This window comes from Pistacia vera, unplaced genomic scaffold (assembly GCF_008641045.1).
Source record: "Pistacia vera cultivar Batoury unplaced genomic scaffold, PisVer_v2 Contig30, whole genome shotgun sequence".
NCBI classification, from domain to species: Eukaryota; Viridiplantae; Streptophyta; class Magnoliopsida; order Sapindales; family Anacardiaceae; genus Pistacia; species Pistacia vera.
This window is the reverse complement of record NW_022196113.1, coordinates 230105-374283: the sequence shown is the minus strand read 5'-3', so window position 1 is coordinate 374283 and position 144179 is coordinate 230105. Positions and strand designations below refer to the sequence as shown.

General features: G+C 35.5%; 6 protein-coding genes and 2 pseudogenes across 9 annotated transcripts; 3 read left to right on the top strand and 5 right to left on the bottom strand.

Annotated features, from left to right (window-relative positions):
- Positions 1 to 17357: 17357 nt before the first annotated feature.
- On the top strand, positions 17358 to 26698 carry LOC116135442 (transcription factor HBP-1b(c38)-like). Of its 2 annotated transcripts, none has more exons than XM_031421142.1 (11): positions 17358 to 17380; positions 18989 to 19089; positions 19315 to 19388; positions 19528 to 19671; positions 19919 to 19996; positions 20090 to 20149; positions 20346 to 20423; positions 20530 to 20581; positions 21628 to 21899; positions 23376 to 23624; positions 26198 to 26698. In XM_031421142.1, exons 3-11 carry the CDS (start codon positions 19332 to 19334, stop codon positions 26342 to 26344), a joined length of 1137 nt encoding a protein of 378 aa, XP_031277002.1. In that variant the 5' UTR covers positions 17358 to 17380; positions 18989 to 19089; positions 19315 to 19331; the 3' UTR covers positions 26345 to 26698. The 2 variants fall into 2 exon arrangements, with proteins under 2 accessions (XP_031277002.1, XP_031277000.1); XM_031421140.1 differs by lacking the exon at positions 17358 to 17380 and adding an exon at positions 17886 to 18090.
- Positions 26699 to 33105: 6407 nt separating this feature from the next.
- LOC116135490 (ensconsin-like) lies at positions 33106 to 40443 on the bottom strand. Its single transcript, XM_031421206.1, has 3 exons — positions 40039 to 40443; positions 39379 to 39878; positions 33106 to 33166 (listed from the first exon to the last, which is right to left on the bottom strand). Exons 1-3 carry the CDS (start codon positions 40441 to 40443, stop codon positions 33106 to 33108), a joined length of 966 nt encoding a protein of 321 aa, XP_031277066.1.
- A 16683-nt stretch (positions 40444 to 57126) lies between these two features.
- LOC116135489 lies at positions 57127 to 64508 on the bottom strand (annotated as a pseudogene).
- Positions 64509 to 70201: 5693 nt separating this feature from the next.
- On the bottom strand, positions 70202 to 71473 carry LOC116135467 (transcription factor ORG2-like). Its single transcript, XM_031421185.1, has 3 exons — positions 71156 to 71473; positions 70464 to 70820; positions 70202 to 70364 (listed from the first exon to the last, which is right to left on the bottom strand). The coding sequence occupies exons 1-3, from the start codon at positions 71447 to 71449 to the stop codon at positions 70278 to 70280; spliced, it is 738 nt and encodes a 245-aa protein (XP_031277045.1). The 5' UTR covers positions 71450 to 71473; the 3' UTR covers positions 70202 to 70277.
- An 8382-nt stretch (positions 71474 to 79855) lies between these two features.
- On the top strand, positions 79856 to 87457 carry LOC116135439 (amino acid transporter AVT1A-like). Its single transcript, XM_031421136.1, has 12 exons — positions 79856 to 79923; positions 83807 to 84087; positions 84401 to 84615; positions 84890 to 84913; positions 85018 to 85198; positions 85302 to 85521; positions 85604 to 85739; positions 85837 to 85856; positions 85962 to 86107; positions 86503 to 86546; positions 86912 to 86974; positions 87119 to 87457. The coding sequence occupies exons 3-12, from the start codon at positions 84412 to 84414 to the stop codon at positions 87209 to 87211; spliced, it is 1131 nt and encodes a 376-aa protein (XP_031276996.1). The 5' UTR covers positions 79856 to 79923; positions 83807 to 84087; positions 84401 to 84411; the 3' UTR covers positions 87212 to 87457.
- Positions 87458 to 101427: 13970 nt separating this feature from the next.
- Positions 101428 to 104478, top strand: LOC116135488 (annotated as a pseudogene).
- Positions 104479 to 107287: 2809 nt separating this feature from the next.
- Positions 107288 to 113388, bottom strand: LOC116135441 (ubiquinol-cytochrome-c reductase complex assembly factor 1-like). Of its 3 annotated transcripts, none has more exons than XM_031421137.1 (7): positions 113321 to 113388; positions 110345 to 110531; positions 110058 to 110271; positions 109544 to 109710; positions 108801 to 108925; positions 108390 to 108450; positions 107288 to 107861 (listed from the first exon to the last, which is right to left on the bottom strand). In XM_031421137.1, exons 3-7 carry the CDS (start codon positions 110152 to 110154, stop codon positions 107781 to 107783), a joined length of 531 nt encoding a protein of 176 aa, XP_031276997.1. In that variant the 5' UTR covers positions 110155 to 110271; positions 110345 to 110531; positions 113321 to 113388; the 3' UTR covers positions 107288 to 107780. The 3 variants fall into 3 exon arrangements, with proteins under 3 accessions (XP_031276997.1, XP_031276998.1, XP_031276999.1); XM_031421138.1 differs by having other exon boundaries at positions 110345 to 110499; XM_031421139.1 differs by having other exon boundaries at positions 110345 to 110520; positions 113321 to 113360.
- Positions 113389 to 125332: 11944 nt separating this feature from the next.
- LOC116135487 (zinc finger BED domain-containing protein RICESLEEPER 2-like) lies at positions 125333 to 132933 on the bottom strand. Its single transcript, XM_031421205.1, has 3 exons — positions 132759 to 132933; positions 126683 to 128769; positions 125333 to 125452 (listed from the first exon to the last, which is right to left on the bottom strand). The coding sequence occupies exons 1-3, from the start codon at positions 132931 to 132933 to the stop codon at positions 125333 to 125335; spliced, it is 2382 nt and encodes a 793-aa protein (XP_031277065.1).
- Positions 132934 to 144179: the final 11246 nt, after the last annotated feature.

Sequence of the window (144179 nt, the reverse complement as noted above, 5' to 3'; positions counted from 1 at the left end):
TAACTATTACTATAGAAATCCCTTATTACCCTCGGAAGGTGCTAGCCCTCTTCGGATAATCATTTCTCTTCTCATAGTCCTAACTCTAAGGCTATTTGGTGTGACCTGTAGGTCCACCGTGATAGCAGTGAGAGGTTCTGGATGAATCGGAAAACCCGTCCGGAGGCCAACGATATGGTAAACATTAGCAATGTGCCATAGTCCTAAACACGATGAGAAATACTTCACGAACCCATTTCAGATCATACGTACCATGCAGGTAAAGTCCACCCATTGAGATATCCTAATCGAGTATGGATTCATGGAACGTCAAAATCCATAAACTCGAAATCTCTACCGAATTGTCGATCATATGTCCGGAAAACTTGTCATCACAAACTTACTTTTGTATGATAATAATAGACTTGGCCAGAGATTCAATTTTCCGACATTTATCGATGTTCGTCTAGGAAATCGAATCGGATGGAGTCAAGGTACTCCGCTATCTATATTTCCGAGTCAATGGATCCCCTCTGACCACGTTCGTTTCCGCATATGAAAAAAGATGACCAAATAGGGCTTTATGTACGAAACATGATTAGTCTCGTACTTTACACCGTATGAACCATACGCATCCCATATCGGATCGACTACAATGTCTCAGGTCAAAGGACTACACGTGCTCTGATATAAACCAAACGATAAATCATTGAACACATGCTTTTCAAGTGATTTGTCGTTATTCGTCACGTCGAAAACCGTTCACCACGTTAATCCATACCAATGCCCTAGTGACATGACTATCATGTCATCAGTACTTATATACAACTCAGATATATTTCGGAAGCATCGCGTAGCTAACTGAAACACTTATAGTTGCCCAAATTTATATTGCTACCGCAGGGAAACCTTTTTCGTAAAATAGTGTACTATTAAAGAATTCATTGGACAATTAATTATACATAACTTTATTTAAATACCATGACTGGATAAAGGAAGCAAATTTACATATATGAATGGAAGAACTCGTTCTTCTATTATTTATGATATATATAGATACAAGGAAAAATACTCTGAACCCGACAACACGAATGGTTTCTCAGGGAACTACACTAATATACCATAACATTATTCAGCAGCATCGTTACACTTATTTCCAGGAGGAAAAGAATAAAATATGAATGTTTTTAAAAAACGTGTAAGAGTTCCTGATGGATATTCATCTAACATCTCACGGGGATGGTGTAAGTTATTAAGGAGTGCACGATACAGGTCTCAAGAGCCATGATTCCCATATTCGTTTTAGAACAACTTAGCTTTATGCACATGCGTGAATTGTACCTAATAATGTGTTTGATGCTATTATGAGTTGAGCATTTTTTTAAGTTATGCTCAAAAGTAGTTGAACAAAGAAGCATTGGAGTGCCTGAATCTCAAATTGTCATAACCTGTGCAAATTAGAAAGAATCTTCACACGCAGCACTTTTTTTATGTTATGGTGACTTAACTGTCACCTTGCAACTTGAAACAAAAATTGCAGGACATGTAACAATATCGATGGATGTATCCTATTGAGAGGGTACATATTTGTTTTCATATTCATTATCATTTATGTGTATGTGTGTGGTTATAATAAGTTATTAATTAGGATGAAGAAAACATTTGTATACGGTCTTAGGAAAATTGAAGCATTATTTCTAATTAAAAAGTAGGACCAGAAGTTCTATGACAGAAGGGTACAGTGTGGAAGAACAGTCTAATATTTTGCTCGAGATATTTAAATTGTATTGAAACTAAGTTGATAAAGTTGGGAAGAATTTGAAGGTATATGTTGATTCGCCAAAGGGTTATGCTATATTTCATCAGTGTGGATATCCTGTAATAAGGATAAGTGCTAGGGCGATTGACCTCAATAAATGATGGAAACAAGCCATCTAGTTTATGTGTGCAAAAAGTGGTGAGAAGTGCAACTGTTTTTATGGTATGATAGTTTGCCGTTGTTCTATTTTTGTTATGTGGTGATTAGTTTTTTTTTCTTTTTTTAATGTACGTTTTTTCAGTTGTAGTTTCTTACTTATTTGCTCAAAATTGTTGCACGTGAACATGATGCAGGCATGTATCAAGAGGATTTTGCATGAATGGTTCATATCGAGTAAGGTTTCCTTTTGGAAATTTTTATTTCTACGCATTTTGACATTTATTATTACATTCTCTCTTGTTTTTTTTAATAGGTGTACAATGTATAAAGAAGAGGAGTACAGTGTAAATGAAGAAACTATTATCTTGTCTCGGGTCACTTTTATGGTATACAAAAGTTTTCAGGGTATATCATAAAGTGGTTTTAGGTTTTCACACTAAGCAACTTGACGGAAAAAGGGAAAGCAAAATAGAGTGGTTTTGGTAAAGAATGGGTGGAGGATAAAAATATAGTTATTATGGAGTTCTTAATGAAGAATTGAACTCAATATTTGAATCGAAAAACAGATTATGGTTTTTGTAAAATTTAGTGATTGTGCGATGTTCTGTGATTGGAAGAGTGCGTTCACTGTAAGAACGAAGGCTAGGTTTTGGTTAGTGTAAATAAGCTCGAAAATTATATCACGGAGAACCATTTGTGCTATCTCACGCACAAACAATATTTGGTAATGATGTGTGTCCAATCCTTAATTGGTTGTTGTTTGTAAAAGGTCGTCGGATAGCTTTTATGGACCTACATGTGGGTGAAAAATCATTATGATGAAGACGCTTTCCAACAGACACTCTGAAATAGTTATCAAATTTACCAATATGTTGAAATGATAGATAATGAGAGACATGACTAGATCGACTATTAAGTAAGAGAGACTGTATGTTGAGTGGATATGATGATATAATCGTGTTGATGAAGAGAGAGATGCTGAAGACATTGATGATTAGTGGACATTGATGAGAAGTTGCTCTATGAGATTATTAGATTGTTTGTTACATTTTTGTATATTTTCCTATTATATTGTTTGGACAGATTCGACGATTTTTGATACAGTCTTATAATGTTTAAACTGACTTGTACGATTGAGTTCAATCCCGTTATTCTACAAATCATGCTTTCAATTTATAAAGTTTTATGGTTATACATTCATTAATTGGCTTATATTTAATACTTTGTGAGTGAGAAGGTTTGATAAATATAAATGGTGGTTTGTGGTATGTTTGATATAACACCAAGTTTATATATAAATACTTCCATACAACAAATATTTCTTTTTTTAGTAAATGTATAAATAATTGACATAGTTTATTAACGTGTTGTCATCATCGTTCATCTAAAACATAGAAATACAAGTTCTATATAAAAGATGTAACATAGTCACATATTTTATAATACTCAGTATTACCTAAAATAATTAATTTTATAAAGTGTTAGTTTAAATGATCATAGAAAAAGAAAAAACCTTAGAGATCCTTTAAATACAATTTTTATTGTACAAAAGCTCCACACTCTTAGCTCGCTGAGAGTATGTTTAAGTTAGCTATGGGTTTAAGGTCTAATTTACTATGACCTTAGTGTGCGATTAAACACTATATTGATATAACTATTTAATTCATAAGTACTAAAATATAATACTTACTAAGTAAATTAGAAAAGCTATAGCTGCATACTATAAGGATTGTAGCAAATTAAATTTCACATTCTTTATTTGACAATTCGCATTAAAATTATAGCTAATACACACATATTAGTATATGAAACTAGTAGTAAACAATGTACTAAGATATGTCTACACAATGAAAATAAAATTTGTTAGCTAGATACCTTAATGAGCTACAAATTTTATATTGTATAGCTAATGTAAAAATAATAGCTATATAATTAAAACTCGTAGCTAAGTAATGATTACTATTATGCCACGTACATAAAATGTTTAAAATTTAGCTAAATATATTAATTACTGACAAATCTCAAATTTTATAGCTAATGCATAAAACTATAGCTATATAGGTTAAACTCATAGCAAAGATGATACTATATGGCCATGAAATGAAAATCTATAGACTAAGTACATAATTAGCTACAATGTTTACCATAGCTATACATTGTAGATAAATGAATAGATATTGCCAAAATTTTAATAAGTTTAAACGCAATAGATGAATTAGTCTGAGGGAGAAGTCTTAGTCCTAAAATTATTTCAATACGCTACAAATATTGCTTTTCTAGCCGTAAATATGTATTTGCTACAGTTTTTCTTTTCGTAGTAATGTTCGTAGCTATATGTGTATTTGTTGTAGTATTTATGGTGGCTAATTGGTAACGTTATGGAGTACAAATCCGTAGTGTTTTTTGGTTCGAATTTCTCATATTTGCTGATTTTCATACTTGTTTATTCTTTCACTGGGCTATGTTTGATGGCCTTCCTGCTCATTGACCTTTTTACTATTGATTGTGATGTTTTGATGATATGATTTTTTTAATGTGGTATTTGTTAACTTTAGTTTGATGAATTCCTTTCTTTAATAGCTCTTTGCCACTGCTTCTCCTTTGCATATCATGTATTGCGGAAAATCCTATTTTGTGCATTTTTACCAACTTTTCTTTTACGTCGTCTTTAGTTAATTTTGCAACTCTTGTTTTCAGGACGATATAAATAGGAACGAATGCGGCTTGTGAAGCTTTCTTTTGTCATGGCCAAGGATGCCAAGAAATATTACTTGCCCCCCCCCCACTATTACTCGCGCATGATGATTTAACCTCGTGGGGTGTATATTGCATTAGGATACATGGGTTAAAATGTGTTTTCAATTTAGCTAGTTAATTATTGCGAACAAATGAAATTTCTGCAATTGTTAAACACATAGTGGAACAGTGCACCATGAGACTCATTGTAGTATATATAATTAGCTAATGCCGTTCTTTCATGAGGTTATGCGTACTTGTAATAATGTTAAGGAGTTTTGTGTTATAAAATTAGTTCAGAACACAACAAACGGATTAGTGGTTGTGGGTGTCATTATATTTCCTAGTCATCTAGATTGTGGATCACTGAGGCGATTTGTATAAGTGTTTAGGGAAGTTGTGTAGTGAGTACTAAAGAGCATCACTGCTACTTGCGAACCATCTTTAATAACACTAAACATAGGGGAAAGGTTGATCTGCCACTTGAAGTTTTCTGTACTGGTTCTGGTAAAAGCAGTAATTTGGTCATACTATTTCAACTCCTTGCATGATGTGCGCAGAAATTGTTACCTATATGGTCACAAGTTTCTATGATGGCACTATAGGATCATGTTTAGGAGTAGCAAATTATGAGATAAGATGCTACTCTTGGAGCCCTTATGCTATTCTATTAATAGTGTTTTCAGTTTGTCTTCCATTAGTTGTATTGTAGTTTTAAGGCAATAATTGAAGTGACTCAGATATGGGTCAGATGTTCATCTCGAGGATGTTTGGGGGGCTACTTTGGAAATTAGTTTCAAGCCTTCAGTTAGGCCTTTTTTGTCCAATCTTGGTAGATACAAGTATTCATCGTTAAATTATAACCCTGGGATTTGTGGGGGGAAAAAAAAAAAAGGATTGAAACTGTGATAGCAGGTTTGTATCGGTATGATATTTATTAAAAAGAAATGTCACTTATATCTATTTCACTATTTGATGTTCCACCACTCAATACTTGCAAACCGACAGAAAAAACTTTTTTTTCTTGTTATTTACCTTGGTGTCAGCAGCTGTTTTGTAAAATGTGATGATCGTTTTAGAAGTTTAAAATCTAGTTTATATTGTATCAGGGATAAAAGATTCCAGTTTTTATATGGACTGATTCTGCTAACAGTATCCAAATTTGTTTGCGAAATTCCATGAATCATTGTACTTTGAATGTTGCTTGTAAAATAGTTCATTTACATGATACAACCCGAAGGTATGCTATATTAAAGTGTGTTGCAGTACTTATCACTTGCCATCTTTTATTTTTCTCTGAAACTACATTTAGTTTTGAACCGATGAAGTTATTTGGTCATAATCACAAACTTTTTCAGTAGTGGAGGATCAACTATAGTGGCTTACAGTTACAGGATGGTATGTCATTCCAAGGTTAATTTTTCTTTATAGCTACAATTTAACTATATGCAGACAACTTTGGTCTCTGAATAGTAAAGACTCCCTGTGACTACGTGAATCCCTAACAGTACATGTACAACTTATTGTGAATATGTTTTCAACGAATCCTTTGTATACAACGGGAACTCCCAATGTAGGTAACTTAAATGGTTTTTAATGGTTGATTGAAATATATCAATAAGTTGGATTTTGGATATGTCTTTTGTTACCAATATCGATCAACTCTCTTGATCAACGCTGCAACTAACTCAAAATCTCATCGTGTAATTTAGAAGTTCTACTCAAAATCTTTTAATTTTCAATGCATAATTCTCTCACCATAGTCCACTTCTTCTAGTGAGCAACTGTCTTGGGCTTTCCACTGGATTGTTTAAATTAGTTGTTTCATGGGTTAAAAGATAAGAGAGTAAAGTTAACTATTTCCCTTTCTTTAATGATTTCTTGACCTTTGTGTTTCTACTGCATTTTAAAGATAAAAGGATAACAATGTTCAGGAAAATATGTGAGTTGATAGAGACTGTTCATGCTGCTGGTGGACGTTGTTCTGCCTCTATTGGTGGTTGAAAAGAACATTCAACCCACATAGTTAGGGATCTGAATTTCCAAGCTATGCCTGATTTCCTTCCAGTGCTATGCGAGACCATTAGGTAACTTGCTCCAGAGGGGGTCAGCTCTGTGGTGTGGATGATGTTGGTGGTATTAATGACATTCGAAATGTGATTCAACGAGGTATTTTTTCATTTTACTTATGATCTATTTAGAAAAGCAAAGGCTAATAGAACTCTTGAACTCAGAACATATCTGCTATGTTATTTGCTTACTGGTTTGATAGCTTATTGGACCTTTTGAAGTATGAACCCTATGGAGTGTACATTGTACGCTTTAGATTTTAAGCTTGAAAAATAGTTCACTCAAAGTGAATGCTCATTGAAAAATCTTTGATGATAACCAGGGCCATTCGTCTTTCTACATCTGGCAATTTGAACAATAAAGTTCTGTTGTTGGAGTTAATTTTTTAAGGTGTCCTGTGTAATGTACCAACAATGTCAGAGCTAGATGAGCTTCTGCTTCCAAGTTGGATGAGCAAGATTCCTGAAAAGTTTGCTAGATGCCAAGGGTTGGTCAATTAGTCGCTTTTTATCTATAAGATGTCATGGGTTTAAATCCTCTTGGAACCACATCTTTAGAGCTATGATATCTGTTAGGTTTTTAACAACTAAAGTTTGTTGTACAATGTTTGTGGGTTTGAACTTGGTGCCTCATGCGAGGGGGTGTTTTGGATTATTAAAAAGGAAAAAAAAAAAAAAAACAAAATCCATTTTGTTATTAGTTCCTATATCTGTTGCTAATTCTATATTAATTGTCACATGATTGAATTGCCTTTCAAAGTTTCACAAATATCTTGCCAAAGCTCCTTTACGTTAGGTCAAAGTTCTCTTAATGGTTCCTCCTGGTTGCGGAAAAACTCACATTGGTTGGTGTGGTGATACGCTGCTGTTCTTTACGATTTATATCGTGTTGAAGGGCCAAGCTATTGAACAAACACCTTGGGGTTGATATGAGCAAGCTGTAAGGGATGCATAAGCCTTTCATTTTATCTATAGTTCCATTAATCCTGTTCAATTGAATGTATATCGTCAGATTTTGTGATACATAGTAACTAATAAGGTGTCTTATGGAAATTCAGAAATTTCAATCAGTGTTTTTCGATAATGTAATTCAGTTAAAAAAAAAATATGAAAGCCTTTTATAGTGTTAGTGTCTTCGATATTCTATGATTAGTTCTGGGTTTACTTGTGGAAAGTTATGCGAGAATTGAGTTGTTCAGTGTCTAAATGATTAGAATTAACCACTAAAGTTGATCACCCAAAAGAGACATAATCACTAATTATAAAAAAAATAGTCATGAAACCTAGTAGATGTCAAAGTCAACGTCTAAAATGACTAGAATTAACACTAAAATTTTGTCACTAAAAGATCCATTCGGCCACTAAGAAAATAGTCTGTGAAAAAACTTTATTGGATGCCATCATCACGTCTAAAATAGCTATAATTAATACTCATTTTGGTTACCAAAAGATACAGTTGGTTTCCCTAATAAACCGTCAGCGAAAAACTGTTTGGATTCTACATAAGCGTCTAAAAGTATTACAATTAACCACTAAATTTTGGTCATAAACATACATTCGTTGACTAATAAATAGTTGTGAAAATCTTTTACGAAATTCCCTACACCTTTGGGGTCTAATTTTTGTGGATTCGCAACAAATATTGACACAAACGTATATTTTGCAACTAATTGATTAGTCTTATAACAATTTTACACCGTACCCTTGAACTTTAGGTCGAAGTTCGGGGACTAATTTGACCAGCATTAGAGACTATTTTGCTAGTCGGAAAAAAAACACAAAACTTTTACGTCTAAACCAAAATTTCACGCACACGCACACCTAGAATATGACCAGCTGCTGCAACTAAGGGTCGACTACCAAAATTTTAGACGCTAAAAAGGGCTTAGCGTCTAAATGTGACTTTCTGTGTCTAATTTTGCTAGACGCAGAATGCCAGTTTGTTGTAGTGCATGTGCACCATATCTGAAAGCTCCGTCTTGGTCACTTATGACCCTAATCACGGATTATGCTCTGATCTTGGCCTTGTCAAAGTCTACTTCGTCGTCCACCTCCTCGTTCATGTCGACACAATCTTTCGTCATCTCGTCTTAAGTGATGATCTTCCTATTGCATTGCGAAAAGGTAAAGCAGTGTACTTATCCTGTTTCTTCTTTGGTTTTCTATATAATTTGTCACATTCATCATGCTCCTTATTGTTCCCTGATTTATTACATCCCTAAAACTGTTCATGAAGCCCTTTCCTTGGGTTGGCGTAATGCATGATAGAGGAATGAACCTTAGATGACAATGGTACTTGGAAATTGGTAGATTTACCTTCAGGGAAACAGGCATGGATGCAAATGGGTGTTTACAGTTAAAGTTATCCAATGGGTCAGTTGCTTGACTAAAAGTCGTTGGTTGCATGATAGCTCAGACTACAGTTGATTATTCTGATACTTTTTCTGTGTGAAGTTTACTCTATTCGTGTTTTATCTTATGGAAACTTATGATTGCCTTTATCAGCTAGAATCAAGACTTTTTTCAGGCGATCTTCAGGAAGAGGTATAGATAGAGGCAACCTGCTGGTTTGTTTGTCAGGGGGAGTATGGGAAAGAATGTTATCTTGCAAAATCTGTAGGGTTTAAAACAGAGTCTCTGCTTGTTTGGAAGTTTAGTCAGGTGTTGAGAGATTTGGTATGTGAAATGTAAACTGACCATTTGGTTTCTACAAACGTCTGAAATGGCATCATTCTTCAGTTGTGTATATGGTATGATATTGTTATTACTGGGAGAGTGTGGGCATCACATCTCTTAAGTCTTTTCTCATACCAGTTCCACAAAAAGACTAGGGATATATATTTCTTGGGGTTGAAGTTACAGGAGCAAAGAGGTATATTCCTCTCAAGGAAATGTGGTCTGACTTATTAACTAGAACAGGGAATTGGGGGCAAACAGTAGTGTCCGATGGTTCCTAATGTGCAGCTTACGAAAGATGGTGAACTATTTGGAGATCTGAGAAATGATAGAAGATTGGTCGGGAAGTTGAACTATCTTACGGTGACTCGTCCAGATATTGCATATTCAGTAAGTGTTGTCAGTCAGTTTATGGCCTGCCCAACAGTTCATCATTGGGCGGCTTTGGAGCAAATCTTGTGTTATTTGAAAACAGCCCCTAGACGCGGTATATTATATGCCAATCATAACTCTCATATTGAATGTTTCTTAAATGTAGATTGGGCAGGTTCCAAGGTAGATAGAAGATCCACATCAGGCTATTGTGTATTTGTCGGAGGAAATTTAATATCATGGAAGAGCAAGAAGCAGAATGTCGTGTCACGATCAAGTGCAAAGTCGGAATATAGGGCTATGGCACAAGTTGTTTGTGAAATAATGTGGATATATCAGTTCCTGACTGAAATATGCCTTGAAACTTCAGTACCAGCGAAATTATGGTGTGATAACCAAGCGGCTCTTCATATTGCATCTAATCCAGTGTTCCATGAACGAACAAAACACATTGAGATCGATTGCCATTTCGTCCGTGAGAAACTACAGCAATGTCTGATTTCCACTAGGTACGTGAAGACTGGAGAACAATTGGGAGATATCTTCACAAAGACTCTAACTGGGATTCGAGTTGATTATCTTTGTTACAAGCTGGGTATGATTGATATCTATACTCCAGCTTGAGGGGGAGTGTTACAAATGTATATGACTTCCTAGATTATAGGGATCACATTAAAATCCTTGATTATAGGGATCACTTCTATCCTAATTTAGATTGATCACCTACCTAGTTTAGAACACTACAAGTGTATATAAATATGTATCCTTTTAAGCTATGAATGAGAAGAGTGAATATTCATTACGTTTATTTACAATTGTATTGAAAGAAACAACCAAGGTAAAAACAATGAACATAGGTTCAAGAAGAGATATTAAGAAAACATAATTCTTCTTCCGAATAGCATTTATAACCTAAAAATGCACATAAAATATATGTGATCTCATAAAATATATTTATGAAATTATTAAGCCAAATCATACAACTTGAACCTACTTTCTCACAAATAATACCAGTAAACTACTAAGTAAAAGGGTATTTTAAAGCACTTATCACAATCCCCAACCAGTTTCTTACTAGTCCCTAGCAAACTAAGCGATAAAAATTGTCTTCTAGCTTTGAAATCACAAACAAAACCAAACCTAAATGTAAGCTAACCTAAATCACTTCTGTAGATTGTCATGATTGCCTTTAACTTATGCAACAAGTCTTTAAACCACTAGGCAGCCCTAGTTGGACGAGTTGTAATCTCGTGAGGGTTCCAGTGATAATACCCACAGACATCCAGACTAAACCTAACTTAGACTCAAGACTAAAAACAAACAAAAACAATAGTTCTTGGATCAACTCATATAATTGTCTCAAAAATTTCTTACACACATAACAAATATAATAATTAAGAATCACCCCAGAACCAAGATAATTCAAACATCAACTCCATTTTCGCTATCGACCCTCAAACATCCATCAAACCACAAACCAATAATCTAAAAACCTGAATGATTTTATGCACAACATTCATAGACAAAGAATTGATCTCTGGTATTCGCATTACGACTCACATGGAAATCGTAGAATCAAACTTCATAGGCTCATTTTTCAAACCACTCTCCACTAATGTAGACTTATCACACTACTTCGGATCAATAGGTCTTTATAAAGGTTGTAACGTTAGGCCAAGGTAAGGGGTCATGAAAGAATGGAAATGTTTTACCCAAAAATTACTAAGACTTAACCTTTACAAACACACTTCCCTTTGCACCCAACTTTTCCCATACTTTATCGAGCTTTTCATTCCAAAATAACAGAAACCCCTAGCATATTTTCACACTCCTGCAACATTTCTCAATACTCACTTCTTCCTAACTTTCCTTTCCTTTTTTTTTTTTTTAATCAATTTTTTTCTTTCTTTTTCTTTTTCCATTTTTTTCATCATAATTTTTTTTTTTTTTTCTATGAGGAAAATAACTTGTAAGGAAGAAAGCAACATACAACCCCATCTTAATATTCTAAACACTCCACAACCCCCAACCTATTTCTTTGCATAAATTCAGGTTGTGGGAAGAAAACTTCACAACTCTCCACCCTTACTTGTCTAAGTACTCTCACCAAGCTTGTGCTAGAATTAATTAAGTCTCTTAAAAAGGTAGGAATGTGTTTTAAGCTCATCATCAAGGTAAGTAATAATAAGCTAAATGAAAGAAAACAAGGCAAAAATGTATTTATAAAGGCTCAAAGGGTTAACTAATGATAATTAAAATATAGGGCTTGAAATGCTCAATCGATCCAAAAATAGCATAAATCATTTCCTAAGTAATGTGAATTCTAGGATTTCACCTCAAGTGGTCAACAAATAAGTTTAGAGTTTGTTGAGATCGCAACAATATCCATGAAAAATTCACACATAAAACTTCTCTAAGAATTTAGAATAATCAACAATCATACCAAAACTAAGAGAGTCTCAAACTATACAAAATTAACATTTAAAATTATCCTTAAACTTGAAGTAAAATTTAATGTTTCCTAAAAGTCACATGTTATCACAATTATAGTCCTATCATTGACATACAAATAGATGGGGTCGAAAATAAGGAGTCGTCAAACACACATAACATACAAAATTCGGCTAACTCTAAATCATGCCCGAGGATCAACTAAAATGAGTTATTTAAACTTGATGTGTGAATATTTGTTACCTTCTAATGAAGTTTCAGGACCAATGAACCTTCCTAAGGTATATCTGAAGCTTCCTGGATGCAATGAGTGGGCATAGACGCTTTCGGAACACTTTTAGAGCTAGTATGTGTGAATCCTTTACTAATTTATGTTGGAAACTAATTTTTAACACAAAAAAACTAAAGAAATGAACACAAGAAGGCTCGGCCATGTAGGAGAGAATTCTCAGAGCAAAATTTTGATCTAAAACTCAAATGGCATGTAATAGTGATTTTTGGCTTATTTATATAGTTAGTGGAAGTAGACAATTTTATTTTAGCCCAAAACTTTACATGACATTCATGCAAGTATTACTCCACCAATCATATCATGTTTTAGCCCACTATTACTAAATATTTGACAAGACAATCATGTATGACTTTCTCTACAAATATAGTAAACCATTTAATACATTCGATCATGTCTTTTGTAACTTGTCTAATTTAATTTCACGAACTATTCTAAATAGTTTAAATTATATTAGAATAATTTGTTTTTCACATATGTTGTTCAGGATAACTTTTATCAGCTACCAAAGGGACCCATATGGAAATGTTTAATAACATGCTTTAATGTATTCAACTATGTATCCCTTTATCTTATGAATGTAAGGTACTGAATGCGTTAGCGTTCTTTGACTCCACCACAAGGACAATGCTACACTCCTGAATTAAACATTCTATTTATCAGAAACTTTAATAATTTAATCTGATTAAATTATTTCATTAAAGCCTATCCATTTAGCGACAACTACATATTTACCCTCATGGAATACCGATAATTGGAACTAGGTCACTAAACCGATATACCCTTCTAGTTACATCTTTTCCTTGCAACCAGTTTTACTCCCACTGGATGGTAAATGTTTCTGAACACTTTATCAAATGTTGGCCAAGTCTCATCATTTAGGACCCGGTAAAACCCACAAGGTGGTATCCCTTAAACCTTTTGAGGTTATAAATTCCATATCTATGGAATAGTGTTCTCGAACCCATATAGTCACAATCCCAATCAACCAGGGTATTAATCTGTTAAATAACAGAATCTCACCTTTTACTCTAATCAAAGATCGTAACCTACAAATCAAAGGTACACTACCTACTTAGGAATAAGGTACATATGCCTAAGCACTAAGGTGTGAAATTTATGTCTATTCTGTTACGATAGTTACGTAGAATTACTAACTTCACTTGGTCCAGTTCAATACATATCGAATGCACAAGTGTCTCTGCCCTAAAATCCTCAATTCAGTGATTCGAGATTCATCACCCCCACAGAGGCAAACAATAGAACAACTTTATAAGAACAGTGCCTAGCTCTTGTTTTATAGTTGTGAACATAATTTCGAGTTACAATAAAATCTCGTATCTCCCATATATGACTGAAAGATTTTGGATCTTGAATGAATTAGGAAGTTGATAGGACTTTGAATCCTATTTTGAAATGAAAATGGGCAGGAGCCTAAGTGGACTTGTGACTAGGCCCAACTTGTAGAATGGCCTTGATCGTAGAGGAACCCAATCTGTGAAATGGGCTGACTTGTAGAAGGGCGTAGGCCCACTCAAGATTGAGGCATGGCACTAGGCCATGCATTGTTTGTTTCTTATTTGGACCTAACAAGGCCCGTTTAGGGGTGTATACGAGTCGAGCCTAGTTGAGTATTTGGACACTCGAGCTCAGTTCATGATGAATAGTATCGAGTTTGAACTGAGCTTGTTCGAGCTTGAATACTTGGGCTCAAGCTCGAGCTTGCGAGTATGGGTGGGTACTCGAGCTCGAGCTTCAAGTTTATTATGAGAAAGAGGCTGTTTTTCATTTTAAAAACTTGAAAATAAAAAAAAGTTACAAAACTTGCAATTTGGCCCTTCAAGTGCTATGAGGCTCGCCAACCTATCAAGCCGAGCTTCGCCCGAATCAAACTCGAGTCGACCCTCTAAACGAGCCACTCGAGCTTGAGCTTGACTCGATTGACTTCAAATCGAGTGTGACCTTTCAGGAGTCGAACTTGAGTAGCCTGCGAACTGCTTAACTCGCTTCTCATTCCTAGGCCTGTTACGATTTTTGGCCCATACAATAATTTTTATATAATCAATATTATGTAGTAACATACATTCATAAAATGTCTTTAACCAATTAAATTAATTTAACTTAGGACATCTAAGGGTTTGAGTCAAAGCTAAGTTCATTTTGAAATGTTTATTATACCCTTTTATCCATCTTTGAGGGAGAATGACATTTTCCCACCCAAGGTATGGCGAAATGACACTTTCGCACCCTTCAAGTTTCAAAATGACATTTTCCCACCATTCATTAGGTTCTGTTATGTTTTCTGTTAATATTTTATTGAAAAGACGAAAATACACTTAAATATTTGACTTCATAAATTTTTGATTATTTTTTAGATAGCCAAAAAGTCAAATATTAAAAAGACAATAATAATAATAATAATAATTAACCCCATCTAAAAAGTCATGAGTAATGTTATGGGATTGTTTAAAGTTAAAAGACTTTAATATTTATTTATTTATAATGTCATCAATATCTCATTACTATTATTCAATAATCTACTAAATTTATAATGTTTTTCATAATACATAATGTTTTTCATTTTTACTAATTAACATAGAAAATCAAAATTCTTAATTAATTAAATAAACAAAGGAAAAAATATATATTTACACTTGAACTAATGAATAATCGAGAGTAAAAACTTTAACTTAACTAAATTTTAATTTATAATAAACTAATTAAGAAATAAACTATTTAATAGTATTTTCATCTTTTCAGTTAAATATTAACTGAAAATATTAACAGAACCTGATGAAGGGTGAGAAAGTGTCATTTTGAAACTTGATGGATGGACAGGTGTCGCTTTGCCAAACCTTGGGTGGGAAAATGTTGTTCTCCCCATCTTTGATGGTAAAAAACAAGAGGGCAGGGTAGGGATTGGTGGAAAAAAACTATTTTGTTTTTTTTTTTTATTAACTTAGATAACTTTTGCTAACTTGTCTGATAACTGTATAGTATTTGATTATTGAAAAATTCTGAATGAATAAGACTGAATTGAGTATTTATGATATATTTATTTGCAAATTTTTAATATCTAATTATAATATTAAGTGTTTGTTTTCACAAATTTTAAATATCTGAAAACTAATATTTTTATATAGATATCCTTATCAATATTAAATATGATATATTTCTAAAGTTTGTAATACAAATCATGAATTTGATAGAATATAAAGAAAGTATTTAAATTTTAATAATTTTTACAGCACTCTTTCACGATAATATTGAATTTAGTTCAATTCAATTTCGTATAATTGAGTCGGTGGCAGCTACAGAATTATTCTTTTAATGAGGTGTCAGCTTGGTAAGTGGACGTATTGGACTTTTGCTCTGAAGGGCATCGTCATAAAAATAAAACCTTCGGTAAGCTTCTATGCTGGCGGCGCTGTGCCTTTCCTCTTTTTCTCTCCCAATTTTGGATTTCTTTTTTTCTTTTTCAGTTAAATTCTTGCTTGTTTTATAATTCAATGGCTACGACTTTAGTCTTTGTTGTTATCAAAAATAAATTCAGAAATTATTTTTAGTTATAAGTCTTTTATACTTACCAATTTTTTATTTTTCCTTTTTTAATCAACTTGAAAACACGTAGATTGGTTGATTAAGAGTTTTTTTCTTGTTAATACATCCTTAATTAAAACAAAATTTTATTTTTATTATAACGTTCTTTATTAATTTAAATATAAATTCAATCTATTAATAATATAAAAAAAAATAAAAGTAATAAATTTGATTGAACAAGTATACAAAGGATGTGATATATGGGTGTTACATTAGATTTTTTTAATCAAATCTATAAATTTTTATTGTTTTAATGTGTTTTTTTTTTAAGATACACATTAAGAACATCTAATTAAATAATTATATTATTATTATTTATAAAATTAGTAATCTATTTGAGTAAATAACTTAGGAAAAGAAAAGTAAAATAAATAGTTAAAATGGTCTAAAATTTAATATAATGAGCGGAGTTAAATCCATTTTGGTCCTTGACGTATGGTCCAAGTGCATATAAACCAATAGCATCTGATAGTAACACTTATGTACTTGTTAGATATCAGTTTTTTTTTTTTTTTTTAAATATCTTTGTAAATGTCTAAAATACCCTTAATTTTTTATTTGCTTATAATTCATGGAATTGTTTTAAATATTATCAGCAGCCCTTTTTTTTTTATATAATTTTAGAAAAGATTAGGGGTATTATAGACTTTTAGTTATAAGGATTGAAGTGTTATTATCATATTCTAGTGGACGGTAAAATTAATGGGGGCAAAGTGAATTTAAGTAATAATTAGGGTATAACCGAGCTGGGAAAGTAAAAGGTATTATTGGTGGTAGTGGTGGGAAAGCGCAGTAGTATTGAATTGCGAGTCCTCACCTAACCCCGGGCAAGTTCAAGTTGACTTCCCTTTCTCACTATTTTAACCTTCATTTACTATATCCTATTTCTATTCAAATTCAATAAAACCTAATATTAAAATCTGTATCAAAATTTTCTTCTTTCTTCTTATTCCTTTGACCAAACACTTTGAATTATTGTGATTAGAAAATATATATTTATTCCTTTAAATAATATATATTGTTTTCTTTTGTGAAACATTTTAAATTTGTAAAATAAAAGTTTCTATGTTATTATAAATGGATTGAAGTGTATGTATGGAGTAGGAAAATGAAATTCTTTTGAAGAAAAGAAAAAAGAAAACAAAGTGGTGGCTTTGAAAAATGGGGAAAAAGGTTTCAGCGGAAAAGGACGTAAGGAGAAAGAGAAAGAGGTTGGAATGATCTGAACGTCACGCTTCTTCTCTCTTAAAATAAAGATAAAATTACTTCTTAAAAAGCTCAAAATTCAAGGTGAACTCCATTTCTTTTATTTTTATTTTTATTTTTATCGAAATTCATATCTGTTTCTTTCTAGTTTCTACCAGTATAATATAAAAATATTTTAATATTAGTTTCGTGTACACCCATTTATACTAATACACCAACAACTCATAATCAATCAATCAAAAACCCTCCCCCAAAAAAAAAAAAAATATATATATATATATAAAAATAAAAAAGTCAAAAAAGGATTCAATATTTATCTTCAAACAACTCTTACTGCTTAGGTTTTTGTTTCTTGAGCTCTTCTCTCAATTTCAGCTTAATTTTGGTAAATTCAGTGTTCTAAGTTCACTTTATTTTTACTGAATTACTCTTTCTTTCTTTCCAAATTTATGGTGAAAAAAGTTACTAAAACTACTTGAGCCTTTAGGTTTGAAGGCTATTTTTTGTTTTTTGTTTTCTGTTTGGTGTTCTGCTGATTTCTTATTATCAAAAGCTGTTTACTTTGTGTCTGTGATTTGGTTGTTATATTTGATTTGTAAACTTAGTAGGTATAATATTTTTGGTTAGTTTGATAAGTTGTTGGGGGTGTGTTTGGGTTTTATTGTTATGTAAAGTTTTGGTGATGATGGTTTATTCATGGGTAGTAGAACAGTAAATAGTGGAGCTCAAATTAGTAAAAAAGGCGTTAACGGGATGCCCAGCTACGGTCCTCCAGTTCCAACTTCTAATCAAATGTAAATTCTTTCTTCTGAGTCACTTTTCTAAAGCTTTTGTTTTTGCCTTTGTCTCTTTTATTAGTTTTTGACTTGTTCATGACGTTACTAGAAGGTTTTTCTATCTGGGTAATTTGATTATGTGAATTATGTGGTTCCTAATGGAGTATAATAGTATTTCTAGTTTTATTTGAGAATTGTTTGTATGTGGAAGATAGTCAAATTCTGTTCTTTTTTCTCAAGGGATCCCAACATATTTATTCGGATTTTTGAGTTGCCAATACTAAAGTTTATATATTACTTTCGAGAATTCATTTTGTATATTCTCTTTGTCAAATTTCTGAATTATCAAGTCTCTTAAGATTGGAATCGTGTTTTACTGTGTTTAAACAATGCTTTCATGAGTAGAATGTTTGATGTCTGGTTTGATTTTTATGAAGAGCATGGGCAATGGGCTGTTCTATGATTGTTTTATTGTTTAAGCTGCTGGAAATATGACTAGGAAAGAACAAACTGCTTGTAATCTACTGTTCTAGTTGGCTATCTTCAAATAAGTTTTAACTTAACCTTGTGATTTCTTGTTGCCATAATTTGGGGATCAAACTTAATCAAAATCTGATCATGGATCGGGTAGTTTGGCCATTATGTATTTTAAATTGCCATGCTAAGCTTAAATATGCAAACGAATGCTGAAATTAAAGCTTTTATTCTAACGATTTTGTTAGAATGTAAAGATATATATCAGCCCATCATATGAGTTGAATAACTTAAGGCAATTTTTTAGCTTTTTTCTTTTAAAGTGAATTAGGGATTTAATTCCTGTTTTGATCAAGGACACGCTTCCACTTCATTATGTTCAGTTTCTGTATTGCATTGGTCCGTTTAGGTACTTAGGGACCTAATTAATTTTGACCTGCAGGGGCTCAGAAGCAAACACAGTTCATTCTCAAATTCCTGACTTTGGAACACTAGAGCAATCGCTTGGACTTCGCATAGAGGATGCTGTTGACCTTAGCAGAAGTATATAGTATTTTTTATTTAATAATAAAGTATTTATTATTATTATTATTATTATTATTATTATTTTGCTTTTATCTTTGATACAGCTATTTTAGCAATTTGTTGTGGTTGCTTCTTCAATTGCTAGGTTCACTTATTGACAGTCAGTATTTTAGGTGGAGGCTGCAATTTCATATTTGATTTATTGTCAATATTTTTGTACTCATTGATTTTACTATCTTCTAGGTAATGTACTTTATCAAATGAAGTCAAGTAGCCAGGCAGTAGGCACCGATGTCCAATTTGGCTCTGTGAATAAGGTGAACTTTTGGCTTCCCGACATTAATTTTATTATTCAAAAACTAATGAAATTTAAAGCTACCATCTCTCTCTCTCTCTGGAGTTTAGACACTTGCAACCTCATATATTAATCTGTTTGCTGCTATTGTGGGGTCTCAGTTTCTATCACTACAGAAAGAACTGCAATCAAATTTGGTTTCTGTACCTAGTGGTCATCCTGAGAACTGGGGAGAGTCCAATATGGCAGAAGCCAGTCCTAGAACTGATACCTCAACAGATGATACAGAAGATAAAAATCAAAGGGTGACCTCTCTTGCTTCTATATTTGAAAATATGTTGTTTTCTGGGAACAGTTAGTTGCTCTTATTCTTCTAAATTGAACTTCGTCTTACTTTTCTCTATTCCTCTACATTTTGTAACTTAAAAATAACTTCTGCTTTATTTTATTGGTAATCGAAATCAAAATATATATTTGAAAAAATGATTATCTTCATAAAATGATCTGACTGTTGGTTGTTGGTGGATCCTAATATTGCGTTTCTATTTGCAGTTTGAAAGGGGTCAATCGATGGCAGTTGCAGCCTCTGATTCGAGTGACAAATCAAAAGAAAAATCAGGGGATCAGAAGGTTGTACATGTTTAACTAATTCTATTCATATAACTTCATGTCAAATGATTATATACTCAATTTGATCATGTCTGTCCTATTGTTGTCTAGCAGACATTACGCAGGCTTGCTCAAAATCGTGAGGCTGCAAGGAAGAGCCGGTTAAGGAAAAAGGTCGCTCCTTTTAAAATTAGTTCTATCACCCTACTTTGACTTATGTATTGTGAAAGATATTGATATGAAATGTATAGACGGCATAGATGTTAGAGAGCTTATTTTCTTGTATTATTAGTTCTCTTTGCTATAAAGACATGGTTGGTATTATTTTTGCATACACCTCTATTAATTTTTTCCTCCTTTTTTTCTCCAGGCATATGTACAACAGCTGGAGAGCAGTCGGCTGAAGTTGACTCAACTTGAGCAAGAGCTGCAGCGGGCACGCCAGCAGGTTTGACTTATACCACAGAGAACTATCTTAAAGGTTCCATCATTTTTCCACTCTCCTTTAGACAGGATGCACTGTAGTTTAATGTTGGCTAATATTGTCACTGCAGGGCATATTTATTTCAAGTTCAGGAGATCAATCTCATTCAATGAGTGGAAATGGTATATAAAGCTATTTACCTCAACTTGTTTATGGTTTGTTAATTAAAGTATTGAAAGTTGATCTCAGTGATTATGTCTTGCAACTTGGGACTGGGTACTCACTATGTTGTATGGGATCTGTAAAGAAGTATTCAGAGTTGTTGCTTCCCTATGGAAATATTACTGGTCAATAATTACATTAGATCAAAATCTTTGTTGCACTGGACACAATATACAGTAAGCTTAAATGTGATCTGATATGATTTATGGATGCTGACATGCATACTACTTCTGCATAGTCCTTTATTTTTTATTTTTGTGGATATGTGCACCTAATACATTATCCTGGACAATGGTAGGAGGGATTTTCTTGTAGGTGTCATGGTGATTTGATGAATCACATGAATGTCCCTTTTGTTGCTATCAGACAAAAGGAAAAAATATGGCATGTCCCTTCAAATTTTACTCTATCAAACTTAGGTTTGATGGGATTATTTTTGTGTTAGGAGGTGCTGAAACACAAATGAGCCAGTATTATGCCTGCGTAATACTTGGATGTGGTGCAAGTTTTTGGTTTCTTTCTCAAAATTGTTCCAAAAACATCTTCACTTTGTTTTTGGAAGTTGATGGAAGGAAATGTTTTCCAACAAGGAGACGGATAAAATATAAGAAAGAAAAACAGTTAGTGATAGCAAGAGTCATCATTAAGTTGTGTTGTTCCTTCAATCCAAGTCACCTGTTTACTAGACATTGGGGCTTTAGGTTTTTAATGAATAGTAACACATGGTCTTATCAGATGGCTGTTGTTGGGACCTGAACATGTTAGCAATTGTTGGTTTATAGGCATGCTGTTGGATATCTATAGTGTGGAAACTCTGTGGTGACGTTGCAGTGTCTTTCTCTTGATGTTTTTGCTGACATGGTGGATAAAGTAAATTAGTGTTTTGTGTTTCCTATTGTGTCCGTTCTCTTGATTTCTGGGTAATATTTTATGCCCAGATTTTTACTTCAAAGCAGATCTTCCAATTTTATGTTGCTTGTCTTGTTGATACGTGGATGACCTACAGGTGCCTTGGCATTTGATGTTGAATATGCACGGTGGCTGGAAGAGCACAACAGGCAGATCAATGAGTTGAGAGCTGCAGTCAATTCTCATGCTGGTGACACTGAACTCCGCACTACTGTTGACAACGTTACAGCACAGTTTGATGACATTTTCAGGCTCAAAGGGATTGCTGCAAAAGCTGATATCTTCCATATCTTGTCTGGAATGTGGAAGACACCAGCAGAAAGGTGTTTTATGTGGATTGGTGGGTTCCGATCATCTGAGCTCCTCAAGGTTTGTGTGTCCCAGCTCCATTACAATGTCTGTTCTCTTGCGGCCGTTTTCTTTTTTCTTTCTTTAAATAAATAAAGTAATATGTTTTTTTTTTTGGGTTTGGAGGAGAGGCATAACACCATCAAGTGAAATCCTTCCATCAGTCTGAAAAAAATGTACATTTTAACTTAATTGATTACTTTTCCAATATGAATACATAGTTGAGGAATATAAGTTACTGCTCAGTATTTTAGTCATATATGACTTTGTTTAGACTTTTACTGCTCAATTTTTTGATGAAGAAACCATCTTATTTATGAGTGGTCCTGACTATGCTGGTTTACAGTCTGCTCAATTCAATAATAGAATCTTAGTTTTTCTTGGCATATACTTACGCCAAAGAATTTAAGGTTGAGGTACTGTATGTATATTAACATTGAAGATTCAACTTTTAAGTGGTTTGGGGAACACAAAATGCAATTAGTTGAGGGTTCTTGGTCTAGGTTGACTCTAGGATGGGGTTTTTAGTGAAGACATTAAGTCCATTTTTAAGGGCATACAAGAAAAATCCACTTCAACCGTGTGAGTCTTGAAATATATTCTCAAGTTTGTAATTGCAAAATTTTTGGGTTTGGTGGTAGCTAAACATAGTATTAAAGTTGACTAATGGATCTTACATTTGGATTCTTGGATTTATGAAACTATCATATGTGTTTGCATTTTTTTTTAGGTGGTTTGGAGTCTAGATATTTATCTGTGTCAAAAAAAAAAAAAAAAAAATGAATGTGGCTTTTGATCCACCTGCATTACATGAGGGAGAACCTTAGAGCTGAACTATTATGTCACAAGTTTCGCGTTAAATTTCTGGGATTCTTATAAAATATATTTACAGACTTTTCCAATGGAGATAATAATGTGCTGCCTGTTCAGCAAGCTATTAATAGATGGGAGTTCTCACTTTTCCAACACCTTTGAATGCCTTAGGTTCATGTTTGCGTTTGTGAATGATACTTGACATAGTTACTCTGTGATTAATTTCTTTTGTTGGCATCCTTCTCCCACAAATGCTGATATATTTTTCCTTGAACGAGAGATAATGTTCTTTTTAAGGGTTCTATTTTTTTATAAAAATAAAAAATAAAAAAACTGTCTTAGTATTTGGTTTTATTTTCCTAAGTGTCCAGAGGTTTACTTTGATATTGATCTGTATAACCACACTCTGGTGCTTATTAAAACATGATCCCTAACTTCATTATGTCAACATATTCTGAAAATGAGTCAAATTTCTTAAAAAAATACAATAGTTATTATTTTTCTTTTTCAAGTAATTAATATTTATATTGATGTTTTGGCAAAATTTAGTGTGAAAATCGAGGCTGAAAATTCAACTTTGGCAAGCCATTTGTTTTAATCCAACCTCATATCGTAGTGATTCTATATACATTACACTGTAATCTTTTTGTGCTCTGTTTTTGAGTTGGATCAATGCCGTTGCAGCTTCTTGTGAACCAATTGGAGCCTCTAACTGAGCAGCAGTTGGTGGCCATCTACAGCTTGCAGCAATCATCCCAACAGGCTGAAGATGCTCTTTCACAAGGGATGGATGCATTGCAGCAATCGCTGGCCGAGACTCTGGCCAATGGCTCACCCAGCCCATCAGGATCATCTGGGAATGTGGCAAACTACATGGGTCAAATGGCCATGGCAATGGGAAAGCTAGGAACTCTTGAAGGGTTCTTACGTCAGGTAATTTCATCTAAGTTTTATCATTTATGCTTTGTTTTCAGTTTGTTGATTCTTATCTGTCGGGTGATTAAATAGTGAAAAGGAAGGAAAAAGGAAGAAAATTGGGTGCCTTGAAACGGGCTTTGTTTTGAAGTAGCTCTTTTTGGATTTTACTTGCATTTAGTGACTAGAACCAGGATTTAGTTTGAGTGGGGGCAAAAAAAAAAAAATTTAATATTAAAATATTAAAAAATAAAAATATGAAATTTTTTAACTCAGAATGTTTTCGTTCAATAAATTTTTTATTGATTGTTAAATTTTACAGACCTAAAAAATTGAAGTTCTCTTTCAAAGACATTTGATAGTTTTTTTTTTCCTTGGAATATAAGAAAAAGCTTGAAACATTTAATAAAATTTATTATAATAAATGTGTTTAGAAAGAGCTTTCAAGCATTTTCTATTAAAAAAATGCATGTATGGTAAATTTTATTTTGTTGCTGTAGTTTATATAAAACATATGAAGAGAAAAACATTGAAGTTAGAAGTTTATTTGGGAAGGAAAAAAAAAAAATATGAAACAATAAAATAAAAAGTTAATTTGAAGAGGGTTAAAAGATGAGCAAAAGAATATTGGGTGATAAAGGAAATAATACATGGGTGTTAATGTCAACACATAAAATTTAGGGAAATCTGAGAAAATTTCCGTATTCAGTATGGTCATGAGCTGCCATTGGACTCTATGTGGCTCCGTCCCTGCTTGCATTTCCTAATGCCTTGATAGCAACAATGCAATAAACTTTGATGTTATATTGCATGTTGTTTGTGTTATTTTAAGTCATGTCGGGGTGTGTTTTGGAAATATGTTTACCCATTTAATCATTTTCAGAAAATGGAAAAAAATGTATTTATTATTTTTCTGGAAAATATTTTAACTAAATACAAAATTCCACCCTCTTTTCAGAAAAGGAAGCACACACACACACACACACAAAAAAAAAAAAAAAGAACCTTTGTCATAAGCGTATTAATGTTTTCGTTTTTAGAGCATTATTTTGACAATTGAAATTGATGTAGTCTCAATTCTTGATGTTAAGAGCTTAAATGCAGTTGTTGGATCTTCATCTTAAAAGTACAAATTTCAAATTTTTTTTTTCTTTAATTTATTGTATCAAATCAATTTCCTAGTCAAACCCTTATGTTATGTAGAATGACCCTTAATTTCCTGTAGGCTCAATGTTGTCAAACTGAAGTAAGCAATGAAATGGTCTTTGTAGTTTGGATGTCTTTTGGTATTCATGTCATTTTGAGGTGTCTTTCTGTTTTTGTATCTGAGATGCTGGGACAAGCTATTCCAGATCTCCATTTGACATTAAAATTCACACATAAAATTTTTATTTCTGTTTTTGTAGAATGTGGCTTGACCATAGAATACACACCAAAAATTCTTAGGTATTTAGAAAAGTTTGGAGGAAGTTTCAATTTGACCCTAAAGTCTTTGCATTGTACGGGAACTTCCTCTCAAGGTTCATTAATTTATAAAATTTGAATTTTAGATTATGTTAATACTCCTCTAATTTGTCTTTACGTTGATAATTAATGGTTTTGAGGGGATGTTTATGTACAATCTAAAAACTTTTTGGTCTAATTGATATTCTTTCTAAACCTTCTCGAAGACCTTTGCAAACTTACCCCAGATTGTTTTATAGGATATTATGATTCAAGGCACTACATTTTTTACCCAAATTGTTATACTATTTTAGGCTATTAGATCAAAGTATTGTGGATGGTTTGAAAATTGTTTAGGGTATTACCCCAAATTGTTTTCTCTTAAATTTAATTTATATAATTATTTTAGGGTATTACCCCAAATTGTTTTCTCTTAAATTTAAGGGTTTAAAAATTGGTGTAAGAATTGTATTAAAATTGAGGCTGTTCCTTGTTTCAGAACTCCTATCATGGTTCAAGGGTTGGAAGTGGAAAGAAATCCATAAAAACATGGGCAATTTGTTTCTTTTGAAACTCATGAGTCTGTCATCTCAAAATCTACTTTCTATTTCTCAAACTAAAGGAAACTGTAGTACCTGAATAAATTTCTATACTGGGCTAGATTTTGTATATGAACTGCATGGTTTGTACTTTTTTGTTCATGAACTGCATGGTCTGATTCTTTTTTGTCCGTAGTTACTTACCTGTTCATACAGAGTTCATTAGACTACTTTTCTTTCCATAGAGTGACAACGATATTCTTGGGTTTGCATTATGATACGTTGAACTCTAGTTATTGTTTATTCAAATTGATTTCTATTGGAAAAGATATCTGATTGAATGCCTTGTATATGGAGAAATCCACAAATCAACCAAGTCTAGTTATTCACTATACTGTTTTCCTTGTGTGATAGATGTAACATTTTATGTTCAGAATTTGCAAAATCTTTTAGATTATAGTGTGGCATGTCTTATACATATATGCATAAATCTGTTTCCTTATATTATTATGTGTAAAGATAAATGCGTCAGTCTCATGCACACCCAGAGACCCTGTGTCCTCTGGGATAACTATCATTTCTAATACTTAAATCTCTGGCAATTACCAGGCAGATAATCTGCGTCAGCAAACACTACAACAAATGCATCGAATATTAACGACTCGGCAATCAGCCCGTGCCCTGCTTGCAATAAATGACTATTTCTCTAGGCTTAGGGCTCTCAGTTCCCTCTGGCTGGCACGTCCACGGGAGTGAACACAGTAGGTTGGTTCTCTTGAAAGTTATGAAGAAGTTTATATGACTCCGTAGCTGATTAAATTATAACAAAGAGCTTTTGGGGGTAGCTGTAACATGGATATAGGGTGGAGCTCAGCCATTGTTGAAGTCCATTGGGAGCATATATTTACTGTATTTATAGGTTCCATCTGTAGTTATAACATGAGAAATGTTCTTTTAGGTGTTGTATGTTTATTTGTTGTATTGTAAAACAAATAGTGCTAATAATCTGAATGAAATAGAAGTGGTATATGTAACATAGGTTACAGTGTTCAATTTGTTTACCAGATTTCACATTTAATCATGGTGGAATACTTTTCCATTTTGGCTGCCTCCAGTTGGCTTGTTTCTTTTCTTCTTCAATGTTTTTCAGAATGGAAAGAGGATGAGATGATTGCCATATCTGGTCTTAATAGAATTCTGATGAACTGAAATTTAATTTATATAATTTTCAGAATATTATCTCCCCGACCAGATCATCTAATGGAAACTTAAAATGAAAATTTAAAATATTTAAGTGTATATTATTTATGAGATTATTTCACAATAATAATAGTGTAAAATGTTACTTTGGTAATATGTCAAAATTATTAACAGAATTGATGATAATATGATCATGTAAAATGGTATTTGTGTAATATATACGTACGCTTATATTGGGATGGCTAAATCTCAGCCCTCCAGTGATTTTTAGAAAAAGTGATGGTATTAGCCACCTACCTTTCATCTTTTTAGACCCCTTTCATAATTTTATTTCTGATTCCAGTTTTATCTTCTCCAGAAATTACTAAATAGGATAAACTAAAAATAATAATTACATCAAAGATATTTTATTTTAAATTATTTTGTAATGCATCTTTTATAAAATTTAGTTCAACTATAATTTTTTTCTTAATCAATATTTCCTTTTGTAATCAAATTAGTTAAAATTATCTTCAATAATTTGATAGTTGTATTGTATAAGTTGTATTTGATTTAATCTCAATGCAAGATTTTATAAAACAAAATATCATTGATTTTTATCTAAATCCACAAAAAATAAAGATTAATAAAGTATGTGATAAGTAATTATTAAATTTTTTATGAAAAATGATTGTTTTGGAAATACATGAGGTTTGTTTGGATATTTTAATCATTTTAAAAGTTTTAATGGGGTGTTTGAAGAAGTGGGGTCAAATTAGATAAAATATGGGAATTGGGTGATAAATAGCATCAATTAAATCTTTATTTATTTATTATTATTATTATTATTTTATATATATTTTGTAGAGGGTTTATGATAATTTTTAGGAGTTCAATGATATTTTTAAGAGAATGTTTTTAGTAATTTAAGAGGTATTTAATATTTTTTTTGAAAATTGTTAGCACATTTGTGAATTGATATTTTCTCATGGGGATAAAATTAACCTTATTATATTTTATGAATGATTATTACTATTTGTAATGCTTAAATGTTGGGTTATTTAAATTCAGAAAATACTCTACAAAGTCTTTATTAATCACAAATTTAAAATATTTAGATATGATTTTTTTTAAATCAACTTTTAACAATCTTTTTTTTTTTTTTAATTATTGTTTTATCCATGCAATTAACTAATTAAGTATCATGAATTGAGAGGCAAGCTAAAGTTTATGAGTTTTCTATGATTACGTGTATATTTAAATAAAATATATTAATGAATTTCTCTTGTATCATCCAAATGGTTTTGAAAAATTTAATGAGGCAAGTGTTTTATCATTTAAAAATAAAAAAATAAAAAAATTCCTGACTGTGCCCCTAGGTGGGTTGTAAAAAGAGTTAGCCAAAGCACAAAAAGTAGAAAAAAAATGTTTAAGAGTATCAAGTTTAAATTAATATTTAATTCATTTTAATTTTAAAAAATATAAAAATATAAGTTCAAAAGTAATTAAATACACTAAGAGTATCAAGTTTGATGCTAAAAATTTAAAATATAATGTTTTTAATATTAAAGTCTTATTAATTTCAATTTTAATGTTTATAGTTTCATGTATAATATTTGAGTTTTCAATATATTGTTTTAAGTTTCAAATATTATAGATACTATTTATAGGTTTTAAGTGTTTTGGTGTAAGCATCAAACTCAATGTTATAAATTTCAAGTTTTTTAGTTTATGTGCTACGTTATGAGTTTCATGTATATTATTTGGGTTTCAAGCACTACGTATAGATATTTAATGAATGTTAAAGTTTTCAGGCGTGATGTTACAAGTTTCAAAAGAAATGTTTTCTCAAATCTTTTAAATTTCAAGTTATATATTATTGGTTTTACAATTTATTTTGTAGATTTCTGTTGGAGTAAATCAATGAATGATTGATATGTTAGAGTAAATCAATGATTGATTGATATTATGTTTAATATCAATATTCTGTTACATTTTCTTGTGTGATTATGACATTATGGAAAGTATTATATTTCTTTTTTATTCTTTTACACTTTAGTATAAAAAGACAATGTATACTTATACAAAACACACAATTGAGTGGAAAACTATTCTTCTCCATTCTTTCTCTCTGACATACTCAGGCAATCTCTGCTTACTCTCTCTTGCCTCTCTTGCCTTATTCTGACATGATATCAGAGTTTATAGGTTGAATCAGCTTCCGCTCATCTAGCCTCTCTTTTGGTCCCTACAATTCAAATAGATACTCAGTTAATTTTTTTTTTACCAAGCTTCCGCTAGTCTCCAAGCTCTACCAACCCACTCTAGCCTAACTTTATGATAGTGAGTAGCTAGTTATATGGTTATATGCATGTCTAGGAAAATTCTTTAACAGGATGATAAAAGTCTAATGAGACTGGGTTTTAAGTGGGACCGTTATTTACCCCTCAAGTTTTTCTTGAGAATTTTTCTGGTGCATATTAAATCATTTTTAGTACTTACTACTATTCTAAGTTATTAAATTGTTCCACCCACTCTAGCCTTAAGTTTTGCTAAGTTCCTGCAAAACCACATTGACACAATGACACTTGGGTGCAAGAGTTAGTTTATTTTTAAATTGAATTCATCTTTTAGAATGGATCAATTTGACAAGAATATCAACACACAAAATGATTTTCTTTTATATAGGGACATAGATGGCCAAGATGTGTCCAAGCAACATGACGGCCAAAAGGCCATCTCTCTCTTGCGATCATCCAACGACTCTTATGACGCCATGTCACGCAACTGGGCCTAATGCAAATGGATCCAATGATAATTGGTACAATGGGCCAGGATCAAAGAATAATAAAGGGGAAAGCAAACGGAGAAACCATACCCAGGAAACCTATTGGAAATTACATGGGCGACCCAATATGTCCAACAAGGATAAAACTAGAAATCCTCTAGTTTATCATGCAGTCACGAATATCCCTTCAAGAAATCAAATTTCACTACCTCTTCTTAGCACAGAACAATACAATCAACTGATTCAGATATTAAATCACATTCCACAGGCAAATACCTTGGCATCCTACGTAGGTACATCTTTTTGTCTAAATTCTTTTTCAAATAATATTTGGATAATTGGCTTAGGGGCAAGTGACTATATTGTTTGCAACCCGAATTTTTTCCCTACAACCACTAAACCCATCAAACCATCTACATCCGTACGCATGCCAAACGATAATAGTGCTTCAGCCTTTCATATAGGGAATGTCTGTCTCTTAGAATAGTTAATCCTTAAAAATGTCCTTTTTGTCTTTGCCTTTCATTGTAATTTTATTTCCGTGTTAAAAATTTGCTCCGATAGTAGATGTGTTTTAAATTTCCTTCCTACTACATGTTCATTTCAAGACCCTTTGACTAGGAAACTGATGGGCTTGGGTAGGGCCCATCATGGTCTATACTACTAGACACCTGGTTGATTTTCTGAAGTTTTTCCAGAGTCTAACAATTGTATTACACAAAATAAAAATCCTCATTGTACTATAAATATCAATAAAATTTATTTATTTTCCATCAAAGATAGGGTCATAGTACATCTATTCCTCATCCTAAATGTCTGATATGTCTCATTGTAAAATAATCACGTACCTGTTTTCCTACAAGTACGACTTCCACTACCCATCCTTTTGCCTTAGTTAATCTTGATATTTGGGGACTGTATCATACTCCAAATCGCAATAGTTGATGATTTTTCCCAGGGAACATGGGTATTTCTTATGCAATTCAAAACTCAAACCCTTACCCATATCTATAATTTCCTATCCATGGTACAAACACAGTTTTGCACAACAGTGCAACGTATCAAACCCGATAATGTCCGTGACTTTTTAATACTCAATGCTCCTCTTTATTCCTTTCCCTTAAAATTCTTCATGAGAGTTCTTGCATTTATACCCTACAACAAAACGAGATAGTAGAATGGGAACATCATCACTTGCTAGAAGTGGCGTGAGCCTTCAAACACCAAGCCTAAATTCCCATATATTTTTGGGGAGAATGTGTGGTCACTACTGCCTACCTAGTCAATCACATGCCCACCCAAGTGCTTGGAGGAAAGACACCTCATGAAGTTCTCTTTATCAAGTCTCCTAACACCAGCCATCTCCGTGTTTTTGGTTGCCTTTATTACCATGCTATTATTAGTTCTCATGACAAATTTGGCCCTCGGGCTACTCGTTGTATATTTATGGGGTATCCCATGCTTTAGAAGGGTTATCAGTTATATGATCCAAATACTAGCAGATTCTTCATTTCTCGAGATGTTACCTTTTATGAAGATGTGTTTCCCTTTAAAGACACCAACCCCTGCCAATCAACTCAAAACATTTGTCTGCATTCATGGATGATGATTTCTCACCATCTCTACCAGGACCTTGTCTTACCATGGTACATGTTCCTAGCCCACCAACTCCATTAGATTCAAGATCTCTAGATATCTATACTGACTCTCCTCCAGTCCTTGTTGATATACCAATGGACTCCTCTTCTGATGAAAATCCTTCGACTTTGCCTCCTGTCATCCTTTCTAAAGAAACAGTTCTCTTATGGCGATCCTCCCGTCGCATTCGACCTCCTATTTGGACAACTAATTATGTATGTCCCACCATTCCAAAGTCCTTAGGTACTACTTATCCAACCTCCAATAATGTCCATTTTGACCAATTGTCTCCTGCACATTGGATTTGTGTTGGCCAGATTTCTACTAATCGGGAGCCCTCTTGTTACTCTAATGTTGTTCAACACTCTCATTGGCATCAAGCTATGACTACTAAACTTAATGCCATAGCTAGTAATCGTACATGAGATTTAGTTCCTCGTTCTTCTCATCAGAATCTTATTCGCAGTAAATGGGTTTACAAAATCAAATACTGCACTGATGGTACTGTTGAAAGATACAAAACCCGTCTTGTTGCCAAGGGCTTTACTCAACGAGAAGGCTTCGATTACCAAGAGTCTTTTTTACCCATTGCCAAGCATGTCACTGTGCGAGCCTTTCTCTTTGTTGGCTTTGCCTGAGACTGGCCACTACGCCAAATGGATGTTCATAATGCTTTCTTCATGGGGATTTTCATGAGGATATTTTTTTTGAATCTCCACCGGGTCTTCGCAGACAGGGGGAGAATACAATTTTTCATTTGTGAAAATCATTATATGGCTTAAAATAGGAATCTCAACAATGGAATGAGAAATTTATTGAGGCACTCACAAGCATATGATTCAAACAATCTAAACACTATTATGCTCTTTTCTCTTGGCAGCAAGGTAATTCTTTCATCACTTTCATAATTTATGTCGATGATATCTTTATCACAAAAAACAATAAGACAACCATTAAAGCACTAAAAGATCATGTGAACAAGCAATTTTGAATCAAAGATTTGGAGGAGCCAAAATATTTTATGAGAATTAAAATGGTTAGATCCCCAGTTGGTATATCCCTCAATTAGCGCAAATATGTCCTGAAACTCATATCAGATTTTGGATTATCAGCTTGTAAGCTGAATATTGTGCCTGTTGAGCAAAATACTAAACTCACCACTCGAGAATATGACAATGGGATATCATCATTAGAAGTTGATCCACCTATAAAAGATCCCTCACATTATCAAAGACTTGTGGGACGACTCATCTACCTTACAATGACATGACCAGATATCAGCTATACAGTTCACATCCTCAATCAATCCATGCATGTGCCAAAACAATCCCATATGGATGCAACAATGAAGGTTCTCAGATATTTGAAAGGATGTCCTGGCCCCGAGATGAAAACTTGAGTATTACTGCACGTTGCGACTCAGATTGGGCTACATGTCCAATGATGAGGAAATCCCTTACCGGTTTCTGTGTTAAACTTGAAGGATCACTCATCTCATGGAAGACAAAGAAGCAGTCAACAGTCTTACTTTCGTCAATAGAAGCTTAATACAAAGCCATGTCCAAGACCACGTGTGAGATTATCTGGATTTTTGGGCTTTTAAAGGATCTAAAAGTACAAGTAATATGTAGCAGACAACATTCACATCTACTACAAAAGCTTAGAGTTTATGACATATACAAACCATAAGCTTAAGGAGGAGCATTGGAGTGAATCATGGAATGATTGATATGTTTGAGTAAATAAAGGATTGATTGATATTATGTTTAATATCAATATTCCATTACCTTTTCTTGTGTGATTATGACATTATGGAAAACATTGTATTTCCTTTTTATTCCTTTACACTTTAGTATAAATAGACAATGTATGCTTGTACAAAACACACAATTGAATAGAAAACTATTCTTCTTCATTCTTTCTCTATGGCATACTCAGGCAATCTCTGTTTAGTCTTCTCTTGCCTCTCTTGCCTTATTCAGACAGTTTCATGTATAATATATTAGTTTTAAAGTATAATTTATAGTTTTTTCAAATTCATGTTAAAGTTTCAAGCGTAGCAATACCAATTTCAAACATAACATCATTCGTGTCAAGTCCTTCAAATATCAAGTTTTATGTTATAAATTTCAATAGCATTGTTTTTTGTCTAAAGTATTTTTTTTATAGGTTTCAAATCTATGTTGAGGGCTTTTAACTGTAATATTGTTAATTTCAAATCCAATGTTCTAGGTACCAAGTCATTTTGGTTTCAATGTTAATAATTAGAAGTTTTATATCATGATTTTCCAATTTTATTTATATGTTTCAATATCGAGTTAAATGTTTCAATTCTATTGTAATTGGTACCAAATCTTATTGGTTTCAAATATAATGTTATTTATTTCCTGTTTTACTTATCATATTTCAATTAAATTGTTTCAAGTTTCAAATATATTTTCTAAAAATATACATATTGTTGTAAAATATGTGGCTTTCAAACCATTTGCCACCTTGCTTATCAAATGGACACATAGCCCATGCAAGTTCACACGAAGACACATAACCCATGATCTGTCATTGGATAACTGCTATTTATGGGAGGTGGATTGTTGAGGAAAGACTATAAATATAGCTGATTTCCTTCATTTTAGACAAAACTCAATTGAGAGGAGTTAATAATAACCTCTTATTTCAACCCTCTTTGTTCTGCTCTTTAACTTTTCAGTCTCTCTTAGTTTATTTTTGCAATCACACCACTAAAATTATAACACATTATCAGTACGAGGAGCTCAATAAGTGTAAAGGTTTTATTCATTCATTTTATTATACACTATAAAAAAAAACTAACATTATGAGTGTGCTCTATGGTTGCCGTAAAATGAACTTCCATATCAGAAAAAAAAACAATTAGTTCCTAACAGTAATATATTTGCTATAATTGTTTCTTGAACTAATCAATTGACTTTATTTCTTTATACGTATTGATAATGCTGTTACGTTTTGCTATTAATGACTAAATTGCATTACGCATTTATTTTTCTGAGTTGTATTATTTATTTGAAGACACCTAAAATTATGGCAACTTGAAGTTTTGTAAATAGAAATGATAAATGAACCCGGAGTTCCAAGAATCAGTCCCCAATCATGAACTTAAAGTTTTGAATTAAAATTTTGATTTTTAGCTTACAATTTGAAGTTTCAAATGTCAGAACTTGAAGTCATGAGTTGTGATTTTGATTTATGGATTCAAAACCTGAGGTTCTAAGATTATTTTATCAAAACTTGAAGTTCTGACTATGATTATTACTTTCCTTTTATTGCACGCAATTTATTGTTATTATTGTCATTTTATTATTCTTTACTTTTTATGCAATTTATTGTTCCTTTACAATTATCGCATTTTATATTTATATTTTTATTGTTGCTTTGGGATGCCAGAATACATCCTATGACATGCATCTAGGAGATGCACATTCAGGAAAGAAAATTACTTATCCTTGTAGGATAAAGTAAAATCCTAAGCTACACAATATTCTAAGGAACTCGAAGTTCTAATATAATTCTTTTACCTTAATACATGAAGCTTTAAAGCTTTTTCTGAGATTAATAAATGATCTATTTATATGTCAAACTAACATGTACACTAATTACGTAACTGTTTTTGGAAATGTCGAACCTTATGAAGTTTCAGTATGATGCCCCGAGACTAGATGGAAAGAAGTATGTTGAATGGGCTCTGGACACTATTCTCCACCTAGAATCTGTGAACCTAGGTGAAGTGATTGAGGGAGGAAATACAACGTCCGTACAGGACAAAGCGAAAGCAACTATTTTCCTTCAACATCATATCCAAAAACGATTATGAGCTGAGTATGTGGATATAAAAGATCCACTTCAATTATGGATTAATTTGAAAGAGAGATTTGAACATAACAAACAATAATACTCCCAATGGCTCAATATGATTGGACTCATTTGCGTCTACAGGATTATAAGTTTTTCAATGAGTATAATTCTACTTTGTTTAGAATTGTTTCTAAATTGAAATTGTGGAGAAATAATATTTGAAGAAAATATGTTAGAAAAAACATTATCCATTTTCCACCCTTGTAATATGCTCCTGCAGTAGCAATGTCGAGAACACGACTTTAAAAAGTATTCTGAATTAATTTCTTGTTTGCTTGTTGCTGAGAAACCATCACACTCATCTAACTGGAGCTCAACCGTTCTTGACGTGAACGTGGCTACTAGTGTCGTATGCATGGGTGTGGCCGAGGCTGTGGGCGAAACAATTTTTGACCAAGAGGTGGTCATACTATGAAGTTTTAGTCAAACCACCATAAGTGGAACAAAGCTAAACCAAAGCATGAGAAAAGAAATAACGCAAGAACAAGATTATGAAAGATAATTGTTATGCCCGGGAAAATAAAGGGCTGACGTGGGAAAGTCACGTGAAGGGTGACCTGCTCCCGTCAGAGCAACACGTATACGTCAGACCTGCTAAATGATATGGAGCTCACACGTGTCCATTTCCCTGCCATAAGTCGTGCGAAGTCAGCTTGGGAAAGGGAAAATGGGACATAAAGCCGGATTATATCCTGACAATCACACCAAATCATGGATTCAATGATGATTACACGCTTCAGTTTGATATAAAATGAAGAAGACCCATTCGTTAAGGGGATTCGACCATTTTTTCATACTAAGAAATACTCTCTCTCTCTCCTGTAAACACATTTTGCTTTTTCCAACTCTTTTGTAAGTCAGTCCGCAGTTGCGACCTGACCCACACTAATATCAATACAATCAGTGGACGTAGGACTTGCTACCTTAGCATCCGAACCACTTAAAAAACCCCCTTTGCATTTATTTCACTTTAGATATTCCACTTTCACGTGTATTTAACAGCCAATCAACGTTACGCACGTGACAATTCGTTGGTGCCAAAAACGAGCATCAACAGTTTGGCGCTAGAAGGAGGGCTGATTTAGTGTCTACCCTTCATCAGGAGAATCTTTGACCTACTGGTCTTACAGCTACAATCGCCCGCCAATCTGAACCTGAGCAAGGGAACCAACACGCTGAAGGAGTCCCCCCAGCCCAGAGGGACACCCCTTCCAACATACCTCCAGTTTCGCAAAATGCTGTTGGGAATACCCTAGCAGCTCCGCAACTGGACCCTGCCATCAAAAGCTACCTGGAGAGGTTCGACAATACTCTCCAGACGGTCAACCAGAGGTTGGACCGTCTGGACCAAGGCATGTCATCCACGACAGCCGGAGCGGTACAACCGCCAAGAACGCCTGCAGGTCGCGCGAAAGCGAGGCAAAGGGCGATAGCCCGTGCCGCGAGCACTGCAGCGCGTAAGCGCAAGGGTAAGCAAGTGGCAAAAAATAAGCCTACGGGCTCCCAAGGGCCGACGAATACAAAAGGTGCCCCGAGCAGGGTATCGGCAAAGCTGAGACTCGGTGAAAAAGTAAATCCCGAGCTGTCCCATGCCACGTCGCAAACAAACCCGAACGAAAATGCTGAGCGCGATGATTCCGATCACCACCAGCAGAATGATCCCGATCGTTCTCATGCGGGTGGCCTCCACACCTCGCGGGGCGGTTCATACCACCGCGAGGGTCGTGAAAATGCCCCGCACAATACATCGCCTTCACACGCCTCTAGTCAGCGTGTATCGAGCGTGGCTGGAAATACCGGCCGAGGCAAGGAGGGATCCGACCTCCGAACTCTCCTGAACCGCAACCGGGAAGGCCGGGCTCGCATGGGTGAAAACAACCCAGGTATGGCTCCGTTACCACAAATTGAGGAGCTGCAGCGAGCTTTGGACAGGTTACGGGAGCAGCGAAACACACAGGCGCAGGTCGCCTCTACATCCCTATTTTCTCCTGAAGTGCTAGCTGCTCCACTTCCACCAGGGTTCAGAATGCCAGATATGCGGCCGTTTGATGGAAACTATGATCCGCAGGATCATTTATATGAGTTCAACGACCTGATGGAGCTCCACCAGGTTTCGGACCTTGCGAAATGCTGTTGTTTGGCCGTGACGCTGACTTCTCACGCCAAACGGTGGTTAAGGTCGCTCCCAGCGGGATTGATCAGTTCGTGGCCTCAGATGAGCACGACGTTCCTGCGGCATTTCCAAGCCAACCGGAAATTTTCAATGCCTTTGAGCTACCTTAGCAATATAAGGCAAGAAAGAGACAATCCCTGCAGTCTTACATTGATCGCTTCCACAGGGAGCTCAACAAAGTGGCTCACGCTCCAGAAGAGTCCATCCGAACTCTTATAATAGCTGGAGTTCGCCCGCAAACTGACCTGTGGAAAGAACTACAGGCTGAGGACGATATTTCCCTCACCAGATTCTACAACCTAGCAGAAAAGTATCTCCGAATAGAGAATTCGCTGGCGGCACTCCGCCGTCGCGATCACGACACTTCCAGCAGTACGCCTGGTCGGGGAGATAATAGGCGAGCTGATCGCAAAGGAGACAATGACGATCAGCGAAAAGGGAAGAAACCCCGTTACGAGCAGAAAAAGTCCTATGCTCCTGTTCCACGCCGTGACCGCGACGGGGCTCAATATACTCCGCTGAATGTGTCCATATCAGCAATCCTTGATAAGTCCGAGGAGGCCAGCCTACTCGGTGAACCCAAACCCATGAAAACCCCTGCTACGGCCAGAAACAGTAAAAAATACTGCCGTTACCATCAGGATAATGGGCACCTCACCGATGAGTGCCGAGCTCTAAAGCAGGCTATCGAAGAGCTCATCAAGAAGGGGCACTTCAAGGAGTACATTGATGGCTCCCCAAAAGAAAACCAAGGGGAGCGAAAGAAAAAGCGCCGTGATCACAATGGGTACGATAGTGTTAACATAATTTTCGGAGGTCCGCACCTCGCGGGAAACACGCGAGGAGCGCAGGAAAGATATGCTCGCGAAGCGCACCACGACCCGATTAGGGTAATGAACACTTCGCAGCGACCTCAAAAAGCCCGAAAAGAGGAACCAATCACCTTTTGTGAGAAAGAGGCAGCTCGCTTGCACCATCCTCACGAGGATGCTCTGGTGATCACCCCCCTGATAGGGTGTCATAATGTCTGCAGAATTCTTGTGGACAACGGAAGCGCTGTGAACATTCTGTTCAAGTCCACTTTCGATAGAATGAACCTGGTCGAGGCCGACCTGAAGCCAGCCTCGATGCCTCTGTACGGTTTTACAGGGGATCACCTGATCCCCAACGGAACAATCCAGCTCCCAGTCACACTCGGTGACTACGACGAGGTGACTAGGGTTATAGAATTCTTGGTCGTGGACTGCCCATCGGCCTTCAATGGAATCTTAGGGCGACCTCTACTGAGAACTTTCAGGGCAGTCACTTCCATTTACCATCTCAAGATGAAGTTCCCCACTCCAACGGGGATAGGGGAGCTAAGCGGATCACAAAGCGCATCTCGCGAATGCTATATAAAATCAGTCCAGATGGCCGACAAAGGAAAGGGCATTTCGCGGTGTGCACCTCGCCAAGCTATGGCGATCAGTCGGATCGAGCCACAGCCTGGTCCGGCGGAGGATAATATAGATCCGCGAATTCAGAAAACTCCCCCGAGCGGCCCGGTTGAGGATCTGTCCGAAGTTTCGGTTGATCCAAAACAGCCGAGCCGAATGCTAAAGATCGGAAGCTGTCTCAACCCTCAGCTCGCTTCCGAGCTGGTAAGCTTCTTGAAGGAGAACATTGATGTGTTCGCCTGGTCACATGCAGATATGGTCAGGATCAGCCCGAACGTTATTTGCCATTCACTGAACGTCAGCGGTGAAGCTAAGCCAGTTCGCCAAAAGAGAAGGGCAATGGATCCGGAGCGGTACGCCGCATTAAAATCAGAAGTGGAGAACCTTCTCCTCAATGGATCTATTCGCGAGGCTCTCTACCCGACCTGGGTTGCTAACCCGGTCTTGGTTAAGAAGCCAAATGGCAAGTGGCGGACCTGCGTAGACTTCAGCGATCTGAATAAAGCTTGCCCGAAAGACAGCTTCCCCCTTCCAAGTATTGACCAGCTCGTTGATGCCACCTCGGGGCACGAGCTGTTAAGCTTCATGGATGCATACTCGGGATACAACCAAATCCCGATGTATAAGCCAGATGAGGAACATACGACCTTCATTACGGACCGGGGGCTGTACTGTTATAAAGTCATGCCCTTCGGCCTCAAGAATGCGGGCGTAGATGGACCCGATTGCCCAGTCCGCGGCCTTCTCCTCCATCTCCTCAGACTGATTTTGCATTTCTACAGTCAGAGAAGTGACTCTCTCCCGACTCTCCTGAAGCTCGGCCTCAAGAGCTAGCCTTTCCTGTTCGGAGGCCCCCCTGTCTTCTTCAGCTCGCTGAACCCGTGCGAAGGTCGCCTGGAGCTCCTGGTCCTTCTCGCCGATCTCCCTAGAGAGCCTGGCGGTTGTCCTTTGAAGTTCCTTGACTTCCTCCGCACGTCGATCTAGCTCCGCCTTCTGGAAGTCCACTGTTCGTAAAGCAGCGTCCTTTTGGTTCAGATACCTGTTCGCTGCTTCGAACGCTTGAGTTCTTTCCGCTTCAACGGACTCCAAGCTCTGCTTCAGCTTTGCGATCTCTTCCTGCAGGTCGCTTGTCCCCTTGGCGGCCCCCAGCCGCGTCTTTTCCATGGACATCCTCATCGCGAGCAACGCCTGCGAGCAAGATATGAGTTAGAAATAAACCAGAATGAAATTTCAAGTACGGCTCGTTTACCTTGCTCAGATGCTGGAACGACGTGGTCATCAGGTCGTCGCCCGTGTCGGCAAACTCGTCATATGACTCCGACAGCTCGCACTCGAGCAGGCCATAGACAATTGGCTGCAGGTACTCGGGCAGACTCCCCAGTGAGTCTAGAACAGGCGCGCCCTTCGCCTTGTCACCAGTCACTGTCTCGCTCGTGGGCTCCTTGCCCGACCTCCTGGATTCCTGGCGCGACCTCAGAGGCTCTCCCTCAGATTCAGTCTCCGACTCTTCGGGCTGAATCTGCTTCCTCTTCTTCGACCTCGGAGCTGGAGCCTTCCGCTTTGGGCGAGCAGTTGGCGCCTGAGCAGCCTGTTTCGTCCTGGTCACTCCTTGCACAGGATGGGGCTGGGAAGCCGGGACTGTTCGCACCGGCTGTGCCGAGATTGGACGAGCAGCTTCAGCCGCCCTTTCACTCCTCGATCTAGGAAAGACGAATGGTGCTCGGCGGGGCTGCCCGGACTCCTTTGGAGGCATCGTTCCTGCATTTAAGTTCGTTAGTAAACGAAATCATTCTACGACCAGAAAGGAACCAGTATAATTTACCTTCTGGGGGTTCTAAAGACGCCTTGTCGCTGAAGAACCCGTACTTTTGCAAGTTCGCGGTCGTCACAAGCTTCCTCACGTCCCGGCTCTCTTCGTCCAGTACTCCAAAGGATACGAGCCTGTTTGGGTCGGCGAGTAAGTCTTGGCTGGTCGTTCTGTTAATTGCAAAAGAAAACAGGTCGTTACTAATGATCACGCGAGCAGATAACGAACCCAGCGAAAGGAAACCTACTTGGGTCTTGAAAACGGCAGTAGCCGTCTTAAAAGAAAAAGAAGAATTTTGTCTCGTAAGCCCCCGCATTGCTGGGATAGCTATGTATCCCCGCGACAATGGTAGGTCGCCGAGACAGATAGTACGAGTCCTTGTCCCTACTCTTCTTCAGGTAGTAGGCAACGCCGAGCTCCACCGCCGTTGGCTCTCCCAAGCCGTTCTCGCAACACGCGATGTACATCGCGACCGCGATGACATACGCATTTGGCGTCAACTGCATTGGTGCGATCCCGAAATGCTCCAAGACCGACCTGATGAAAGGATGGAAGGGAATCCTCCCTCCACCCTTGAAGATCTCTTCAGAGATCGCGGCAAGGCCATCAGCCGGGCGCCGTGACGGCCTAGTGTGGTCGAGGAACACCTCCGTGCGGATGTCGAACTGCCTCTTTATTCTAGCATATTCGTCGGAGGTGAGAACCGAGTAGACATCGAGAGCTGCGTCCTCGGGAGCTCCCCGCGAGGACGAGCTGGCTCCTTCCTCAGGTCTGGATGTTGACGGTTCCATTCCAGTCTGCAACATCGACAGACACGGTCATTTAGGCCTTCATGCTTGTCCCGTGCGGCGGCAGGGGACAAACTCTTAAACCCTAATAGTAACTCGAGCCGCCGTACACGGCTCAAATCCAATGACGGCGTCACGTCCCTGGTGAAACACCGGGAGACCCGACGCCATCGCCCAATCAAGCGAATGCGAAAAAAAAAGAGGGGGGAGAAGAAAATCTTACCTTCTGCGGTGAGTAACCGAGACCGAGGCTCGTTTCAGTTGCTTGAGAGGTGCTGATCGGAAAAGAATGGTTTCTGGTTTGTAAAGGGCTGTCACTCGAAGCAAAAGAAATTTCGTTGACCCCATCTGAAAAATGCGAGTTTTTATATGGGTTACGAATCGACGGTTACCACCCCTCGGAACCGAAACGACAGCCCACTCTCTCTCCCCGCATTAAATGCGCCCCACGTCACATTAAATGCCGTGATAATAGCCGTCGTTTCGAACGCGCTGCGCAACTAATGCTGTCAAAATGATGTCGGGTCAGCACACAATGCATTTAATGTGTCTGACAAACGCTTCAGCGCGTGCAGAGCACCTGACAGTGCAGGACCTGGTTCATTGAATTTCTAAGGCACAGAAGGGAGCGTCCATCGGATCCAGCTCGCTGAGATGAAGATTTTCAGGTCGCTTAGGCAGGGGATTGCGCGAGATCGTGTTCGCCAAAAGTCCTGTGCCGAGCTCATCCCATACAGGTCGGAGCGACCAAATCCTCCAATATGACTTAGTTTCCAAGGTTCGATCCTCAAACCTTAAAAACTAGGGGGCTTCTGTTATTGCCCGGGAAAATAAAGGGCTGACGGGAAAGCACGTGAAGGGTGACCTGCTCCCGTCAGAGCAACACGCACACGTCAGACGCTAAATGATATGGAGCTCACACGGTCCATTTCCCTGCCATAAGTCGTGCGAAGTCAGCTTGGGAAAGGGAAAATGGGACATAAAGCCGGATTATATCCTGACAATCACACCAAATCATGGATTAATGATGATTACAAGCTTCAGTTTGATTAAAATGAAGGAAGACCCATTCGTTAAGGGGATTCGACCATTTTTTCATACTAAGAAATACTCTCTCTCTCTCCTGTAAACACATTTTGCTTTTTCCAACTCTTTTGTAAGTCAGTCCGCAGTTGCGACCTGACCCACACTAATATCAATACAATCAGTGGACGTAGGACTTGCTACCTTAGCATCCGAACCACTTAAAAAACCCCCTTTGCATTTATTTCACTTTAGATATTCCACTTTCACGTGTATTTAACAGCCAATCAACGTTACGCACGTGACAATTCGTTGGTGCCAAAAACGAGCATCAACAATAATGAAAGCAAGGGTGTACCTATATGCCTTGGGTTCATGAGTATAGACTTAAGCAAGTTAAGCTAGTACTAATTATCTATTTCTCTTGATAATTTTTTTTTAATCATAAATATTTGTTTAAAGAATTTTAAGAGAAATATTTTTGGTTTCTTTTATTTTTTATATTTTTTATTTTTGCAAAAGTTATGTGTCAACCATTAATTGAGTGTCAATGAATATGTTTTCGGTTAATTGTACTTAATAATAAAATTACAAAAATGGCGTTATTCGTTTTTAACTTGGGAGTTGCTATTCTTACAAAGAAGCCTACAAAGGAGGCATACAAAGTTAATCTCCACCCTTCATCTTCATCATTTCTCTCTCTCTCTCTTTCTCTTTTTCCATTTTTCTTTTGTTTTTTCCTTCACTTTGTAAACTTCTTTGTAAGGATAGATTTATCCTTTTAACTTTAGTTATTTCCTACAATTAAATGATCATTTTCTCATATATAAAAGACATTTTTCTCCCAAATGGTTTTTCTATGAGACAACTTAAAGTTCATATAGCGTTGTAACCATACAAATAGATTTAGGTTTAATTATATATTGTAACTTTGACATAGATTTTAGTAAAATGATATGAATTTATTGGGTGGTGAAAAGGTGTTAAATGGTTGCTCCAAGCTTTATGTTCTCATAAATGAAACTTCGACGTATAATTACCAATTGATTTCTTTTAAAGTAAAATATATTTGATTTTTTTTTCCTGAAAGTTGAATGCATTTGTTATTTTAATGTGTTTTTAATATATAAGTCTATTTGATATAAGTCTATTTTTTAATATTTAATTATAAGTCTTGAGTTATTTGTTTTTATATATGATAATCATCTTAAAACCAGTATTTTGACATATATGTGCTTATTAAATATTATATAATTCTATATTTTACATGCTGTAAACAATTTTAAATAATTAAATTACGAAAATCAAAAGAAAAAATTGTAATTAAAAATAACCATGTTATTATTTTGATTTGATATAATACTTAAGAATTTATTATAACAAAAAAATTATAAAAAAAGACCAAAAGTATACAATGTATAGGAATTTTGTTAAAATTAAAATTATATAAATTTGATAGGGTATTATTGATAAAAAAATATAAATTAAGATGTGTTTGTATTCATATAGAAGCTAAATAATTTTTTTTTTTTTTTTTTTGTTTATATTTGATAAATAAATATAGTTCTAAAAAATAAAGAAACTTGTTAGGGCTAAAAAATGCCTCGGCCCAGGTAGGCTCGAAGACGAAGACACCTTTAACAAAACTGAAAAGCTCGGGCCCAATTCCGATGAGGCCCAACTCAAAGTTCCACAAATGAAGCCCGTCTGGCGCTTCTTCCTAGTCCTTACCATCTGGATCTAGGCCTTTTGATCCTAGTACACCTTCTGGACTTCCAATCAACTTGGAATCCATAGTCACCTACGAATGACAATACTACTTGAACTATACTAAGGAAGTCAAAGGCTATCCCAATTCGTCTAAGGTTCGTATCCTAAGCATACTGGGACTCCCTTTCCTACAGAGATAGGGAAGCCAAAGGCTCCACTCTTTGAGAAGACCACCGCTGCAAGGACTCCCAGTCCTACCAGGATTCGGAGAGCATGCAGTCACTATTTAAGCAGAGGTCAGCCCTCTCACAAAGGACAGAGACATTACACCTTCAGACCCTGAAGTTCCTACTTGAGAACTTCACATTACAGCCGTAGTCACAGTCCCTCACTAGACTTCCTGTAACCTTTCCTCTCCCTAACCCTCACTAAACTGGCCTCACTCAGCCTTGCTGACTTGAGCATTGGAGTGCCTACGGCAAAGACCACCCTAGTGTTTTCTGTCTGCTTCATGCTTGTTTTCTCATGTGTGCAGGTGCAGCAGATCGCTAGTGGCCTCAACCCTACGGGATCAGTCCCTCTTTTTGTAAAGGAGATTTTTGCATCTACAGTTTGACGCCAACCGTGGGCCCTCTAGCAATCATTCATCTCACAAACCCTGCTACGTGAAGAAACTTTCCATGGCTGATATTCTGATAGCACTAATCCTGGCCTCGAGGCCAAACTGGAGGCTCTAACCACCCTCATGCAACAGTACTTAGACAAGGTGGCTGCACTGGAACCTGAGAACACTGCCATCCTGACCGAAAACACCTCCATCAGGGTCGAGAACCAATCTCTAAAAGAGAAGGTAAGTCAGTTTTATGATCTTGAGCTTCTGCCTTGTCAGATACAACCCAATTGGTTTCGCGCCTCGGTTCCGTCTATGTAACCTCTCCAGACTCCAGAGCACGGACCCGCAATCTCGGATACGAGGTCGCGCCAGCTATGTTCGTCATTAGTTGACGATTTAGCCATGACTAATAAGGAACGGCGGCCGCTGATAGAGCCACTTTCGGTCGATCCGCTTCAGGCACGAGATCAAGGCATCCAAGTGACAAAAAGCCCACCACAACAAGAACCACACATCCTCGCCATCCCATCCCACCTTCAGTTAGTCAACCCTACCCAAACTTCACCTGGCTTGGCTCATCCTTGCAGGTCGAGCGATCCCCCACTCCTTCAAACTACCCCGCTCGAGTCCATCCATCCCAATGGGCCGAACGAATCCCAAATAACACCTCTTACAATCCATGTGGGGCGAAACACCGGATCGGTCACGAGGGGAGTCATCCAACCAGAGGGAATGAATGAGGATCAAAGCTACCAAGCGGCGTATAACGGAGTGATCCGTCAGACTACACCACGCGGATTGACCCACCAAAATGCATCATATGCGAATCGCGTGGCCAACCAAGTTAACCAGAACGACCTGGTGGTATACGCATCTCCCATGAAACAGATATTGGCCAAGAGACTGGCCGACATAGAGGCAGTGATGATGCGCATACCCGGAATGTCAATCCCAACAAAAAAGAGCCAACCTCACTACTATGTCGATTCACCCTTCGTAGATGCAATTGCACTAGCTGAGATACCACATAAGTTCATCATCCCCAACATGAAGCCTTCTGACGGCACAACCAACCCAGATGATCACATAGCCTTCTACAAGCAGTGGATGTTTGCCGAATCGATACCCAGAACACTGAGGGAATCCTGCATGTGTAAAAGCTTCGGTTCAAGCCTCTCCGGCCTAGCTCTTTAGTGGTACACTAACCTCCCAAACTGTTCAATCAACTCATTCGCCCAGCTTACCGATACATTCGCTGAACAATTCGCCAGCAACAAGAAGTTCAAGAAACCATTGGCCGATCTGTACAGAGTCTATCAGAAGAGGGGGGAGCTGCTGAGAGAATACGTCAACAGGTTCAACAAAGAAAAAATCTCCATCCCCTCATGTAACCTAGAGACGGCCGTAGACGCCTTCAGAAACGGTCTTCTTTCGGATGGAGAACTATACAAATACCTGACGAAGCTCGGTTGCACCACGATGGAAGACGCCTTAGCCAGAGCTGTAATTCAAATAAGGTGGGAGGAAGATGAAATGAACCGGATGAGGCATGTCGGTACGACGACTATCCCCAATGACAGAACGATAGAAGGTTAGAGCCCAGATTAGTTGAGCCCTGAACCACTTCCACGCAATTTGAACGAGGTTAAGAGATCATATGACCACTCGCCATTTAGAACTGACAACAGACCATCTAGGTCGAGCCAATACAAAGTTTCGGAGTACAACCTCAATGTCGAACCAGCCCAGGTCGTGGCAATCATGAAAGGAATGAGACCTACCATTAAGTGGCCGAACAAGCTCAATCCCGAAGCAAGGAGGGACACGACTAAGTGGTGTGAATTCCACGGCGACCATGGTCATAACACCACAGACTGCATCGCCCTGCGGTTCGAAGTCGCCGCACTACTGAAGAAGGGGACATCTTTGAGATCTGTTGACGGATAAAGGGAGGAATACAATCAGCCAGAAAAGCTCGAAGGAAACATTCCCCCCCCCCCCCCCCAGGCCGCGAGAACCTACACCAAAGGGTTTCTACTCCATTATCTCTGGTGGGTCAAAGATCAGTGGGGGGTAAGCTACTCCTCAGCCAAGTGCTACGCCCGAGCCAACCATCACCTAGAAGTCCAATCCATCCATCTGCCCTCCCGGCTGCACACCAACTAGGTGATCCAGTTCGAAGATGGTGAGCCAGTCACCCTAACTGGCCCTCATCACGATGCTCTAGTCATCTCCCTCCAGATCACAAACATCCTGGTCAAGAGAGTATTCATAGACGGGGGATCCTCAACAAACATCTTCTTCCTTGAAGCAGTGAAGGCCATGGGACTGGATGAAACAAACATCAGTAGACGACCAACTATACTAGTAGGTTTCAGTTCCGACCAGAAATACACCATAGGAGAAATTGCTCTGCCTGTCTACACCAGCGAAGTCAACAAGCAAACCATTTTTCTAGTGCTCGATTGTCCTTCACTATACAACATCATCTTGGACCAACCTTAGATCCACGACATGCGAACTGTTCCATCCACCTTTCGCCAAACCATCAGGTTTCCAACGAAATGGGGAGTAAGGGAAATCGAGGGCGACCCTAAGGCGTCCAAAGATTGCTACAAAAATACCTTCAAAAGCAAAGGCCACACTTCATAGCAATTACAGTCTCATCTAACCCTTCTGACCGAGCCAGATCAACCATCTATAGAGGAGTTAGATGAAGTGTAGATACACCCGGACAACCTCGAAAGGAAGACTTAGATAGGCTTACGCCTTAGGCTCGAAATAAGAGAGAGACTCATAGAATTCCTCAAACAAAACCAGGACTGTTTCGCTTGGTCCCACGCAGACATGACAGGAGTAAGCCAAGAGGCAATCGTCCACTACCTCAAAGTTAATCCGGATCACCCCCAATGAAGCAGAGGCATAGGAAATCCGCACCAGAATGCAACTGGGTCGTCAACGAGGAGGTTGACAAATTACTAAATAATGGCCTGATCAGAGAAGTCCATTATCCCGATTGGTTGGTAAACGTGGTGGTCGTGAAGAAAAAGAACGGAAAGTGTAGGGTCTACATAGACTTCACAGATTTAAACAAAGCATGCCCTAAAGACTCCTTCCCGTTTTCGCATATCAACATGATGGTCGATGCGACAGCGGGCCACGAACTCCTTAGCTTCTTGGATGCCTTCTCAGGGTACAATCAGATTTTGATGCACCTGGACGACTAAGAGAAAACAACCTTCATTACAAAGAGGGGAACTTACTGCTATAAGGTGATATTGTTTGGTCCCAAGAACGCCGAGGCTACCTATCAACGGCTAATCAACAGGATGTTCGCTGAACACCTTGGGGACACAATGGAAGTGTACATCGACGACATGCTCATCAAATCCCTCATAGCCGAGCAGCACCTCGACCACCTCAGCTAGGCATTCATGGTCCTAAGGAAGTATAACATGAAGATGAATCCGGCCAAATGCTCATTCGGGGTTTCATCAGGGAAATTCCTAGGATACATGGTAACTCAACGTGGGATAGAAGCCAACCCCGATCAAATTCTGAGCAATCCTCAACATACCATCACCAACTTGCATCAAAGACATCCAGAGCCTAGCAGGACGAGTAGCCGCCTTGAGACGCTTCATCTGCAGATCCACCGACAACTGCCACCATTTCTTCCGCACACTTAAGAAATCTAAGAATTTTGAATGAACCCCCTCCTACGAGGAAGCCTTGCAACAGTTGAAGAGATACCTAACCTCCTCCCCACTCCTCTCCAAGCCCAAGGATAAGGAAAAGCTTTACACATATCTGGAGGTTTTAGAGATAGCAATCTCAGCAGTGTTAGTTCGGGAGGATGATACAAAGCAACTATCGGTTTACTATGTAAGCAGGTCACTCCTCGACACGGAGACATGATACAGTCAGCTGGAGAAACTGGCATTAGCCCTCGTCCACGCCTTCAGGAAGCTCAGGCCATACTTTCAATGTCATTTTATAGTCGTATTCACTTCCTTCCCACTCAAGAAGATACTACATAAGCCATAGTTATCAGGCCGACTCACACAATGGATAGTAGAGCTTAGTGAGTTCGACATATCTTTCTAACCACGTACAGTCGTCAAATCGTAGGCATTGGCAGACTTTATTGCTGATTTTACCCTGAACACCACTGTCCAAGCAGAAAGAGAACTACTGTGCATGAATAGCGGATCGCTTTCAAAATGGACTCTCTCAGTGGATGGCTCAAGCAACGTGAATGGAAGCGGGCTTGGTGTTGTACTTACTACTCCGGAAGGAGAAGTCATCCAACGGGCCATACGATGAAGATTCAAGTGCACCAACAACGAAGCTGAATACAAGGCATTTATCGTTGGACTCTCCCTGGTCAAAGAATTGCAGGCCACCTTCGAAGAATTCACCATTGCCTAAGTCCCAAGCACGGAGAACACCCACGTTGATGTCGTTGTTAACCTTGGCTCAGCCCTTCAATCTTCTTCCCAGTCATCCATCCATTTGTTATTCCTCCAATGGTCGGCCGACTAGAAGGAAGGACTAACGAAGAAGCCGTCCGAAGCGGTAATAGACATCGAACCAGCCGACTCTTGGATGACCCCGATAGTAAAATACTTGGAACACAATAAGCTCCCAGCCGATAAGAATGAAGCATGCTGCCTAAGAGCGAAAGCCGCCAGGCTCACTATATACGAGGGTCAACTCCTTAGGAAGTCATTCTTTGGTCCCTACCTTAAAGGCATAAGCCCAGAAGAAGCCAAACAAGTTCTCGCTAAACTCCATGAAGGCGAATGTGGAAATCACGCCATGAGACGCAACCTTGCCTACCGGGTAATCACCATTGGCTACTATTGGCCAACCATACACACTGACTTAGCAGCTTATGTGAAAAAGTGTGACAATTGCCAAAGGTTCGCCCACGTCTCATACCTCCCACCCAAACGACTCAACTTCATTCTCACACCTTGGCCGTTTATGAAGTAGAGAATGGATATAGTCAGAAAGCTCTGGATCACACCTGGGCAGCGAGTCCTCATGTTGGAGGTCACCGACTACTTTACTAAGTGGATCGAAGCCGAAGCACTCGCACAAGTCAGAGATAGAGAGGTAAAAGCTTTCATCTGGAAGCATGTCATCTGCAGGTTTAGGATACCAAAGGAAATCGTCACTAACAATGGATCTCAATTCATCAGTTTAGGCTTCAGAGATTTCTGAGACATGTGGGGAATCAAGTTCAGCTTCTCTACCCCCCGCAACCCCCAGTCCAATGGCCAAGCCGAATCATCAAATAAAACTATCATGCAGACTTTAAAGAACACCTGCAGAAAGCCACCGGTGAAACTCCTTTCTCCCTCACATATGGATTTGAAGCAGTCATCCCAACTGAAGTATCAGTCCCTTCCACCAGGCTTCAATGGGCAGACGGAGAAACCAACAACCAGAACCTCTGCCACAACCTGGACATTGTTGGCGAACTGCGCGAGTGGGTGGCCATTCATAACGCAGTCTATCAATAGCAGGTCGCCCAACACTACAACCGCAACATCTGAATCAGAACTTTCAAAACTGGTGATTGGGTCCTCCGTAAGGTCTTTCGAAACACTAGGGAGATCAACTCTGGCAAGCTCGGCTCTACTTGGGAGGGCCCTTACAAGATTGCCAAGGAAGTAGGGAAGGGCGTCTATCGACTCCAAACTCCCGAAGGCAAAGACATCAACAATAGTTGGAATGCAGTCCACCTCAANCATTTTTTTTTTTTTCATGGAAGTATTCCCAAACCTGTAAAGAGTAATTATTGAAGAAGACTCTTTCAACAAATAAAGTTGCTCTGACATTTTCAACAAACAACACTCAAATTCCAGCCTGCTTTTTCAGTTTACACAACTTTGATTGGTGCTCTTTCTGCAGTTCATGAATCTGATCTCATGCTTGAAGACGTTTTGCAAAGAAAAATGCTATTATTTAGTTCGGACGGGCGTCCAAGTCAAAGAAGCTGAGGGAGGCTTCTTTAAATACGGACGAAACATCCATTTTATGTAGACTCCCGTAAATGAATTCCCGTCTATATAAAATGGATTGACATTTACTATTTTTCTTTTAAAATTTTTTAGACCGATGTCTATCTAATTCGTAGTAAATAGATATCCATCTGTACAATATGAATGAGAGTCAATTAAATATAGACGAACGTCCATAAATATTGAATGGTTGTTCATTCACGAAAGACTTGTCGTGTCTGACTGGTTACCATGTCCTTCGATACAAAAATTCGGTATAAAATTTCAGTGCCTGTAGCATTACTCTTCTATGTTTGTCTCTATCATTTGTCAATTCGACAATTCATTTCTTGTAAACTTTCTATAGGTATTCAATTCTATGTTTATAAAGTTATAAAAAAAAAAATTTGAAAAATACAATAAAAATAAAAATGGTATTTTATAATTGAAAAGTTTGAAAAATATTTTAGGGTGCGTTTGTTTTATTTTTTCATACCCTATTCCCTATCCTATTTCCAAAATACCTGTTTGTTTAATTATTTGGGAAATATTATTCTATTTTTTAATTACTTTTAGTCCTCTTAAGTTTATTAATTTAATTAAACACCCCTAGAGAAAAAGTTTAAAAATTAACAAAAACACTTCCACCCACCCATAGTTGCCAGATTCTGGCAACCACCATCAGTGGTTGTTGGAATCTGTCACAATGACGTAGAAACGATCGGAACTGGCTGGTAATTCGCCAATCTGGCCTTTTCTGATAAAATCCACAGTAGATCTGGCTGTCGTTGATGGTCAATGACGATCAAATCTTGGCCATCATTGACCAACAACGACGGTCATATCTTTGGACATCGCTGACGGCCAAATCTGGCCTTTTGCGACTGTTGAAGACTAGATCTAGCCTTTTCCGGCCAGATCCGTGGTGGATCTGGCCGGAAAAGGCCATGTCGAAGCACGACAGGCCAAATCCGACCGTTTTGCGTCGTAATGCCATTTTTTGGCCAGATTCGGGCGTTGGTGGCCAGATTCGGGCACTGTGGATGGGTGGGGATGTTTTTGTCATTTTACAAAATTTTTATACATTGGGGTGTTTAGTTAAATTAGCAAACTTACGAGGTTTTTTTTAATAATTTTTAAATTTTACCTTGTAATACTCACCCTATTCAATTATCTAATATTATTTTTAAAATCTCATCCAAAATAACAAAACAAACACACCCTTAAAAACTCAACCTTTGGAATGCATTATGTTTGAAATTTAATAATTTCCTTGTCCCTTGTTGGGCTTGCCTACGACCATGAGGATCGGCCCGTTCAAGATTGAAATCTTGGGTCCAGTCCAGGTAGAAAAAACAATCTAGAACATTGTATTAAATTTTAATTTATAGTTTTATATATTTTCTTCTACTGTTACAAAAAGAATCAAACGGTCAGAGTAAGAAGTAAAGTGTCATACGCAAGTGATATGTCCTTACATTTGTATCATCGTCAATAAATAGTTTAGTGCATGTTACGGAGCGTGGGCTGATTCATAATTATTGGTAAAGGACAAGACCTCTTTTCCACGTGATGGTTCGCATGAGATGAGAATGAATCATCAAACGCTAAAACACAGTGAGGCAAAGTAATACTATAACACTGCCAACGCGCACTCTACGAGCGTGGACTTTATCACTTGACTCAGTTTAACTTTAAGCAAATCATAAGTACACTATGTTTACAAGTAATAACAGACAATTAAACACATGTCATTGTTCATATTTAATACATAATAAAATATGTGTAGATAAGATTCGTTATGTGAATAATGTACTATATGTCTATATCACATGTCCACATCTATTCAAGCGAAATATTTATTTGACTTTAAGGACAAGACTATTTTAGTTTACCTATTACTTTGTTATTTTCTTCATTAAAGTCTAATACTTTAATATGATGTATAATTGAGTTTATAAACTTTATTGAATGCATCTATAATTTATGTTATCTTTTTTTATTTATTATGTCTTACTCTACTTGAAATTAGTTCTTGACATTTAAATTTTTATTGGAACATAACAAATTTGAAGAATTAATATCTTACTATAAATTTTAGGATATGATATTTGAGAAAATAATAAATGTAATATTATTCAAATATTAATAGATATAAGATGTCTTGGGTCCTAATCCTCTTAAACTATTTCCATATGGTAAATAATAATTCCCACTTGCTTAATCATTCCATAGTAAAAGTTATATAACTCTAATAACAACACTCACATATCACATCTTTTTATACATTTAAAACATTTAGAAAGTAGGTTAACTCAAATATTGTGTCTAAAGACAAAATTATATTTGAAACGTATAATCGAATAAAGTCATGTGATCATACACACTATCAGAGTTTCCCCACTCCCCTTGCCTGTATGACTATCAACTTCTAGGGAAGCGCCACTCGGCCTAGAGACAGCCACGTTCACCCTAGTCGGTATATCGATAGGAACGCCCCACCTTCGGGCATCATCACCATGGTCGGGGCATTCTATAATCATCCCCAACCTCTGCATCGGCCATCGGCCCTACCGAACCATTGGATCCTGACCCATTGTACTCACCACTCTGCATCGGCCATCGGCCCCACTCGAACGTTGGATCCTAATCCACATCGAACAATCTACCCATTGCCCCAGGTGACCGAGCTCTCCAATTTGGAACCTACTCCCTCTTATAACCTAGCACCGATTAATCTTACTCACCCTACACGATCGACCTACTCCCTTCCAGAACCTAGCACCGATTGATCTTACTCGCCCCGCACGACCGACCTACTCCCTCTCCAGAACTTAGCACTGTTGATCCTACTCGACCGAAAATACCAATCGACTCCATATTCAAAACATAGCCGCTGAGCCACTCACCTTAATCACCAACAAGTCGGTCTTAAAGACCGATCGACCCCAAAGGAAAATCAGACTTCAAACCCCAACCGGACACTACACTCGACTCGATCAAGTAGACTGAGACGAGTCAAATGAGAAACTTAAACAAATTGACTCCATCTTCTAGAAACCCAGAAAAGCCACCGTGAATCCAGAATTTTCTATCACCGACAAAAAATTTTTGGCACCTTCTCTGTGACCCAAATTTCAAACCTTTTCGAAAACCAAAACACTACAACTCCAAAAAAACTTCCAAAACTTCCCAAAAATCTACCAAACCCACAAAATCCGTTCAATCTCTCCAAACAACACTGCAAAAGAAACGAAGAAAAAAAAACCAAATAGAAAAGCAGAAAGGAACGAGTTTTTACCGTAGAAGTGGCCAAAATCCGCAATCCTTCAAAGCTGTGAAGAGAACCCAATACCCGAAGAAAAAATGCGAAGTGAAAGAGAAAGAAAGGAGAAGATGAAACGATCGATCACCCCACAGGTTTTATCAGCGAAAATGTGTTGATTAACACATGGCGGCCTACGATGGTTATCGAGAACGCATATTTGATTTTCCCACCCAAATGCAAAAGACTCCTTGACCGTACACGTGTGGCAAGGTAACCATTCGTTCAGCTCACCCTACGAGTGGAGTCACCGTTGGAATTATTGATGCCCAACCTCGGTTCTCCGCCTCATACAGGACATTGCTCAGCGAAACATGAGCTCCCCAACTCGGTCATCCCGACCGGGAGAGCAAGTTCTCCCGATCTGAGTCAGACATACTCCCGTCCACTGGATTAAACCAACAAGCCTACGACACCACCAAGTTGATCCTATCATATACCGGTCGATGGGAAGTACTGACCGGGCATGTTTTCAAGGTTTGCTCCACACACGTTAACCCAGTCCGCTACACCGAGCCAGGTCACTTCTAGGGGACAAACTCACACAGCTATTCGTCCCTACACAGTGAACGAACACTGTCAGGGAGGATTCGCACACCTTCTACCTCGGGTGGGCAGACCGCGAGTGAGTGGATTTCGTGCACTTTCAAACTCCCCTCGACCGATACATCGGACGAGTCCAACAGGGCTGACTAACTTCTTCACTCAGGCGGGCGCACTGAAGTGTGCATGACTATGTTTCACTTTGCATGGTACACCGGCATACCAAACTCCCTGCCGACAGCAAGGGCTTACATCATTTGTTCCAGGGAACGAGAATCAGCACATTCATAAACCAGCTGGTAGGCCACGAAGGCCGACCAGATGCGTCTCCAGGCAATGTCTATCTCTAAGCTAAGCACTCCTTAACTCAGAGAGTGGGGGGGAAAACTGTTAGGGCCAAAAAATGTCCGGCTCAGGTACGCCGGAAGACGAAGACACCTTCAACAAAGCTAAAAAGCTCAGGCCAATTCCGATGGGGCCCAACTCGGAGTTCCGCAAATGAGGCCTGTCTGGCGCTCCTTCCCATCCTCACCATCTGGATCCAAGCTTTCTGATCTTAGGACACCTTCTGGACTTTCGATCAACTTGGAACCCACAGTTGCTACGAACGACAGTACTACTTGAACCTACTAACGAAGTCAAGGGCTTTCCAATTCATCTAAGGTTGTATCTAGGCATATTGGGACTCATTTCCTATGAAGATAGGGAAGCCAAAGGCTCCACTCTTGAGAAGACCACCGCTGCAAGGACTCCAGTCCTACCAGGTTTCGAAGAACGTGCAGTCGCTATTTAAGCAGAGGTCAGCCCTTCACAAAGGACGGAGACATTACACCTCAGAACCTGAAGTTCACTTAAGAACTTCGCATTACAGTCGTGTCACAGTCCCCGACTAGACTTCCGGTAACCTTTCCTCTCCCTAACCCTCACTAACTAGCCTCACCAGCCTTGCTGACTTGAGTGTCGGAGTGCATACGACAAACACTACCCCTGTGTTTTCGTCTGCTTCATGCTTAGTTTCTCAGGATGCAGGTGCAGCAGATCGCTAGTGGCCTTAACCTCACGAGACAGTCCCTCTTTTCGTAAAGGTAGATTTTTGCATCTACAAAACTCAAAATGTCTTAATCAATTAAAATTAGGCTCATCCAGATATAAGACCGAAAAACAACAAAATCTTAATCTTTTGTTAAATTATAATTTTCATGTCTTTAAACATAAAAAGTAAGAAGCTTTAAGAGGAAGTATTTGTTGGGTGGTGAAAAAGTGTTTAAATTAGAGACATTTCCTTAGTTAATGGAGTTTGGATTTTATGTTGCACATGATCAACAAAAATCTTATATATCTCCTTTATTTCGTAAGAAAATTATATTATATATATTTCTGATATATTCCATATTATGATCTCGAAGTGTATAAACAATCTTAATTTAAGTTGATTTTTAAATAGAAAAATGTCCTAATACATTATTTATATATTATCTTTTAAAAAAATCTAGATTTGTATTCTTGAATTTATTCAAACATTACATGTTAGCTTATTTTAAAGCTCAGTTACCTCAATTCATTTTCCTCGCATTTTTTTTTTTTTTAAATGTAAAGTTCATTTCTCTTAAAATGAAAACAGTTAACAATAAAATGAAAAAAAAAAAAAAAAAGATTTTTGAGTTGTGTTGAGTTGTGTGTTGTAAGGTTCTTTTTTTTTTTTTAGTTAAGTATTTTACTTCTATCTTGTTTTATTAAATAACCTTGATAAAACCGTGCCCTAAAATATTAATATTTCTAATAGTTCAGAAAGATAGAATTTCGTCTAAATTTCGTCTAAGTAAATGATTTTTCACCCAAATAATAACTTAATAACAATTTTTCGGCCACAGACTTTTTAAATATCACTTTATTACCAAATTATATTCTGTTTCTGTTCGGTATCGTTGCGACCCTACACCACCACTATTTTCTTCTCTAATCATCACTCACCAAAAACCTCAAATCGTACTCCCACCAACCTGTCAATCATCAGCAATCAAATGATTAGGTTACGTAGATGTCTCTCCAAGTCAAATTTTGATCAATCCTAACCACCAAAGACTATCGACCTTCCCTCTTCAAAAGCACAAAAACCTGGATGGAGTTTGCTCTTTGTTTGTTATCGGAATATAAATTTCAGTAATAAATGGTATTTTAAAAGTTTGTGAGTAGGAAAATGTCATTAAACTATTATTTGGATGGGAAAAAGTCATCAACTCTTCGTCTATTCTACAAATGCTTGTAATTATTTTTAAGCATTCTTGAGAAACCGATAAAAAGACTGTTTGCAGGAAATATTAGTTTCTTCTTCAGATTCCAGATCGATCGACCAAAACGTAAACCTAAAAATATAAACAAAGACCCACAGTTAATCTATTAACATTATTTAAGTACATCTGAAAATAAGGCATCCTCTGTTTATAGTTATAGATTTTGATAAAATCTCCAACCAAAAAGGGAGTTAACAGAACACAAATAATATTAGATTTCCATGAATCAAGAGAAGTAATTACATTCTTTTCATCTTCAGTTCTTGCTATATAGTAGCTAATTCATTCATATTATATATAGTAGTATTTACATCCAAAATTAATTTTATGCAAACATCTCTTCCCTCTTCGTCGTAAATGACAATAGCCTATCGCTTAAAACCTCACACTCCAGCTTGTAGTTCTTTCCACCTAAATAATCCCAAATAAGCAAATAAAAAATTTAAGTATACATATATAAATAAGACACAAATTATATAGCTAATAATTAATAAATAATAAACACACCTGAAGATGTAAATTGTAAAAGACTCTTCCTCCAAAGGATTCCAACGAAGAAGCATTCATAAGAAGAAGACCATCCTCCTGTAAACTAAACAAGGTCCAGATAATGGGCATTTATGTAGCTTACATGTAGAAATCTGGATCACAACTTCGCTATCGTTTAGCCGACTTGCTGAAAGGGAGATAAAGAGTTTGCAGCAAAGTTTTTCTTTGCTTTTCTTGATGAATAAGATCCCCTTGTCTCGATATCCTGACAAAAGCTCTTCCTTCTTTTGAATCAGTCTTTCCATTTGCTGTTGGAGTTCTGGTATGTACTTCAGCACTTGTGAAACTGTTGCGGGAATGCTAATTCCTCTGTAACAACATCAATTAAAGGTTATGTGTCAATAACAAAGTTCAATATAATAAGGTACGTTTCTTTGGATTGAATTAAAGTTTGTTTCATCTCCAGAGCCCACTTAGAGTGAATATTTGAATATTTTTATGTAATCAAAGTAGATGAATAATGTATATTGGAGCGATAGATAAAATCATTACCAGAAAAATGAGTTTTTCTAATTTTTTTTTTTTTCATTTAAAAATAAGTGAATATTGGGTATAGGGATCATAGATCCAATAGGAAACATTTGGAGGAAATTAATGTGATGAAAACGAAAGAGGCTTACGGTTTGATCTGAAGCAGGCAGTAATGAACGGAGAGATGAATAAAAGCGTTGATTTTTACGACGATCACGCTCGCTGGCATTGTGGTAGAGCTTCTTAGCCATGGATGGGTCTCCGCTATTTTCCGTAAATGATGCAGAGCGATCAAGCTGATGTAGTTGATGCTGAGGGGGGAGAAAAATAAGGGATCGAGTCAATAGTATCAGTGTCTCTATACATGTAGTTCTGTTGCTGGCTTATTATTTCTCCAAGGGCCACCCAAAACTTGGTAAAAATGGAGATATGCACACATTTTATGCTTCGTATTTCGATCTTTAACCAAGTTCGATTAGAAGGTGATGACCAGGATAAGTATATATATATAAAATCCCGCCATTTTTAATATTAATTAATTTTTCAAAAATCTTCTTATAAAAAACAATGATAATGACATTATTCTACCACAAAAAATATTAATTTGATACATCTAGCTTCTGTCTAGAGGAAAACAAGAAAATAAAACCATACATTTAATATTTTCACTTTATTATTATTTCTTAATCCATTTTATATATACTCTTTATCTTTTATTCATTTAATATATCAAGCATATAATTGGTTTATATGACTTGTTTTCTTGAAAAAAAAAAAATTAAGAAACTTATAAATTCGGAAAAGTGCAAATTCAATTGAAAGTTAGAAATAATAAAAGAAAGGATAAAAATATACCTAAGAATTAACACATATTTTATTGATCAAACTCGTTCCATATATATTATTTTAGAGTTGTGATGTAGAAAATAAAAAAAAATCAAATTAATAGCAAAAGAATATTCTAGATGAGTTGTGCATAAAATAATTTTGTGTTTACTTAGTAATTTTTATAAAAGATAGAAAGTAATTGAAAAGAAAAATAATAATTAGGGTTTGTAAGATAAAACGTGCGAGACAGACCAATAGCATCACTTGTGTTATACCCGGGAAAATAAAAGGCTGACATGAGAAAGTCACGTGAAGGGTGACCTGCCCGTTAGAGCAACACGCACACGTCAGACCTGCCAAATGATATGGCGTCACACGCGTCCATTTCCCTGCAATAAGTCGTGCGAAGTCAGCTTGGGAAAGGGGGAAATGGGACATAAAGCCGGATTATATCCTGACAATCACACCAAACCATGGATTTAATGGATTACAGCGTCAGTTTGATATAAAATGAAGAAGAACCCTTCGTTAAGGGATCGGCCATTTTCATACTGAAAAAACACTCTCTCTCTCCCTGTAAAAACATTTGCTTTTCCAACCTTTTGTAAGTCAGTCCCAGTTGCGACCTGACCCACTCTAATATTAATACAAATCATTAGACGTAGGACTTGCTACCTTAGCATCCAAACCACTTAAAAAATCCCCTTTGCATTCATTTGCTTATATATTCATTTCACGTGTATTTAACAGCCAATCAACGTTACGCAGGTGAGAGATTCGTTGGTGCAAAAAATGGCATCAACAACTTGTAATATATATGATGCAGTAAGATTATCTCATATAAATTTTTCTATAAAGAACATAAACCGTTAATATAACAATTAATAAAGTCAATAAATATAAAATTTTAATTTATTTTCAATAAAAATTTCCTACTTGTATTTCACAAAGAAATATTTTTATTTTCCAATTTGAACTAAAATTAAAATGTGATTTGGATTTATTTCTTCTAACCTAATTTATTAATCTAGATATTACTGCATATTATATGATTTGGCATATTTGTAACGCAAATTTAATATTGATTTGGTGAATTCAATGGCTTAAAAATTGGGCTGAAATTGACAAATAGCAAACTTAACTCTCTTTCAAGTCTATTAGGATTATATTTAATTTAATTGAACGAAAAAAGAATTACAACATTAAAGAAAACAATATCATCATACATACACAAGCAATATGTACAAGTTTTTCTCCCCATCTAATGTGGTTGCTATTGTAAATTCATAACCCAATTCTACGAATAACTTATCATCGTTAAATTTAATTAGATAAATGTTAAACAACAACAATTTCTCTATTCTTAAAAACTCACTCAGAAGATTTAAACCAATGACTTACCTGCTTCATAAGTTAGAAGATTTTTCTTTTTTTCTGATATCTGGTATGGATTCCAATAAAATACAAAAACTATTTACTTGCACATTACATACAAAATATGAAGTTTGGTAGTTTATGTTTGTGCCGTCTAAGCTAGTCGGTGTGAACATAAATATATGCGTATCTTCTCTTTATTAATAAGATATTCTGAATTGATAATTAATAATATCTTTTTCAGTTGTTTACCCAGTCCAGTCTCCAGTCTACTTGGTGGAAGTATGATCAAGGAATGAAATAAAAGTTTACTGTATAACACTTGGGTTTCATTAACACGCGAGATTTGTGATTTTGACAGGAATAATTACAATATTTTCATAGCTCATAGCATGTTTAATTAAACGTTAAATCATACTGTAAATTGTTACAATATAAACTTGTATAGTTTAGCATGTACATTAAAAAATACCATTTGTTGTTTGATTGAGGGTATAATTCGTAAGTTAATGAATTGTATGAATTATTTGTCCTTAAATAAAATTATGCATTTGGGAAAATTGTGATTATTACGTTGGCTATGCATGTCTAATTCATAAATGCAGTCCTTGTCTTCTTTATCCTTTATATTTAAACAACCTAAGAACATAAAAATATCATTCTTTACTCATATTGATAAGAAGCTTAAGTCACAAAGCAATGAGTTTATATGAAATGATTTTAAATCAACAGCCAAATAGGTATTTCCTGGTAATAGGGTTGTATTGTGATTGTGAAATTTGAAGTTGGACATTTTAAACGACTCTTTTCTGCATAAAATTAAAAGATTAAATTGATAAAAGTGTGGAAGTTGAGACCTCTTGCTTTGAACTAAGTGACTCCAATTTGACTTTAGTTAATTATGACATAATTTGATAAATAATAAACTAAAGTAATAAAAATGGTGTTGAGATCCTGAATGATGTAGATTCCCAGGCCATCGCTGTCTTTCATATTTAAGAATTTGACATCCATTCCCAAGAATTAGGTGTTTCTACATGGAGAAAAGGCTGTGACCTTATCCTTTACCCATATCAGTTTTTATATTTTTCTTCCACTTTCGGCGTTTTAATTAATTGTATGAAAGAGAGTTTGGTTTACAGAGGGTGGACGTATAAGTGCGTGTGTGGGCATGCCATGCAGAAGTTGCTCGTGCTTTAGCTGCCACGTCACGTGGGAAGCACACATCCTTCTTCTTCGCCATTCCCTACCATGCGAAATACTTAAAACTACTTTTATAATCGTTTGATTGTATCACTGTGGAGAATAGAAAATAATTTCTTTCTTTTTCTTTTTTTCCAACAAAACACTAATAACGTCAACTGAAAGTTGACCAGAATAATTCAATATGAACCATAAAAGTTTCTTTGTTAATTATAATAATTAGTTACCAAAAAACTCAGTTGACATTTTGTCTCATATATTACAAGTTTTAAGTATCAATATCTACTGATAGAAATTTAAAAAAAATATATAAATACAAACTTTAAGACGACGGATTCAAGAAACTAATTATATCAATTTGTATTATATGGTCAATGCATTTCGAATAGTTAAAATATAATCTCTCTTCCTAGTTAATTACTTATGATGTCATTAACTAAATTTAATCTTATTATTTAGTATGCTTTACTAATTATGAGTTACTTGCTCTATAATTTATGCAAAAAATTGAGTTTATATTTATTTTCAATAAAATAGATGGTGATATTTATTGGATGTTTTATGTGTTTAATAGTATAATTGCTGGATAATAAGAGGTATGAGTATTTGTCTATATTAGCGTTGTAGGTAGTGAGATTGGGTGGCCATGCGAACTAATATTTTGTTTTATTTTTACATGTAGTGGTAAATTAATTTAATTATTTCGGTGTTTAATTCTTAGTTCATGTATTTATTTTTATTATAGATATAAATTCTGGGAATTTATTATAAGCAAATATTTTCCAACTCACTTATTTATTAATAGCCCCGATGTAATAAAATAAGTGAAAATGCAACCCAATAAAGCCTTAGCTAAATAAACTTCTCTGCTCTGTTTTTTTTTTTTTTTTTAAACTGATAAAGTTAAGATTTATTAATAAAAAACGGGGAGGTTACCACCATTTTTATAATCATAATAAACCCTCATTTTATGAAAAAAAAAAATGGTGGGGCTAATGATAAAATAATGGAGTTAAAAAAAAAAAAATTACTTGTCTTTACAAAAAATGGTGAGTTTAGTGATAAATGGATTCTTGGCTATAGAATATTGATGCAGTTTGCTTATGATGGGGCGATCTTGGTTTTTGAAATAATATTCAAATAAAGAATCTATGATAAATGAAATTAAGGGATAAATTTGTTGGAACACAGCCTTAATTATGTTGATAGAAATTCGCACTAACCTAAGAGAATCGATTGACCTTAATAGAATTGAAAAGGATGTGTGCTGATTTAAGATAAACCAGCAATTGAAAGTAAAATGTGTAATAATGTAAAGAATACAAAGGATTTTAAAGTGGTTCGGCAAGTTAGAAATTGAGCCTACGTTCATTGTTGTTATTGCGTTTGTGGCTTACAATGAAATACAGTCTGCCTAGAATAAGTTGCTAATCCCTCTTTTATCATTTGGAGGGTTTTTATACAAGTTTGTAATAATGGAAGAGAAAATTTGGGATTGAACATAGATGTTTTGCAATCCCGTGATCTTCGTGATTGTGCGTTGCCAGTAGTAGTGTTGATCTTATCCTTTCGAAATATCGAGATTGCAGTTATATTTGATTTCGTTGAACAGTTGTTTGGATTATAATGTGGCAAGTTTTACTTAGGTCGAGCTTACTCTGAATCGAACTGATTTAGATGAATTGTTTGGGTTTTGAAGTACTATCTTTTTGAGAGTTCCAAGATCTGCAAGCTTTATGGCAAACAACACACAACAATTCAATTTCAAAATTAATAATATTTCAAGCCCAAGAAAAAATCAATACTATTCCAATGTTTAATTTATAGTTTTTAATAATCTAAACTTAGATTTCTACTGGAGGAAACAGCTAAATTTCTTTTTCTCTCTTTTTAGCCTTAAATTGGTTTCAAATTCTGCATTGGACCCAAGGAAAGCTTGGGCTTGGACCAGACCCATAAGAGTATTTCATAGGCCAGTAGACTAGAAAAATATTTCAATGTTAGTTTATTGGAGGAACACATCCTACAAAACCTTTGAAATCCATTTTGGCCCCTCTAGATTTTGGTCTGCTATCATAAAATATTCTGATTCGAGAGAGGACGCTTGTTTATTTGTTAATTTTTTTTTCACTATTTAAGTAATTATCAATTGACATAAAGACGAATGAAATTTCATCTCTCAATTTGTATACTTTCTATGTTTGTCTCATCATTTGTCAATTCGACAATTCATTCTGTAAACTTTCTATAGGTATTCAATTCTATGTTTATAAAGCTATAAAAAAAAAAATGAAAAATACAATAAAATAAAAATGGTACTTTATAATTGAAAAGTTTGAAAAAGATTTCTGATTGATAAGTTTACACCTTCGATCGGCCCAGACCAATTCATTAGTATTACACCTTCGATCGGCCTAGACTGATTCATAAGTTTATACCTTCGATCGGTCTGGACCAATTCATAAGTTTATACCTTCGATTGGCCAAGACCGATTCATAAGCTTACACCTCCGATCGGCCTAGACCGATTCATAAGTCTGCACCTTCGATCGGCCCAGACCGATTCATAAGTTTGCACATTCGATCGACTCAGACCGATTTATCGATTCACACTTTCAATTGGCTCAAACCGATTTATAGATTTACATCTTTAGTCGGCCCAGACCGAATGAAAGACTTGTACCTCCGATAGGCCTAACCCACTAGACTGTCCACACAACTCAACCACTTGGCCTCGTCAAAATCACAGCACAAGCAGTCGGTTCAATCCCTAATAAATCTACAAACAAACAAGCAATCAACTCATTTATCCACAAGGAAAGCGGCAAAATAGAATCACAGGTATAATATAAAAGAGCCTCAAGCAGCTAAAATACCAAGTACAAAAGTAAGGCACACACACCAGGGAAAGGCATCGCAAGCCCCAAAAATATATGAGCAACAATAAAGCTAAGTATCATCGGTGTGAGTTGTCTCACCCATCTCTGACTTAATCACCCTGTTATCGACCCCAACACTCACCCCTGCAGCCTGGTCGCCCATATCCTCTGTAACCTATTACCCCAGCTGGCTAGCAAGGTCGAACACTTGCTCATCGACTCGCTCCTCCGTAAACCCAGCTACCTCCTCTTCTATCATCTCCCACATGAGTTGGATGTCCTCATCCGGGTTCCAGTGAGAGGTGTTCCTGACCTTGTACTCGAGCATGAGCTCTCCTCTGGCCCTAATGATGGCGTTATTAGCAATGCTCAGGCACTGCTCCCTTAGGGACTTGACCTCCATAGTCTTCTCAGCTAGCTCTCTCCTCAGCCGCTCCAACTCACTCTTGGCCTCCTTCAGACGCTACTGGCTCTCCCGCTCGACTTTCTGAGCCGCCGCTTCCTTCTGACACAGATTAGCATTGGATTTCGTTACATCCTGAATCCTCTTTTCTTGCGACATGATGGATTTCCTCAAGTGTAGGCTGCTGGTGAATGCTTGCATAACAAAACAACTTGGTCAGTATACGACCATAATAAACATGGTAAAGTAAAACTCCAACTCATACTTGGAAAGCACGGGAAACCCCCCAGTTAGTGGCCGCGATCGCACCCATCTGGTTCAAACGAGTCTCGTCCGCTGGGAACAGGAATGAGTCAGCCAACTGGCTTATGAAAGCCACGTCTGAGTAGGTCTATGCAGAAGCTAGGATGTTAAAGGTGATCCTATCTGTCTCCTCATCCAAGACTACGGTCTTGGATGACCCAGCTACAGTCTTGGATGACCCAGCTCCTGTCGTAGGCTGACGACTTGGTAGGTTTTCCACCACATCCTCCGCTCTCCTCTCCTCCCTGACCAATGACTCCCTTTTCCACTTCTCGCGACACCTCACAATGGACTCGCTCGTACTTGGGACAGTTAGCTTCTTCATTAGCTTTTCTGCAAACGCAAACTCTGCAACAGTTAGTGGGTTCAGCCTCGACTTACCATACAAGGTATGATTGCAGTATCGAGTTAGCAGCACACTCCAAGTTTACTTCAGTGAAGGGAAGGGGATACCTCGTTGGATCGCTCCTACTCTGGCCCAAAGATGACTTGTCCTGAGATTAGCTTCCTCCAACACCACATGTCAATCCCTCTGTGCTTTGGGAATGGCTAGAACGTTCTAGGTTTGCACGTCCAAGCTGTCCCCACTTTGCCTGGCTCGGTTGAATTCAATTTCTACAAAGAAAAAACACAATAAGATTTAGTAATCAAAATTCAAAGTAAAAATAAAGTTTCTCACCAGTAGCTCGCTAAGTGCCTGAAATCTCGCCTTGGCCTCTCTCCCCAAAGACCATATCACCTCTTACAAAAAAGTATCGATCCTTCTAATTCTTATCACTCCACCGGAAGTCAGTCACGAGGTGAGCCTGGTCGTGCCTAAGTTTTATCAGGTATCGACCTTTTTCCCTGTCGTTCTCCTTTAATAAATACAAGTACAACAACTTGTGCAGCCTAAACATCACATGATGCCGCACACAAAGGTCCTCCAGAGCCATCAGTAACCTCCATCCGTTCGGCATAAGTTGGGATGGAGCGATCATGAAATGGTTAAGGACCTCCCATAGAAGGCGAGGGATGGGGAGCCTCAACCCATCATGGAACCATTTCTCGTAGGCGCTCACCTAGCCCTTCGCTTCCCAATCGAGCCTCTTATACGATCGTGACACCCTGATCTCGACTGAATCCGAAATGTGATACATCGTCTGAATCCGCCACACATCATTATCCTTCAGTGAGGGCGGGTAATCCTAGCTCAAGATGCCACCACCGGGCCGGCTCGGTTCGTCCTTAGGGTCACTACTAATGGAGGGTGAACTCCCAGAATCATCCACACTATCAGAGTCTTCCCCACTCCCCCCTCTGCCTGTATGACTCATCACCTTCTAGGGAAGCGCCACTCGGCCTAGAGACAGCCACGTTCACCCTAGTCGGTATATCGATAGGAACGCCCCCACCTTCGGGCATCATCACCATGGTCGGGGCATTCTTATACTCATCCCCAACCTCTGCATCGGCCATCGGCCCTACTCGAACCATTGGATCCTGACCCATTGTACTCATCCCCAACCTCTGCATCGGCCATCGGCCCCACTCGAACCGTTGGATCCTAATCCAAACATCGAACAATCTACCCACTTGCCCCAGGTGACCGAGCTCTCCAATTTGGAACCTACTCCCTCTTTATAACCTAGCACCGATTAATCTTTACTCACCCTACACGATCGACCTACTCCCTCTCCAGAACCTAGCACCGATTGATCTTTACTCGCCCCGCACGACCGACCTACTCCCTCTCCAGAACTTAGCACTGTTTGATCCCTACTCGACCGAAACTACCAATCGACTCCATATTCAAAACATAGCCGCCTGATGCCACTCACCCTTAATCACCAACAAGTCGGTCTTAAAGACCGATCGACCCAAAAGGAATATCAGACTTCAAACCCCAACCGGACACTACACTCGACTCGATCAAGTAGACTGAGACGAGTCAAATGAGAAACTTAAACAAATTGACTCCATCTTCTAGAAACCCAGAAAAGCCACCGTGAATCCAGAATTTTCTATCACCGACAAAAAAATTTTTGGCACCTTCTCTGTTGACCCAAATTTCAAACCTTTTCGAAAACCAAAACACTACAACTCCTAAAAAAACTTCCAAAACTTCCCAAAAATCTACCAAACCCACAAAATCCGTTCAATCTCTCCAAACAACACTGCAGAAACGAAGAAAACAAGAAACCAAATAGAAAATAGCAGAAAGGAACGAGTTTTTTACCGTAGAAGTGGCCAAAATCCCGCAATCCTTCAAAGCTGTGAAGAGAACCCAATACCCGAAGAAAAAATGCGAAGTGAAAGAGAAAGAAAGGAGAAGATGAAACGATCGATCACCCCACAGGTTTTATCAGCGAAAATGTGTTAGAATTAACACATGGCGGCCTACGATTGGTTATCGAGAACCGCATATTTTGATTTTCCCACCCAAATGCAAAAGACTCCTTGACCGTACACGTGTGGCAAGGTAACCATTCGTTCAGCTCACCCTACCGAGTGGAGTCACCGTTGGAATTATTGACTGCCCAACCTCGGTTCTCCAGCCTCATACAGGACATTGCTCAGCGAAACATGAGCTCCCCAACTCGGTCATCCCGACCGAGAGAGCAAGTTTCCCCGATCTGAGTCAGACATACTCCCGTCCACTTGGATTAAACCAACAAGCCTACGACACCACCAAGTTGATCCTATCATATACCGGTCGATGGGAAGTACTGACCGGGCATGTTTTCAAGGTTTGCTCACACACACGTTAACCCAGTCCGCTACACCGAGCCAGGTCACTTCTAGGGGACAACTCACACAGCTATTCGTCCCTACACAGTGAACGAACACTGTCATGGGAGGATTCGCACACCTTCTACCTCGGGTGGGCAGACCGCGAGTGAGTGGATTTCGTGCACTTTCAAACTCCCCCTCGACTCGATACATCGGACGAGTCCAACAGGGCTGACTAACTTCTTCACTCAGTCGGGCGCACTGAACGTGTGCATGACTATGTTTCACTTTGCATGGTACACCGGCATACCAAACTCCCTGCCGACAGCAAGGGCTTACATCATTTGTTCCAGGGAACAGAGAATCAGCACATTCATAAACTCAGCTGGTAGGCCACGAAGGCCGACCAGATGCGTCTCCAGGCAATGTCTACTCTCTAAGCTAAGCACTCCTTAACTCAGAGAGTGGGGGGAAAACTGTTAGGGCCAAAAAATGTCTCGGCTCAGGTACGCCGGAAGACGAAGACACCTTCAACAAAGCTAAAAAGCTCAGGCCTAATTCCGATGGGGCCCAACTCGGAGTTCCGCAAATGAGGCCTGTCTGGCGCTCCTTCCCAGTCCTCACCATCTGGATCCAAGCTTTCTGATCTTAGGACACCTTCTGGACTTTCGATCAACTTGGAACCCACAGTTGCCTACGAACGACAGTACTACTTGAACTCTACTAACGAAGTCAAGGGCTATCCCAATTCATCTAAGGTTCGTATCCTAGGCATATTGGGACTCATTTTCCTATGAAGATAGGGAAGCCAAAGGCTCCACTCTTTGAGAAGACCACCGCTGCAAGGACTCCCAGTCCTACCAGGTTTCGAAGAACGTGCAGTCGCTATTTAAGCAGAGGTCAGCCCTCTCACAAAGGACGGAGACATTACACCTTCAGACCCTGAAGTTCCCACTTAAGAACTTCGCATTACAGTCGTAGTCACAGTCCCCGACTAGACTTCCGGTAACCTTTCCTCTCCCTAACCCTCACTAAACTAGCCTCACTCAGCCTTGCTGACTTGAGTGTCGGAGTGCATACGACAAACACTACCCCTGTGTTTTCCGTCTGCTTCATGCTTAGTTTCTCACGTATGCAGGTGCAGCAGATCGCTAGTGGCCTTAACCTCACGAGATCAGTCCCTCTTTTCGTAAAGGTAGATTTTTGCATCTACAAAACTCAAAATGTCTTAATCAATTAAAATTAGGCTCATCCAGATATAAGACCGAAAAACAAACAAGTCCTTAATCTTTTGTAAATAATAATTTTCATGTCTTTAAACATAAAAAGTAAGAAGCTTTAAGAGGAAGTATTTGTTGGGTGGTGAAAAAGTGTTTAAATTAAGAGACATTTCCTTATGTTAATGGAGTTTGGATTTTATGTTGCACTGATCAACAAAAATTTCCTTCTATATCTCTCCTTTATTTTCGTAAGAAAATTATATTCATATATATTTCTGATATATTTCCATATTTATGATCTCGAAGTGTATAAACATATCTTAATTTAAGTTGATTTTAAAATAGAAAAATGTCCCTTAATTACATTATTTATATATTATCTTTTAAAAAAAATCTAGATTTGTATTTCTTGAATTTATTCAAACATTTACATGTTAGTTTATTTTAAAGCTCAGTTACCTCAATTCATTTTCCTCGCATTTATTATTATTATTATTTTTAAACGTAAAGTTCATTTTCTCTTAAAATGAAAACAGTTAGGATAAAATTGAAAAAAAAAGGTTTTTGAGTTGTGTTGTTGTAATTTTTTTTTTTTTTTAGTTCAAGTATTTTAGTTCAATCTTATTTTATTAAAATAACCTTAATAAAACCGTGCCCTAAAATATTAATATTTTCTAATAGTTCAAAAAGATAGAATTCCATCTCAGTAAACGACTTTTTCTCACTCAAATAATAACTTAATATCATTTTTTTATCCATATACTTTTAAAATATCATTTTATTATCAAAATTATATTCTGTTTCTGATTTAGGTATCGTTGCTACCCCACACTACCACTATTTTCTTTTCTAATCATCACTCACCAAAACCCCTCAAACTATACTCCCATCGACCCCGCCAATCATCGGCAATCAAACGATTAGGTTTGCATAACCACCCCTCCCAAGTCAAATTTTGATCAATCTCAACCACCAAAAGACTCATTGACCTTCCCTCTTCAAAAACCCTAACAACTTGGACGGAGTTTGCTCTTTGTTCGTTGTCGAAATATAAATTTCGGTAATAAAATGGTATTTTAAAAGTTTATGAATGGGAAAATGTCATTAAGCTATTATTTAGATTGGAAAAAGTCGTTAACTCTTCCCTCTATTCTACAAATGCTTGTCATTATTTTTAAGCATTTCTTGAGAAACCGATAAAAAGACTGTTTGCAGGAAATTATTAGTTCTCTTCTTCAGATTCCAGATCGATCGACCAAAACGTAAACCTAAAAATATAAACAAAGACCCACAGTTAATCTTATTAACATTATTTAAGTACATCTGAAAATAAGGCATCCTCTGTTTATAGTTATTAGATTTTGATAAAATCTCCAACCAAAAAGTGAGTTAACAGAACACAATAATATTAGATTTCCATGAATCAAGAGAAGTAATTACATCTTCACATTGTTCTTTTCATCTTCAGTTCTTGCTATATAGTAGCTAATTCATTCATATATATATATAGTAGTATTTACATCCAAAATTAATTTTATGCAAACATCTCTTCCCTCTTCTCGTATAATGACAATAGCCTATCGCTTAAAACCTCACACTCCAGCTTGTAGCTTCTTTCCACCTAAATAATCCAAAATAAGCAAATAAAAAATTTAAGTATACATATATAAATAAGACACAATTATTATATAGCTAATAATTAATAAATAAAAAAACACACCTGAAGATGTAAATTGTAAAAGACTCTTCCTTCAAAGGATTCAAACGAAGAAGCATTCATAAGAAGAAGACCATCCTCCTGTAAACTAAACAAGAGTCCAGATAATGGGCATTTATGTAGCTTACATGTAGAAATCTGGATCACAACTTCGCTATCGTTTAGCCGACTTGCTGAAATGGAAGATAAAGAGTTTGCAGCAAAGTTTTTTCTTTGCTTTTCTTGATGAATAAGATCCCCTTGTCTCGATATCCTTGACAAAAGCTCTTCCTTCTTTTGAATCAGTCTTTCCACTTGCTGTTGGAGTTCTGGTATGTACTTTAGCACTCGTGAAACTGTGGCGGGAATGCTTAATTTCTTCTGTAACAATCATCAATTAAAGGTTCTGTGTCAATAACAAAGTTCAATATAATTAAGGTACGTTTCTTTTGGATTGAATTAAAGTTTGTTTCATCTCCAGAGCCCCACTTAGAGTGAATATTTGAATATTTTTATTGTAATCAAAGTAGATGCATAAATGTATATTGGAGCGATAGATAAAATCATTACCAGAAAAATGAGTTTTTCTAATTATTATTATTATTATTTTTTTCTGTTGCTGTTTAAAAATAAGTGAATATTGGGTATAGGGATCATAGATCCAATAGGAAACATTTGGAGGAAATTAATGTGATGAAAACGAAAGGAAGGCTTACTGTTTGATCTGAAGCAGGCAGTAATGAACGGAGAGATGAATAAAGACTGTTGATCTTTTTACGACGATCACGCTCGCTGGCATTGTGGTAGAGCTTCTTAGCCATGGATGGGTCTCCGCTATTTTCCGTAAATGATGCAGAGCGATCAAGCTGATGTAGTTGATGCTGAGGTGGAGAAAAATAAGGGATCGAGTCAATAGTATCAGTGTCTCTATACATGTAGTTCTGTTGCTGGCTTATTATTTCTTCCAAGGGCCACCCAAAACTTGGTAAAAATGGAGATAATGCACACATTTTTAATATGCTTCGTATTTCGATCTTCTAACCAAGTTCGATTAGAAGGTGATGACCAGGATAAGTATATATATATAAAATCCCGCCATTTTTTAATTATTAATTAATTTTTCAAAAATCTTCTTTATAAAAACAATGATAATGACATTATATCTACCACAAAATTAATATTAATTTGATACATCTAGCTTCTGTCATAGAGGAAAACAAGAAAATAACCCATACATTTAATATTTTCACTATTTATATTATATTTTCTTAATCCTTATTTTATATATACTCTTTATCTTTTTTCTTCATTTAATATATCAAGCATATAATTGGTTTATATGACTTGTTTTCTTGAAAAAAAAAAAATTAAGAAACTTATAAATTCTGGAAAAGTGCAAATTCAATTGAAAGTTAGAAATAATAAAAGAAAGGATAAAAATATACCTAAAGAATTTAACACATATTTTATTGATCAAACTCGTTTCATATATATTATTTTAGAGTTGTGATGTAGAAAATAAAATAAAAAATTCAAATTAATAGCAAAAGAATTATTCTAGATGAGTTGTGCATAAAATAATTTTGTGTCTTACTTAGTAATTTTTATAAAAGATAGAAATGTAATTGAAAAAAAACTATAATTAGGGTTTGGTAAGATAAAACGTGCGAGACGACCAATAGCATCACTTTGTTTATACCCGGGAAAATAAAAGGCTGACATGAGAAAGTCACGTGAAGGGTGACCTGCTCCCGTTAGAGAACACGCACGTCAGACCTGCCAATGATATGGAGCTCACACGCGTCCATTTCCCTGCATAAGTCGTCGAGAGTCAGCTTGGGAAAGGGAAAATGGGACATAAAGCCGGATTATATCCTGACAATCACACCAAACCATGGATTTAATGATGATTACACGCTTCAGTTTGATATAAAATGAAGAAGACCCCTCGTTAAGGGGTTCGGCCATTTTCATACTGAAAAACACTCCCTCTCTCTCTCTCCTGTAAACACATTTGCTTTTCCAACTCTTTTGTAAGTCAGTCCGCAGTTGCGACCTGACCCACCTAATATTATACAAATCATTGACGTAGGACTTGCTACCTTAGCATCCACCACCCTTAAAAATCCCCTTTGCATTCATTCGCTTTATATATTCCATTTTCACGTGATTTAACAGCCAATCACGTTACGCAGGTGAAATCGTTGGTGCAAAAAATGAGCATCAACAACTTGTATATATATGAGCAGTAAGATTATCTCATATAAATTTTTTTTCTATAAGAACATAAACCGTTAATATAACATTAATAAAAGTCAATAAATTATAAATTTAATTTATTTTCAATAATAAATTTCCTATTGTATTTCACAAAGAAATATTTTTATTTTTCACATTTGAACTAAAATTAAAATGTGATTTGGATTTATTTTCTCTAACCTAATTTTTATTAATCTATGATATTACTGCATATTATATTTTGGCATTATTTGTAACGCAAATTTAAATTATTGATTTGGTTGAATTCAAGGCTTAAAACTTGGGCTGAAATTGACAAATAGCAAACTTTAACTTCTCTTTCAAGTCTATTAGGATTATATTTAATTTATATTGAACGAAAAAAGAATTTACAACATTAAAGAAACACATATCAATCTACATACCACAAGCAAATGTACAAGTTTTTCTCTCCCATCTAATGGTTGCTATTGTTAATTCATAACCCAATTCTACGAATAACTTATCATCGTTAAATTTTAATTAGTAAATGTTAAACAACACAATTTCTCTATTCTTCAAAAACTCACTCAGAAGATTTAAACCAATGACTTACCTGCTTCATAATGTTAGAAGATTTTTCTTTTTTTCTGATATCTGGTATTGGATTCCAATAAATACAAAACTTATTTACTTGCACATTACAATACAAATATGAAGTTTGGTAGTTATGTTTGCCGTCTAAGCTAGTCGGTGTGAACTAATCATATGCGTATCTTCTCTTTATTAATAGATTTCGATTGATATTAATAATATCTTTTGTCAGTTTTACCCAGTCCAGTCATCTACTTTGCGTGGAGTATGATCAAGGAATGAAATAAAAGTTTACTGTATAACCTTGGTGTTTCATTAACACGCGAGATTTGTGATTTTGACAGGAATAATTACATTTTTCATAGCTCATAGCATGTTTAATTAAACTGTTAAATCATACTGTAAATTGTACAATATTAAATCTTGTATAGTTTAGCATTGTACATTAAAAATATACCATTTGTTGTTTGATTGAGGGTATAATTGTAAGTTAATGAATTGTAGAATATATTTGTCCTTTAATAAAACTTATGCATTTGGGAAAATTGTGATTATTACTTTGGCTATCATGTCTAAATTCATAAATGCAGTCCTTGTCTTCTTTATCCTTTATATTTAAACAACCAAAGAATCATAAAATATCATCTTTACTCATATTGATAAGAAGCTTAAGTTCCACAAGCAATGATGTTTATATGAAATGATTTTAATCACAGCCAATAGGTTTCCCGTAATAGGGTGTATTGTGATTGTAAATGAAGTTGGACATTTTAACGACTCTTTCTGCAAAATAAAAGATTAAATTGATAAAGTGTGGAAGTTGAACCTCTGCTTTTGAACTAAGTGACTCCAATTTGACTTTATTAATTATGACATAATTTTGATAAATAATAAACTAAAGTAATTAAAATGGTGTTGAATCATGAATGATGTAGATTCCCAGGCCATCGCGGTCTTTCTATTTAAGAATTTGACATCCAATTCCCAAGAATTAGGTTTTCTACATGGAGAAAAGGCTGTGACTTATCCTTTACCCATATCAGTTTTGTTAATTTTTCTTCCACTTTCGGCGTTTTAATTAATTGTATGAAAGAGAGTTTGGTTTACAGAGGGTGGACGTATAAGTGCGTGTGTTGGGCATGCCATGCAGAAGTTTGCCTGTGCTTAGCTGCCACGTCACGTGGGAACACACACCTCTTCTTCACTGCCATTCCCTACCAGGCGAAATACTTAAAACTACTTTTATAATCGTTTGTTGTATCATCTGTGAGAATAGAAATAATTTTCTTTCTTTCCCAACAAACCACTAATAACGCACTGAAAGTTGACCAGAATAATCTAATTATGAACCATAAAAGTTTCTTTGTTATTTATATATAATAATTTTACCAAAAACTCAGTTGAATTTTGTCTCATATATTACAAGTTTTAAGTTATCAATACTACTGATAGAAATTTAAAAAAATATATAAATACAAACTTAAGACGACGGATCAGAACTAATTATCAAATTTGTATTATATGGTCAATGCATTTCGAATAGTTAAATATAATCTCTCTTCCTTAGTTATTACCTTATTGATGTCATCTAATTTAATCTTATTATTTAGTTGTTTACTAATTATGAGTTTTACTTGCTCTATATTTATGCAAAAAATTTGAGTTTATATTATTTTCAATAACATAGATGGTGATATTTATTGGATGTTTTAGGTTTAATAGTATAATTGCTGGTAATAAGAGGTATGAGTATTTGTCTATATTAGCGTTGTAGGTAGTGAGATTGGGGTGCCATGCGACCTATATTTTTTTGTTTTATTTTACATGAGCTGGTAATTAATTTTAATTATTTCGGTGTTTATTCTTAGTTCATGTATTTATTTTTAATTATTTGATATAAATTCTGGGATTATTATAACAACTATTTTCCAACTCCACTTATTTTATTAATAGCCCCGATTAATAAATAAGTGTAAATTGCACCCAATTAAAGCCTTATGCTAAATAAACTTCTCTCTCTTGATTTTTTTTTTTTTTTTTTTTAACTATAAAGTTAAGTTTATTAATAAAAAGGGGAGGGTAACCACCATTTTATAATCATAATAAACCCCTCATTTATGAAAAAAAAAATGTGGGCTAATGATAAATTAATGGAGTTAAAAAAAAAAAAATTACTTGTCTTTTACAAAAAATTGGTGAGTTTAGTGATAAATGATCTTGGCTATAGAATATTGATGATGTATGTATGTGGCGATCTTGGTTTTGAAATAATATTCAAATAAAGAATTCTGATAAATGAAATTAGGATAAATTTGTTGGAACACAGCCTTATTATTGTTGATACGAAATCGCACTAACCTAAGAGAATCATTGACCTTAATAGAATTGAAACGGATGTTGCTGATTAGAATAACCAGACTGAAAGTAAAAATGTGTAATAAGGTAAAAATACAAAGGATTTTTAAAGTGGTTCGGCAAGTTAGAACTAGCCTACTTCATTGTTGTCTTATTGTTTTGATGGCTTACAATGAAATATAGTCTGCCTAGAATAAGTTGCTAATCCCTCTTTATCAGTTGAAGGGTTTTTATACAAGTTTGTATTAATGAAGATAAAATTGGGATTGTAATCATAGTTGTTTGACCCGTGATCTTGTGATGTGCGTGGCCATTAGTGTTGATCTTATCCTTTTCGAAATATCCAGATTGCAGTTTATATTTGATTTCGTTGAACAGTTGTTTGGATTTATCACTGTGGCAAGTTTACTTTAGTCGCTTACTCTTGAATCGAACTGATTCTAGATTGACTTGTTCTGGTTGAAGTACTATATCTTTTTGAGAGCTTCCAAGACTGCAAGCTCTTATGGCAAAATCACACACACAATTATCAATTTCAAAATTAATAATATTTCACCGCCCAAGAAAAGAATTCAATATATTCCAATGTTTTAATTTATAGTTTTTAATAATCTAAACTTAGATTTCTACGAGGAAACACAAATTTCTTTTCTCTTCTTTTTAGCCTTTAAATTGGTTTCAATTCTGCATTGGACCCAAGGAAAGCTTGGGTTGGACCAGACCCATAAGAGTATTTCATAGGCCAGTAGACTGAAAATATTTCAATGTTAGTTTATTGAGGAACAAATCCTACAAAACCTTTGAAATTCCATTTTGGCCCCTCTAGATTTTGTCTGCTATCTTTAAAATATCTGATTCCTAGAGAGAGACGCATTGTTTATTTGTTAATTTTTTTTTTTTCACTATTTTAAGTAATTTATCAATTGACATAAAAGACGAATGAAATTTTCATCTCTCAATTTGTATACTTTCTATGTTTGTCTCTATCATTTGTCAATTCGACAATTCATTTCTTGTAAATTTCCTATAGGTATTCAATTCTATGTTTATAAGTATATAAAAAAAAAATTGAAAAATACAATAAAAATAAAATGGTACTTTATAATTGAAAAGTTTGAAAAATATTTTAAAAACTCAAGCCTTTGGAATGCATATGTTTGAAATTTAATGATCCTTGTTGGGCTTGCCTATGACTATGAGGACCGGCCCGTTCAAGATTGAAATTTGGGTCCAGTCCAGGTAGAAAAAACAATCAGAACATTGTATTAAATTTTAATTTATAGTTTTATTTATTCTTCTACTGTTACAAAAAGAATCAACGGTCAGATTAAGAAGTAAAGTGTCATACCAATTGATATGTCCTTACATTTGTATCTCGTCAATATAGTTTAGTGCATGTTACGGAGCGTGGGCTGATTCATAATTATTGGTAAAGGACAGACCTCTTTTCCACGTGATGTTCGCATGAGATAGAATGAATCATCAAACGCTAAAACACAGTGGGCAAAGTAATACTATAACACTGCCAACGCGCACTCTACGAGCGTGGACTTTATCACTTGACTCAGTGTCACTAAGTTTATACAAGTAATAACAGCAATTAACACATGTCATTGTTCATATTTAATACATAATAAATATGGTAAATAAGATTCGTTATGTGAATACTGTCTATATCACATGTCCACATCATTCAAGCGAAATATTTATTTACTTTAAGGACAAGACTATTTTATTTTACCTGTTATTTTTCTTCATTAAAGTCTAATACTTTAATATGATGTATAATTGAGTTTATAAACTTTATTGAATGCACTTTATCTTTTTTTATTTTATTATGCCTTACTCTACTTGAAATTAGTTATTGACATTTAAATTTTTATGGAACATAACAAATTTGAAGAATTAATATCTTCCACTATAATTTAGGATATGAATTTGAGAAAAAATAAATGTAATATTATTCAATATTAATAGATATAAATGTCTTGGGTCCTAATCTCTTAAACTATTTCCATATGGTAAATATAATTCCCACTTGCTTAATCATTCCATAGTAAAAGTTATATAACTCAATAATAACAGACTCACATATCACATCTTTTTATACATTAAAACATTTAGAAAGTAGGTTAACTCAATATTGTGTCTAAAGACAAAATTATATTGAAACTTATATCGAATAAAGTCATGTGCAATTGGAATAAAAATTGATTCTCCAATTATAAATATTGATTTCACAAATTATAGTGGCAATATTTAAACTTACTGCACTTACCTAAAACACAAAACCTAGGGCATTATTGATTTAGATAAGATATTTGTTGTCAAGTAACTGATTTTTTCAATTTTTATTATCTACCCCCTGAGAGATGAGGAAGCTTTAACACCCCCATTGTTTTAAAAAGAATTATATATATTCTCTTATTAGGGTTTTTTTTAATGCTTTTCAGTAGACCGGCAAAATGGGTCTGGATCCGCGGTCTGACCCTAAACCCGATAAAAAATATAGGGTGTGGTCTTTAATATTAGCCCTGTTTTTCTTTTACCTGTACCCGACTCAACCCGTTTTTTCAACGGTTTAACGAGACACACCCCCGGGTGCCCGCGGCACCCGTTTGTTTTTATACCATTTTCATTTTGCAGGGATACCCTAAATCTAATTGGGGTTTGGCCATGTTTTGCCCCAAATCACAAAATCCTAACTCTCTCAAACTCATCGTCGCCGCTTCTCCTCTCAACTCCTCGTTGCCATTTCTCCTGTCTTCGTTTCGCTTCTCCTCTGTCACAGTCCTCCCTTCTCTGTTAACTTCTCACGCCCTTTTTTTTGTGACCTAGATTCGTCGTCGTCGTTTTGCCCCAGTTTCCCTCTTCTCTGGCTTCGTTCTTTTACCTTCAGACATCTTTGATAGTTGTTGTATAATCTGAGGTGTATTTTTAAAGTTCTTGTATTATTTCTGTGAGAAGAGGCGGAACTCAAAAGTTGATATTTGTGGTAGTGATTAGATGAGGCAGGGGCAGTGATCAGTGATGAGCAGGGGTAGCGTGGCAGTGGGACATAGGGAGTGGAAGTGGGTGGAAGTGGAGGTTATAATCAAAGTTATGTTTTTGTTGGATGAAGACTGAAGAGTGAGAATCTGCGGTAGAAGTTTCAAAACTAAACAGTAAAAAGAGGATACTCAGATCTATTCAATTTTGCTTGTTTGGGAGTCAATTCATTCTCAAACTGTTGCTTTTCTTTTGTACATTTTTTCTTTTTTCAGATTTTTTTATGTGGGTTTATGGTTGATGAGGAATGAAGGAAATCAATAAGTTTTTTAATCTTTTTCTTTGGTTTCTGGTTTTCTGTTTGGCTGGTGAGAAAACTTGGGAGAAAACGTGGGTTCTTTTTTCTGTTTGGTTGGTGACAAATTTTGCTCAAAAATGAATATTTTGGGAAGATTGGGGGTGTAACTGCAAAAATCTAAAACTTTGTGTAACAGTACGGGCACCCGCGGGTCACCCATACCCGTATAGGGTAGGGTGTGGTCCAAAATTTGGGCCCGTTTAAATCGACCTGTTTTGAGTCCTACCCTGGACCCGGCCGTACCCGCTACACGCCCGTTTTGCCCAATCTACTTTTTAGGAAGCATATATACTCTCGCAAAACCCTGAGATCTTTGAGCTTCCTCATCCTCGGGGGGATAGAAGATAAACCCTTCCAGTGTCTCTTAATTATATGGACTAAAATAAAGTATTTAAATAAATTAGAATTATCTCTTAATTGTTAGATAATATCGCATAATAAAAAAAAGTTGAATTAAAATCCAAGTAAAAGAATATTTATGGTAAAAATAAAAGGCGCGTCGGCTATTTATTTAATCCTTATCTGGCAATCCTTTTCGTTTAACAAGTTTTGAATACGTTATTGTGTTGCCCAATCCAGGTGAATACGAAACCTTGTTGTTATCTAGCTGGTTCTGGACCCTCCTTCTCACCCACTCGATCTCCGAAAACCTGCAAAACACAAAATCACCTTCTCCGATTCCCAAAAATTATTGCGTCCTGCTTTCAGTCTAACCTTTGAATATAATACTGGTTGGGTGATTTTTGATTACTTATTTGTGTTTGTTGTATGTACAGATTATTAATGGGTGATCAGGATAGAGAGAGAAAAGGAGTTTTTCTTGGAGGATGATTCTGATGAAGAAGACATAGAAGAGAATGGCATAATGATAATAGTGGCTCTGGTTCGATGAAGACGATTTAACGAGAGAAGATGGAGATAAGGCTCTAATCCTGCAACTTTCTCTTCTCAACAATGGCCACAGAGTTTCAGGTACTTTTTCTTCACGGCTATTTATATGTTTTCTCTTTGTATTAATATCAATGAGATTGGATCGGACTCTAGTATGTATATGAACTCAATTGCCTACATTAATACCATTGAAAACGAATTTAACAAAAAAATTGAATCAGAGTCAGAACATTTAATTCTTCAATTGTGTGTAAAAACATATTACTATCAACATTAAATAATAAATGAGGTACTAAAACAACATAACACATATCAAGATCAAGGTGAGAAGAGAGATTAGTGTCAATTCATATTGACAATGTTATGCGAAGTATAGGGTCCTCTTTGATGTATTTTGCTTTTTTTTTTTTTTTTTTAAATATTGATATGATTGAAAAGATAAAAATGAAAATAATGAATACACGCTTGAAATACATCTCAACAAAATGGAAAAAACAAATTTATCACTTTCACAATGATAAAATCCCTTTAAATTATCACTTATTTTGTTCACTTTGAATAATTTGTCTTAACTCTTAAACATGTTAATTACTAGTTTCCATTTCCGTTTATAATTTTTGTTAAAATCTTGATTTTAAATAAAAAATTTGTTTTAAAAGAGAAAATATATAAATTATTTAATTTTTTTTTTTTTTTTTTTAATTCAGAAGGGTCTATCTTCTGTCTCCAATGCCGCATTCCTCTCTTTTTGTCAAAAGAATTTTACACAAGATTAAATACACTTGTATTATTGACTTTAAAATATTTATTTGATTACATTTTGAGATTCTCCTCGTATGGGAAAATTATAATTATAATTAAATTTTAAATATTAATTTAAGATTCTGACTTTAGCATGTTAAGTTTATAGTTGCTATTATGAATTTTGTCATAAATAGTTAGATCTATTAACCAAATATAATCAAGATTCATAAAAAGTAAATAAAAATCTCCTTATATTGTGAAAATGAAATAACACCCATAAAGCCAGATTTGTGATCACTTACAAAATAAGCATTCACACATGCTTCCAGATGTTTGACGTTAACCGCACACCTGACTTCATTTATTATCTTGATAATAATCGATTACTTTAATCCATTCAATTTGAGAAATAAATATGAATTAAAAATTTCATTTAAGTAATTATCTATTAAAATATGAATGCTAAATTAGATAATTATTAACTTAACTTAAACGTCTAATTCTATAATTAGGCAATTAATTGCTTATTTATGTGTGTGTGTGTGTGTGTGTGTGTGTGTGTGTGTGTGTTTTATTTTATTTTATTTTAGTTAGTTAATAAACTATTTAAATGAATAGGAAGTATCTTGTATTTAGAAAAAAAAATTAATTAGATTTTTCAATTTTAAATAATAACTAGTTAAATATACGCTTAAATTTTCAATAAATGTTCAAAGAATTGTTGATATGTTGCTTGAAGTACAGTGATTTAATTAATTAAATATTATAGTATTTAAGTGAATAAATATTTAAAGTATTAAGTCAACAATTTTGTCATAAATTAATTAATATTCTATTATTATTAATTAATTTCTTGATCAATGAATTTTTTTGATATTGATATTACTTTTATTTTTGGTTTTTTGCAACTATTAATTTCACCGAAAATCAAATAAAATTTAGTCAAACCAATTCAAATTAGGTTAGTTAAGTTCAAGCTAATTGATTCAATTCTAATTCAAATTATTTTTTTCCGTAAAATTTATATAATTTTATCTTATTAGTTATTACCATTATTATCTGTATCTCTTTTATACCATTAATACTTCTTATTAAAGATAAACAAAATTTTATTTACTAATATTTATGGTATAGTTTCTTAGCATCCATCACGAATGTTACATATTAAGTTCACATAGTTATTATATTTGTAATAAATGTATTAAACTCACCGAATTGATCAAACTAAAAATTGACCAAATATATAATTTTTGTGTTTCCAATAGGAGTTTTAGAGTCAAACTATTTATAAGAAGTAGGAGAAGTTATCAATTTAATCTAATTTTGAATTTAAGTAACAATTTTAGTTGTTTTTTAAATAAAGTTAACTATATGAATGACATATTTAATTTTGTAGCACTTTCATTCTACATTCAACAATCTATATTATATATATATATATAATATATAGAATATATATATATATTATATATATAAATTTTTATGCAAATAGTTTATGTAATACCCTAACATTTGCAAAGGGGTTTATTGTATTTCTAAAATCTAAGGGAAACATTCTATTTAATCCAACAACTAGGAGCAAACCGGTAAAAACAAATAAACATCAGGGCTTTATTTTGACCTCCATAAGATTTAGTTTATGACTCCCCATAGGTTAGAATATTATCCCTTGCCTCCCTTCACATTTCAAAGTTATTTAAGATCTCCCCTCTTTCCCATTTATTAGCACATTTCTTAAATGAAATATATTTAAAGGAAAGAAATAACATCGTGGCTCCTGAATTAAAAAATTGTTATATCCAAGGTAGCCTTTCATCTACTTGTTATAGTGAACATAGTGAAGCTATCCACTAACATTAAATAGGTTTGAAATTTCAATTAATCTTGAATACCTTAATAGATATTACTTATTAGTCAGTCCCTTCTCTAACTATATATAACATATGATACAAAATAGTGACTTCATTAAGAGGGTGGACCTAGGCCATCCTAGGCCCCCTAATTATTTTTTTAAATACATTAAAAATTAGTAGTTAGTCCCTAAAATTTATTTTGTTCCTTTTGAACCCTTGTAGTTTTTGAACTTAACTTTGGCCCCATAAATGATAGTTCCTAAATTATTTTTGCAATAATACTAGATGTACAAATAAATCTTACAAAAATTTGTATATAAACTGACATGCACAAAATGAATGGAAGAGTTAATACAAAAAGTCAAAATCATCATATTCCTTCTTCCATTCATTTTGTACCACATCAGTTTGTACATAAATCTTTGTAAGATTTGTTTATACATGTAGCATTACTCTTATTTTTGGCTCTTCATTTATTGAACTCCCCATAGTAAATCTCCTGGATTCGCCCTTATTCATTTATAATCATAACCATAAATGTAACTGAATATTTCCTCCTTTCTATTTTGCTTTTGTTTTCCTTTTCCTTTGTATGAATTCCCATTTTTCTTCGTTAGTATCTTCTCATTTCCATCTCATTGTGCTCCGTATCTGGTTAAATTGACTAATACTAAATTTTTCCTCTCAAAGTAAACTTTACTTATAAATATGATGTTAAAAAACCTGGCCCGGTGTTGCGATCCCACATTAAAATAGAAAAAAAAAAAAAAGTTAAATCTTGGCATATAGGAGGTAGCATCACCTAATAGGCTAGTCTTTTGTTTAGTTGATAAACACTTTGACTTGTGACAAGTGATATAAGAGCAAGCCCAAGTTCTCATGACTTATGTGGGCGGGGTGAGTTGCTCTTACTATGTGAGTCGGGATAGCACCAAGGGCGAGTTGGATTTCTAAAGTGGCCCCCTTCGACAATCGACCAAGGTGTGTGTTAGACTAGCCAGTGATATTCACCNTGGGACAAGTGATATAAGAGCAAGCCCAAGTTCTCATGACTTATGTGGGCGGGGTGAGTTGCTCTTACTATGTGAGTCGGGATAGCACCAAGGGCGAGTTGGATTTCTAAAGTGGCCCCCTTCGACAATCGACCAAGGTGTGTGTTAGACTAGCCAGTGATATTCACCCACATAAGGGTGTGTTTGGGCCCCCTTAAACAACCAGCTGACTAAGGTTTTTAGTCAACACATACATTAAAATGTTACAATTAATATGAAATAAAAAAATAAAAAAAAATTAATCCTCCTCCACGCTGCCTCTTTCTTCTTGTACAATAATCTTACTGCGTTTGACAATACTCTGTTTCATGGCAGGGAGACAGTCGATTCTTACACAATTGCGGCATCACCAAATTTTGGAAGCCTTATACCTTCAATAACATCGAGTGTTAGATATTCAAGCTTTCTGAGTCAAAGAAGAAATAGTATAGAGGAGGATGCTAAATCTCCTTTATTGTCTGAATATGAAAGTGTTCATGAGAAGGAAGACTTGGCTAGGATATCAACTACTCAATCATCATGGTCAGCCAAAGCTTCACTTCATGGAGAATTACCTATTGCTCATGGATGTAGCCTTACTCAAACTATCTTCAATGGTAATATATGTAATCTCAAGATTTTTAAATTTTGATCCACTATTTATTATGAATAATATTTCACATATAAAGAGTTTATACAAAATATGAAAATATTGCATACAAAGTGACAGTGGTAATACTCTTGTATTGTCATTTCATTCACTGTCATTTATCGTGCACCTATTGACTTGAATTTTTAATATTAATTCATCTCATTTTATTGTGACACATTACTTTTTATAGAAGATTTTGTATAGACATTTTGTAAGTGTAGTATTATTCATTTAGTATCTTTCGTTAACCATTATTTATTACGATTGATTTGGGACAGGAATTAACGTAATGGCTGGAGTTGGGCTTCTTTCAACGCCTTATACGATAAAAGAAGCCGGGTGGGCAAGTTTGATAGTGCTTTTGATGTTTGCGGTTGTGTGTTGTTATACTGCATGTCTCATGAGATACTGCTTTGAGACCAAAGAAGGCATCCTTACCTACCCAGACATTGGTCAAGCTGCCTTCGGCAGATATGGACGTCTTTTAATATCAGTAAGTTAGGCAATTTATTTATCTGTATAATTCTATTGAATTTGCCTATTCTAGTTATTATGCTTCTGTATCCCTTTACTTTACTTGTAAGTGAAAGAATTTGCCTTATTTGTTTTGATCCTTAGATTTAATTTATTCACTCAAAAAAATTCTTGAAGTGGAAGTAAAATGCGATGCATGTATTGTTATTTTTATTCATAGCTCAGTTTTTTTTTTTTTTCTTTCTTTTTTTGTGTTCAACATACTTAATTAGTGTTTTTGGATCTTTGTGCAGATCATCTTGTACACAGAATTATATGTAAGTAAAGCGTCCTTTCAAATTTTACATTTTGTTATAATTATAATATACTACTTATTAGTTAGTTTTCTGAGATGTCTTTTCTATATATATTATATCTGCAGTCATATTGTGTGGAATTCATTATTTTGGAAGGGGATAATCTTACTAGGTTATTCCCTGGAGCATCCTTGGGTTGGCTTGGTTTTCAGCTGGACGGTATTCACCTCTTTGGAATTTTAACTGCCGTCATTGTTCTACCTACTGTTTGGTTGAGGGATCTTCGTTTGATCTCATATCTTTCAGGTATTTCAAACTTGTAATCAAATTACCTTTAAGGAATTTAGGGATTGGAAATGTCGATGATCTAATTAATACTAAGCATTTTTGTTTGTTACTTAATATGCAGCTGGAGGGGTCATTGCAACAATCTTAATAGCTCTTTGTGTGTTTTTCCTTGGTACAACGGACGGCATTGGTTTCCATCAAACTGGTGAAGTAGTGAACTGGAGTGGTATTCCATTTGCAATTGGTGTTTATGGGTTTTGCTACTCAGGGCACTCTGTGTTTCCGAATATCTATCAATCAATGGCTGATAAAACAAAATTTACTAAGGCATTGATAGTATGGTAATAATAGTTTATTTTTTGTGTTTAGGCCATATACTTTACTAGCGTGTATTCTATTTCTTAAACATTTCCTGTTGTGCAGTTTCGCTTTGTGCATTATAATATACGGGGGTGTTGCAGTGATGGGATATCTTATGTTTGGCCAAGCTACCTTGTCCCAGATAACTTTGAATATGCCACCTCACAGCTTTGCTTCTAAAGTTGCAATATGGACTACGGTAAGTATGAGATTGTGGATTCTTTCCGCGACTATCGAATTGGGATGTTTTTTGTTTTTAACATGTCTGTAATCTTGTCTACATTGCTGTTTTTCAGGTCGTCAACCCATTTACTAAATATCCTTTCTCAATCTAAAGACAAGTTATGAAATTCAGTTATCGGACAAATTTTTCTGATCATTTTCATCTGTTGATTTCTATTGTTTCCTTAACTTTGAACAAATATGCGCTCTTGATGAATCCATTGGCCAGGAGTATAGAGGAGCTACTACCTGACACGGTTTCGAATAGTTATTGGTGCTTCATTCTTCTAAGGACTGCACTCGTCATTTCTTCTGTTTGTGCTGCTTTTCTTCTTCCCTTCTTCGGTAATTTATAATATTTGGTGTTGAAAAATTAGTATGTTTAATTTTTATTTTCATCTATATGTGTTAGAAAGTTGCAGGAACTAAATGATCATCAGCAAAAATATATGATTTTTAAATGTAAAACCTGGCTGATTATCCTGCAATTAATCATTATTTTTTTAGACCTTTTGAGTAAAATTTTCTAACTGATAATACAATAAAACAATATTTAATGGTCTGCTACATTCCATTGCCTGCATTCAGTGAAAAAGAAATATGAGAATGCAATTTGCATAAACTATTTTGTGCGGTTTCATTATAATTTATTCGTAGTATGAGTTGTTAATTAATTGCTGTTTTTAAGCTGCTCCACTATCTCATGGCTCAGACACAAATACTATTTTGGTTTATTGCAGGTCTTGTGATGGCTTTAATTGGTTCCCTCCTCAGTATACTTGTGGTAAGCATAACATTTCATTACAACACTTGGAGACCATGAAAAAGATCACTTTTGATACCAAATCTTAATATTCTGAATACAGTATGTAAAGAAGATTCAAATAAATCTTCTTTCGAGAAGTTGAGATTTATATTCCAAGAAGATACTTCTTTTTTTCTGAGATAATTATTTTGTTAAATCTCATAATTTCTTAGTAAGGTAGCTGTAGTATGATATGCAAAACTTACATTGCTTAAGAAATATTTCATTACGCTAACCTGACATGTATCGACTGTTCCCTTTTTTTTTTGTTTGCCTTAATATTTTGCAAGGATTTTCTTGTGGAAATTAACAATAAGTATATGATTTCTGTGACTTGTACTCAGGCTGTAATAATGCCAGCATTGTGTTTCATAAAAATCATGGGGAGGAAAGCTACTAGAACACAGGTATGATTATTCTACATGAATAGAATCATTATCCCAATAGCATATTTTACACCCTTTCTTAGTGTGTTTTTCAATTACGAAAATTTTACTGTGAGATTTCACTGCAATTTCATTAACGCTAGCTTAATTTTTCAAAATTGTCAGATTGTTTTGAGCACAGGAGTAGCTACCTTAGGTATCATTTGTGCAATGTTGGGGACATATTCGTCAGTGGCAAGGATTCTTGAGAGTTATTAAAAATTCTACCAGATTTGAATGAATTTTTGGTCTGTAGTTTGTCTCCTATAATTGACCAGCATGCCCCCGGAGATTTTCCCTCCCGCGCCATAGAAGGGTTGCATTGACGCAGGAATTTAGTATCCCAGCGGCGTTGCTACATCAGTGTAGCCCTCATTTCTGAATTTGGAACCCTTGTGTTGACGTGTCTTCAAATTGTAGTAAGATAAATTTTTTATCAGTTTATTAAAGACGTTTAAGTATTGAGTATTATAATTCACAACTTTATTACGCATATGCCATAGATAATTTTTACTTGTTATTACGGTGGCCAAGTAAATAATTTTGTTATATATAAAGGTTTATGTTATATCAACATAAAATTTTGACTTTAATTAGAACATAAATTCATAATTATAGAATATAGAAAGTAAAAAGAAATTAGTTTTTTTTCACATCTCATCAACTCCTTTACTATTACCATTGGATCATAATACAATAAAATTTCTCTATAATGATAATAGTGAGATTAAACTAATTTATTATTATACAGAGGTTATAACTTGATAGAGGTGTAGTGACAAAAATTAGTGTTTTGATTTCTTATCTTATAATTCACGTTTTAGTAGTATGTATCATTGCTTTAAAAACCAGACTGCTCGTTAACCCGGTCAAGGGATTGATTCGCGGGTTGACTGGTCCAACCGATTGGACCAGTCGATCTAACCGGTATATAAAAGTCATATCTTTAAACAATTCCATTAATTGTTATAAGTTTAAAAACCAGCAAATACATCCCTAAAATTTACCTATAAGCCCTTGTAAATTTAAAATGAAGCAAATACATCCTATAGATTTTATTATTAATTATTTTCTCTCTCCCCATCACTTCCATCTTTCTCCTTTTTTTTCTCTCTCTCCCCATCACTCTCCGTCACTTTCTTCTTTCTTCTAACACGTTCGCGTCCCTCTAGTCTCTACTGTAATTTTTCTCTTCACTTCTCTTTCTTCTTCCTTCTCTTTCTCTTCATCTCCTCTTTTCTTTATTCTAATCTTCTTCCTTACCCTAATTTTTCTCTCCTTTTCTTTTTCTTCTTCCTTCTCATTCTCTTCATCTCCTCTTTTCTTTCTTCTGATCTTCTTCCTTACTATTTCTCTTGTCTCCTCTTCTCTTTCTTCTTCCTTCCCCTCCCCTTACTTCTTTTTCTTTACACGATGGATTTTAGAGTAAGTGAAGAAGAATAGAAGATGAAAATGAAAGATGCAATTTGGTTTTTTTATTCAAATGAAATGGAAAATGAACGGTGCTACAAATTGGTGTAGGAATTAGGAATATGAATTTTTTAGGATCAAATACCCAAAAATAGCGAACGGTTTTAAGTCTCGGGTCGATCGGACTAGTGGTTTTGTACTGTTTCGCCAGTCCAAAACGGGCTTAATAACATTCCTGATTTTTATGTTAACCCGGACTGGAGTAAAGGCCGACTCCCGGTAGAACCGATCGAATCGACCGGTCTAGTTCAAGTTTTAAAACAGAGGTATATATTAGAATTTCAATTCATTGTTGTAGTAGTCATTGCTTTAAATAAGAAGAGAAAATAAATAATACTGAGAATAATAGCATGTAAATACAAAAGTTTCAAGAAACTGTAAATATGCTTGGGAAGGTAGAAATATTTTAGCTTCAACTATAAATTGTCAATGCTAAAGAGCTTTTATATACCCGCAAGTTAAAAGATGTAATAACAACTCTAAAACATAAATCATTGTCTCAAAGAACTTTATATATATATATATANCCAAAAAAAAAAAAAAGTATCTTCCCCTCCCAATTTATTTTTTTTAACTTATAAGCTCAACTTATAAACTCAAAAAAATTATAAACAAACATGTTAGCTTAATTTTAGAGCTTATAAACAAGTTTGACCAGCTTATAAGTTTAGATAAACACCCCCTACGCATAAGCTATAGATATTTTTTTACTGGTTACTACGGTGGCCAAGTAAATAATTTTGTTATATATAAAGGTTTATGTTTTATCAACATAAAATTTTGACTTAAATTAGAACATAAATTCATGATCATAGAATATAGAAAGTAAAAAGAACTTAGTTTATTTTTACACCTCATCAACTCCATTACTATTAGATTGTAATAAAATCAAATTTCTCTATAATCATAATAGTGAGATTAAACTAATTTATTAATATAAAGAGATTATAACTTAATAGTGGTGTAGTTACAAATTCACGTTTTAGTAGTATGTATCATTGTTTTAAAAACCAAACCGCTCGTTAACCCAATCAAAGGGCCAGTTCGTGGGTTGATCGATCCAACCGATTGGATCGGTTGGTCTGATCGGTATACAACAGTCACATCTTTAAACATTTTTATTAATTGTTATAAGTTTGAAAATCAGTAAATACATCCCCAAAATGTACCTATAAGCTCCTATAAATTTAAAATAAAGCAAATGCATCCTGTAGATTTTATTATCAATTATTTTTTTCTTTCTTCCCATCACTTTCATCTTTCTTCTTTTTTCTCTCTCCCCATCACTCTCTTCTTTCTGTTTTCTCTCTCTCTCTCTCTCTCTCTCTCTCCCCATCACTCCCGTCACTTTCTTTTAACACATTCGCGTCTCTCTAGTCTCTATTGTAATTTTTCTCTTCGCTTCTCTTTCTTCTTCCTTCTCTTTCTCTTCATCTCCTCTTTTCTTTCTTCTAATCTTCTTCCTTACTCTAATTTTTCTCTCCTCTTCTCTTTCTTCTTCCTTCTCTTTCTCTTCATCTTCTTTTTTCTTTCTTCTATCTTCTTCCTTACTCTAATTTTTCTCTCCTCCNAAGAACATAAACCGTTAATATAACAATTAATAAAAGTCAATAAATTATAAAATTTTAATTTATTTTCAATAATAAATTTCCTACTTGTATTTCAAAAAGAAACATTTTTATTTTTCACATTTGAACTAAAATTAAAATGTGATTTGGATTTATTTCTTCTAACCTAATTTTATTAATCTATGATATTACTGCATATTATATGATTTGGCATTATTTGTAACGCAAATTTTTAATTATTGATTTGGTTGAATTCAATGACTTAAAACTTGGGCTGAAATTGACAAATAGCAAACTTTAACTTCTCTTTCAAGTCTATTAGGATTATATTTAATTTATATTGAACGAAAAAAGAATTTACAACATTAAAGAACACAATATCAATCATACATACCACAAGCAAATATGTACAAGTTTTTCTCTCCCATCTAATGTGGTTGCTATTGTTAAATTCATAACCCAATTCTACGAATAACTTATCATCGTTAAATTTTAATTAGATAAATGTTAAACAACAACAATTTCTCTATTCTTCAAAAACTCACTCAGAAGATTTAAACCAATGACTTACCTGCTTCATAATGTTAGAAGATTTTTCTTTTTTTCTGATTTCTGGTATTGGATTCCAATAAAATACAAAAACTATATTTACTTGCACATTACAATACAAAATATGAAGTTTGGTAGTTTATGTTTGTGCCGTCTAAGCTAGTCGGTGTGAACATAAATCATATGCGTATCTTCTCTTTATTAATAAGATATTCTGAATTGATAATTAATAATATCTTTTGTTCAGTTGTTTACCCAGTCCAGTCTCCAGTCTACTTTGCGTGGAAGTATGATCAAGGAATGAAATAAAAGTTTTACTGTATAACACTTGGCGTTTCATTAATACGCGAGATTTGTGATTTTTACAGGAATAATTACAATATTTTCATAGCTCATAGCATGTTTAATTAAGCTGTTAAATCATACTGTAAATTGTTACAATATTAAATCTTGTATAGTTTAGCATTATACATTAAGAATATATCTTTTGTTGTTTGATTGAGGGTATGATTGGTAAGTTAATGAATTGTATGAATATATTTGTCCTTCAAATAAAACCTATGCATTTGGGAAAATTGTGATTATTACGTTGGCTATGCATGTCTAAATTCATAAATGCAGTCCTTGTCTTCTTTAATCCTTTATATTTAAACAAACTAAAGAATCATAAAAATACCATTCTTTACTCATATTGATAAGAAGCTTAAGTTCACAAAGCAATGATGTTTACATGAAATAATTTTAAATCCCTGGTAATAGGGTTGTGTTGTGATTGTGAAATTTGAAGTTGGACATTTTAAACGACTCTTTTCTGCATAAAATTAAAAGATTAAATTGATAAAAGTGTGGAAGTTGAGACCTCTTGCTTTTGAACTAAGTGACTCCAATTTGACTTTAGTTAATTATGACATAATTTTGATAAATAATAAACTAAAGTAATTAAAAATGGTGTTGAGATCATGAATGATGTAGATTCCCAGGCCATCGCTGTCTTTCATATTTAAGAATTTGACATCCAATTCCCAAGAATTAGGTTTTCTACATGGAGAAAAGGCTGTGACCTTATCCTTTACCCATATCAGTTTTGTTAATATTTTTCTTCCACTTTCGGCGTTTTAATTAATTGTATGAAAGAGAGTTTGGTTTACAGAGGGTGGACGTATAAGTGCGTGTGTTGGGCATGCCATGCAGAAGTTTGCTCGTGCTTTAGCTGCCACGTCACGTGGGAAGCACACATCCTTCTTCTTCACTGCCTCACCCTACCATGCTAAATACTTAAACTACTTTTATAATCGTTTGATTGTATCATCTGTGAGAATAGAAATAATTTTCTTTCTTCCCAACAAACCACTAATAACGTCAACTGAAAGTTGACCAGAATAATTCTAATTATGAACCATAAAAGTTTCTTTGTTAATTTATATATAATAAGTTTTACCAAAAAACTCAGTTGACATTTTGTCTCATATATTACAAGTTTTAAGTTATCAATATCTACTGATAGAAATTTAAAAAAAATATATAAATACAAACTTTAAGACGACGGATTCAAGAAACTAATTATCAAAATTTGTATTATATGGTCAATGCATTTCGAATAGTTAAAATATAATCTCTCTTCCTTAGTTAATTACCTTATTGATGTCATTAACTAAATTCAAACTTATTTATTTAGTATGTTTTACTAATTATGAGTTTTACTTGCTCTATAATTTTATGTAAAAATTTTGAGTTTATATTTGATATTTTCAATAAAATATATGGTGATATTTAATGGATGTTTTATGTATTTAATAGTATAATTGCTGGATAATAAGAGGTATGAGTATTTGTCTATATTAGCGTTGTAGGTAGTGAGATTAGGTGGCCATGCGACCTAATATTTTTGTTTTATTTTACATGTAGGCTGGTAAATTAATTTTAATTATTTCGGTGTTTAATTCTTAGTTCATATATTTATTTTTAATTATTATGATATAAATTCTGGGAATTTATTATAAGCAACTATTTTCCAACTCCACTTATTTTATTAATAGCCCCGATGTAATAAAATAAGTGAATAAATTGCAACCCAATTAAAGCCTTATGCTAAATAAACTTCTCTGCTCTTGATTTTTTTTTTTTTTTTTAAACTGATAAAGTTAAGATTTATTAATAAAAACGGGGAGGTTACCACCATTTTTATAATCATAATAAACCCCTCATTTTATGAAAAAAAAAATGGTGGGCTAATGATAAAATTAATGGAGTTAAAAAAAAAAAAAATTACTTGTCTTTTACAAAAAATTGGTGAGTTTAGTTGATAAATGGATTCTTGGCTATAGAATATTGATGCAGTTTGCTTATGTATGTGGGCGATCTTGGTTTTTGAAATAATATTCAAAATAAAGAATCTATGATAAATGAAATTAAGGGATAAATTTGTTGGAACACAGCCTTAATTATTGTTGATACGAAATTCGCACTAACCTAAGAGAATCGATTGACCTTAATAGAATTGAAACGGATGTGTGCTGATTTAAGATAAACCAGCAATTGAAAGTAAAAATGTGTAATAATGTAAAGAATACAAAGGATTTTTAAAGTGGTTCGGCAAGTTAGAACTTGAGCCTACGTTCATTGTTGTCTTATTGCTTTTGATGGCTTACAATGAAATATCAGTCTGCCTAGAATAAGTTGCTAATCCCTCTTTTATCATTTGAGAGGGTTTTTATACAAGTTTGTAATTAATGGGAAGAGAAAAATTTGGGATTGTAATCATAGATTGTTTGCAATCCCGTGATCTTCGTGATTGTGCGTTGCCAGTAGTGTTGATCTTATCCTTTTCGAAATATCCGAGATTGCAGTTTATATTTGATTTCGTTGAACAGTTGTTTGGATTTATCACTGTGGCAAGCTTCACTTTAGTCGAGCTTACTCTGAATCGAATTGATTCTAGGTCGAGCTTGTTCTGGGTTGAACTAATTCTAGGTCGAGCTTACTCTTGGGTCGAGCTTGTTCTGGGTCGAACTATCTTTTTGCGAGCTTCCAAGAACTGCAAGCTCTTATGGCAAAATCACACACAACAATTATCAATTTCAAAATTAATAATATTTCACGCCCAAGAAAGAAATTCAATACTATTCCAATGTTTTAATTTAATAGTTTTTAATAATCTAAACTTAGATTTCTACTGGAGGAAACAGCTAAATTTCTTTTTCTCTCTTTTTAGCCTTTAAATTGGTTTCTAATTCTGCATTGGACCCAAGGAAAGCTTGGGCTTGGACCAGACCCATAAGAGTATTTCATAGGCCAGTAGACTGGAAAAATATTTCAATCTTAGTTTATTGGAAGAACACATCCTACAAAACCTTTGAAATTCCATTTTGGCCCCTCTAGATTTTGTTTGCTACTGTAGAACCAAACATTTTTAATATTTCACATCACATTAAACGTATAAAATATTCTAATTACTAGAGAGAGACGCATTGTTTATTTGTTAATTTTCTTTTTCACTATTTTAAGTAATTTATCAATTGACATAAAAGACGAATGAAATTTTCATCTCTCAATTTGTATACTTTCTATGTTTGTCTCTATCATTTGTCAATTCGACAATTCATTTCTTGTAAACTTTCTATAGGTATTCAATTCTATGTTTATAAAGCTATAAAAAAAAAAATTGAAAAATACAATAAAAATAAAAATGGTACTTTATAATTGAAAAGTTTGAAAAAATATTTTAAAAACTCAACCTTTGGAATGCAATATGTTTTGAAATTTAATGATCCTTGTTGGGCTTGCCTATGACTATGAGGACCGCCGTTCAAGATTGAATATTGGGTCCAGTCCAGGTAGAAAAAACAATCCAGAACATTGTATTAAATTTAATTTATAGTTTATATATTTTCTTCTACTGTTACAAAAAGAATCAAACGGTCAGATTAAGAAGTAAAGTGTCATACGCAATTGATATGTCCTTACATTGATTCATCGTCAATAAATAGTTTAGTGCATGTTACGGAGCGTGGGCTGATTATAATTATTGGTAAAGGACAAGACCTCTTTCCACGTGATGGTTCGCATGAGATGAGAATGAATCATCAAACGCTAAAACACAGTGGAGGCAAAGTAATACTATAACACTGCCAACGCGCACTCTACGAGCGTGGACTTTATCACTTGACTCAGTTGTACACTATGTTTACAAGTAATAACAGACAATTAAACACTGTCATTGTTCATTTTAATACATAATAAATATGTGTAGATAAGATTCGTTATGTGAATACTGTACTATATCACATGTCCACATCAATTCAAGCGAAATATTATTTACTTTAAGGACAAGATCTTTTAGTTTACTGTTATTTTCTTCATTAAAGTCTAATACTTTAATATGATGTATAATTGAGTTTATAAACTTATTGAATGCATCTTTTCTTTTTTATTTATTATGCCTTACTCTACTTGAAATTAGTTATTGACATTTAAATTTTTGGAACATAACAAAATTTGAAGAATTAATATCTTCCACTATAAATTTTAGGATATGATATTTGAGAAAATAAAAAGTAATATATTCAAAATATAATAGATATAAGATGTCTGGGTCCTAATCCTCTTAAAACTATTTCCATATGGTAAATAATAATTCCCACTTGCTTAATCATTCATAGTAAAGTTATAAACTCTAATAATAACAGACTCACATATCACACATCTTTTTATACATTTAAAACATTTAGAAAGTAGGTTAACTCAAATATTGGTCTTAAAGAACAAAATTATTTGAAACGTATAATCGAATAAAGTCATGTGCAATTGGAATAAAAATATGATTCTCCAATTATAAATATTGATTTCACAAATTATAGTGGGCAAATTTAAACTTACTGCACTTACCTAAAACACAAAAACCTAGGGGCATTATTGATTTAGATAAGATATTTTGTCAAGTAACTGATTTTTTCAATTTTATTATCTACCCCCTGAGAGATGAGAAGCTTTAACACCCCCATTGTTTTTAAAAAGAATTATATTATTCTCTTATTAGGGGTTTTTTTAATGCTTTTCAGTAGACCTGGCAAAATGGGTCTGGATGCGGGGTCGACCCTAAACCGGATAAAAAATATAGGGTGTGGGTCTTTAATATTAGACCTGTTTTTCTTTTACCTGTACCGACTCAACCCGGTTTTCAACGGTTTAAACGAGTACACCCCGGGTGCCCGCGGGCACCCGTTGTTTTTACCATTTTCATTTTGAGGGATACCCTAAATTCTAAATTGGGGTTGGGCATGTTTTTGCCCCAAATCACAAAATCCCTAACTCTCTCAAACTCATCGTCGCCGCTTTCTCTCAAACTCATCGTTGCCATATTCCTGTCTTGTTTCGCTTTCCTCTGTCACAGTCCTCCCCTTCTCTGTTAATTTCGCGCCTTTTTTTGTGACCTAGATTCGCGTCGTCGTTTTGCCCCAGTTTCCTCTTCTCTGGCTTCGTTCTTTTACTTCAGACATCTTTGATAGTTGTGTTAATCTGAGGTGTATTTTTATAAGTCTCTTGTATTATTTCTGTGAAGGAGAGGCGGAACTCAAAAGTTGATATTTGTGGTAGTGATTAGTGATGAGGCAGGGGCAGTGAAGTGATGAGGCAGGGGTAGCAGGTGGCATGTGGGACATAGGGAGTGGAAGTGGGTGGAGTGAGGTGATTAAAGTCAAAGTTATGTTTTGGTTGGGATGAAGACTGAAGAGTGGAGAATCTGCGGTAGAAGTTTCAAAAACTAAACAGTAAAAGAGGACTCAGATCTATTCAATTTGCTTGTTTGGAGAGTCAATTCATTCTCAAACTGTTGCTTTTCTTTGTAAATTTTTTCTTTTTTCAGATTTTTTTATGTGGGTTTTTGGTTGATGAGGAATGAAAGGAAATCAATAAAGTTTTTTAATCTTTTCTTTATTAGGTTCTGGGTTTCTGTTTGGCTGGTGGAGAAAACTTGGGAGGAGAAAACGTGGGTTTCTTTTTTCTGTTTGGTTGGTGACAAATTTTGCTCAAAATGAATATTTTGGGAAGATTTGGGGGTGTAACTGCAAAAATCTAAAACTTGTGTGAACAGTACGGGCAACCGGGGTCCACCCATACCCGTATAGGGTAGGGTGTGGTCCAAAATATTGGGCCCGTTTAAATCGACCTGTTTTGAGTCCGTACCCGTGAGACCCGGCCCGTACCCGGCTACACAGCCCGTTTTGCGCCAATCTACTTTTAGGAAGCATATAATACTCTCGCAAAACCCTGAGGATCTTTGAGCTTCCTCATCACTCGGGGGGATAGAAGATAGAAACCTTCCAGTGTGCTCTTAATTATATGGACTAAAATAAAGTATTTTAATGAAATTAGAATTATCTCTTAATTGTTAGATAATTATCGCATAATAAAAATAAAAGTTGAATTAAATCCAAGTAAAAAAGGATATTTATGGTATAAAATAAAAGGCGCGTCGGCTATTTATACTTAATCCTTATCTGGCAACCTATTCGTTTAACAAGTTGAATACGTTATTTGTGTTGCCCAATCCAAGGTGAATACGAAACCTTGTGTTATCTAGCTGGTTCTGGACCTCCTTTCTCACCCACTCGATTCTCCGATAAACCTGCAAAACACAAAATCACCATTCTCCGATTCCCAAAATTATTGCGTCCTGCTTTTCAGTCTAACCTTGAATATAATACTGGTTGGGTGATTTTTGATTACTTGATTTGGTGTTTGTTGTATGTACAGATTATTAATGGGGATCAGGATAGAGAGAGAAAGAAGAGTTTTTCTTGGAGGATGATTCTGATGAAGAAGACATAGAAGAGAATGGCAATAATGATAATAGTGGCTCTGGTTCCGATGAAGACGATGTTAACGGAGACGAAGATGGAGATAAGGCTCTAATCCTGCAACTTTCTCTTTCACCAATGGCCACAGAGTTTCAGGACTTTTCTCACGGCGATTAATATGTTTTCTTCTTTTGTATATTATCAATGAGATTGGATCGGACTCTAGTATGTATATGAACTCATTGCCTACATTAATACCATTGAAAACGAATTAACAAAAAAATTGAATCAGAGTCAGAACATTAATTCTTCAATTGTGTGGTAAAACAATATAAAAACATATCAACATTAAAAATTTATAAATGAGGTACTAAAACAACATAAACACATATCAAGATCAAGGTGAGAAGAGAGATTAGTGTCAAGTTCATATGTGACAATGTTATGCGAAGTATAGGGTTCCTTCTTTGATGTAATTGCTTTTTTTTTTTTTTTTTTAAATATTGATAATGATTAGAAAAGTAAAAATGAAAACGTTAAAAATGAATACACGCTTGAAATACATCATCAAACAAAATGGAAAATACAAATTTTATCACTTTCACAATGATAAAATCCCTTTAAATTATCACTTATTTTGTTCACTTTGAATAATTTGTCTTAACTCTAAACATGTTAATTACTAGTTTCCATTTCCGTTTAAATTTTATGTTAAAAATCTTGATTTTAAATAAAAAAATTTTGTTTTAAAAGGAGAAAATAATATAAATTAATTTATTTTTTTTTTTTTTTTTTTAATTCAGAAGGGTCTATCTTCTGTCCAATGCCGCATTCTCCTTTTTTGTCAAAAGAATTTTACACAGATTAAAATACTGTATATTGACTTTAAAATATTTATTTGATTACATTTTGGACTCTCCCCGTATGGGAAAATTATAATTATAATTAAATTTTAAATATTAATTTAAGATTCTGAATTTAGCATGTTAGTGTTATGGTTGGGATTATGAATTTTATCATAATAGTTAGATCTATTAACCAAATATAACCAAGATTCATAAAAAGTAAATAAAAATCTCCTTATATTGTGAAAATGAAATAACACCCTAAAGCCAGATTGTGATCACTTACAAATAAGCATTCACACATGCTTCCAGATATTGGCGTTAACCGCGCACTGACTTTATTATTATCTAATAATAAACGATTACTTTAATCCATTCAATTTGAGAAATAAATATGAATTAAAAATTTTATTTATGTAATTAAATATTAAATTTGTATGCTAAATTAGATAATTATTTACTAACTTAAACGTCTAATTCTATAATTAGGCAATTATTGCTTATTTATGTGTGTGTGTGTGGTGTGGTGTGTGTGTGTGGTTGTTTTATTTTATTTTATTTTAGTTAGTAATAAACTTTTAAATGGATAGGAAGTATCTTGTATTTAGAAAAAAAAAATTAATTAGATTTTTCAATTTAAATAATAACTAGTTAATATCGCTTAAATTTTCAATAAATGTTCAAAGAATTGTTGATATGTTGAGAAGCACAGTGATTTAATTAATTAATATTATAGTATTTAAGTGAATAAATGTTTAAAGTATTAAGTAAACAATTAATTTAAAATTAATTATATTCTATATTAGTAATTATATTTAAATAATTAATTTCTTGATCAATGAATTTTTTTGATATTGATATTTACTTTTTTTGTTTTGCAACTATTAATTTCACCGAAAATCAAATAAAATTTAGTCAAACCAATTCAAATTAGGTAGTTAAGTTCAAGCTAATTGATTCAATTCTAATTCAAATATTTTTTCCGTAAAATTTATAATTTTATCTTATAGTTATTACCATTATATCTGTATCTTTTATACCATTAATACTTCTTATTAAAGATAAACAAAATTTATTTACTATATTTATGGTATAGTTTCTTAGCATCCATCACGAATGTTACATATTAAGTTCACTAGTTTTATATTGTAATAATGTATAAACTCACCGAATTGATCAAACTAAAAATTGACCAAATATATATTTTTTTGTTTCAATAGAAGTTTTAGAGTCAAACTATTATAAGAAGTAGGAGAAGTTATCAATTTAATCTAATTTTGAATTTAAGTAACAATTTTAGTTGTTTTTAAATAAAGTTAACTATATGAATGACATATTTAATTTTGTAGCACTTTCATTCTACTTCAACAATATATATATATATATATTATATATATATATATATTATATATATATATATTATATATAATTTTATGCATATAGTTTATGTAATACCCTAACATTTGACAAAGGGGTTTATGTTATTTCTAAAATCTAAGGGAAACATTCTATTAATCCAACAACTAGGAGCAACCGGTAAAAACAAATAAACTATCAGGGCTTTATTTTTGACCTCCCATAAGATTTAGGTTTATGACTCCCCATAGGTTAAGAAATATATCCCTTGCCTCCCTTCACATTTCAAAGTATTTAAGATCTCCCCTCTTTCCATTTTTAGCACATTTTAAATGAAATATATTAAAGGAAAGAAATAACATCGTGGCTCCTGAATTAAAAAATTGTTATATCCAAGGTAGCCTTTCATCTACTTGTATAGTGAACATAGTGAAGCATCCCTAACATTAAATAGGTTTGAAATTTCAATTAATCTTGAATACCTTATAGATATTACTTATTAGTCAGTCCCTTCTCTAACTATATATAACATATGATACAAAATAGTGACTTCATTAAGAGGGTGGACCTAGGCCATCCTAGGCCCCATAATTATTTTTTAAATACATTAAAAATTAGTAGTTAGTCCCTAAAATTATTTTGTTCCCTTGAACCCTGTAGTTTTTGAACTTTACTGGCCCCATAAATGATAGTTCCTAAATTATTTTTGAATAATACTAGATGTACAAATAATCTTACAAAAATTGTATATAAACTGACATGCACAAAATGAATGGAAGAGTTAATACAAAAGTCAAAATCATCATATTCCTTCCCATTCATTTTGTACCACATCAGTTTGTACATAAATCTTTGTAAGATTTGTTTATAACATGTAGCATTACTCTTATTTTTGGCTCTTCATTTATTGAACTCCCCATAGTAAATCTCCGGATTCGCCTTATTCATTTATAATCATACCATAAATGTAACTGAATATTTCCTCCTTTCTATTTTGCTTTTGTTTTCCTTTCCTTTGTATGAATTCCCATTTCTTCGTTAGTATCTTCTCATTTCCATTCATTGTGCTCCGTATCTGGTTAAATGACTAATACTAAATTTTTCTCTCAAAGTAAACTTTACTTATAAATATGATGTTAAAAAACTGGCCCGGTGTTGCGATCCCACATTAAAATAGAAAAAAAAAAAAAGTTAAATCTGGCATAAGAGGTAGCATCACCTAATAGGCTAGTCTTTGTTTAGTTGATAAACACTTGACTTGTGACAAGTGATATAAGAGCAAGCCCAAGTTCTCATCATTATGTGGGCGGGGTGGATGCTCTTACTATGTGAGTCTAAATCGACTAAGGATAGCACCAAGGGCGAGTTGGATTTCTAAAGTGGCCCCCTTGACTATCGACCAAGGTGTGTGTTAGGACTAGCCAGTGATATTCACCCTACATAAGGGTGTGTTGGTCCCTTAAACAACCAGCTGACTAAGGTGTTTAGTCAACACATACATTAAAAGTTGCAATTAATATGAACAAAAAAATAAAAAAATTACATCCTCTACGCTACCTCTTTCTTTCTTTACAATAATCTTACTGCATTTACAATACTGTTTCATGGCAGGGAGACAGTCGATTCTTATACAATTGCGGCATCACCAAATTGGAAGCCTATACCTTCAATAACATCAGAGTGTTAGATATTCAAGCTTTTGAGTCAAAGAAGAAATAGGATAGAGGAGGATGCTAAATCCCTTATTGTCTGAATATGAAAGGTTCATGAGAAGGAAGACTTGGCTAGGATACAACTACACCAATCATCATGGTCAGCAAGCTTCACTTCATGGAGATAGAAATTGACTTGGCATGGATGTAGCCTCTACAACTATCTTCAATGTGTAATATATGTAATCTCAAGATTTTTAAATTTTGATCCACTATTATTATGAATAATATTTCAATATAAAGAGTTTATACAAAATATGAAAATATTGATACAAAGTGACAGTGGTAATACTCTTGTATTGTCATTTCATTCACTGTCATTTATCGTGCACTATTGACTTGAATTTTTAATATAATTCATCTCATTTATTGTGACACATTACTTTATAGAAGATTTTGTATAGACATTTGTAAGTGTAGTATTATTCATTTAGTATCTTTCGTAACCATTATTTATTACGATTGATTTGGACAGGAATTAACGTAATGGCTGGAGTTGGGCTTCTTTCAACGCCTTATACGATAAAAGAAGCGGGTGGGCAAGTTTGATAGTGCTTTGATGTTTGCGGTTGTGTGTTGTTATACTGCATGTCTATGAGATACTGTTTTGAGACCAAAGAAGGCATCCTTACCTACCCAGACATTGGTCAAGCTGGCTTCGGCAGATGGACGTCTTTTAATATCAGTAAGTTAGGCAATTTTATCTGTATAATTCTATTGAATTGCCTATTCTAGTTATATGTTCTGTATCCTTTACTTTAGTAAGTGAAAGAATTTGCCTATTTGTTTTGATCCTTAGATTTAATTTATCACTCAAAGAAATTCTTGAAGTGGAAGTAAAATGCGATGATAGTATTGTTTTTATTCATAGCTCAGTTTTTTTTTTTTTCTTTTTTTGTGTTCAACATACTATTAGTGTTTTTGGATCTTTGTGCAGATCATCTTGTACACAGAATTATGTAAGTAAAGCGTGCATTCAAATTTTACATTTTGTTATAATATAATATACTACTTATTAGTTGTTCTGAGAGTCTTTTCTATATATATATCTGCAGTCATATTGTGTGGAATTCCTTATTTGGAAGGGATAATCTTACTAGGTGTTCCCTGGAGCATCCTTGGGTTGGCTTGGTTTCAGCTGACGGTATTCACCTCTTTGGAATTTTAACTGCCGTCATTGTTCTACCTACTGTGTGGTTGAGGGATCTTCGTTTGATATCATATCTTTCAGGTATTCAAACTTGTAATCAAATTACTTTAAGGAATTTAGGGATCGGAAACTAAGCATTTTTTTTTTTTTTTTGGTTACTTAATATGCAGCTGGAGGGGTCATTGCAACAATCTTAATAGCTCTTGTGTGTTTTTCCTTGGTACAACGGACGGCATTGGTTTCCATCAAACTGGTGAAGTAGTGAACTGGAGTGGTATTCCATTTGCAATTGGTGTTTATGGGTTTTGCTACTCAGGGCACTCTGTGTTTCCGAATATCTACCAATCAATGGCTGATAAAACAAAAATTACTAAGGCATGATAGTATGGTAATAATAGTTTATTTTTTGTGTTTAGGCCATATACTTTACAGGTGTATCTATTTCTTAAACATTTCCTGTTGTGCAGTTTCGCTTTGTGCATTATAATATACGGGGGTGTTGCAGTGATGGGATATCTTATGTTGGCCAAGCTACCTTGTCCCAGAAATTTGAATATGCCACCTCACAGCTTTGCTTCTAAAGTTGCAATATGGACTACGGTAAGTATGAGATTGTGGATTCTTTCCGCGACTATCGAATTGGGATGTTATTTGTATTAACATGTCTGTAATCTTGTCTACATTGCTGTTTTCAGGTCGTCAACCCATTTACTAAATATCCTTCTCAATCTAAAGACAAGTTATGAAATTAGTTATCGGACAAATTTTCTGATCATTTTCACTGTTGATTTCTATTGTTTCCTTAACTTTGAACAAATATGCGCTCTTGATGAATCCATTGGCCAGGAGTATAGAGGAGCTACTATGCATCGGTTTTCGAATAGTTATTGGTGCTTATTCTTCTAAGGACTGCACTCGTCATTTCTTCTGTTTGTGCTGCTTTTCTTCCTTCTTCGGTAATTTATAATATTTGGTGTTGAAAAATTGTAGTTTAATTTTATTTTCATCTATATGTGTTAGAAAGTTGCAGGAACTAATGATCATCAGCAAAAATATATGATTTTTAAATGTAAAACCGGGGGATACTGCCAATAATCATATTTTTTTAGACCTTTTGAGGAAAATTTCTTAACTGATAATACATTAATGGTCTGCCACATTCCATTGCCTGCATTCAGTGAAAAAAGAAATATGAGAATGCAATTTGCATAAACTATTTTGTGCGGTTTCATTATAATTATTCGTAGTATGAGTTGTTAATTAATTGCTGTTTTTAAGCTGCTCCACTATCTCATGGCTCAGACACAAATACTATTTTGGTTTATTGCAGGTCTTGTGATGGCTTTAATTGGTTCCCTCCTCAGTATACTTGTGGTAAGCATAACATTTCATTACAACACTTGGAGACCATGAAAAAGATCACTTTTGATACCAAATCTTAATATTCGATACAGTATGTAAAGAAGATTAAAATAAATCTTCTTTGAAAAGGATGTTTTATATTCCAAGAAGATATTTCTTTTTTTCTGAGATAAATATTTTGTTAAATCTCATAATTTCATAGTAAGGTAGCTGTAGTTGATATGCAAACTTACATTGCTTAAGAAATATTTCATTACGCTAACCTGACATGTATCGTCTGTTCCCTTTTTTTTTGTTGCCTTAATATTTGCAAGGATTTTCTTGTGGAAATTAACAATAAATATGATTCTGTGACTTGTACTCAGGCTGTAATAATGCCAGCATTGTGTTTCATAAAATATGGGGAGGAAAGCTACTAGAACACAGGTATGATTATTACATGAATAGAATCATTATCCCAATAGCATATTTTACACCCTTTCTAGTGTGTTTTTCAATTACGAAAATTTTACTGTGAGATTCACTGCAATTTCATTAACGCTAGCTTAATTTTTCAAAATTGTCAGATTGTTTTGAGCACAGGAGTAGCTACCTTAGGCATCATTTGTGCAATGTTGGGGACATATTCCTCAGTGGGAAGGATTTTGGAAGTTATTAAAAATTCTACCAGATTTGAATGAATTTTTGGTCTGAGTTTGTCTCCTATAATTGACCAGCATGCCCCCGGAGATTTCCCTCCCGCGCCATAGAAGGGTTGCATTGACGCAGGAATTTAGTATCCCAGCGGCTTTGCACATCAGGGTAGCCCTCATTTCTGAATTGGAACCGTGTTGACGTGTCTTCAAATGTAGTAAGATAAATTTTTATCAGTTATTAAGACGTTTAAGTATTGAGTATTATAATTCACAACTTTATTACGAGAGTGTTTGTTTAAGCTTATGAAAATTGCTTAAATTATAAGCTAAAATTAATTTATAAGCTTTGAAATTTTAAACAATTACGTGTTGGTTAAAGTACTTATAAGTGACTGATAAGTAATTGACGTGTTTGGTAAAATGTGGCTTATAAGTATATTTTATTATAAAATTACTAAAAAAGGTTACTATATTAAAACATGATATACTATGAAATTTTAAAATTAAAATAAGGATAATGTGGTAATATATTTGGTCAAACTAGCTTATAAGCAAAGGTTATAAACCAAAAAAAAAAAAAAGTATCTTCCCCTCCCAATTTATTTTTTTTAACTTATAAGCTCAACTTATAAACTCAAAAAAATTATAAACAAACATGTTAGCTAATTTAGAGCTTATAAACAAGTTTGACCAGCTTAAGTTTAGATAAAAACCCCCTACGCATAAGCTATAGATATTTTTTTACTGGTTACTACGGTGGCCAAGTAAATAATTTTGGTAATATATAAGGTTTATTTTATCAACATAAAATTTTGACTTAAATTAGAACATAAATTCATGATCATAGAATATAGAAAGTAAAAAGAACTTAGTTTATTTTTACACTCATCAACTCCATTACTATTAGATGTAATAAAATCAAATTTCTCTATAATCATAATAGTGAGATTAAACTAATTTATTAATATAAAGAGATTATAACTAATAGTGGTGTAGTTACAAATTCACGTTTAGTAGTATGTATCATTGTTTTAAAAACCAAACCGCTCGTTAACCCATCAAGGGCCAGTTCGTGGGTGATCGATCCAACCGATTGGATCGGTTGGTCTGATCGGTATACAACAGTCACATCTTTAAACATTTTATTAATTGTTATAAGTTTGAAAATCAGTAAATACACCCAAAATGTACCTATAAGCTCCTATAAATTTAAAATAAGCAAATGCATCCTGTAGATTTATTATCAATTATTTTTTTTTCTTCATCATTTCATCTTTCTTCTTTTTTCTCTTCCCCATCACTCTCTTTTTCTGTTTTCTTCTCTCTCTCTCTCTCTCTCTCCCATCACTCCCGTCACTTCTTTAACACATTCGGTCTCCTAGTCTCTATTGTAATTTTTCTCTTTCGCTTCTCTTTCTTCTTCATTCTCGTTCCTTATAATCTACTCTTTTCTTTCTTCTAATCTTCTTCCTTACTCTAATTTTTCTCTCCTCTTCTCTTTCTTCTTCCTTCTCTTTCTCTTCATCTTCTTTTTTCTTTCTTCTATCTTCTTCCTTACTCTAATTTTTCTCTCCTCCTTTTTCTTCTTCCTTTTCTTTCTCTTCATCTTCTCTTTTCTTTCTTCTGATATTCTTCCTTACTCTTTCTCTTGTCTCCTCTTCTCTTTCTTCTTCCTTCCCCTCTCCTCCCCTTACTTCTTCTTCTTTACACGGTGGATTTTAGAGTAAGTGAAAAAGAATAGAAGATGAAAATGAAAGATGCAATTTGATTTTTTTATTCAAATGAAATGGAGAATGAAACTGTGCTGCAAATTAGTTAGGAATTAGGAATATGAATTTTTTAGGATCAGATACCCAAAAATGGCGAACCATTTTAAGCCTCGAGTAGATCGGATCGGTGGTTTTGTACTGTTCCGCTGGTCCATTACCGGTCCAAAACGGGTTTAATGACATTCCCGGTTTTTATGTTAACGCCGACTGGAGTAAAGGCTGGTTCCCGATCGAACCGGTCCGGTCCAGGTTTTAAAACAGAGGTATGTATTAAAATTTCAATTCATTGTTTTAGTAATCATTGCTTTAGATAATAAGAGAAATGAAATAATACTGAGAATAATAACACTGTAAATACAAAAGTTTCGTGCCAAGAAGTTGTAAATATCCTTGGGAAGGTAGAAATATTTTAGCTTCAACTATAAATTGTCAATGCTAAAGAGTTTTTATGTACCGTAAGTTAAAAGATGTGATAAAAACTCTAAAAGATAAATCATTGTCTCAAAGAACTTTATATATATATATATAATTTTTTTTTTTTTTTTAATATACAGATAATTATTAGTATATGGATACAACTTTTTTAAGAAGGGAATTAAAAATATTATAACTTATTACAAAGAGCAATTTATTCTTATTTATAACTATCCCAAATTAAAATTAGAATTTTGTATGACTATATAAAGATTATTCCTATATAAAATATATGTAGATTGACATAAGCGCGATATATGTCAAAAATATAAATCAAAATTTTATATTTATATCACCTAACCGATAATTACAATATAGAGAAGGTTGAAAACCAGACTCTGATTACCATTTGATTAAAGAGACGCACATAAAATGGTGAAAAGGTTAAATCTAACTCAATTCATGTCGTAATACATTTTACACCTTAATTTTATTGAACCATAGTAATAGCATTACATTACATGAGAGAACAGTATCCACTTCTCTGGGTTAATAAAGAAAACCAATTTTGCGCAGATTAATTACACTACTGAGAAGAATTTACCCTGAAGGAAACCATGACCATAATGTTCTTCAAAATGAGTAAAAGATGGAACATAACATTTGACAAGTTTCAGATAAATGCTATAACTTGAAATATATAACACTACAGATGCACTATTATTCCACCTTATTATCAAATCCAAGTGTTATATTTTCCCTCTGGGCTGTTCACCCCAAAAAATTAAAAAAATGGAATTCAATTGTTATACAGTTAAGCAATCAACGATCATGAAAAATCATCACCATTGACCAGCTTAATCACTCAATCATAAAATCAGTTAAACATAAGTTTATAAGGAATTTAACGCTTCAGATGACAATGCACCGATCTCTTACTCCTGCAAGAATTCTTTTAACATAATGTCCATTATGCATTAATGGATACTCAGTTTTTGGCTTCCATTTTACTTTGTTACTGGACCAGATCTTGTAGTCCCTACTGGGGTGAACATGAAATTCCCAGAAAACATTGCTTCTTTATCTGCCCAATGAATTCTCAACTTTGTCAAACAGCATAACAAAATTTTTATCCCAAGAGATACACAGCATATCAGCATCAAATCATATCAGAGAAAATAGGAACGCTGACTTACCAGTTAAAGACAGGCAACTGACTTCCCGACGGGCATACATTGTCATTGCCTGCAGAGATGCAAAAGACAGAAATTCTATGGCTTTGATTTAAGAGAGAAAAGGCTCAATAAAATCTTGGAAGATTACAGAGAAGGATGGTAATTTGCAGACCAAAAAATAGAAAGATGGCAATTCCAGTAACCCCCTTTTGTATTGGGGATCTATACAAAAATGATTGACAAAGCATGCTCTCAAGTACGGAAAGACACAACAGCTATATGAGTAAACTGATAGTTCACTACACCTAATTCACATAACAATAAGTGACCATGGCACAGCTTTCCTTCGTTGTAGGAAAGAAACATTTATCCACCCGTTATGGAGGATTGGTGGATTATATTTCCATAAATGACATTTATTAACATCCCAGCCAAGAGATTCATTCTTTATCTGGTATATGTATTACATATGTAAAATGAATGGAGACATAGCATCCAGCATCCATGACAAATACAGTAACAAAAGCAAAAATGCAGGGAGACAGAGCATCCAGCATGGATGACAAACACATTAACAAAAGCAAAGTTGAAAACATGCCTGAACTGCCCTTAATGCAGAATCATCTGGCTTTGATGTACCATCATCAGAAAAGACATTCCTGCAGCACAAACAACTCCAGTGCATAGTGTTAAAAAAGGTAAATACGGTATCATAAAGCTGTGTCAAGACAAGGACAACTTGAGCCAAGGAGAGTTAGAATATAAAAAAAAAATCTGCCCAGGCACAAGTGCCTCCGTCCAACCTCACCCAAGGACCCCTGGTTATTTACGCAAGTCACTGCCTAAATTATAAACACTAGTTACACTTAATTAGAGATTTTTGTTATAACAAAACAAATCTACCCAAGAATATTTCTCCTATGACAATGAAATGGTAAGATTTGAGTGCTGACAGTCCCTCCCTACATGTCAAATGCAATGCCTAGACTGGCTTTTATAAATTCTTTACCTCCATATTACATTTTGTAGCTCATCCTGTTTAGCCTCTGGAAGCATAGCAGCATCATAAGCAACAATATTTCCATAGAATATTTTCTCCAACTCCTTCATCCATTTTGACAACAACAAGTTAACCTGCGTTGCAAAAATTAATAAGTGATAGTTGCAAAGTAGACACTAATAATGCATTTGTATCCAATACAAAGCTAATGCTGATGAAGTATTGCACATGCTCTTTCAATATGAAACTGCTTCATAGCTTCCTATACCTGTCGTCCAAACATTGCCACCCATGGATGAGATGAAAGATGGAAACCTAAAATAATCTTTGGGATCCAATTGTGAGCTACAACAGCAACAGGAATGGGGCACACACATAAGAACTGATTATCTATGGTCTCAGCTTTTAGGAATAAATTGATGCTAAACATTTTTCAGCAAACATGAGGCTTTAGATTATATCTGAATGAATTTATATAATTTTCAGACAATCCCACCCCATCCCCCTCCATCCCAACCCGACACCTACCCCCCCAAAGAAAAGGAGAATTCAGATATATGTTCATATGATTTGATTGGCCTTTAATATTTTCATAGGTCAACTGAGAACTCATTAGGAATTTAGGAATCTATTCAAAACTGATAACTTTTCGAGTTACAAAGGAGGGAAAAATGCAAAGAAAAATTTAACATGCGATGAAGTATATATGAGATAGAACCCCAAATTAATTGATAAGTAATATGCATCCGGACCCCAGCTTTAGATACTCTCAGCTCCACATCATGATTGTAGATCTCATACAGATATTGACCAAGCTCAACACCTTCCTTCCCCTCTTCTTTTAAGCGACGCAGAACAAACCACATATGAAGTACAAGCAGTGAGAATGTCATTCTAAACGTTTTCTCCAAGTTAAATACTGCACAAAAAAGAGAATGTTTAAATATATACCATTATGTAAATGTGGAGACACAATAAAATAACTGAAAAACATGTTTCAAACCTAACCATCTAGATTGACAAAATTATTGTTGTATCTGACAACTTCACCCTACAGCATAACATGTGTTCATTGATATCAAATTTGAAGGGTAAGAACTTTCAGCATCAATGATCATTTCTACTACATTACCATTCCCACAGTTCCTATATCATAATCTATTTACTACAGAAAGCTGTACAATTAAATATGATCTCTAGCGAACTTTAAAGATTCTAGAGTAAAGAATAGATAGGATATGAAAACCAAAATGAGAAAGAACTGACCATCATATATGGCAGGTTTATCAACCTGTAAAACAACTCGTCGGTATATCACATTTGCACCTCGAATAGACTTGCTTTGTTTACTATAAAACAACATGAGCTTGAGAATAAAACGCTTAATACCCTCATAATGTGGCTCTTCAATTCTATGGGGGGAATCTGGGGGCAAAGCCAAGGAACAAGGCTTAGACTAAAATATTTTATCCAAAATTACCTGCCCAAATAATAAACAAAAATCACATATGAATCTAAACTAACACAAATGGAAAAGTAGTAAATTAGATTACCGTTTGTTTGGTAGAAGTAGGAGCTGGAGCCACAGTTGCAGCAGAACAAGCCATGGCATAGCTTCGGCAAGAAACGCCATGAAAATGGTTTCTATGTGTTATGTAGTTTAGTGAGCTGAGCACTCTGCTACATCTTGGCAACATCTTTTGCGATCCTATCAGATTGAAAACAACATCTTTTGCGATCCTATCAGATTGAAAACAACATCGCTTTGACAATGAAAAAATGAAATTGAAGGTAGGGGAAAGAAGTGAAGTAAGTGGAGCAGCTGGGTTTGTTTAGTTGTTTTCTCTTAATGATTCATAGTTGGTGTTCTTGTTCTGTTTCTAATAAGCCCTAAACCCTTGAGCTTGTTTACAGACAATGATAGAGGACCTGAGAAGTCAGCAGATCTAACGGCAACCAAACAACCAAGTTTTAGATATCATTTGCTCTGGACTTATCCACTCAGCCTAAATTGAGAATTAAATCTTTTGCAAAGGGATGACGATTGATATTTATAACTTAAAAAAATTTATGTGAACTTTTAACTCTAAAAAGTAGGGATGTTAAAAAAAGCCCAGACCCACTCGAGTGGTCCCTAAAAGTTTCAAAACCTACAAACAGACCCCTGCGATCCCATGCAAGTTTGAGAAAACCTGCAAATAGACCCCTTGATCCCCTGCTGGTTTGAGAAAACATACAAATAGACCCCTGCGATTTCGGTTTCTATATCTATTCAATGAAAACCTAGTGCCACAAATTCAGGCAGCCATGGCTGGTCCACAAGGCTTGTGTATATGCATTTAATATCAACATTATATGTAAATTGAAAAACACGGATAGAAGAGATATTACGTGTGTATGCATCTAATAACAATATTATGTGTACACATAATAGTATAAGTTATCTACACCTAATTTGAACCCAGCCCACTAGTCTTCAATTTCAATCACATCCTAAGGATTAACATATTCAGTTGTTTTTCGTCTTCTTCCCAAAATTTGATTTGACATCTACATTAGCAAGCACATTATCAAAAAATTAAATGGAAGTATTTGGCACATTAACATTTGTTTCGACACGCTTCATATGATACATAATCAGTTACACAATGAATTGAAACAAGATTTCCCAAATTAAGATTCAAATAATTCCACCGAAATTATGTAACATCGATTCATTAAAGCTGAAGCCTTATTTCTCCATTCTACCCAATTCCTAGTGAATTATATGAAATACTTCATTTTATTGTAAAAAGCAATTAAAACATGTGATTTGAATTTTTTTTTTTCAGTGGACAAATAACAACTACTTAAAAGCAAAAATTAAAACATGTTTATTGACTATATATGAAGCATTTTGTTAATTCAAGTGATACTCACCCAAGCTAATTAACATTTATACAAATACAATGTGACCAAATGCATAAAATATAATATATTATCTAAGGCAATAAAATATATTTTATATAAATGTGGTATACCGTAAAAATTTATAACAAATTGGAGTTGGTTTCAACTTTGAGGTTACAATTAAGTGTCAATTGAAAGATGCAAACACAATAACAAAGAGAAGAAGACATTAAGCAAAAGCAACCAAGTTTACTAAACAAATTTTATTACCTGGCCAGTGAACAATTAAATTAATCAGCAATCAACAGATAGACAAACCAGGCATTAGCAGAAAGAAAAAGAAAAAGACCCATTTATAAGTACGAGGACGGGTAAAGTTTCCAGCAACTGCAATCAAATATATATTTTAAAGTGAAAAAACTTCAAAATTGAAACAAAAATCAATACAGCAATTAAGCAATTCAAATTTCATCTATATTTAAAAACTCAAATTCTGATCATTATCAGCTAATATTTGGCTCTCATCAGTTCCACTTATCATTCAAAAGCCAACATAACTTTACTATAAACAAATCACAATTTCATCTGTATTTTGAAAACTTAAATTCTAAACTCTTAATCAAATGAATTATTGATTTATTATCACTTGAAATTTTAATTTAGACTTAAAAACTAAAAATTAAAAGGTGGGGCGCTTACATATGTCTTCAGGGGTGGAGAACATGCTCAAATTAGCAATCAAGACTCAAGCATCAACAAGATACAAATAAGAAAATCATCTTTGCAAACGAGTAACAAAAATAATATACATAGTAGTTTTAAACCACAAAGAAAGCTATAGGCACAAGATGTTTGCATCTCCATTGTGTTAAATGAGAAAATAAAAATATGGGATTTTACCTAAATATGACTTTTTTAGACGAAATAAATCCCACATTTTAGTCTATGTATGCTTTGCAATATACATCCAAGTCCAAACAGAATGAACTAACATTTTCTAGACATTGAAGATTGTATTACCTAGTCCTGGTGTCACTGTCCATGATATGGGAGGTTAAAGACTCAGATTAAACCATATCACTTGAAAATCTAAAACAAAACTATGTTCAAATTACATAAATTCCTCCAGGTTCAACCTCAACTCTGAACCCTAAATCCTAAACCCTAAAACCTAAAACCTAATCAATATGGGGAAACCGACTCTCAAACCAGCTTATAATAAGGAATTGGATAATACAAAACGTTGTTTTCAACTACTAAAGACCCGAAAAGCTTCCTACCAGTTACTGTGACCCTCCTGAGAAGTCATGAAACACAAAATCCCGCTACAAGATACAATAACCAACTTGGAAGTATAGCACCGGTAAGATCAAATAGAGAGCAGAGACAAATGCAAACTTTTTATATCTTTTTTTAAAACCCAAACAAAAGATTGCTCATTAAGAAGCATAAAACTCCAAATAGATAGTTGAAACTCAAATCAACAGTGTGAACTAACAAAGCCCTAATTTTGTAAACCATTTTCTAATTAAGTAAATACAAACATTCTAATCTTTAAATAAACCCTACGATTCTTAAATAATCAAGAGCATAAAAGCATCAATTGAGAACAAAATTAAGGTCGAATATTATGAAGGCACCTTGTGATTTGAGGAAAGCGGAAGAATCGGATGGGCTTGACTACGGTAGATAATATGTAAATGAAGAACAACAAAGGAGACGTTGGAGAAGGCAGCTGTTGATATTTTCTTTTTCTTATTATTGTTTTAAAATGTCTCCTTTAATTAGTAATTTGTTATTTTACAAATATGAAAATAAGGATAAATAAGTCCAAGGTTTTAAAACCCGACCCGGGGGTAACCCGGCCAAGCCACTGGGTCACGGGTTTTACGGGTTGAACGGTAGTGACATCAGCCAAAAACAAATTTTTTTAAAAAAAATACAGATTTTTATTTTTGCCAGTGATAATAAAAAATTCCTTTACCAAACATATTCAAATCTAAAATGAAATTAAAACTTAAAAGTTTAAAACTACAAGTTACAACATACCAAGTTATAAAGTATAGTTTATAAAGTAACAAGTAGTTTAAAATTAAATTAAAACAACATAATCAAAATGAAACCAATATCTTATATTTCTATTACATTTCCATTTAATTCAAGTTAAGGCTGACTTTGGACACTAAATCCAGAAGCAAAATTACTTATATCAAGATAATCTTCGTCGTTGTCCTCGTCATTGTCATCATCAGCATAACCAACATCTACAAAAAATTGCAAGCAAAAATTAAGTTATTAGTTAAATGTTTTAATTGCAAACCAAATTGACTAATGTAATATAACATTTAACAAACTAAATTAAATAATGTAATTTTAGGGAACCCATTCAACATGGCAAAACGTGTAAAGAAAATTGCTAGTCCTTTGATATTGGCTTTAAGTCACGAAGTGGAGTATTTAATTAAGGAATTAGAATCTTACATGATATGAGCTTTCATCTAACAATAACAAATTAAACATTGACCAACACAAACGGTTAATTGACAGGATTTTGGGACTAGGCTTCTCAATAATGGTATGCTATGAGAAGAAAGTTTTAGTATCCTAAAATAGCTATGACATTGCAACTGCAGTGTGCAAAATTGCAGTGTGAAAATGCACACAACCAATCAAACCAACCATTTTTACACACTTCAATTTTCAAACACAACCAATCTTACACCAAATTATCACCTCTTCAATATCAAGTTTCAAACCCACTTCTTTAATATCAATAATCAAACAATCTCTATGACTCTATCTCAAACAATCTCACAGCAAAACAAAAACCAAACTTACATTGAACAATAACAATACCAAGATAACAACAACGAAATACACATACCTTGAGGGAGTTGTCGAAGATCAAAGATCAAAGAAGAAGAAGCTATGAAAACCGAATCTGGAAGATTAGAGATTTAGAATTCGTCCAAGGCCCGAAGATTGAAGATTAGTTGAAGATTTTGATGATTGAAATATGAATCAAAGAAGCCCAAGATCATAGAAGCTGATTTCGTTTTTCGTAATGGGTTTTTTCATTTTTCTTGTCTGCTGGTGTTGGTTTTGTTAAATACAATTAGGGAAGGGAGAAGAGAAAAGCTGATTTCGTTTTTGGTAATGGGTTTCTTCAATTTTTCTTCGATGCTGGTTTGGTTTTGTCGAATGAAAATGGGGAAGGACGAAGAGGAAAGCTGAAAATGGTTATTTTAAGTTTTAATTTTATTATTTTTCAATATTTTTACTGTGGCAACCCAAGTTTAACTGATTGGACCGATGGTTCGTTGGCAAAAAACTGGTTCAACCGCAAGTGAAACCGGGTCAATTGTTATTTTCGATTTTTAACATGAACCGACCCGGTCTGGTCATCGGTTCCCGGTCGAACCAATTCAATCGGCCGGGTCGGGCCGAGTTTTAAAACCCTTAAAATAACTTTTCATTTTTTGTTTTGATAATAAATTTAAATAGGTAATCATTTGAGAAATTATATTAAATATCCCTAATTGAGGGACTGAATTGAAAAATAGCCCAGAAAATGAAGTCTCTCTGAAATATTCCTTTCATACATTTCATGTCTCAATATAACACTTAGCCAAACACCTATTTTCTCTTCTCTCAATATTTCTCTCTTATCAAGTAGTTCTTCCAACATCCAACATTATTGAAGCTTAATTTGTTGAGAAGAAGACATTGTTTGGTTCCTTTGTTGAGTTTTTCATCCATTAAAATTTATCTTCTAACATCAGTAAACGATCGTTTAAACTTTTACAAAAATATTGTTAAATGGGCTAAAAATAATCATTTCCTCAAGGGCTTCCACATGTCAGTAAGCAACCAGAAATTGGAAAAGGACCATGGATTGCCTAGCGAGGAGCTCATCCTTGCTAAAAAGGGGCAACCACCTAAGGTGTGGCCACCTAAACGACCATATGGCCATTAACCCACATTCACCTTCCTGTAAACCAAAAGTTGTGTGGGTCTTACCCGACGAGGTAACGTGTGATTAATTCGTCTCACCTAAGGTCCCCTTTTACAAATTCATAGTTGTTGATGGCCAGTTTGGTCAAGCATGCCAATTTCTACAACTAATACTCAATTGGGGTACAAATCCACAAATCGAGCTCCAAAGCTTCATAATAGGCCAAAATGACTGCTTGTTGGCACCTTTTTAAAGCCCACTCTAATCCAAGACTAAGGAAATATCTTTTGGCAAGCCTTTTTATAACATAAAGCTCAGCTCATTCCAACATGAGGATTTGACATAAGCAACGGCCTACAACAAAATACCAATGTAAACAAGAGTAAGTTCCGATGGACCCAAGCCACTTCAATTGGACAATCTTTATGGGTTACCCGGTGACGACATTAGTGATTAGACTATTAGAGCATCCAAAGAGGCTTATTAGGTGGAGATGTTTCCTTGAATTAGGCCCACTTGGAGTACTTAATTGGACATCTTAAATCAATAGGCGTCAAAGCCCATCTTTTAAAAACCAAGAAAAAAATACTTTCCAAACTCCAAAATCTCACAAAAATCATATTAATCCCAAAGCACTAATCTTTATTGATCTGGGCATCAAAATAATGATTTTAGCCCAACGAAGCCAAAATCCCAAAATGACCAAAATAGCCCTATGCAAGTTTCAACCTCTTAGAGCGTGTTTTTTTCTAGGCTTTTTATATTTTCCCATCTATTAAAATGCCTGCATAGCCACAAGTTCAAATTTCATATTTTTATCATGCATATTCTATTATTTATGAATTTTACAAAACTCCACTCTTACAACGTTTTTGTATTACGCAAAATTCCGATTTCAGATTTTCTTAAGCACGAAAAAAGTTTCCAAAACTACTAAAACCCCCTCTTAAAGGTTTGACCTGCATTAAAATACTTTGATTCTCTCATTTTGGTACAAAAATTGTAAGGGGCATTTTGGTCAATTCCTTTATATTTTTTATTAAAATGCCTTAATAATTTCTTTTCCAATTTTTTCAAGGGATAAATTATTTCTAAGTTTATCTCTTACCTTATCAGTTAAATTATGTAAATCTCGATTTATATTTTATATAAATTTTATTTTAGCATTTATCTTATAAAAAAAATATTATTTTAGGCGTTTATCCTTTTTATATTTATTTATCGAATTATAAATTATTTTCTAGGATTTATTGTCCTAAAACCCTTATATAAATCACTTGTATTATCTCTTATTTATTTATTTATTTATTTATTTTAAATTCAATGAATCTAGACATCCTTATGTCTAGATAAATTTATTATTTCACTGTTTTTTATCTTATTAAAATGATGAGATATTCATAGAGTAATTATCTTTACTTTAAATAAATAATTTTCCTAATTGCACTTAGACTTATTTAGGTCTCTATCATTTTCCATATTATTTTCTAATGTATTTATATTCTTATATAAATTCTAATTTCTATTTATTAGTTATTAATTATTCTATATATCTCATTATCAAATATTTATCACTTATCTCCAAGCCTCTATATAAAGACTGGAGTTTTCTTATTCAGGGCGAGGGGAAATCATTCATTCATGGATCATGAAATCTTCGTTCACCGGTCTTTAAAGATTCAACATCCAAATATCATTCATTAGCCATTTTTCCAAAGGGAAAAAGAAACCAAAGGATTTTATTCAAAACCATAGTCATTTTTATCCTTTTTTTTCCATCAAACTTAACCGCTCAGACATAAAATCCATCATTACCAAATACCAAAACAAGGAAATCATCCCCCAAACACCATACAAATCACCCCAAACGAATCAAAATCACTTATTATGTAAACATCGAAGTATGGTTACCTCTCCAGGTTTTTCCTTGTTGCCCTTTTGCAATTTTTGGGAGATCTTTCTTTACCCAAAAAATTAACAGGAGATCTTTTCGTACTTTTACATTCACAAATCTCTTGAGTATCTTTTCTTAAACATGCATGCTTTCACTAACTAGTTGGGTGCTTGACTCCCACACCTTTTCTTTTCTCCATAAATTTTTGCCCTTGGTCTTCTTTGTTTGACTTTAGTGATGACAAGGCTACAACAAGACACTCATCGGAGTAAACTCTTACAAGGAGGTTGTGGGTTGGCTCATCGATATTCAGAAAGCGTGGTTGAAGTCCAAGAAAAGGGGTGCACCGATCCACCATTAGGCCAAGCTAATATTGGACCCTACTTAATTGTAATCCATTTCGTTGTATTATTTTATTATTTTTGTTAATTTTCCCAAAAATACAAAAATACCACCAACAATAGCATAAAAGTTGCTCCTAAACCACCTACACGTACGGTGAGAAGTTAACCATAATTAAGGTTTATTAAGGGAAAAAGTAGTAGTATAAATTAAAAAACTTGCTGAAAGAATGAACAAAAAAAACCCTACAAACAGTTACTTAGGAGACAAGTGTCAAAACCTCATAAGCTCATATGTCAGCAGACCTAAGAAACCCTAATAATATATAAGGAATGAGGTTTTTCCACTCAAAGTAAGTTCTCTCATTTTTGCAGCTCTTACTTCCACAAGAAGAAAATGAGTAATTGCCCTGACTATTACGATCTTTCATTGAAAATTAAGGGAGAAAATATTGATCCCTGGGGCAAATTTCTTGCTCTGATTTCTTTGTTTTCTAATTCATTAAAGAGCACCCCTCTCTCTTCTTTTGAGTTTAGCGTCTAATAGCCCATGTCGAATTTTCGGCTGAGCCTCTAACCTTTTTCTTGTGTTTTCAACAAGTTGATTTTTAGTGGAAAGAAAGAAAATACCTTTATTGGAGAAGAAAAAATTGAGTTTTCAGTATTGTTGATGCACAAATGTAAAGAACACAATCAATTTTTAAAGTAGTTCGGCAAGTTAGAACTTAAGCTTACGCCCACTATTTTTCTTATTGCTTTAGAGAGCTTACGAGAATATATAATGCCTAGAACAATTTGCTAGCCCCTCTCCCATCGTTGGCGGGGGTTTATATTCAAGTTTGTAAACAAGGAAGGAGAGAAATTATCTGGATTGCAATCACGTTCGAATTGCAATTCCAATATTCTCGTGATTGTGCGCTAAGATCGCACCATCATTGTTGTAGATCTGACCTTTTCCTGAATATTCGGGATCTGAACTTATTTGTGATTTGTCAAGCAATTTCCAGAGTTGGTTGCGACTAGTTTATGCTGGATCGAGTTGTATCTCGATGAGCTTATGCTGAGTTAGACAAGTGTTAAGTCGAATTGATTTTGGGTCAAATTATATCCTTGTGGAATTCTGACCTCTCCGAGCTTAATAGAAAAATCACACACAACATCTGCCCCTTAGTGTTTGGTGCTCGTTTTGAGCTTCAAAGACTAATTGCTCGACTTGATATTTAGCTTGAACTTCACAAGTTGTGTGCTATTTGCAAATTTGGTCGAGCTTCGTGAGTCGACCGTAGCTTTGGTCAACATTAGCAAGATTTAAGCTTTTTTGTTGCGATATTCGTGATAAACTTGGAATTTGAAATGATGGGTATGCAAGTAATTTTCATGCGGTTGTGTTGCTTTAAATGCATCCGGCTTTTGCAGTTACTTTTCATTGCGCATGGGCAACGATAGCTGTTCAAGCGCGAAGTCGAGGCGGTGTAACGACGGTTATGATTACAGAATTCTGATAGTTGATCACCCTTTGTGGATGATTGACACGTGGACATGTCGAGCGGTCAAGATTGCTCGACGAATGGAGGGTTGAGATTTGTCACAGATCAACGGTAAAGGTCGAATCCTGCCCTTTCGTCTCCCATGCTCACCACTATAAAAACAGGCATTTTCATTAGAATTGTACAGTTGCAAATATTTTCATACCCCAAAGTCGGTTGCTTTCTATTCTCTGTTGTTGCTTCTTCAGACCTACGACGATCTTCCTACTATTTCTCACTATGTTTCACACTCCAGTAAGGCTCTTGTTCTCGTTCTTCTTTATTTTAAGCTTTCTTCGTTGTTGAGGGTGGCCATTGCTGTGGCCATACTAGCTTTTTTTTTAGGGTTTTTTTAGTAGATTCACTAGTTTGGTTTTAGAAGGATTTAGGGAGGTGGCCGTCAGAATCTTGATAGCTTGGTCAAACCTCTTGGTAGATGCAAGCTATCCTAGATACTTGAACTGAAAGCAAATGTGGATAGGTCGCTGATATTTTAAGCTCTGACACTTGGTTACTTTTGTTTCAAGTATCCAAAGGTGTGCTACCACCATGTCTTTGTCTAGCAGTCATAGCATAGATTGACCTTTTGACTCCTTGGCAACCTCAGTAGTTCATGGGGGAGGAATCCCAAATGAGGTGTTTGAGGATATCATCGTAAGGAGCTCAGACAACGATGCGACGGGTTCTTCGGACAATGCCTCTGCCGAGCTTCCCCTACCAAGGGGCTTGTTAGCCTTTAAATTTAAGAAAGAGCCAAATTCCTCAATTGGGGTCGAGGATCTTGAGCGCATAAAGGATATTTATGCGACTCAACTCTTGTTGAGGGCTCCAGGAGATATCTTTCGAAAAGATCCCCCTAGAGGTTGGGTGGCGATTTTTGACACCCTTTTGAAATGTGGGATGTCCGTTCCACCTTATTACTTTATTGCCGACATACTGAGAAGGTTCGGCATTGCTCCCCTCTAACTCACGGGGAACTCGTATATAATAATTGTAGGAATGTACATAGCATACTAGAAAGCTGGATTAGACGAGCTATCGGTGGACAAGCTTGTCCACTTGTATAAGTCAAAGAAAATCCAAGATTAGACATGTTACCTCTTTAACATGAGGAAAGCACACCTAAATGGTTTGGTCGAAGTCCCGAAGAAGGTTAATAATTGGGACTCCGAATATTTCTTTTACGAAGCTAGGGAAATTGGCACTTTTGCCTCGGAGGCTAGTAAGTATTTGGATCTTTGTACAAAACCGAAGGTTTTCTAGTCGGGCAAGTGAACTAACCCTACACTTTCTTCGTGTTGTAGTAAACATCGAGCAAAACTTTGTCTCTACAGCAAGCCAAGAGCAACTTCAACATTTAGCGAGCTTCCTAGTAGTGAGCGTGACGTCACCCAGCTCATTACGCTTTCTTGCTTGATAGCATACAATTTTGCAGCGGTGCTACAAAATTCTGCACAATCTTTGAGAAAGGTAAGTGTTCAATAGCTCGCTCTTTAGGTTTCTCCTTTAATAGGTCACTAACAATTCTGTTCTCTTTGCATATATTCAGATCAGAAGTAAAGAAAGCTCACCTTACAACGCGGCAATGGAAAACAGGCTAAGATAGTAGAGGCCGATCTTGACAAGCGGATTAGCAAACTCCCTGAGCATATAGGTGTTGGAGCCTCAATGGTTAGGGAGTCTGTTTTGGAGTGGAGTTATGAGATGCTCAAGGTTGCCCCTCCTTATGAGCAGCTTGCTCGCCTTTGCAGCTATGTCACTAAGGTATTGATAGTTCGCCTTTCTTGCATTGCTTCGAGGTCTTCCCCCCTTCTTTTTACTAATTGATTTCTCCTTTTCAGGCTAGCACGATGACCAAACTCATTTTTTTTATGAGAGCTATCAAACCGTGGCGTGTAATCACTTGGGTTGGCAGGAAGCAGAGAAGGTCAAGGAAGATGCCTTGGTGAGGGCTAATTTGGCAGAGTAGCAAAATGAGTTGCTGCGAGCCGAGCTTGAGCGACTGAAGGAAGGGCAAGCTGAGGCTCTCAAGGTCAAAGAGAGAGAGTTTCTCGACAAACTCTCAGCGAGCAAGGTTGCCCGGCAAAAAGCTAAGAAAGACTAGGCACGGTAGAAAGGTGCCAACAATAAGCTAGCTTTTGTAACGCCCACATGGAGGTACATAATTTAATTTATGCTTTTATACCTTTAGTTGATTTTTGCTAAAGTTATTTTGAGAAAATGTAAAGAAAATGCCTTAAACTTGCATTAAGGGTAAAATGGTCTTTTCACTCAAAATTAGGTGAAAAAGTGGGGAGTGAAAAGAGATAGAATTTCATGGAGAATGCAATAAAAATGAGGGCATTATGGTAATTGACTAAGGGACATAGATAGAATTTTAAAGAAAGTGCAAAGGCAAAATGGGAAACTAATATATATTTTTATGTTATATCAAGGATTGAAGAGTGAAACCCTAGCCACTCTTCAACCCATTTTCATGCCACTTCTCCTCCAAATCCTCTCAATTCCTTCACTTCTTTTTCAAAAGAATTCATAGATTTTGGGTCTTTTTGAGTGGATTTTCAATCTCAAGCAACTTTAGGCAAGATCCTTGCACTAAGAAGTGATTTTTAATTTTTAAAGTGTTGAATTTTGATGGTTTGTGCTCATAGCATTTAAGAAGAAGAGAGTGTGATCAAAGAAGATTCTAAAAGGGGTTGGATTGCTCATACCAAAGATAGGTAAATCCACCCAAGTTATGATTTGAGAAATCAAGTGTGTAGAGATTTTACATACATGTATATGCTTATGATTTGAGAATTGTTGATGAAATTGATGAATTATTGATGAGTTTGATGATTATTGATGAATAGAATTTAGCCATGAGAAGTGGTTTTGGTTGTATGATGATTAATTGAAGTTTGGTTGAAGTTAGAAAGAGTTGAGTAGAATTTTTGGGAGTGTATTGTTTTGAACAGGTTTAGTAATTGTTTAAGGGAGTTTTACTCCAAATATTGGTGGCTTGAGAAAGAGATAGAATTGTAGTCAAATTAGAGTTTGATTATGCATGCAATATGTATGATGAAATGTCCAAGAGAAGTGTATGCATGAGTTTTATTCATTTATGAATTGATATGAGTTTGTAGATGGTAGACATAAACTTATTTTTATGCTACATGGCATCCTTGCATTTAAACATTTGAATTTAGAAAGAATTATAAGCATGAAACCATCTACATACATACATCTTCATAAGAGCATGAAAAAACACTAAAATATGTTAAAGAGAAAATAGAAAGAAATGAGAATATTAAGATATTCAAATCTGAAATTTTAGTTAAAGAAGTGTAAAAAGATAAAAAGAAGAGAAGGTTGTTGCGATGGGGAGCCCGTGAGTGACAAAGTCCCACATGCACGCCGCTTTTAGTGAGCGGCCTCAGAATTCAGAAGAAGAATTGTACAGTCCGTTAGAAGTGCGTGTGGATGAGGACTGTACCCAGAATTAGAGAATTCACTCACACGGCTAAGGCTCCAAATCCATGCCTCAACCAAGTCCGATCGGCAAGAAAAGAAAGAATAGAAAGAAAGAAAAGAAAGACTAGAAAAGAAAGACTAGAAAAGAAAGAAAGAACTAAAGAATAAGAAACAGAAAACAGAATAAGAAAAATAGAAAAGAAAATGCATAATCTATGCATTTGTGCATTTGCATCATAAATATGCATAATACCATGCTCATTATCATGAGTAGTGAATTAGAAAATTGAGAAAAAAACAGTTAGCAAACAGAGAAAGGATGAGAAAGAACAGAGAAAGAATAAATAATACTCGGGAAATGAGTTGTAAGGAAAGAAAATTCAGGATTTAATCAACGGAGAGAGAAGGGTAACATAGCGGGTTTACTTACTAAGTAATTAGTGCTCACTCCATTGTTTTCAATGTTTTTGCAGGTAGTAGGTGAGTTGTGGTCACTCAGAATGTCATGCAGTGGAAGGGATTGGGCTACACTATCAAGTTGCTATTTTGAGTATATTTATATATAAAGAAAAATTAAATATGAGCCCATACTTTATTACTCGTTTATATGTTTATTTTCTTATATATATTTTTAATGAGTTTTATTGATTATTTTACGAGTATACTAGCTAGAAAGAAAGTATTACAGCTTCCGAGCTTGCTGTGGCTCAAAAAGCTATGTCATAATAGGAGGCTGATAATCCGTGAATTATACACTTTTCATTATACCTTTTTGTCGGATTTCAGGTACTTTCTAGTGCATTTTGACCTGAATTGTTGCTTAATTCTTTACTTTTAGTATTTCACGTTAAAATGGACATTTTGAGCAAATAAGGACAAAATTGGATATTTTTGACTTATAAATTAGCTGATCTCAGAAGATATGAGAGTTCCGGAGCAGGATAAAGCACGATGAAGCTTGTTTCCAAGGGAGAGCACCGAGAATCGAAGAATCAAACGAAGAAGCAAGCAGAGTGGCAGTTCTGTAATTTCAGAACTCTTCAAGAAGCTTCGCCCCGGTGAAGGAATTGTCTTCGCCGCGGCGAAGTAAGCCAGGGAGGAGCGTGTCTGCTTCAATCTTCGCTGCGGCGAAGAATTCTTCTTTGCCGCGGCGACAGTCATTAATTTCAGTTTTGTTAAACATACAGTTTCGTTCTATGCGTGTTTTGGCTGGGTTATTTGGACGAAGTATAAAAGAAAAACTTAGCCTTTTTGCCCAGAGTCTTTGTTTTGTTTTAGGGTTAGCTACTTTTGCACTTTTCTAAGTAACTTTGAGCGATTTGGTTTGTAAAAGGGAGAAGATTTGATTTCTAACTAGAGGATTCATCTTTTGGGGAGATTTCTAATCCTTTATTTCAGTTTCATTATGTTGAACTTGTTTATTTCCGATTTTCGTTTTTGTATTATTGATTTAGCTATGAACTAATCTATTTTGGGTTAGGGTTTTGATGGTAGTTTGGATTTTAAATGGGTTAAGGGTTTGATTGTGTTATTTTCATATGAATATGCTTTGGTTGTGTGTTACTCTGATTTTAAATGCTGTATGTGATGAACATGGTGAGATTGAGAAATGAATCATGTTAGGCTTCTTGGGTAATCACCATTATAGTATTGGATGCTAGAGATAGATTCAAGAATTAATGAAATCATTATAGGATTCTTTTGCTTAATGAGTTTGGAATTATTAATCTTCATTTTGTTGGGTGCGGAAGGTTAATAAGGATGAATAGGAAAATATAGCCCGAGAGGGTATGTTTAACATATTAGTGAGTTCGATTTACAACCATTGCGTATGAATGTGAGTGTAGTGTAATTTTTAGGTTTAACCCATAAAAATCCAAATGAAGTCAAAACCCTACCCGTTTTACCTGAATTGAATTGATATTCCGTGTTTTCATATTGCTTTCTTAATTAAGTTTTAATCTTAGTTTAGAATTCATTGTCGTTTTTAATTAGAATTTGCTCCCACCAATCTAAAGAATTCGATTGCTTCAACTTGATAACATTAGGAAACTCAGTGCTTTGCTAACAATCCTCGTGGGAACGATACTCTACTCATCATTTTATTACTTGAGCGACTAGTATACTTGCTACATTTTGCATGTTGTAAGAAACACGCATCAGAGGCCAAGTACTCGAACGCCTCAGGCCAGCTCTTTAATGAGACGGAGAACCGCAAAGAGGTTGATTTGAAGGTTGTTAACCTTAAAAAAGAGGTTAAGGAGCTGAAAGTAGAGGTGAGAGACAACGTCTAGGGCATCGGTCTTCTTGGTTCAGTGCTTATTGGAGGCTCAACCCTTACTTGACTTCTCTTTTCTTCTTGCCATCTATAAAAAAGAGATAAAGAGGATAGGTCGAAGCAAAAGGCTTGGAGTTTGTTTATTCAGACAGCTCTGAGTCTGACGAAAGCAAGGGTGAGGAAGAAAGCGACGAAAAAGAAGAGGTCAAGGACTAGACCTTGCCAGCTCTGCCTTCGACTGTTGCTGGCGATCTTCCCCTGGGTGAGCCAATAAAAGACTCTCCTCAAGCTCCCGCTCCCCAAGTTGCTCCTTAAGCTCTTGCTCCTGAAAGTACTCCAACTCCTATAACATGAACTTGCTCCCTTTTTTTTATTTTTTAGTTTAGTTTTTTGTAACTAAACATTGATCGATCAATGAGATTTAACTTTTCCCATTTTTTTCGAGCAATAATTTTATTTCTACGAAGTCATTTTAACTGTTCTAACTAGGGGTGTATACGAGCCGAGCCGAGTCGAACCCCTTGGTGTTCGAAGATTGGTTCGTGAATTTGGAGCGATCTCGATCTCGATCTCAATCTCGAGCCTTGCGAGCATTGAAACTCAGGCTCGAGATCGAGATCGAGCTCGTTCGAGTTTGATAAGATCATGAACGGCTCGAGCTCGACTCGAATACTTGGCGAGCTGGAGTTCGAGCTCGAGTTTGTACTCGAGTTCGAGCTCGAGTTTGTACTCGAGTTCGAGCTCAAATTCGAGCTCGAGATCGAACTCGAGCTCGAGATCGAACAGTAACATGATATGCCAAAGCAGAAAATCAATTTCGAAATTGGGTTATGTATGATATGCCAAATTCACAACAAAATCTAATATAAATGTCAAATGCAGATACCAAAATGAAAAATTCCTACAATCAGATTTGAGATCAACCATCCTAGCCACAACCTACAACAACCCTGCACAACAGAAAAGAAGCTGCACAAAAAACCAACAACCCAACCAACAAACCATCCCAAACAGCCATCAACACTCAAAAGACCACAAACAACAATCAAAATCAGTTTTCCTTAACAATGTGAATGAAAATCAGTATAGTGATTATCCAACAAGCATCCAAAACATCCATTACATATTTACATCCAACCAAAATACATCGAGAACATCATTAATATCAAGTAAGAATTCATATCCTTCATCACCAAAAAGGCAAAAACTGGAAGCATCCATTAACCATTAAATCAAAAACATCATTAATATGAAGGAAGAACTAATATCCTTCATCACTAAAAACTAGAAGCATCCATCAAGCATCCATTAGCAGCTTCCTTCAACTAAAAAAGAAAAAGAAAATCTACATTTCAAACCACTTCAACATGCAAATAATCAATGAAAATGACTAATATATACCTGTGGGATTCATTCGACGAGAAGCTGAATCTCCTCATGTTTTTGTTGTATCTAAAATATAACAATCATAAAAATTAGTTTAAGTTATGAATTAAAAGTAAATATTAAATGAAAATGCCAAAATATTTATATAACTTTAATAATTGAAACTTACTTTGTTCTTTCTCTTAAGTCCTCTTAGATTACGACACCAATCACCTCCGCAAAGTAGCACTTGTACTGTTTCTGGAGACAATGAAGATCGGTAAGTTTCAATAACTCTATTGCCAGCACTAAAAGTGGCCTCCGAAGCTACCGTGGTGATAGGAATGGCTAGTATATCACGAGCCATCCTAGATAACAAACGATACTTCAACGTATTCACTTTCCACCACTGTAGTGCATCAAATGTAGTTGGATCATCCCCATCATCAGAAATGTAACATTCTTCTTCTAGATAACTATCTAACTCAGATTTTTCTGGTGGGACACTTTGAACCACTTTCATATGCTGCGTAAATAATGCAAAACCAGACGAACTACTTGGGTTTTGTACATTAACCTGAGGAACCACTCTGTTTTCAGCACTTTGTTCATTGTTGAAGGATTGGGATTCATCCACATATTCTTGATAAATTTCATACAAGGCATTTTTAACTTTTAACATATTCGCTTGTGCTTCAATCTCTTCATACATTCTAGGGAAACAATACTCAAGCATCGCCTTTTTGCACCTAGGATCTACCACAGAAGCTACACACATTAACAAATTACACTCCCCCCAATATTTGTCAAACTTCTTTTTCATTCTCTTCACCATATCTCGAATAAAATCATTTGCATCCATTGCCTTTGCATCTAGCATAACCTTAACCCGAAAAACTTCACTCAGAAATAGATTTGCAGTCGGGTAATCACTTCCAGAGATGATATTAGTAATGGTATTGAACACTTCCAAAACTTCACAAACTTTTTCGACTCTCACCCAATCCTCTGGATCTGGACAACAATCATAATGCGGGTCTTTGTCACGATATCTTAAAAAGACATTTTTGAACTTAAGTGCTGTAATCAACATCTCATAGGTGGAATTCCACCTTGTTTTACAATCAAGAATCAGCTTCCGATGAGGCAAACGTAATAACTGTACGATTTCCAAAAACATGATAAACCTGCTCTCCGATTGTTTAATATACGCCACACTGTCACGGACATCCTCAACAATGTACCTTATTTTAGTCAAACCATCTTGAACCATAAGATTCATGATATGTGTGTAACACCGAACATGGAACAATTTCCCCCCACATACAAGGCTTTTGTTTATTGAAAAATTGTCTTTTAAGATCCTGATTGCCGTATCATTACTGGTGGCATTATCGACAGAAATTGTGAACACCTTGTTTTCTATACCCCATTCCTTTGCACACTTATAAATCAAATCCTTAATTAGAATGCCGGTGCGAGGAGGAGGTATATACACGAAGTTGAGAACACGTTTTTGTAGCCTCCAGTTACTATCTATAAAGTGCCCCGTTAGAACCATGTATTCTATCTTTTGATTACTTGACTTCCATAAATCAGTCGTCAAGCTTATTTTGTCAATAGTTTTTAACAAATTCTTCAACTTTGTTTTCTCCCTCTCATACATAGTAACACAATCATTCTTACACATGTTGTTGTTTATCCTTTCCCATTGAGGGATCGCATATCTCTGCATATCATTAAATCCCTCCTCCTCAACAACAGTAAATGGATGCTCATGCATAAGCACCCAATTGGCAACTAGTTCTCTCATTTTAACCATTTCAAATTTCCCATTGGTAAGAATAGGGACGAGATTATCAGTTTCACCACTTGTACCCATATCTCCTGCTTGCGCCTGGAAAAACCTTTGTTGTTGCTTTTGGAAAAGAATTCGCCTTACACAACTATTCAAATGTCTTGAAAGGTGAGTAGTGCTCCCACTAACCGTTATTGCAAGTTTTGCCTTGCAATGGATGCACTCAGTCTTTTTGGTATTGTCAGGTAGAATCACCTCCTTAAAATCATTCCAAACCACAGATGTTTTTGCTCTTTTTTTTCTTGCAAATGGGTTAACATCAGCCTCTTTATTAACATCAGTTGCGGTTGTTTCAGTGGTAGGTCTGCTTTCATTTGGAGTGCTGCTTGTGTCTTCTGTACGCTGCAATGCTGAAGAGGAGATCTCTGCTGGAGTGATAGTGGGGTCAGGAATCTCGGGACTAGAAGTGGATGCCATATCTAAACAAGTACATAAAAGTATAAAACATATTTAAGTCAAAAGTTCCAAATACATAAAAAGTATAAAACATATTTAAGTCAAAAGTTCTTAAAATATAAGTATATATATAAACAAAAGTAAATGGCACATGGTGTTGGCAGAAAAAGTGATCCTTGGTCACACAATTTAAGGTTGACAATGAGGGGCCTACGGGTTCTTTTTTATTCATCTACACTTATGTTTATCACATATTCACATGGTGTTTCAGTTTGTTGACCATGTCAACATTTTTTACTTAACACGCACTGATTACATTCACATGAAGCACATGTAGACAAATAACATATCAATATATCTTTCACATAAAGCACGTGTAGACAAAAAAAATGGGCAAAGGAACTGTAATATAAATGGCCGGCCAAAGGAATGCCCAGAATACCAAAAACAAAAATGACAAACAAAAGACTAAAAGAGAAACTCACGAGTTTGTGGAAAGTCTGGAAACACACTCACGAGTTTGGGTTTCTAGCCAGCAAACAAAGTTCAACAAGGGCGCAAGGCTGTGGTCGTGGCACTGTGGAGTTGTGATACGGTGTTTGGGTTAGACTTTGGAGTCTTTATGTGTTTAGATGGTGAATGGGTGTTATGGGTTTGGGTTACCACGACGCGGTAGTGGTCGTGGTGCGGCGAAGAGTGGTTTTTGTGTTTGGGTTTGGAGTCTTTAGATGGCGAATGGGTGTTATGGGTTTGGAGTCTTTAGACGGCAAATGGGTGTTATGGGTTTGGTTTAACATGGTGAGTTCGTGGTCGTGGGCGGTAGAGCATGATTTCTAGTCAGAAAAATAGAGTGTGAATGGCAGCTGTTCTGGTTATGGAGTGTGAACTGTGAATGGAGATGGAAAGTGATAGCTTTTTGGTTTTGGGAGTGACAAGTGACAACTGACAAGGGATTAATGGGTTATGTTAAAAATAAACTATGGTTTAAATGTGAGTTTTAAAATTGGTGCCCACTTAAAGGCTCGCGAGCCCAAACGATCTCAAAAAGCTCGTTTGGGCTCGCGATCCCCAAAAAGCTCGCGAACTTTCGAGCCGAGTACCCCTAGGCTCGGTACTCGGCTCGTATAATATACGAGCCGCTCGGGCTCGAGATCGGCTCAAATTTTTTGAGCCAAGCCACGGCTCGTGTCAAGCCAAGCCCGAGTAGCTCGCGAGCTGCTCGGCTCGTGTACACCCCTAGTTCTAACTAAACTTAGTATAATAATTTGAATTTTCTCCAAGTTATGTGTAGCTCGCTTCTTTAGGAATTTTTCTAACAAACAAGAAGATCTTTCTTGCAACAACGTCGAGTTAAGGCTGGTTGCCCATCTTGCGTTTTGGCCGCTGAATTTTGATCGATTTTCTTTTAATGTGTTTTGCTCCAGTGTTTTCGAGTTTTAACTTCTTCGGTTTAGGGAATGTCCCCTTTGATGAGTTAAATTATGGTGTGGCTTATAAAGTTAAGTTGCCTTTTTTCGAACTCCAAACTCCTAAGTTTTTGGATGTCATTGCTTTGGTCACGATCTTGAATTAATGCATAATTAATAATAAACAAAAGGAAGTTCTGATTAATACCTTTTATTGATAATCAAAATTTGGCCATAATAGACCTTACACTTGGCATTGGAATAAGAAAGATAAACAAATTGAACCTGAGTTGCATATTGGTAATATCTCCATATATGCTTGGCGTTCCATGCTCGTAATATAGCTTCACCACTGAGGTGTTCCAGGTGAAGTGTTCTTGGTGCGAGCTTTGCAGAGATCTTGAAATGACCTTCTCATTTGAGCCCAAGTGCCACCAAGTTCAGATTTTGTGCTTCAGAGATGACCTTTCTGAGGACTAAGTCACCCACTCCGAAGTCTCGGCTCTTGACTTTTGAGTTAAAGTATCTATTCACTCATTGTTAATACGAGACAACTCTTAACTAAGACTTAGCTTGATGTTCCTCGATCAAGTCTAAATCCAAACAAAGAAGGTCTTCGTTTGTTTCTTGGTCAAAAACCTCTAGTCGAAGTGAACTGGCCCAATTTCAACCGGAGCCATTGCATCACATCTATAGGAAAGCAAGAATAGAGTTTCTCCTGTTGAGCTTCTGGCTATCGTTTTGTATGACCATAAAGCCTTGACCAGTTCGTTTGCCCATCTTCCTTTAAGAGAGTCAAGCTTTTTCTTGAGGGTGTGTTTGATAACCTTATTGACATCTTCCATTTGACCGTTAGCCTAAGGCCCATAGACGACGGAGAAGCTCTTCCTTATGCCAAGCCTTTCACAGAACGATTGGAAGTCTTCGCAGTCGAACTGTTTTTCATTATCAGTGATGATGGTATGGGGGTTTCCGAATCTACAAATAATGTTTTTGTGGACAAAATTCTTCACCTTGTTTGAAGTAATGGCCGCCAAAGGCTCAATTTTTGCCCACTTTGTGAGGTAGTCCACTGCCACTATCACGAACTTGACACGTCCTTTTCCCTGAGGTAAATGACCTATCAGATCGATTCCCCAAATTGCAAATGGCCACAGGCTTGTCAAAGTGGTCAGCTCTTGGGCTTGAGCTCGCGATATGTCTGCGAACCTTTGACACTTATCACACTTTCAAACAAAATAGATCGCATCGTCGAAGACTGTCTGCCAATAGTATCCCTAGTCAAGTATCTTAAATGCTAAAAATCGACCCCTGGCGTGATTCCCATGGATACCTTTATGGATTTGATTCAAGATGTACTTCGAATCCTCATGATGCATACACTGCAAAAGTGGGGAGTTAGCCTTGCTTATACAACCTCTCATTGATGAGCGTATACTGAGCTGATTTTGCTCGAAGAGTCTTGGCTTCATTTCTTCCCTTGGACACTGTTCCATCTCTTAAGTACACTATTATTAAGTCCATCCAAGTATACCTTTGCCTTGTTACCAAAATCGCTTCTTGTGATGCTAGGATGCTCGGACTTGAGAGGAATTTGACAAGGATGGAATCAATGGTTTTTTTGCTCATTGTTGAAGCCAAGCGAGCTATAGCATCGGCCACTTAATTCTTTTCCCTTGGTATCTACAAAATTGAGTAGGTTTTGAACAGCTCAAGCTCAGATTTTATCTTCCGGAGAAGACACCATTATGTCCTCTTTGGCCTGGTGTTCCCCGAAGATTTGATGGATGACGAGCAAGGAGTCATTGAAAATCTTGACTGAGTCTGCCCCTATTTCTTTGGCCAGGCGGATCCCCGCGAGCTTGGCCTCATATTCTACCTTATTGTTCGAGGCAGTAAATCCGAATATGATTGCAGCTCGGATTGGATCCCCTTCAAGACCTTCGAGAAAGAGCCCAACTCCTGCCCCCTTTTCATTTGAAAACCCATTTATGTACAAGGTCCACTATCATAAGTTGTCGAGCTGAATTATTCTCTTCTGAGGTGCTCACTTCAGGCAGGCTTACCTTCCTCTCGGGCTAATATGAGACTTTTGAGATAAAGTCAAGCAAAACTTGTCCCTTGATTGCTGTTCTCGAGAGATACTTGATGTCGTGCTGACTAAGCTCTATAGTCCACTGAATAAGTCTACTTGATGCCTTGGGCTTGTGCATTATCTTTTTTAGCTGAAAGTTTGTCAGAACATGTATAGAGTGCGCCTAAAAATAGGGCCGTAATTTTCGAGCAACTATGATGAGTACGTAGGCAAGCTTTTCCATCTCTAGGTACCTTGTCTTGGCATCGAACAATCACTTGCTCACATAGTATACTGGCCACTGCACTCGCCCTTCCTTGCGTACCAAAGTCGTGCTGATCGTGGACTTAGATACTAATAGTCTAAAAGTAGGGGCTCGCCTAGGACGGGCTTTGATAACAAAGGAGGCTGCCCCAAATGTCTTTTCAGTTCTTAGAATGCTTTCTCGCACTCTTCTGTCCACTTGAAAGCCTTGTTGCCTTTCAAGGTTTTAAAGAAAGGCAGACATCTACCAGTAGCTTGGGAAACAAACCTGCTACGGCTAATCGCCCTGCCAAACTTTGAACTTGCTTTACTTTAGTTGGGCTTTGCATGTTCAAAAGGGCTTGAATCTTGTCTAGGTTGGCTTCAACACCTCGCTGATTTACAAGGAAACCCAAAAACTTCCTTGAGCTTACTTCGAAAGTGCACTTCAAGGGTTCAGCCATATTCGATACTTTTTAAGGATACTAAACATTTTCTCCAAGTGCTTGATGTGGCTTTTCGGTGACCTTTGTTTTGACGAGTATGTCGTCAATGTACATCTCCATGGTTTTGTCAATTTACTTGGCGAACATCTGATTCACTAAATGCTGATAGATCGTTCCAACGTTCTTTAGGCCAAATAGCAAAACCTTGTAACAATAGATATCCTGGTCAATAATAAAAGAGATGTGTTCTTTGTCGGACTAATACATCAGGATTTGATTATATCTCGGGTATGCGTCCATTAAGCTTAGTAGTGCATTTCCTACTATCGCATCTACTAATTGGTCGATCAGGGGTAACGAAAAGCTGTCTTTAGGACAGACCTTGTTCAGATGAGTGAAATCAATGCAAGTCCGCCACTTGCCATTTAACTTCTTCAGTAAGACCGGAACGACGAGTTAGTCTGGATACTTCACTTCTCTAATAAAGTTAATGTTTAGGAGCTCATCAACTTCATCCTTGAGCACTCTAGACCGCTTAGAATCCATAGATCTTTTTTTCTGTCTTATTAGGTGAGCATCTAAGTCAATGTTCAAATGATGACAAATTATTTCGAAGTTGATCCCCACCATGTCTACATGTACCTAGACAAACACGTCGAGGTTTTTCTTTAAGAATCCCACAAAATTATCTGCCAACTCACCACTCAGACTACTCCCAATTTTTAGGACGTGAGTTGGATCTTCCTTTCTGATCGGCACTTCTCACAGCTCTTCTGTAGGCCCTGTTGCGGGCTTTTTTTTTATGAATGTAAGAATCTATAGTGTCTTCTTCGGGCTTTGGCTCAGACTTAGTGATGATCATAGTCCTTAGGAGTGCCCATTTTTGCACTGCATGGATGGCTCGGTTATAACACTCTCTTGACTCCTTCCTGCAACTCCTTATAACTCCAATCCCATCTAGGGTTGGGAACTTTATAGCCTGACATCGCACAGAAGTGACTACGCTCAGGTCGTCTAAGAGCAACCTTCCCAAGATGACGTTGAAGGCGGTTGGACAATTGACCACTAAGAATTTTGTCATCACTGTTCTTATTTGAGGCTTATCCCCGACAGTCACAAGTAGCTTGATCGTTCCCATGGGGACCAAACTGTCCCCAGTGAATCTATACAATGATGACAGGCATGCTCTTAGATCTCCTTGTGTGAACCTCATTTCTCGGAAAGCCCTTAAGAAGATGATGTTCACTGCACTGCCACTGTCTACCATTACCTGGAGGACTTGGGCATTACCAATTCTTGCCATGACTATAATCGTGTCATGGTTGTTGCAAGGGAATTGGTCACATTCTTCCTTAGAGAAGCCTATCACTTAACTTTCCATTTTGGGCCGCTTGGGTGGCTTAACTGTGCAGCTCATTACTCGGGGAATCAAGTCTGTCCTAGCTTCTCACACATATTGCTCGTGCCAGTGCTTGGAGCTTCCTACAATTTTAGGTCCCCTGTAGATCATTCCCACAAACACATCGTTGTTCAGCTGGGTTTGTTGGATCTAATTGTTTTGCTAGTTCAGTTTGTCACGAGCTAGATCCTCCTTAATAAATTCTTTCAGATGACTTCTTCTAATCACATCTTCAATGGCATCTTTTAGAACCCGACAATCATTAGTGTTATGCCCTATGTCTCGGTGGTACTTGCAGTACTTTTGGCGATCTCTTCTACCCAATGGCCTTCTCATTCTTTTTGGCACGAGTATTTTTTTAGCCTTGCGAGAGACTTCATAGATGTGTGCTACATCTTGTGTGAGGGGGGGTGTATTCTGCATATTGCAAAAAATGTTGTCTTTCCCCGTGGAATTTCATTCTCTGCCTTTTTTGGAACCTATTGCGATCCCTATCATTATGATCTTAGCCCCTCATTTTGTTTGTTGGGGATCTTGTTACGTTTCAGGGGCTCTTCTTGGTGAGCTGCTAGCTAAGGCCGCTACCATCTCTTAGCATCTCATACTAAAGTGACAGTGAAACAACGGTACTTCACCAAGTCAGAGACTTGATGTAGCTCTATCAAGTCGTTGAAAGAGTCAAGGTGGTCTTTGGGATCCTTTTTCCTATCTAACTTGTTCTTAGGCGTCCTGAATTCTTGGGGAAGTAGGGTCTGATGGATTTCCTCCGTGAATGGAGAACTCATTATCTCTTCCATCGAATTATTTTGGCAGGCTCTAGATCATCGAGCACTTTCTGTACCCAATCTAAGTCCTTGTCATGAGGAGTATTCTGATTGTGACCTATGTTCAGCCTTACCTTGAGCAAATGAGTTCGAAGGCTAGTTACCTGTGAACCTACTTTATTAGGCACGCTAGTGCGCGAGGTAAATTCATGATGGCTAGGATGGTAAGTGCTATCATGTTCCTCGGTACGTTGCTCACGACGTTGGTTAAAACCGAAATGTCAGTGTTGCCAGATTGGCATATATGAATAATCTCGTGAGTTTGCAAGGTTTGAGCTTGCCTTTGACATGGGTTAAAACTGGCATGCTGGCTTTGGGCATATGTCGTCAATTAGGACGAGCATCCCTCTAGCGACCATTGCCTTTATTCTCCCATATGGGTTGCTTGCCTGATTGCCTCTCGAGGTTAACTTGCCTGCAGGACTCACACTCGTGGATGGAAAGCACCCTATGATGTTGGGGGTGACGGTTACTCCATAGTGCTGACGAATGAGATTGGTCGCCAGCAAAGTTATTCTGACCCGTGGGAGTAACCTCTGTGAAGCGTGGTTGATCGAGGTCCCGGTTGGCCAACTACTCTTTTCTTATTTTAGCCACGTTTTGTTGTATCGCCTGTGCAACCATCATCCTTATCATCCCCATCAGCTGGCCATTCTTGGGATTTGAAGTCCCTACTCCCTACTGATTTGCGACTTGTTGCATTGGCGACATTGGTGGTCAACTTGGAAGAGCGGTTTGATGCACCTCTTGGTGGACAATCTCCACATTGTTGTGGTTCTTGGTGGTTGTTTTTAATTTAGTACAAACCATTGGAAATTTCAGGTGATCAGTTCATTGAAATTGGTTGTTTTTTGCCGGAAATATGGAAAGTAGGCGAAGGCCCTCCTTATAGTGCCAAAATATTGATGCAAAATTTACACCAACCAGAGTGATCCGATTGACCTTGGTGGAATCGGAACTGATGTGTGCGTGATTAAAGATAACTAGCAATTGTATATAAAAATGCGTAAATATAAAGAACACAATCAATTTTTAAAGTGGTTCGGCAAGTAGGAACTTAAGCCTATGTCTACTGTTTTTCCTATTGCTTTAGAGAGTTTACAAGTAATATATAATACCTAGAACAATTTGCTAACCCCTCTCCCATCATTGGAGGGGGTTTATATACAAGTTTGTAAACAAGGAAAGAGAGAAATTATTGGGATTGCAATCATGTTCGAATTTCAATTCCGATATTCTCATGATTGTGCGCTAACATTGCGCCATCATTGCTGTTGATCTAATCTCTTCCGAAATATCCAAGATCTGAGCTTATTTGTGATTTGTTGAACAATTTTCAGAGTTGGTCGCAACTAGCTTACGCTGGGTCGAGCCGTATCTCAACGAGCTTATGCTGGGTTGGACAAGTGTTAAGTCAAATTGATTCTAGGTCAAACTATATCCTCGCGGGATTCTGACTTCTCTGAGCTTAATGAAAAAATCACACACAACAAGTACTGCTACTCACTAGTTAACCCTCAATGTGATTTTTTAGTTTTAGCAAATATAAATATACATATAAGATCAAGCTATAATAACATAATTTTATCATAGAACTAGAAATTTGATAGAACTCAAATAACCTCACGCCTTAGTTAATTCATTTGCTTAGGTTAGTTGGGTTTTATTTAATGTATTCCACTTAATAAATCGACCTTATTTAATTTGACCATAACAAACTACATAGAAAGTTGACTTTCTCCCTTAATTCTTCTAATTGGTATAGATATCATCCTTTGCTGATATTGTTGATCCTCTGCATAGAATTTGTGGGCTTTACCTTGTACACAAATCCAACTATGTCTTGCTTCCTTTTTGACGTCTCTCTCTTTCATTACTTCTTTAAGAGCAACACTATCTTCAAAATTCCCACTCTCAATATATGTGTTGAATATTACAACATAGGTAGCTAAGTTTGGTCTAACAGAGAGGACCTTATGTACAACAATTTCACCATACTCGACATTAGCAAGGCTACCAAACCATTTCGTTGGGCTCGATTGCCATCTTTCTTATAAACTCCATTGCATCATCCGAACGACCCATACTGCCAGGTAAAGTTGGAGAAGGATCTTCAAGATATGGATGCTCTGTATGAAATTAGGTCCAAGGTGTCAGTAATTACTTAAAGATTGTAAACATAAACAATCAAATAAACATAGATCTTAGAACTTCATGATTTTTACAAACAAAATAATTAAACAATTATTGTGAGAAAATGTACTTGATCCTGAAGCCATGATAATAAACTTTTGAGATAAAAACTGATTTCTCCTCTCTTAACCCTTTTACATATAACACTAAAATTGATGGGAAAAATATGTTAACTCTCATGGGTAGAGGGAGGACCAGTTTATATATAGAGAATAACAATTAATTTGATACGTCCATCAAGTATCCATCCAATGACTAGGATTCATTTTTCAATAACCACATGTAACAGTCAAATTTATTTGCACATGTAACTGATAAAAATTATTGCACATGTAACCGACAATTTAAAACAATTAGTAACTCCCAACATTTGAATTAAATTGAAATTAGTGGACAGCTGATGAGCCACTTCCAACAGTCTCCCACTTGGCTCATCTGATAAACCAACATAAGTGGTTAATGATATAACATCAAGCATGCAATAACAATGAAACCTTTCTTTATGCCCATCATAATCACCTTAGCATAACAAACTACCAAATGTGAGTCATAGCGGTCGTATGTTGTTTATGTAACATATTTCCTTCCATGCACCACTACAAATAGTTGTTCATCATACTCGGTCTATAAGTTATATAAACATAGTGGTCCACGATTATGTCTTAAAAGACTATCCATTTCTTTGTCAATTATGTATACATCAATACAAGAAATAGGATATATATAGAGTGTCAATGCATCAGTTATTATAACCAAGACCCATTCTATCTACATGTTTTTTAAATGTCTTTGGTTGCAATCCTTTAGTTAAGGGATCTACAATCATGAGATCTGTCCTAATATGTTCAATAGACATTAGTTGTTTTTGAACCTCCTCCTTAACGGCAAAATACTTTAATTCCATATGTTTAGAACCTCTTGAGTATTTGTCGTTCTTGGAGAAGAAAACTACTACGGAATTATCACAGTAAATTTTTAGCGGCTTGATAATGGTGTCGACAACCTCAAGTCCTGAAATAAAGTTACACAGCCATAATGCATGAATTGTAGCCTCAAAACATGCCACAAACTCTGCTTCCATAGTTGATGAAATGATGACAGTCTGCTTAGCACTTTTCCATGAGACTACTACTCTAGCTAATAGGAACAAATAACCAAAAGTAGATTTTCTACTGTCAAGGCATCCAACAAAATCTGAATTTGAATATCCGATTATTTCTAAACGATCAGATCTTCTATATGTGAGCATATAATCCTTCGTTCCTTGCAAATATCTCAAAACTTTCCTCGTAGTTTTCCAATGATCAATTCCTAGGTTACTTTGATACCTGCCTAACATACCGACAACAAAACTGATGTCTGGTCTAGTATAGGTTTGTGCATACATCAAACTACCAACAACCGAATCATAAGGAATTGATTCCATTTTCTTTCCTTCTGTATTGTTCTTTGGGCATTGCATGAGACTGAATTTATCCCTTTTTTGTATAGGGACAATACTTGCTAAACATGATTCCATGTGAAACCTCTCTAAAATTCTCTCAATATATCATTTTTGAGACAACCCCAACAATCCTTGTGATCTATCTCAGAATATTTCAATTCCTATCACATAGGATGCCTCTCCTATGTCTTTTATTTCAAAATTCTTTGAGAGAAAATTCTTGGTTTCATATAATATACCCAAATCATTCGCAGCGAGCAAAATATCGTCAACATATAAGAGTAAAAATACAAACTTGCTGCCACTGATCTTTTGGTATATACACCTATCAACAGTGTTTTCCTTAAATCCAAAAGATGTTATGGTATCATTAAACTTAAGATGCCATTGTCGAGAAGCTTGTTTAAGTCCATATATTGACTTCTTAAGCTTACACAACATATGACATTTTCCTTCAATTGAGAAGCCTTCAGGTTGGTCCATATAAACTTCCTCCTCAAGATTTCCATTAAGAAATACTGTTTTCACATCCATTTGGTTTAACTCTAAATCATAATGAGCCACCAACACCATAATAATTCTTAAGGAGTCCTTTTTAGAAATTGGGGAAAGAGTCTCTTTATAATTAATGCCTTCTTTTTTATTATAACCCTTGGCAACAAGTCTGGCTTTATATCGTTCTATGTTGCCATTTGAATCATGTTTGGTCTTAAAAACCCATTTACAACCAACTCTTTTTGAACCTTTAGGCAACTCTACGAGATCCCAAACTTTATTTTGTTCCATGGATTTCAACTCTTCATTCATAATATCAATCCACTTATCAGACTCATTACAATTTATGGCTTTTGAAAATGAAAGCAGATCCTTATTAATTCCAATGTCAAAATCTGATTCTTGCAAGTAAATCACATAATCATCTGAAATTGTAGGTCTTCTTTGTCTTTGAGACCTTATTAATGAAGATTCTTGTGATACTTCTTCGTTAGACCTTAATGGATTAGGTTCTTCATGGAATGATTCTTGATTTAATTGTTGTTCATTATTGTTGAAACGTTCTACAATAGGAACAACATCCAGAGTAGATTTAGGTAAGGGAGTGTCCACCCTTATCTCTTTAATATCTATCTTCCGTTGTTTATCACTCCCACTAATCTCATCACTTTCAAGAAATTTTGTATTACCGGTTTCCACAATTTTGCAACTATGGTTAAGACAGTAAAACCTATACCTTTTGGATTTCTCTGGATAACCAATAAAGTATCACTGATTGTTTGAAATCTAATTTCTTTTCATGTGGGTTATAGATTCTTACTTCCGCTGGGCAACCCCAAACATGCCAGTGCCTTAAACTAGGTTTCCTTCCAGTCCACAACTCAAAAGGAGTTTTGGGATCTGCTTTACTAGGAACCATATTCAATAAGTACACGACGATTTTTAGAGCATGATCCATAATGATAAAGGTAATGAGGAGTTACTCATCATACTTCTAACCATATCCATTAGTGTTCTATTACGCCTTTCTGCTACACCATTTTGTTGATGTGTATTTAGCATAGTGTATTATGCACATATGCCCCGCTTTTCAATAAATCTTGCAAATGGACCTGGACATTGTCCTGATTCATTATACTTCCTGTAGTATTCACCACCTTTATTAGAACGTATGATTTTCACCTTTCCATCTTGTTGCCTTTCAACCTCATTAATATATATCTCAAGGGCATTCACTGCTTTAGACTTTTCATGCAACAAGTAAAGATAAACATAACATGAAAAATCATCAGTAAATATGCTAAAATACTTTTCTCCACTAAAGGTTGGAGCTTCAAAAGGTCTACATATATCAGTGTGTATAATTTCAAGAAGCTGTGAACTTCTTGTGGCTCCTTTCTTATTGTATCTAGTTTGCTTTCCTTTAATGCAATCCACACACGTTCCAAGATCAGTAAAATCTAGATTTGGAAGAATCTCATTCTTTACTAACCTTTCTATTCATTCTTTGGATATGTGACCCAAACGTCTAGGTAAATTCCATTCAAGCACCTCAACTAACTTGTGAATTTTGCGCAAGTAATCACGTGAGCAGCGAATGTCAAGTGGGGAACACATTTGCTTCAGCATCATCATCGAAGCAGGTTAACTACTTGGCAAGAAATCAAAGGCAACTAAACAATCTGTATTCCAACACATATAATCCTGGTTGGAGGAATCATCCGAACCTGTCTTGGGGTAATCAGAATCAACAGAATCAATAGAATAATCAATGGAACCAAAGAGCATTGCCAAACAACCAAACAGGGGTGAACAATCAATCAGGAAAGCAAAGAGTGACAAAATTGGAGGACATGTTTGGAAAGTTTATGCAAGAGACCACAGGTTTTATGAATAAGACAAGAACGAATTTTAGAAATCAAGGGGTGTCCATTCGAAACTTGGAGGTACAAGTGGGTCAATTGGCTGATACGTTAAATGAGAGACCACAGGGCTCACTACCAAGCAACACAATGACTAACCCACTTGAGCAAGCAAATGCGATAACTCTGAGAAGTGGGACAATGTTGGAAGAGGTGGACAAATCAAAGGAAGAAGAAAGTCCATCAAAGGGAAAAAAAAAAGGAAGACTCTGATGAGGAGGTTGATGAAGAGATAGTTGCTCAAGAGAAACCATCTAGTTCTAGGGAAGAAGAACAAAAACGGGAAGTGAGGCAAAGACAAAGGAAAGAGAAATTGTCATTTCCCGAGATACCACCAGAATTGGCACATCACACTCCTCCTGTGCCGTTTCCTCAGAGACTGAAGAAAAAGAATCAGGATAAGCAGTTTTCCAAATTCATTGAAATATTTAGAAAATTACATATTAACATTCCTTTTGCAGATGCATTGCAACAGATGCTGAGCTATGCAAAATTTCTCAAGGAGATTTTATCAAACAAAAGGAAGTTAGAGGATGAGGAAACAGTGATACTCACGGAGGAGTGCAGCTCTATTCTCCAGAAGAAGCTACCCCCGAAACTCAAAGATCCAGGGAGTTTTACTATTCCTTGCATTATAGGAGATATTACCTTTGATCGAGTTTTATGTGATCTAGGTGCTAGCATCAATTTAATGCCTTTTTCTGTTTTCAGGAGATTGGGAATTGGTGAAGTGAAGCCAACGACCATGTCGTTGCAACTTGCAGATAGATCCATCAAACATCCAAGGGGTATAGTCAAAGATGTGTTGGTGAAGGTGGACAAGATTATCTTTTCGGCTGATTTTGTTGTATTGGACATGGAAGAGGATAAGGAAATGCCTCTTATTTTGGGCCGACCATTTCTGGCTACAGAAAGAGCACTCATTGATGTGCAAGAAGGAAAGTTACTGTTGAGGGTTCAAGATGAAATAGTAACGTTCAATGTGTTTGAGGAGATAAAGTTCCCATCTGAGTCGGATTCGTGCTTTAGTGTTGATGTGGTGGATAAACTAGTGGCAGAGGTCATTGAAGAGAGCACTCCACAACTACCTCTAGAAGTGTGTATTGTCCAATCAAGAACAATAGAGGTAGATGAGTCAGCAAGGAACGAATGTGCTAGATTGTTGGAAGCACTTCAGCCGATTGATGAGAGCCAAGATCTAGAATTTGAGGAATTTGATTTTGAAAAAGAGAAGGAAAAGGAAAGAAAGGAAGAACCTCCAAAGCTTGAGCTGAAACCTTTACCTTCCCACCTCAAATATGTGTATCTTGGGGAATTAGAAACCTTGTCAGTAATCATCAGTTCAAGGTTGAGCAATTTGGAAGAAGAGCGGTTAATTCGGGTGTTGAGGGAACACATATCGGCAATTGGATGGACTATTTCGGATATTAGAGGCATCTCTCCATCTTTTTGCATGCATAAGATACTCATGGAGGATGATATCAAGCCTAGAGTTCAACCACAATGAAGATTGAATCCTTTGATGAAGGAAGTGTTGAGAAAGGAGGTGGTGAAACTTCTAGATGCGGGGATAATTTATCCCATTTCTGATAGTCCATGGGTGAGGCCGGTGCAAGTGGTTTCGAAGAAGGGAGGTATCACAATGATAAAGAATGAGAGCAATGAATTGATACCAACTAGGACGGTTACGAGCTGGAGAGTGTGCATTGACTATCGGAAATTAAATGAAGCGATAAGGAAGGATCATTTTCCACTTCCTTTCATCGATCAGATGTTGGAGAGATTGGCAAGGCATGCTTATTATTGTTTCTTGGATGGTTATTCAGGATACAATCAGATTGCCATCACTTCAGAGGATCAAGAGAAGACGACCTTCACTTGTCCCTATGGCACCTTTGCTTATCGAAAGATGCCCTTTGGGTTGTGTAATGCACCAGCCACATTTCAGAGATGCATGATGTCGATCTTTGGAGATATGGTGGAGCGGTTTATAGAAGTCTTCATGGATGATTTCTCTGTTTTTGGTTTGTCCTTTGATAATTGCTTATCTAATCTCTTTGTTGTTTTGTAGCGATGTCAGGAGACAAACTTGGTGATCAACTGGGAGAAGTGCCACTTCATGGTCCAGGAAGGAATAGTGCTTGGTCATAGAATTTCAAAGGACGGAATAGAAGTGGATCGAGCCAAGACGGACGTGATTGATAAGCTGCCACCACCCTCAAATGTTAAAGCAGTTCGAAGTTTCTTGGGGCATACGGGGTTTTATAGACGGTTCATCAAGGATTTTTCTAAGATCTCTAAACCCCTTTGTAATTTATTGATTAAAGATGTTGCTTTTGATTTTAATGATGAATGCATGCATGCCTTTCAAACTCTAAAAAAATTATTAGTGTCTGCACCTATTATTGCAGTTCTCGATTGGGGTCTACCATTTGAATTGATGTGTGATGCTAGTGATTTTACACTAGGAGTAGTGTTAGGACAGAGGAAAAACAAAGTGTTGCATGTAATTCAATATGCTAGCAAAACACTCACTGATGCACAATTGAATTACATCACAATTGAAAAAGAATTGTTGGCTATGGTTTTTGATTTTGATAAATTTCGTTCATATTTGCTAGGTGCCAAGGTGATAGTCTACACAGACCATTCAGCATTCAAGCACCTATTGGCAAAGCAAGAAGCGAAACCTCAGCTAATAAGATGGATCCTATTGCTATAAGAGTTTGAGTTGGAGATACGAGATAAGAAAGGGTCAAAAAATGTGGTGGCGGACCATTTGTCAAGGATTAAACGACCAATTCAGGGAAATGAAGAAGAAACCCAAATCGGCAAAACTTTCCCGGATGAGAAATTGATGAGAGTAGAGGAAGCACCGTGGTATGCAGATTTTGCAAACTACTTGTCAGCGAGAGTGCTCCCTATCGGCATGACCTTCCAACAAAAGAGGAAGTTTTTCTTAGATTTGAAGTACTACTTCTGGGAAG

What these genes read in the sequence shown, in the direction of transcription:
- LOC116135442 (XM_031421140.1), top strand. Translation starts at nt 17,993, where the DNA reads ATGGGTAGTAGAACAGTAAATAGTGGAGCTCAAATTAGTAAAAAAGGC. An exon ending in TGCTGTTGACCTTAGCAGAA is followed by an intron (nt 19,090 to 19,314) that starts GTATATAGTATT and finishes ACTATCTTCTAG; the next exon opens with GTAATGTACTTTATCAAATG. An exon ending in AATTTGGCTCTGTGAATAAG is followed by an intron (nt 19,389 to 19,527) that starts GTGAACTTTTGG and finishes GTGGGGTCTCAG; the next exon opens with TTTCTATCACTACAGAAAGA.
- LOC116135490 (XM_031421206.1), bottom strand. Translation starts at nt 40,443, where the DNA reads ATGCCTCCAAAGGAGTCCGGGCAGCCCCGCCGAGCACCATTCGTCTTT. An exon ending in CCGAGTACCTGCAGCCAATT is followed by an intron (nt 39,879 to 40,038) that starts GTCTATGGCCTG and finishes TCTTGCTCGCAG; the next exon opens with GCGTTGCTCGCGATGAGGAT. An exon ending in CGCATTCTTGAGGCCGAAGG is followed by an intron (nt 33,167 to 39,378) that starts GCATGACTTTAT and finishes TGTCTGAATAAG; the next exon opens with GCAAGAGAGGCAAGAGAAGA.
- LOC116135467 (XM_031421185.1), bottom strand. Translation starts at nt 71,449, where the DNA reads ATGTGTGCATTATCTCCATTTTTACCAAGTTTTGGGTGGCCCTTGGAA. An exon ending in TGCCTGCTTCAGATCAAACA is followed by an intron (nt 70,821 to 71,155) that starts GTAAGCCTTCCT and finishes TGATTGTTACAG; the next exon opens with AAGAAATTAAGCATTCCCGC. An exon ending in TTTACAATTTACATCTTCAG is followed by an intron (nt 70,365 to 70,463) that starts GTGTGTTTTTTT and finishes TGGATTATTTAG; the next exon opens with GTGGAAAGAAGCTACAAGCT.
- LOC116135439 (XM_031421136.1), top strand. Translation starts at nt 84,412, where the DNA reads ATGGCTGGAGTTGGGCTTCTTTCAACGCCTTATACGATAAAAGAAGCC. An exon ending in ATGGACGTCTTTTAATATCA is followed by an intron (nt 84,616 to 84,889) that starts GTAAGTTAGGCA and finishes ATCTTTGTGCAG; the next exon opens with ATCATCTTGTACACAGAATT. An exon ending in GGAAAGCTACTAGAACACAG is followed by an intron (nt 86,975 to 87,118) that starts GTATGATTATTC and finishes CAAAATTGTCAG; the next exon opens with ATTGTTTTGAGCACAGGAGT.
- LOC116135441 (XM_031421137.1), bottom strand. Translation starts at nt 110,154, where the DNA reads ATGTTGTTTTATAGTAAACAAAGCAAGTCTATTCGAGGTGCAAATGTG. An exon ending in TAAACCTGCCATATATGATG is followed by an intron (nt 109,711 to 110,057) that starts GTCAGTTCTTTC and finishes TTTTTTGTGCAG; the next exon opens with TATTTAACTTGGAGAAAACG. An exon ending in CTACAAAATGTAATATGGAG is followed by an intron (nt 108,451 to 108,800) that starts GTAAAGAATTTA and finishes TTTGTGCTGCAG; the next exon opens with GAATGTCTTTTCTGATGATG.
- LOC116135487 (XM_031421205.1), bottom strand. Translation starts at nt 132,933, where the DNA reads ATGGCTGAACCCTTGAAGTGCACTTTCGAAGTAAGCTCAAGGAAGTTT. An exon ending in AGGGCGATTAGCCGTAGCAG is followed by an intron (nt 128,770 to 132,758) that starts GTTTGTTTCCCA and finishes GTACTTGTTTAG; the next exon opens with ATATGGCATCCACTTCTAGT. An exon ending in GACTTAAGAGAAAGAACAAA is followed by an intron (nt 125,453 to 126,682) that starts GTAAGTTTCAAT and finishes GAGTACTTTCAG; the next exon opens with GAGCAAGAGCTTAAGGAGCA.